General features: G+C 33.7%; 7 protein-coding genes across 24 annotated transcripts; 4 read left to right on the top strand and 3 right to left on the bottom strand.

The window, feature by feature from the left end:
* Positions 1-16,169: 16,169 nt before the first annotated feature.
* LOC134275752 (uncharacterized) lies at positions 16,170-55,557 on the top strand. 5 transcript variants are annotated; one of them, XM_062758025.1, is made up of 39 exons: positions 16,170-16,270; positions 16,775-16,836; positions 17,320-18,275; positions 28,786-29,013; positions 29,276-29,564; positions 29,687-29,835; positions 29,936-30,553; positions 30,649-31,296; positions 31,409-32,041; positions 33,465-34,076; positions 34,331-34,756; positions 34,848-35,387; positions 40,519-40,781; positions 41,096-41,119; positions 42,213-42,344; positions 42,601-42,759; positions 43,069-43,714; positions 43,812-43,994; positions 44,092-44,312; positions 45,049-45,157; positions 45,253-46,044; positions 46,155-46,337; positions 46,440-46,660; positions 47,372-47,480; positions 47,573-48,334; positions 48,424-48,540; positions 48,696-48,880; positions 49,008-49,176; positions 49,319-49,420; positions 49,516-49,636; positions 49,727-49,833; positions 49,972-50,151; positions 50,252-50,695; positions 51,438-51,727; positions 52,163-52,192; positions 53,188-53,382; positions 53,555-53,710; positions 53,879-54,502; positions 54,785-55,557. In XM_062758025.1, exons 3-39 carry the CDS (start codon positions 17,546-17,548, stop codon positions 55,031-55,033), a joined length of 11,646 nt encoding a protein of 3,881 aa, XP_062614009.1. In that variant the 5' UTR covers positions 16,170-16,270; positions 16,775-16,836; positions 17,320-17,545; the 3' UTR covers positions 55,034-55,557. The 5 variants fall into 5 exon arrangements, with proteins under 5 accessions (XP_062614009.1, XP_062614012.1, XP_062614011.1 ...); XM_062758026.1 differs by having other exon boundaries at positions 16,171-16,308; XM_062758029.1 differs by having other exon boundaries at positions 16,171-16,270; positions 50,252-50,617.
* Positions 55,558-58,105: 2,548 nt separating this feature from the next.
* LOC134275747 (uncharacterized) lies at positions 58,106-60,443 on the bottom strand. Its single transcript, XM_062758022.1, has 3 exons — positions 60,251-60,443; positions 59,681-60,046; positions 58,106-58,472 (listed from the first exon to the last, which is right to left on the bottom strand). The coding sequence occupies exons 1-3, from the start codon at positions 60,330-60,332 to the stop codon at positions 58,468-58,470; spliced, it is 453 nt and encodes a 150-aa protein (XP_062614006.1). The 5' UTR covers positions 60,333-60,443; the 3' UTR covers positions 58,106-58,467.
* Positions 60,444-64,782: 4,339 nt separating this feature from the next.
* LOC134275757 (histone-lysine N-methyltransferase EZH2-like) lies at positions 64,783-78,744 on the top strand. 2 transcript variants are annotated; one of them, XM_062758044.1, is made up of 19 exons: positions 64,783-64,891; positions 68,902-69,102; positions 69,299-69,427; positions 69,704-69,817; positions 70,162-70,366; positions 70,607-70,727; positions 70,953-71,113; positions 71,332-71,423; positions 72,486-72,549; positions 73,085-73,123; positions 75,336-75,481; positions 75,851-75,948; positions 76,096-76,265; positions 76,880-76,993; positions 77,103-77,164; positions 77,256-77,351; positions 77,626-77,707; positions 77,878-78,043; positions 78,417-78,744. In XM_062758044.1, the coding sequence occupies exons 2-19, from the start codon at positions 68,902-68,904 to the stop codon at positions 78,475-78,477; spliced, it is 2,121 nt and encodes a 706-aa protein (XP_062614028.1). In that variant the 5' UTR covers positions 64,783-64,891; the 3' UTR covers positions 78,478-78,744. The 2 variants fall into 2 exon arrangements, with proteins under 2 accessions (XP_062614028.1, XP_062614030.1); XM_062758046.1 differs by lacking the exon at positions 73,085-73,123.
* Positions 78,732-80,517, bottom strand: LOC134275759 (uncharacterized). Its single transcript, XM_062758049.1, has 3 exons — positions 80,410-80,517; positions 80,149-80,234; positions 78,732-79,144 (listed from the first exon to the last, which is right to left on the bottom strand). Exons 1-3 carry the CDS (start codon positions 80,503-80,505, stop codon positions 78,991-78,993), a joined length of 336 nt encoding a protein of 111 aa, XP_062614033.1. The 5' UTR covers positions 80,506-80,517; the 3' UTR covers positions 78,732-78,990.
* A 263-nt stretch (positions 80,518-80,780) lies between these two features.
* On the top strand, positions 80,781-97,583 carry LOC134275754 (outer dynein arm-docking complex subunit 4-like). 12 transcript variants are annotated; one of them, XM_062758034.1, is made up of 16 exons: positions 80,781-81,013; positions 81,281-81,412; positions 81,538-81,691; positions 82,052-82,113; positions 83,020-83,034; positions 84,303-84,471; positions 84,777-84,989; positions 85,236-85,443; positions 85,599-85,685; positions 86,423-86,619; positions 86,938-87,162; positions 87,479-87,544; positions 93,761-93,808; positions 95,971-96,081; positions 96,741-96,773; positions 97,320-97,582. In XM_062758034.1, exons 1-16 carry the CDS (start codon positions 80,879-80,881, stop codon positions 97,352-97,354), a joined length of 1,890 nt encoding a protein of 629 aa, XP_062614018.1. In that variant the 5' UTR covers positions 80,781-80,878; the 3' UTR covers positions 97,355-97,582. The 12 variants fall into 12 exon arrangements, with proteins under 12 accessions (XP_062614018.1, XP_062614015.1, XP_062614019.1 ...); XM_062758031.1 differs by lacking the exons at positions 93,761-93,808; positions 95,971-96,081 and adding an exon at positions 95,270-95,545 and having other exon boundaries at positions 97,320-97,583; XM_062758035.1 differs by lacking the exon at positions 96,741-96,773.
* Positions 97,584-97,594: 11 nt separating this feature from the next.
* Positions 97,595-101,329, bottom strand: LOC134275756 (prolyl 4-hydroxylase subunit alpha-2-like). The gene is made up of 13 exons (XM_062758043.1): positions 100,826-101,329; positions 100,526-100,683; positions 99,873-100,210; positions 99,725-99,776; positions 99,492-99,637; positions 99,146-99,322; positions 98,979-99,025; positions 98,739-98,844; positions 98,570-98,617; positions 98,432-98,467; positions 98,246-98,314; positions 98,058-98,127; positions 97,595-97,872 (listed from the first exon to the last, which is right to left on the bottom strand). The coding sequence occupies exons 1-13, from the start codon at positions 101,011-101,013 to the stop codon at positions 97,796-97,798; spliced, it is 1,512 nt and encodes a 503-aa protein (XP_062614027.1). The 5' UTR covers positions 101,014-101,329; the 3' UTR covers positions 97,595-97,795.
* Positions 101,330-105,962: 4,633 nt separating this feature from the next.
* On the top strand, positions 105,963-110,520 carry LOC134275758 (collagen alpha-1(XIV) chain-like). Of its 2 annotated transcripts, none has more exons than XM_062758048.1 (6): positions 105,963-106,601; positions 108,518-109,072; positions 109,269-109,442; positions 109,699-109,740; positions 109,821-109,911; positions 110,127-110,520. In XM_062758048.1, exons 1-6 carry the CDS (start codon positions 106,538-106,540, stop codon positions 110,224-110,226), a joined length of 1,026 nt encoding a protein of 341 aa, XP_062614032.1. In that variant the 5' UTR covers positions 105,963-106,537; the 3' UTR covers positions 110,227-110,520. The 2 variants fall into 2 exon arrangements, with proteins under 2 accessions (XP_062614032.1, XP_062614031.1); XM_062758047.1 differs by having other exon boundaries at positions 105,972-106,601; positions 109,269-109,544.
* Positions 110,521-112,363: the final 1,843 nt, after the last annotated feature.

Consider the following 112,363-nt stretch of genomic DNA (forward strand, 5'->3'; position numbering starts at 1 on the left):
AAGTGGGGAGAACAGACTGATCACTATAGGGTACCCGCCAAGCTATTCTAAAAGTGTTTGAATGACTAGGATGGTATATTAGGATAAACTTCAATCGAACAAAAACGGAAAATATCAGAACGATGTTTAAAATATTCTCCGTTGAATTGGAAAAGGGGAAATTTTTTAACCTTTTTCAAGAGGGGAAAGGTACAGTTTAACGGTAGTAAAAACAGCCTTGATAAATCCATGATATACCAGTATACTGATAAAATTGCACATCCCTACATGCTCTCTACACGATGTACATGATGCACGAGGGTTGTACGGTAAAATCGTGGACAAAGCGTTTTTCTTGAATAATAATGGACGCACTAAGCAGAAATTTTCAGAAAATGTTTATTTATCATATTTAAGTGCATCATAATTTTTTATATAAAATATAGACATAAATAGTTTATTATGCTTGAATGTGCACAGAGTATGCTCCTACAATGCATGGCCAAAAACAAAGGTTTGATTAGAGAATACAAGAGTACTGATTCAAAATAAAGGATTTAAATAGATCAGATTGGGTTAAAAATTATCCTTATTTGATTCCACAATAAATTTTGTGTAATTAAAAATTTCGAAATGGGAAAATGGTAAACACAACACACGAAAAATGGTGACGTTAGAAGAGCTAGGTTATGTGAGGGTGGTTCAGTTTGATTTAGATGATTTAATAACACATTAAGAGACTTAAAATTAATACAGAACAAAAAATAAATCAATCAATCAACAGATCTTTAGTATAGAATTGAAATGAGTTTTCTTAGTGAAGTCCTTCTTGATCAAGTCCCCAGGTAGTACAAAACTGAAGAAAATCTGAAATTAATAATCAACAGAGGATTTTCTATAAGTTGAATGATTGTGGGAATATTGTCCCTAACTTACTAATAAATCATCAACAGATGCACGTTTGTGCCAGATTGGTTCCTCAACTGTTTATGGAGACTAAATAAGGTGCATCAATGAAATTTCTAAATTGCAAAGATGAAACGAAGGCTGTTTTAGACACTTTGACATTATTATCCGTGTGCCATAAGGCGATACAATACATAATATAAAATCTCATAATTTGTTTATTTATGCATATATATATCTATTTGAAATTTTCTGTTTTATTCAGAAAACATGTACTAAATAGTTATGAAAATTTCAGAGCGCAGTGGTGATTATTTTTTATGCTAGACTTTTCCATGATTTTACCGGACAACCCTCGTAGATTGTGTTCACCATAAGTGTACACTTTTGCATAGTGCTGGGTACTGCGACTGAAAAATCATATTGCGATATATTGCAATATTATATTTTGTATTGCAATATATCACGATATAAAATTTTTTATTTATTTTTTTTTTCACTTTTTGTCAAGGTTAAATGAAAACACAAACTCAAATTACTTGTCTTCTCGAGTTGATATTGCAATTACCTTATCGTGTTATGTCGGCTCAAGTGGCAAGCTAAGTTTTTTGTGGTACAACTCAATCAAATTGTATTATTCAGATTCAGCTTTAACATGATGGAGTTTCATGTAATAGTTGTCGATTCATTTTTGAAAGAGACATGTCTCTGGTTTCTAATCACACTTCACGACGCTTGCCACCATTTTTACCTTGAAAAGGACAAATAACTCAAACCCCTCCCCCCACCTTTTTGTAAAGATACACATAATGTACCCATTGAAAATTGGGAGCTTACTTTTTTTGTTTGTTTAGTCCCTCCACTCTTTCAATATGCTTCTGATGCCTATGCACTGCCTGGGTATTTAAGGTGTAAATAACTCAAAAGTACCTTTTGAATCCAATAATTCAAAGCAATAAGGGTTGCAATTCAATGCTTAACGATATACTATGGTTTACGGTGTGACGGCTGGGAGTGAGTGAAGTTTTATAATTTTAAAAACATATACTGTAAACGTGGAAATTATGACGATATGCTAATTTTGACTATATTGAAGTTTTTTTCTTTCCTCGTCAAAATTTACACACGTCAAACTTCAAATCATCTACATTGTTTATACACTGTATAGCATAACAACAGATATTGACTATTCTACAACTTTACCACTAAATTTTCCAACTTTCCCCTATTCAAACAAGACCAAAGTTACAGTTAATTTCCTTAGTAATTAGTTATGAATTGAAGTGGCACACTTTTTAATAACCATTGAATCTAAGCTAGTGTATCAAATATTTACATCCATAACTTAGTGTAATTATTATACCATGCTTGAAAAAGTTCGTCACCTCTGGTCAATATAACCATGTTTATAGTATACAACTATAACATGTATAACTTGATTTCTGTATCCCCGGTTCATTTAAAAAAAAAACAACAAGAGGCCTATGGGTCACATCGCTCACCTGAGAAACTTTGACCTTTCTCTTCTTTAACAGATTTCTTATGTAATACATAATGCATCCTCACCCTACCCCACTGATCATAATTTAGACATTTTGAAATTTACACTCCCATGATCCTTCCACATAAGTTTCAGCTTTTCTGGCTCAATGGTTCTTGAGAAGAAGATTTAAAAGATTTTCCTATATATTTCTATGTAAAACTTTGATTACAAATTGTGGCCCTGCCCTTCCCCCGGGGGTCATGATTTGAACAATTTAGAATTTACACTATACCAGGATGCTTCCATATATAAGTTTCAGCTGTTCTGGCCAAGTGGTTCTTAAGAAGAAGATTTTCAAAGATTTCTCCTATATATTTCTATGTAAAACTTTGATTCCCCATTGTGGCTTCTCCCTTCCCCCGTAGGTCATGATTTCAACAATTTAATATTTATACTACCCAAGGATGCTTCCACATAAGTTTCAGCTTTTCTGGCCCAGTGGTTCTCGAGAAGAAGATTTTTTAATGACCCCACCCTATTTTCGTCTTTTCTTGATTATCTCCCCTTTTGAGGGGACTTGGCCCTTTATTTTAACAATTTAAATTCCCCTTCACCCAAGGATGCTTTGTACCAAGTTTGGTCAAAATTGGCCCAGTGGTTCTTGAGAAGAAGTCGAAAATGTGAAAAGTTTACAGACGGACAGACAGCTAGACGGACGGACGACGGACGAAATGTGATCAGAAAAGCTCACTTGAGCCTTCGGCTCAGGTGACTTAAAAAGAAAAGAGAAGAAACTGAAACAATAAAAAGGAATCACGCCCCATGCATTAGGATCGAGATTCCGAACTTCTGAGAAATTTCTGACAAGAGTTAGACAGAAATACCGAGCACTTTAAGTGACGAAAGTATTATGTCAAATAAATGTCCTGTTGATGCATGGACTCAAAGGATAGTTTTGTCGCATGGAATTCCCATAAAATTGTTGTTTGCTATGTTTAAGCCACTATGTTGCTATGCACTGCAAACGATTATTAGGAGTTAGGAATTTTTTCACATAGACTCATTTCTTGGAACAATGTGCAGGTTTCAATCCGAATTTCCTCAGCTCATACATCTATTGAGCTCTCTACGAAAGCGGTACTTCACGCTACCTCGCTATAATCATTAAGCAGCGCTTGGGCGGAACATATTATTCATAAAAAAAGTAATTTTCAGGTACCTACTTGAATGCCCCAGCTAGAAAGATACAAGAAATCATAAAATCTTCTTCATTCGGGATGCATCATTGTTCAAAGTCTAAAATCTTGTTTTTATTATTATTAAAATTATTTGACAGATGTAATATACAGGTAACTCTCGATACCTCGAAGTCCGCGGGACCGAGGAAAAACTTCGAGAGATCAAGAGTTTGAGTTTTCAAGAGTCCGGATTTTTCCGGGTTTGTTTGACAGGTTTTAAAATTAGTCTTACCGGATATAATGTTTTTTGTGCAGTGCTAACCTTGTTCATGTGGTTTATATAGAACAACGACATGTTTTCATATTTTAGATGAATATTTAATAAACTGAGTGAAGCCAAAAATGTACATAGTCATTTCATGTTTATCTATTCATTCTTTATAATGCGGATATCATACTACGCATTCATTATATTAAATGACATTTTACAGCGTCGCGTGGTAAACATAGCATCGCGTCTATTCCAAACATGTGCAATAAAAGAAGTTCTGTAAGTATTGTCCAACAAAAGTCGTCATATTGACATCCAGGCTGTTTCTGAATTTTCATATTTCGTTAAACTTGGACACAGATTCGAAAAATTAAATTTATAATGTGTTTCGTCTTGTAACATACAATTACAATTTTTTCAGTGACACTGCGTTACTAAATTATCGTAATGAAGTCAATGATAATTATTTTAATAGCATATAGGCAACATAAGATTAATTATAATTCAATTATCACCTTGCAGTATAGGTGTCACCTGAATAAACATCCCGTTTCACGAGACCTCTGCCTGGGGCCATTAAATGTCCAGGTAAAGTTGCTGATTACGTAACTTTGTTTACATATAGCCACTTCGAGGTATCGAGGGTAAATTTCAATAGAATATACATAGCGGAACTGCATTTTGACTTCGAGAGATCAAAGGTTTCGAGCGATCAAGAGTTCGAGAAATCAAGAGTAAATTTGCTTAGTTACATAGGGGAAAAATTCGGGACCGGAGACTCACTTCGAGCGATCAAGAACTTCGAGAGATCGAAGTTTGAGCCATCAAGAGTTACCTGTAGTTTTGTTTTGTCAGAATTTCTACATTCCACTCCTGATTGTTAAACAAACGACTTGTTTTGTTTTCTTCTTTGATTTTGAAAAATTAAAATTTATTCTTGATACAAAATTTTAACATTGTTTTATGTGTAAATAATGTGCATATAATGAAAATTTTATTGTCTTGTGTCTGACTATCATTGTTAAAAGCCTGAATTTTATATTAAACGACTTATTTCCTTTTGTGATATCGGTGCCGAGAATTTAAGCAACGGATGCTAGAGGTTACTTACCAGACGCCAAGTCAAATTAAAAGTATCTCGCAATGAACCTCTAGCATGCATGCTATACAATAGTACAACAGGTCCAGCACAATCTCTTGATTAAGCTATTCAAAATAGCTTGATAAAGCTATCTATATGCAATTTTTCACAAAAAAGTTTTTTGAAAGAAATAAACAAAAAGTTGCAAATATTTGACTATTCATATGTACTATTGGCTATCAAAAATACAACCTAAATCATCGAAAGTTCTAACATTGCTGCTGTTCAATACTTTTAAGCAAAATATAAATTTCCATTGTTTGAGTAACTGTGTGTGCGCATGTGCAAACACAGCTTGTCAAAGCACGTCTAAATAAAATAAAATCATGATATTTTACTTCATTTATTTACCGAGCGACAATTGATGGCAACATAAATGTTTTCTTGTTATCAATCATTTTCAATGAATGTTCATGCATTTGTCGGTTTTCTTACAATTCAATAACTTTCAGAAGTTATCTCCCCTGGACGCCATCTTTTACATGGATTCAATACCAAATATACTTACTTTAAAACTGTTTGAGCAGGCTCGAGCAGCAAGTTAGAATGAATAGATGTCTTGTATCTTTAAGTATCTTTGAATGGATCTTTGAAGATTTTGTTGAAATCTTCCCAAAGCTTTGTCTAGGTATGCAACGATTGATATCTCAGCAGCAGCACTCCAAGCAAGGAAATGATAATGACGTCATAAAAAATTCAGTCGTTCGAAAAAAACTCGTAATTCATGGTACAAGTTTTGTTCTGTTTACTTTTATAGATTTATAGATCAAAATTGTGCATCTTTGTGCATCTTTATGCCCAAATTTGTTTAATAAATATTCTATTCGTAGTGAAGTTTAAAAAGAAAAAGGAGCAGGGTAAAAGCATTTTCTGATAGGAGTTAGCAATCTTTATTCCATTTAGGATATAGGCCTAGTGAAAAACTGTAAAGGGGTAGATCTATTGTGTCGATTCTGTCATTTCAAAAATACACATTTTAAATCATATATTTCAATAATTTACTCAATAATTTCTTTCTCATTATATATTCAAGTTATTTGTTAAAAAAGGAATAATTACACAGGCCTGTTAATATTATTTATATATATATAATATATGGGACAAGTAAACTTAAATGAACACAATTTTTATGCTTACCATTTATATGTATACAGAATATGAGAGAGAGAGAGAGAGAGAGAGAGAGAGAGAGAGAAAGAGAGAGAGAGTTCCTTTTAATCCCGATTCTCCTATGATAATTAAATTCTTCTGGGCAACTTTTAAAAAAAAAATTACTTTTGGTGGCCTAAAGCTATATATCGGTTTATATTTGTCCACTATCTGAAACAATAACCCTAATTTTCTTGTTTTTTCTCGACTTTTCTAATAATTTTTGAAAAAAAGAACTGCCAAAACTTCACCAATTTAGATGAAAGAGGCTAATAAACTATGATAGCCCGTATTTCTTCAATGTTAAGATTTAAGATATAAAAAAAAACGTCTTTCTACTACTATAATAATCTCAGTGAGATCAGTAGAGACTAAAATTTTGGTCTGGTTTCTGACCAAAATTTTAAGACACTACGGATCTTGCCAAGATAACTATCATAAAGGCCCCTTGGTTTTATTTCTAATGATAAAACGGTGCCAAGACATGCATTTTCTTAACTTTATTTTATGATTTTACGAGAGTTTAAATCGTCACAATCCAGGAGCTTCCGGGGCTTCGCCCCCTGGGCCCCCAACAGGGCTTTGCCATGGACCCACTTGGGGCCTCAGGGCAGCCCCCAGACCCCTTGCCAATTTTAGCATGCACTTCACTTTGAGTCTAGCTACGCGACTGCTATCCATTTACATAGACACTGAAATTAAGTAATTTTCAGTAAATCTGATACAACAAACTTTTGAAGAATAAAAACAACTTTAAAAAATCCCTGTGATTGAATAATCGTTCATAAAGGCACCCGAGGAATATGCTATCATATTTTACAAAACTCAGTGACTTGACTTTTAATGTGTACTTGTCTAACTTATTCCTTATAATTAAAATATTCGTTGTAGAAAAAGGGGCCCCAGATAACAGTTATGCCACATCATCCTTTATTTATTCGTCATACATTACAATCACAATTATGCCAGGACATCCACAATGAAGTTTGTGATCTAGTACGATGTTTGTTCGTCTGTGTGTTTGTATTACAAATGATTAAAGATATCCAATCCTCAGCCAGGAAGGATAACTCCAAAAATTAATACTTTATTTGAAATCCATCAAAATGAAGCTTGAAAATAAAATTTTTTCATGCAACAATTTTCATTTTATTAATCTTTATAAGATTTAAGGTTTTTGGAAGTCTTAGAAAAATTCTTATAACAGTTGATATTTGTACCCTATAAAAGAAAAAAAAATAATACAGTATTTTAGAAATAAGAAATTCTTGAATTCAACCTTAGATACCAATGTTAATTAGAGTGATGTGAAATAAGAAGTGATCTGTGGTGTCTTGCAATGAAAGCAAAAGCCTTTTACACTATGTATTATAGAATACATGATGGAAATAGAAGACGAAAAATACCAAATAAGTATAATAATCATAGCAATATCTCTGAATGCCTGGATACCTATTGTTTTTTTAACCTAAAATATATTTGTTGATCAATTTGCAATTAGAAAATGCATTGCTATATTCCAATTTGCTTTCTCTGCAAAATTATTGGAAGTTTGACAATTTTCCCGATATATGATTAACTTTAATTTTTAACTTTGAAGAAATACTGTGGATAAATTTGCATAACTTTGTGGATTCAGATATACTTTTATGAGTATTTTTGATTACTTAACTGCTAATTCTATAAACCTGAGGATCGGACTACCTTAAAAACAACTTATTTTTTCAAAATTGTTCATCTTCCTTGCTATACGATATAGGCCTATGTATCAGTGGCACTTACAGTCTACAAGATATTGCAATCGCAACTACTCGGGCCTTTCGGACAATCAGAAAAAAACGTTTTTAAAAACATTTTGAGAAAAAAAAATCTTCGACGGAACGACCCGTACATATTTTATGTTTGTGTTTACATAGAAAAAAGCGAATTCTTTAAACCTTTCGAAGAACGGAAGACCTTTTTTGTTGCTGTAGCAACAAGAGTTTCTAGTTATTATTATTATTCTTATTTTTTTCCCAAAAAATTGTGCACGCGATTTCTCAAAAACTATGCAGTGGTTTTCAGTGAAACTTTCAGGAATTATGCGCTATTATATGAAGTTGTGGCATGACAAAGAAGATTTGGAATACTCACCTTTGATTCCAAGTTATTGACACTTTTCTGATTTTAAAATGCAATTTTGTCCCCCCTTTTTTTCGAAAATGGTTTAAGATATTAACTGGAGACTTGTTAGAGATGAAAGGTGATGACTTTAAAATGTGACGAATCACCTTTTCGTGTGTCGGCGGTACTTCCGGTTGCTGCCGGAAGCGAAATTAAAAAGTCCGTATTTTCTAACTTTTTTGTTTTTCAATATTTTTCATTTATTTTTGGAATGGTAATAGAGGCCCTTCTTATAATGCTTACTGTATGGTTTGTTTGAATATTGACAAATCCAAACTCTAGATATTAACAATTATAAATCTGAAGCGGGTCCAAAATGCCGGCTGTCTCTGTCAACTCCGACATTTCGCAATAGGGGTGTACGGAGTCAGCCGAGCGTTTGCTTGAATGAAAGTAACATAAGAACATATGAAATTAAAAGAAATACATGGATTGTCACGGCGTAGTTACGTTGCAATTCTGTGTCAAACTACGTTCTTCTTATCTATAATTGGTTTTGGCTGGTTCTCAAAGTAGAAAAAGAAAAGACTAAATGTGCAAATGAAATTCGATACCTAATATCTTCTGATTTGCACCACGGAAAAAAAAACAGATCTTATATCATTGTTATAATTAAGTAATAGTTTTTCAAGAAAGAATATGAATGAATACAGTACGTATAACGCTTAACCACTGTTTTTCCCATGCACACCTGTGTCATATTCAACTAATAGAAAAGACAAAATAAGATAACCATTCTTTTTTAAAGATCGCGCAGTGGAGTTTATATTAACGTTATTGTCTCAAAGATCTTATTCAAGTTATTGAGCACAAATGGTATCCAATTCGTTGACAGTCGCAAGGCGAGTCATGTTTTTCGGCGAAACATTTCAACCTCTTCATGAATGTTTAACTAATCGGGAAAGTTGACTTTGGCAATAAACAGGAAATAAAAAAAAATTAAAATTCATAGCCGTTTCACTGCTTTAGTGTTACATGCTTACATACTATATGGAATTTGTAAAATGTGTTAAATATACTTTCTAATCGTTGAATGTTGGGCTATATGAACGTTTTCTTTAAATTTCATTGAAGCTATCACACCAATTAAATAGAACATTCAAAAGAAAAGGCGCGAAGAATGCCTCATGGCGTTTGGCGCGAAATTATGAATAGTGACTAGCCTTTTATAATTCTAAGATAAAAGCACTGTTATACAGAGGTATATACAAGACGATTTAGAGCAGAGGTTCCAACAGCGTAATATTTAGCGCGTTGGATTTTCATGCTGGCGACTTGGATTCAATCCCCCTTGTGTGCAATGTTTTTTTTTACTTTTTCAGCTAGATTTTACGTTTTCTTTTTCCGGAATCGGACGGAAGACCTCTCGTTGCTCGCAACGAGTTTCATCTAGTTAGGGTCTTCCGTCTCCAACGGAAGACCCTTCTATTATTCTATTGTTTCTTTTTCACTATTATTATTATTTTTTTTTTTTTCGTCCAAATTTTGTGCAGACGATTTCTCAGAGATGCATGGACGGATTTCTTTGAAATTTTCAGAGATGATGTATCATGATCTAAGCTTGATCCATTTTTTTTAATTTTTGAAAAATCACTTCCGGTCGGAAGTTATCGACCTTTAATCGAATTTTTAGTGACCATTTTGTCGACACAAAAACTCAAAAACGACAAAAGCTAGAATGTTGTAATTTTCAGGACTAATAGATGACATGTTGTAGTTTTGCACCTATACTTTCAAATTTTCGTCAGTGCTTCCGGTCAATACCGGAAGCGAATTTAAAAAACCGCAATTTTTCAACTTTTTTGTTTTCCAGTATTTTTCTTTGATATTAGATATCTTAAAAGTGACTCTTTTGCGAATGCGAAATATGTAATTTGTTTTCGAATCGAAAAAGGCAATCTCGAGATTTTCGTATTTAAAAATTTGAAGCGGTGTTTTCAATGGCTGAATGGTTAGCGCGTCGGATTGTCACGCGGGCGACCCGGGTTCGCTCCCCCGAATGTCCAATTTTTTTTTATCACTTTTTCTGCAAGATTTTTCGTTTTTTACTTCAGAATTGGACGGAAGACCCACTCGTTGCTCGCAACGAGATCGTATCTAGTTATTATTATTCTTTTTTTTCTTCTTTGTTCTCCGGTACTTTTTTGTCCGCGAGTGTTCTCAGAAACTGTTCACCCAACTGACCTAAAACCTTTTTAGGGTTAATGGGTGTGTAGTGTAGGTGTGCGGAACGAAGGTCATTTTGCGCGCATACGCATGCACGTGCGTGCGCGTGCAACACGTGAAATGACTTGTATACTTAATATAGCTATAACTTTTACATTTTTTAATGAAATGATTTGAAACTCATTATATAAAGATATATTAATAGTGTAGATAATGTGACACTGTCAAATTAGCACGAACGCACGCGCATGCACGTGCGCTTCGCTCTGATTGGCTGAAACCAAAATCTCAATATCTTTTCTGTTTTTTGACGAAATGCTATGAAATTTAAAACATAGGCATACTTTAGAATGTTCTACAATATGGTATATAGAAATTGTCATGAAATCACGCGCATGCACGTGCGCTGCAATTTGATTGGCTAAAACTTTAAATGGCTATAACTCCCTTGTTTTTCAACCAAACAGTATGGGATTTAGAAAATAAACAGACATAATGAACTCCTAGAAGAAGGTATGGTCATCATGAACATGCTTGCACGTGTATGAACGTGGGCTTCGCTCTGATTGGCTGAAACAAAATTCTCAATATCTTTTTTGTTTTTTGACGAAATGCTTTGAAATTTAAAATAAAGGCATGCTTTAGGATATCCTACAATATGATATATAATAATTTTCATAAAATCACGCGCATGCACGTGCGCTGCAATCTGATTGGCTTAAACTTTAAATGGCTATAACTCCCTTGGTTTTCAACCGAACAGGATGGGATTCAGAACATAGATAGACATTATAGACTCCTACAAAAGGGTATGGTCATGATGCACATGCATGCACGTGCGTGCACGTGAAATGAGTAAAATTACAAATACACTAGATTAAACATATTTTTGGATTAAATGCTGTTATATTTAGTATATTAAAATATATGAATAGTGTAGACAAGATGATATGGTCATTACGCACATGCATTCAAATGCGCATGCGTGCAATGCTGAAATTGATTACTTCTGGGAAAACTTTTTTGAAATCTAAAATGTTTCGCGTTTGTCTTATTTAATGAAGCTTACAGGGAAAATGGCACAAAAGGGAGTTGGGGAGCGTTTGGGGAACATCTGTAACGGTCCCCGTTACAATTAGCCCTAGGTTTTGATAACCTTATGTGTAAATCAATAGGAGTGGGCGTGCCTATCAATTTTAATGATATTGTTGGCAAATTAGAAAAAAAACTCTATATCAATAATTACTATAGTATAACAACAGGTCGATGGGCTAAGATCACCTGATTTACAAAAACCCTGCTGTTCTTAGATTCATTTCAGTTTGTTCTAAAGATATCTATACTTCAATGAAAATTGTGTCCCTGTATGGCATTTTGTACTATTCATATCACTTACGAGTCTATGACTCTTAACACCACGGAGATGTTTCAATATCAATGTCTAAATGGCTTTGGAGTTATGGAGCAGAAAATTATTTATTATGCTTAAGTTTGATCCTGATTTTAACCACTTCTAAATCCATGTTCTATAATCTAAAAACTATTAACTCGGGGGTTTTGATTTAAACAGTTAAGAATTTACATTTCTTCAGAAAGTTTGCCACGTGAATTTCAACACTTTGGTCCAGTGATTTCTTAAAGATTTTTTTTTTTAAATATATTTCCATGTCAAATTTTTATCTTAAATAGTGGCCCAACACTACATCCAATATCTGTGATTTGCTCAACAATTTAATATAGGGGGACAAAAGCACTGAGAAAATTTCCAACACAAGAGAGACAATTTGTACAAAAAAAAAAATCTTGACAGTTGATGTAGTATAGTACATGTATTACTTAGGTCTACGATGACATTTCAGTGGATTTTTGAGATATTGATTGGTATTCAAGCTCAAAATTCCATTCAAATACTAGTAATTTTATTCTTGAGCAGAGCAAAACGGACCTCTAAAACAATAGAGGAGAGATCAGGTACCATGGAGGAGAAAACGTCTCCTGTCGTGTTCCGCCGTTTTCTCCTTGTCCTGATTGGGAAAAAACGGAAATGTCTGTAGACAAGGTGGCCTAAGAATAGGTATGACAACGGCAATCAACATTTAAAGATAGATTGTACTTGCATTTGCAAAATGATGACTTTAACTTTTCTTTTTTCAATAACTAATTTCTAAATTTTTCAATAGCTTGCGTCTTTTCAGAATACGTCTGTACATAGAACGTGGTCTAGCTTATCGAATCAACTGAGAGACATAAATCCGAAATGCGAATGCAGATGATGATTGCTACATAAGACAGGAAAGTTGACTATTAAAAAGTTGGTTTTTAGGTTTACCATAAAGATTTGTTATTAGGTTATCATTGGATTTTTTTTCTATTAAAAATCCAACTATGAAACAGGTGTATCAAACTCTATATGGCATCTTTTATTTGAATTTTACGTACTAGTATTCAAAGTAGACACATAAATGGAAGTAACTATGATAATTGTTAATTAATAATACGTCGTCTATATATCTAAATGTCGAGTTGAAGGTCACATCAAGTACTCAGTATTTTCTTCCCATGTATAATATTTTGAATAAAATCTGCTTCGGACAAATACAGAAACACATGTAGGTTCTGTTAATAACAATTGGTATACATGGTAATTCCGACAGGTTGTTGGAAAACATGGTCTCCAAAAACTACATAGATATTGTCAATCAGAGATGCGAGCATCTCTTTAATGCCAGTTTCAGAGTACTATTGATAATTGATAAAACGTCGAGGACATACATATATCTAAAAATCGAGTTGAAGGCCATTGTAAATGTTTTCTTCTTCTTATGTTTATTAAAATTTTGAATAAAATCTGTTTCAGATGGAAAAAAAGAGAGAATGGAATGTCTATGCCAGGCACGTAGCATCGTTTTTGAAAGTGGGGGGGGGGGGGGCCAAACCGAGAAAAAATTTTTTACTTACCTAAAAAAAGTTGACAAGAAAAAAAAAAGAAAAAAAAAGAAAAAAAATTACCCAAACTCGAAAATGCTATTCCGTGTGTGTGTGGGGGGGGGGGACTTTTTCACGACCAACTTCCTTTCACTTCCAATTTTTTCCTATATTTCCTTGCTATAAATATACTGTGGTAAAAAGTGGGGGGCCAACCATCTTTTCAATGGACATTTTCTATAGTAAAGGTAATGTTGGGGAAAATAGGGGGGGGGGGGACAGCCCCCCCCCCCCCTGTTGCTACGTGCCTGTATGCAGACTCAAAATCTTATTGATTTCAAAGACCCCCCCCCCCTTCCCCTCCAACAGAAATTAAATTGCTGTCTCCTTTATATTGTTTAAAATCACTGGATAAAAAAATTGTTTTAAGTAAAGTTCAACTATTACACAAAAATTTATTTTTCTTATGAATCAGTCCATAACCTCTTTCGAACATGGCCAAGATAAATTGAAAATGATTTAGATCTATCAAACTACATGTAGTATCCAAAATAAAATAATATTTCAATCCATTGCATGTTTTTCTGACGTCTGTGTCGAATTTTACCCGCCCATTTCATTTTTAATTCATCAAATCTTATCACTCTCGTGGTAGTTTTTATCAACGAGTTGTGTCGCTTTGAAGTCTCAAAAAGACTAACGAGTGAATATAAAGATCGATAACTCTGTTAAACCACCCTTACTTAATCTTGGGAAGTTCTAAATACTAACAAAAATAGCTTTTTGGATTGGAGAAAAATATAGCATATAAAGGTGTGTTTATTTGGACTATATTTTATTCATCTTCAACATAGGGTACCTACCTTAGTTCTGCAGGAAAAATGTTCAAAAACATTGAATGGACTACATTTTATGTGTGAACAAAAATACTGTTGTATACTTATATTGACTGCCTTAATTCTACAGGAAAAATGTTCAAAGACATTGAATGGACTACGTTTTATGTGTGAACAGAAACACTGTTGTATGCGTACATTGACTGCCTTAATTCTGCAGGAAAAATGTTCAAAGACATTGAGTGGACTACATTTTATGTGTGAACAGAAACACTGTTGTATGCGTACACTGAGAAAATTAATGGAAATAATGAATTACTTATTCTTGATCTTTTATAACCCTAAGTATATTTAGTCCACTGCGAATTGTATAATAAACTGTCAATAACCATTTTTTCTACCTCACTTTTCTTTCTCTATCAGCTAATAAGTATCGAATCGGGTGCAAAAACGAACGTTTTTATCAGAAATCAGCAATATTTCTCATCGATTAGTATTCAAATAGGTGACATGAATGATAATTTTCTGGGTAAAGAGGGAGAATTTTGTAAGAATTTGTCACAATGTCAAAGTATGTGCACAATGCAATTTTTTCAAAACCTGTCTCCCAATATCTGGATTCTCAAAAAGAAATTTTATTTTAGGGATTGTTTATTTAGTTTTTTCTTAGCTTTAAAAAAATGCACTTTGGAAAAGGAAATTAAAAAATATGTACACATGTAAGGGTTAATTTGGATCAATTTTGCTATCTTTTAAAACTGGTTTATATATAACCAACTGTAACCTTTACTAAGCCACCCTACCGTATTTTTTTTTTAAATAAAGTCTTAAAAAAAGTTATTTCTTCTATTAAAAAAGTCTTAACCTTCGATTGTTTCATATTTAGATATGTCTATGAATGTACTACTGAATTTTTTAAAAATTATATTTTATTTCATAATTTTTAGTATTTACTATCATATATATTTTTTTAGATTTTCTTTCAGGGGGCGATTAGAAAGAAGGGGGTTTGTAAGGGCAGTGTCAATTGGGGGGAAAAAGTTGATGGAGGGAGACGGGGGTACCCTTTCCCAAATATAACGAAGTACATGTACATGTATTTTATACTGAATTACAGCTTCAGCGATTAGTTCAAATACTCTTATTTGTATATCTTTGTTGGAGACAATGAGGTTTGTTTTTACCACTTTTTGAACTCCTTTATTAATGATCTGACTTCCAATCGCCAGATAATAATTACAGTGTAGGAGTGATGAGTTACTGAAGTATACAAAACAGATGTTCTGTACTAGCCGTGCATGGTTGCAGTCTGTTATAAGGTAAATCACAGAAGATTAGAAGGGGGTGTGCCAGTGTCTTAATGCATCATCTTTGACAACACAAATTACAAGTTTGTATTCACAATATCTTTATTTTAAAATTTTGCAATCTGTTTTGTTCAGTTTTGGATACAGCTAAGGGTAAAAAAAAAATGGAAATCGATTTTGCTTCATATTATATTAAATTAAAAAAAAAATGCGGTTCTCTTCTTTAGAAAAAATATGGTATTGGAAAAATTCATATTCCCGCAAAGTTTTTAAGTGCTTATTTTCATCATACATAAATTATGAAAGTGTATACAGCTATTTGAGGCTTCATATCATTATTATTAGGTAGAACGAGAAATGCATGTTATGAAAAGACTGACAAGTAACCCTTTGTGTTGTGGGCAGCGGTCATTCAAATGACGCGATTCGCACTTGATTAACGCAAAACAAGTACTTCACTTTCACATTCCACAAAATTTCACATCTTTACCACTTTTTACAGCTATAACTTGAACAACATGAATTCGTGTGCTTACGAAACCTGGTGATAAGAGCCTTGGCAAATGCTGCAGGAAATTCCATCACCTCTCGTCAACTCGAGTCGTCAAGTGCGTTCTATTTCAATTCCTAAATCCAGTTGCACACATACTTATAAAACATAGACATTCTTCGAAGTTAAAAATTTATTGTTCGTAGACAATTGAAAGCGGGTGTTCGCCTCTCGCTGCGTGTTGCCTAATTAATATTCGAACAATATGCGCTAGAGGTAAGAGGATCGACCAAACGATTTAGTCGGTGTGCGCTGTATGTATCTTAGATATTTATGTAGATAACATAATGTTGTTAATTTTTCTTTCAATTATTCCTATGGAAAACATCTTAGATGTTTTCTCTCCTGTATGAAATAGCTTCCAGACGTCTGCTGTTAATTCTCTACGCCGATCTTATTTCATCTATTTGACGCGCCAATCATAAACGTAGATTAACTTAGCTTGGCCTATTCTACGCTCGGCAGCAACAAAACTTAAATTTACCCTCGTAACACATAATTCTGATGAAACTAAATAGTTAACAAAAATAGATCTAAAGGCAAAATATTCAGTTTCCTAAATTCTAGTTCTGAATGTGCTCTAACGTTGGCAAATGAAAGTAAAGGATCGTAAAATGATTTCGACGATCACTTACGATCTAACGTGCGCCCACGTGCGCTTAATTAGCAGGGATTAGTACCGAGTATAGTTGATCTATATTGTACCATTTTTTCTTGTAGCTGGACGTGATATAAAGAATAACCACCCGGCAACTGAAGAATTCCGAACATTTACAGACCATGTAAGTTTTGCTATTTCTAACCCATATTTATAACAGACATTGACAAAATTAAACCTCGTACACAATATCATACTCATTCAAGGTGTTAAGTATTTCAGCTTTACCCCGTGCTATTACACGTAAAGCTATGTTTTAATCTTCATTCACAAATATTTCTACTAACTGTGGATCATTAAGTAATTCATTTTAATTCTGTCGATACCTTCTCGCCTACGTTGAAATCTTACCGACAAAAACATTCATGTAAGGATTTCACATTACGTTGCATTTAATCTCAATTATTGTCTTTACGCGCTAGTTCAAAAATTTGAATAAACAAAAAACATTTCAAGAGATATAACTTAAGAAAATTCACTTTTTCAATATTGGTTTAAAATGATAAAAGCATATTAACCTAGGCGCCCAGCTTTGAGGTTACGGGGAATAATTTTACCTGTGTGTGTATACGTTTATTCAAATTAAACCTTCCTTATTTTGACACAGTTGATCGACACAGGGCTGACGACAAAAGCCGGTCTGGTGTGTAGTGCGAGGAAACCTCAGATTTGGATCAACATTTACCTGTTAGCGCTCAGTGCAGTGTATTAATCGCCCACCAAAATGTGGGGAAAGTGTTGCATATAATGCAGCCGAGTGCATAGACTCAAGGATTATGCTATGAACTGTCAGGTGTAAGGTGGGGATAGGAATCATTCAGAAAGTTACCAGCATGGGAGCCGTGTCGTGGCTCTCTATTGGCATACTTTGTATATGTTTTGTTGTGACTTGTGTGAGGGGAATTTACATCCGTGCCCCTAAGGACAAGGAATCTTTTGCCCAGTACCCAAAGTGGAATGCTTGTATTAACGCTTCTTTGAGTTTTGAGTTCAAAACAACACAGGCGACGGGGCTGTTAATGTACACAGATGATGGGGGTTCGTATGATTTTTTTGAACTTTCCCTTCAGAGGGGTATAGCCCAGCTGAGGATAAATATAGTAGATGGACACGATGGAAGTGTGGAATTTCAGGTCGGCCAAAACCTTAATGATAACAAGTGGCATCGGGTAACAATTCAAAGAAACCGGATGGAAACCACTTTTTCTGTGGACCAGGAATCTTCAAAGAATGTGTCATATGGATCGGATTTTTACTTTGGAAACTTAGCTAACAACAGTGACGTTTATTTTGGGGGAATGCCTGAATCCTACATGAAACATTTGGAAACTTTGGCCTTGCCGTCGGTAATGTTTGATCCCCATTTAGCTGTGGAGATACGAAATGTTATATATGGAAATTGTTCATGTGTGCCCGTCCGTGGAAGCCTAATCAGAGGCGTGTCTTTGGACGGGAGGTTCACTGAGGCGTGTGAGCAGAGAAACCACTGTGGGGACTGCCTGTGTATCAGTGTGGATGCTGGTCCAAAATGTCAGTGCGATGAGACCCAGAAATGTGGCCAAGGTAAGAACACCCATACAGGTAAAAATGAACCAGGTGGGTAACCTTCAACAGGTGCTAGAGTTAATCTGGCAAACAATTAACAGGCAATAGAAAGACCAGTTTGACCAAGCTCAATGCACCACTGGCCATCAGGTCTTTTGTTGTGTTGTTACATCTTTTACGCCAATAGCGCTGGACAGACCATAAAAATGTCGTAAGTCCACTCAAGTATTATTGACATAGGCAATATAATTCTATTATTACATACGCAGGAATGAAATACTTACACATATTTATTCAAAATCAAAGACTAGCCGTCCTTTGGTCACATATACAGGTACCGGTTTACTGACCTCAAATAGGTGTTAATGGAGACGAGTAAGAGTTAATAGAAGCATGTCAAAAATCTTGACAGCATTTATCATAAATGTTTATTTTTATTAAAAACGGTACTTAAGATAGATTTAAGGATGTATCTATGATAAGGGCCCTACCTGTAAATAATTTCTAATCGACAAAGTGTTTTCAAGTGTGTAAAAATGTAAACAACGATTCTGTATTTGGTAAATTGCCCTTTGTGTTCAACATTTACACACACTGTGACACATTCATATAAATACATAGGGATAATCTGGATACTGCTGTGAAGACTTTCTTTAAAATTTTGAAAGTGAACGATCCAAAATATCATTCTTTTTGCAAATTAGGACGTGCCTTCCGTGGTTTTATGCATGAACCATTTGCTAAAAAGGAAAGAAAAAAATAATTCATCGTGAAAAATTGGTCGATCCCATTTAATTGATTGTTAGCTTCTGATGTCTGTTTACAACATTACGTATTCTGTGTGTATCATAAACCTGTTTTAAACTAATTTACATATAGGAAGGGTTTTCTTCATGTTTAATTGCCAGCATATTTCAAATATATTTGGGTTTTTTCCCAAAGTGCACAGAACTCAGCGATGAAAACTTTCATTTCTTATTCATTTCAACATCTAATACAGCAAAATTCTCGCTCTTTTTTTCAAACTTTGCACTTGTTAAATGTTCAAAAACCTCTCCTGAAGCAGCAAGGAAATTGCATAGAGCAATGTTTCTGATGCTAGTTTTTATCAAGTTTTTATCAAGTGGTTACCTCTTTGACTGTGGAATTGTTGTACGTTGTCGGTTTTCATTTTGTTGATAGAGAGGATTTCTTTTCCTATTCTTCTTCACTTAAGCACGGAAAATGTCAAGTTTAGGTTATGTATCTACATTCATACATCTACTTCAGGTGTTGTACATAATTTCAATGACAGAACAATAATATAGATAGTTCTCCAACTGAATCTGAAACACGTCAAGTCTTTTTAAAGGAATTTTGGTTAGAAACTGACTCGGTTTATGAATCGCTTATAAGGAATTTTTGATTTCATTATAATTGGCTTGCGTGATAATTTGCATAAACGCCGAAGGCGTTTATGCATAAAATTATCACGCAAGCCAATATTGATTATCTTCATGAAATTGAAAAATACAGTTATTCCTTATATTTACATGCTTTGATTCCGCCAATCCACGTGCTCCAAGCCCTGCTTCTGTCTAGCTGTTTGTCCCGCCCTGCACGTGGTTTTTTTTGGAACCGCGCCAATACATTGATGGAGAAATAAAGTACATTTACATTTGGTAATTTTATCTCGGACAAAGACATTGGAAATGTAAATATAACTGTATACTGCAAACTATGTTAATTCATAATTTCCAAGTCAATACGAGATAAATTATGTATTGGAAAATTTATGCATTAAAATACAAAGACAAGTAAATCTAAATGTTCTGAGATGTGCTGAAGTAATCCGAAATTTTAATGTGCAGACTTTTTTCTTAATGTCCTTATTTTAAAAAAGATTTCTTTCTTCATCTTTGGATTACCTTACATGCATGGTTGATACTGTCTTTCTTGCAATGTTGCTTCAAAACAAATGAAATATTTTCATTTTAGAGTATACGTTTAAAATTGCTCCAATCACTATAAGATAAAACATCTCTCCACACAATCATAAATTAGCCTACTATTTATATTATCTCCTCATTCTCTCAAGAAATATTTTTTCAAGCTTAATATACAACATAATTTATCAGTTTTTCATGTTTTAAGTTTTGCTCCGGGAAGTGTCTTAGGCTGATCTGGTTTATTTATCAGGTGCTTGGGATACTAACTGAAGGGTTTAATTGTATCTGTCTAGTGTTATAAACTAAAGGAAAATTCCAACAGAAGCCGTATATATAGATCATATGGAAAAGTCATAAAAATCGTCAGGCTCTAATTGGAGTGAATGTGTTACATGGCCCCGTAAAACTATACTACAAAAAATATTTTCGGGAAATTTGTACGTATGGTTTTGCAATTTAGTGAAATGTTTGCAAGAAACACCAAACACTCTCTTTTCACAGTTTCCTTTTTAAAAATGTCAATGACATCACTACCATGAAATTTTTTTATTCTAAAATATTTTCGTGCAAAATTTTATACATCAATTTGTCGGGAAAAATAGAGAATGAATGCAGCGTATTAATACATCTCTCTAACACGCACATGAACAGTGTAAATACATAAGAAAAAAATTATTAAAATTTTATTCAGTGATGTGGGAAAGAAGTCAGACCTTGGGTCCAAGGCCGTATAGAATAAGTAGCTCAGTCACACAAGATGTTGCCCAAGTGCATGCAGCTGCAAGGCGTGGCCTGAAAGCTGCTCACTACGAATGCTACAAACTTCAGTGTCAAGAATAATTGCCTCTCGAAACAACGATTACATAACTTTTAAGTTGGTTTATTTGTAATTTACCTTAATTAGTTTCTCTTCTGTACTTTATCCGTGTATGCTTTCATGTGTAATCAAGACTTTTCCCCTGAAATATTTCATTAGTGTAAATTATTTCAATGACACATCCACCATTTTTAAATCTCAGTGGTATCTAGGCTTTTGATTAAGTTGTTGGCTCTGTGATGTAGGTAAAATGCAGATGCACCTGGTGATAAAATACATGTATCTGGCTTAAGAAACATTTTATCGTTCCTGTCAAATTGTTTCAGAGTAATTTCAAGGTTGAATGTCTAAAATTCCATTTTCTGTCAATTTTTGGCATCAAATTACTTCAAAAAGTAATGATGTTCGTGTTAATTTTTACCCTTCATATTTTTCTAAGAAAGGTTTGCCTAATGAAATTGCCTTTGCAAACATATGTCGGCACAATTTTGCCGTGAAAATATATACACGGATTAGTAATTGAATATTTTTTTTCCTGCGAGAAATCAGTTAAACAAAATAAGACTTTTCATGCAGTTGATAAAACTTGCAACAACAACAAAACTCTGAGAAATTACATGGTAGATACATGTAGCGTACCGACTATATTTTATAGTTTTATCACTGACTGTAGGTCATTTGTTAATGTCACCCATAATTCGTGTCCGGTCCATATCTTTCTTATGGATAAAAGTTCTCATTTTTTCCCAAGGGTGTGTCAGTAAATGTAAATATACATGTTTGACACCTTTTATGGATAAACTTGGTAGGTTCTCATTTCACACCCCAACCAAGGCATGACCACAAGGTCCAAGGTTGGAAGAAAAATTTCATAATTTGTTGATGGATAAACTTGGTAGGTTTTCATTTCACATAAAGATTGCCCATGATAAGGGTGTGTCATGACCTTGACCCAAGGTCATTTGGAGAAGTTCAAGGTCACTGGTATTCGTGTCCGGTCCATATCTTTCTTAAGGATAAACTTGGTAGGTTTTCATTTCACCCATGACAAGGGTGTGTCATGACCTTGACCCAAGGTCATGTGGGGAAGTTCAAGGTCACTGGAAGAAAAATTCGTGTCCGGTCCATATCTTTCTTATTGATAAACTTGGTAGGTTCTTATTTTGGTATGACCCAAGGGTGTGTATGACAACAAACAGTAGGTTACTGGAAGAAAAATTTTATAATTCGAGTTTGATACATATCTTTATTATGCAAAAACTTACTTCTGAAAAACCCAGCGGGGGGTATTTTGTCCTGATTGGACATTCTAGTCATTGTATTGTGAATGCCATAAGTTTTTTTCCTCGGTAAATCTAGAATATCATACATTTCCTTTATACACTCTGCCGCCCCCTCCCGCCCTTTGTTGGATTCAATATGGCAGACAACAGGTCCGGTTGCTCTCTGGCTTGGTTCCCACTCCGGCTTCTACAAGGGACATTTCTGTAACTAACATTACTGGTTTAACAACAATGCAATTTAGTAAGCCCAATTACTCAAACTGTAAAAGTGATTTTTTTTTTTTTGCCATTGAGGTATAAACAGAAGAAAACCCAATTCATTCAAGTATGGTTCCTTGCAAGGGACATTTTTACAACTTACTTTTATTGCAATTTACTTTTGTGAAGTATAAGACTTTATTCTAACGAAGATTTTTTTTTTTTACATGTTTCTGCTTTTCAACATTATCGAAAGATGATTTTAAAAATGATAAATCCTGTTTCGACACATATTTCCACTTATTGAAATGAAACATGATTTGTTCTATATAATGTAATAAAAAGGCTGGTTTCTTATGTATATACACCTGATATGAAATCCCGCTTTATGTCTAGATTGCTCATGTTTGCGATCACTCATACATGAGTTAGCTTTGTTACTGTTGTCTTTGGATGAGGGATATGTCAGAATCAAAATAATGCTTTAGATCTTAGCCTTGTAATGACTGGTACTTGTAGCAAAGTTGGCAAAGGGAACAGACTGATGATTCAACAGTTCTGGGAGTGCTGCTCCCGGGTATCTCTAGAATCTGTGTCATCGCAAAACGGTTTTATAATTCAATCATCATATGCTCTGTTCATGACGTTCCAATTCCACAATTACGTATACTGTATGATTTAAATGATAAATGTTTATATAACTTTGGAAATGCCTTTTTAAAATTTATTTTCGGTTTCATTTTTCTTTCTATTTTTATTAATTGTGTTTAAACTGTTCTGATAAATAATGTTTAACTTTACATTTTTTGTCTTACCAAAAAATATTCTTTATTTACTTTTATTACATACTTAGTAATAAATACAGGATTTTTGCATAGGGCTGATACAGGTTTCAGCCCTGCAGGGCTGATACGGATCAATATCACACCCCTAGTAAATTAAACCACAAAAACAGTACTTGTGATCAAACACAATTTTTTTGTGGTTTCATATTCTCATAATTTTAACTTCTTGAAAATAAGGATAATCTAATTTACAAATAATAGATTATTTTCAAATTACGGATCAGTGCATTGAAGTAGAAACAAACCCAACCCGTATGAGACAATAGACCATGTACATGATGTACATGTGTGTAGAAGTCCATGCATGATTATTTACTTATTTTCTTCTCAACTTAATGTATGCTGTATTTCATTACTAAGTATGTAATAAACATAATAATACATACCCTTTTCCACATCACATCCCTTTATCAGCCCTCGACCAATATCAGCCCTCGAGCCTTCGGCCCTCTGGCTGATATTGGTGTCTGGGGCTGATACAGGATGTGATATGGAAAAGGGTATGTATTATTCTCTATATTATACAATTATTGCACAATTCACCGAGCCCGAAGGGCAAGGTCTTCGAAGATGGCTAAATAATTGACCGAAAAACAGCAATAATTGTTTTATTATATGATTCACTGATAAAATGATACAGCTCATTATTTGTTTGCATTTAATTAAGTCCTAGCCAAATACAAGGGAGAACCGGAATTAAAATGTAAATAAACCTTATTAGTCGCATCCATTTGAAATGTTTTTTTATCAATTTTATGTAGTTGCCATGAAAAAAAATATAATATCAGTTTTTTTATAGGATAGATTTTGTGTTTCAGGGAAAACTGACTGCCAAAAAGTAAAAAGTGTTTTCATATATATTGTTACCACCCTGAACTGAAAATATATATTCGCTTATGTTTTGTTCACATGAAAAAAGTCATAGTCCATTAAATAGCTTCCCAAAACAATTTGTATCAATTTGGAATTTCCTGATCTATTTTTAGATCAATGTAGAGTAAATAAATCCTTGTATTGACCTGCAACGTCACGTGCAGGTTCAGTACTAACATAGTTGGATCTCAGTCAATCAGAGAGATGGAAATTATTCAATCATATAATAAAATGAAGTATTTCAAGTTTCAATCTTTACAAAAAATATTACTAAGTGCTTCTACATATCAAGTTGAAATACGATAAGTTTACTGTCCTATGCTTGATATTGAAATACACTTTTAACTTGGAAACCATTTAATTTGAAGGTGTTGAAAGAAGAGATAAGTCTACCTGAAGAGTTCGTAAATCCTGCTATACACCCCAATACTTTTACTGATACCTGTATTAAGGTAGACCCCCCGCTATCTGGTCGTGTATATTTCAGTCCGTAATAGATTTGAATTGGATGGCTTTGTAATATTGAGATAGACATGGAGTGGTTCTCACCTATCTAAACAACAAACATTCCCAGCCAAGATAGTTATGACTTATAATTTTATAAATACTCAGAATTCAAATCAAATGTAAATTACATTTGTCTATGATGACCTAATTTGTATCATTTGAATTTTATACGTTTTGGTATACAGATAATTAATTTCATATATCCTCCTCTTGTCGCTAATTGGAGCAGAGGCATAAATTGTCAGGTTGTGACACTTTTGAATAGTTGCAATGGTAAAGACATTTAGTTGTATAAGAAATCCGGGAATGCTTGTCCCTATTAAGTGTCCTTTTTGCATACAAAATGTTTTTTTAATTATAAGTCGCTATGCTCAATACATATAATTAATATGCATTAGTGATTCATGTTATGTTTTGTTACTGAAAATGTTCAGATAGCATAATGTTAACCAAAAACTGCGGTTTTGATAGGCATTTATAGGTATTGTGTCAAAATAGTCATTAAATGTAATTTATTCATGAAAAATGACGGAGAAACCATAATCAACTACCAGGTATATGAAACCTGTCTTTATCCCTCTGGTCTTCCACTTTTGTAAGAAGCAATCGCCTCACTACATCTAGGACCTTCATTTTTGCTCTTAAGATCTAAAAGTATATTTTCCCCAAGAATTTGTTATTGAAGAAAAGTGTCTTCACAAAAATTGGGGGTACATCACCAGGCATTCGTGCAAGATTCTGGGGGATACCATTCCTTATATACATGTACGTGATGTACATGTAATCATTTAAATTCACTTGAACTGCTGGTATTATGATTTTGCTAAAAATATTTTTTTTTTACACATTTAAAATAACATAGAAATAGAATTCTTTAGATTTTTATATATTAAAAAGTAATACAAAATATTCTCGGGTAAAAAAAAATGTGTCTTCATATATTCATTGGTTTCAATTTAACATTATTACATTAAGTCGACATCTTTTGTTTCGTTCTAACAAAAACATTTAAGTGCAATATTTGAAGTTTTGAATATACATTGATATTTCACAGTTAATGTAAAAAAAAAAAAAACCAACAGAATTTGGATTTATTGATTATTCACTCGAGTGTTTTTATTTTAAGGATTTATGATCCAACCCAACATATTTGACTCGCATATGGAGAATTTTGTGTCCTACAATTTAAATAATAATCTGATATACATGTAAATTTACATTCCAGATGATTCATTCAAATGTAGGAGTAAAGTAAAACTGCACTTGCCTTTTAGCCATATTTAGAAGGAAATACCTTATTATTATTCATAAGACCGATTAAAAAATGCCCCCTCATTTAAGGTCATATTCTTCACTATTTTACTAAATCGTGTTGTCTGTGTATTGTAGAATTTTTAGTTAATCCCCAAAGCACCTGCACATACTGGAAGTTCGGTCTACCGATCCCATATTAAAGCCTTAAAGTATACTATGCATTTAACTTGCAAAGTCTTAATCCATGGAATAAATAGATTTTCAATCTCATTTAAAATATTTTTATGTACAATTTAAATACACCAAAACATGGCGGGGTTGTGAAACATGAAAGGATTAGTTTGCGCTACTTAATTTCACGGTTTATTATCATTTGCAACATAAAAAGTTATGCTCCTGTCAGGATCTGGCTTTTGTCCGTCGGCCTATCGGTAATTTTATGATGTGGAGAATAATTCGCTGATGCCCAACGTTGAGGTTCAACAATAAAAGAGATTCTTGTTTGAAATCAGCCACACAGAGAATCAAGAGAACAAAGATTTATTATCTACAGTTTCAATCTGTGTAGGATCAGAGATAATTAGAAAGATCAAATCATAACGTCGAGTAAATTCAGTCAATTATTTCTTATATCGAAACAAAATATTTTGGCAAGAATATTACTACTGTTTTCATCATACCGGATAATATTTGTTTGCTTGTTTCTAAAATGCTCATGATCAAATAACTCATTAACAGAAGGCATATGAAACATATGGTGAAAATATTCCAATCTCTGACACTCCAGTATTGGCCTCATAACCCGTCATTGGGAACCTGATTGGCAAATGCAAAAAGTTTATTCTAGAAATCTTTTTATAATCTGACAAAGCGATGCAGCATTGTCAGAATCAGAAGTGTTGCTAAAAATACAGGCTCGTCAGAATGTCAGCGATTTTAGGTTTTCGAAAAAATAATACTGACTTTGAGATTGATGAGACCGAAAAAGCCAAGGAAAATCGGCATAATCTATTCAAAACAAAATATACATGTATCTGCAGAACTGTAACTCTCCGAAAAAAATATATTGACAGACCGGAGAACTGTAGCTCTCCGAAAAAATATATTGAGAGAGCGGATTCTCTTGTCTTTCAATATAATTTTTTTTGAGAGCTACAGTTCTGCAGCTAAACAAAATACATTGTATATTTGTTGAAGATTCTTCTATAAACTAATGCTTTTCTTAATATTCAGAAATATGTTTAATAGTCGATACTGAGTTTAATATTCAACTTATGTTCCCGCTAGGCTATTTACCCCTAGGTATTGATAAAGGAAACGCCGTCAAAGAAGGTGTTCTTTTACTAGCTTTATTTTGGATTAATGAGTTGTTTTTTTTTCATGCTTACATTCATTACAAATTGAGTAAAATAGTTTTAGATTTCAATTTTTATGTTTGAGTTTTGTATCTAAGAGCAGATCACTCTGAATGCATTTAGTATATCACAGAAATAGAACTCTTCAGTGTACAATGTGAGGAATGTCTTTGGAAAACTTTTAGTCAAGTTAAATAAATTCTAAACAATAAATTAGTGTTCTCTTTTATGTAACATTTATACTATTGATCCATTTCAAAATTATATGCCTAAAATTCTTGTCAACCCTTTAACTCCGTAAATAAACAAAAGGGATCGATTATTAAAAACACGCAGTCTATCCCAGAAAGTAGCCATTTACAATGTTTTTGGGTCTGTTTGTGCACTCAAGAGTCTTAATGTAAGCCAACAACGTTATCTGGAAGACGCACAATTAAAAAAAACAAAATAGATATTCAGGAGAAAATGACATAAAATTTTCAAAAGAACATCTTTACAAACTAGGTACATTTTATGGGATGAAACTCTACACAGATTTTGAAGTTTTCAGGGTGTTTAATGGTACAATCTTTTCGATCTTTCAACTTCAGAAGATTTATGAGTGCATATATTAAAGCAGTATGTATGCACCGTAAGAGACCAAGGTCGATATATGAGACAGGCTTTAAAAAACAATGACTGATGCAGTTGACAGCTTGCCAAAAAAAACTGCCTATTGGGTAAATAAAAAAAGAGCTATGTTAGACAATGCTCACGGCATCAGACGATCCCCCTTAACCTCTACGAACTGTGTGCATTGATCAGATTGAGTGGTTGAACACTCTAACAATTGTTTAGAGTTTCACTAAGGTCATCTGATTAGTTTTAGTAGCATTTAAACCTAGAAAATAAATTTGACAATAGATAAAAGGAACATCTTATTTCAAACTCTTTGAATTTCATATGTCAAGTGTCATAAATGCAGGTAAATAAAAGATATAGGTCGTACAAATTTTCTTCATGGCGCATGTGCAATTTGATTAATTAATGCTTCGTGCATAATGATGCAGTGTCCTGGAAAAAAAAACTCTATCTATAAAAGACCATCCAAAAACACAGCTACAAGTGTTAAAAGGTGTAAACAATACTTCATTGTAAGATATAGAATTTTCTTTCTTTTAATTTCAAATCCTTATTAATAACCAAAATCAATATTAAAGCTACTTTTTTTTATCAGGATAAGTCATAAGAAACAAAATACATGTAAATTTTGTTTACTCCTCCCAAAGTTGATGAAAAAATGCAATTTAGTATGTGTATAATGGATTTACAGGTTCTCAAGGATAGTGCATACATTTTGATTATTTCCCCTAGCCTTAAACACAACAAATCAGAAATTATAGCATACATTTGTACAACAAAACAATGATTACAACATTTCACTTTTAGATAAGTATTATATTCAACAAGCTTTTATCGTTTTATACAGATACCTCTGTCGTTTTTTACCATCTGCCAATGAACACGCTGATTGGAAGGACCTCGGTTAATCCATCGGGACTTGACGCCAACATCGATGGTTCCAATGGACTTCCGAAGACCGTCAAAGGGGCCATGGGGAATGCAATCCGGATCCGTGGGAGACGAGAGTGGCTCCAAGTCAGCGGGCCAGGACATAGACACGAATGTTTTGGAGATTTAGAAAAATGTCACAAAGGTATAGGAACTATAACACAAGACCGATATTAAATTATCTATCAAATATATTAGATTCTGTGTTCAAAGTAAGGGATTCTCCACTTTATACGGACAAAACAGTATATACTGAGTATCATCTCTTTAAACTCTACCAATTTTCTTCAAACATATCAATGGTACAGTAATTCAAATGAGTTTCTTGTACAAGGTTCTTAAGGGAAAACGTGAAGAGATGAATATTTCTGTATTTTATTGATTATATTTGAGTCCTTGTCTTGTAGGTTACACTCTGGGGCTATGGGTAAAATTTAATAACATCGGTGATACCAAAGGCATCTATCTTTCTAATGGTGGCCACAGTTCAAATTCTCATGGCATTGCAATGACCTACAAACTTGGAGAGCTGGGGTTCATGTTCCGAACCAAGTCTGGACTGTACTGGAACGTTAAATATGACAACTTACTGGAGGACAAATGGTACCACGTGACAGTCACATGGACAAATGCAATGGGAGTTAAGCTTTACATCAACGGGGACCTTGTCAGCGAGACAAAGACTCCAGAACAGAGGTACATATAAAAATCTAAATGAATGGTTTCCTCATCGACATTTCTTTCCTATAACATGATTTTCTCAAGTTTCAGTTATATGGCATGTTATTTATTTCAATGTCACAATAAACGTTTTTCAGGCTAGCAATAGCTAGAAAGCCCCGTTTTAACGAGTTCCTGATTGGCCGGAGTAACGATAGGACCGGGCTGGATTCCCTGGGGACAATCACTGTAGATGAGTTAAAGTTCTGGTCCGAGTACAAGGACGAGTTTCAAGTTCCGGAAATTGGTGAGAATTAAAAAAAAATGCTTCAGAAAAGAATCTCTATCGAAAACTCTCATACAGTATTGTTTTTCTTGAATTCTACAATTCACCATTTTCTTTGTAGGTCCTATGTACAGATATTATTTGGACATGGATGAAATCACGGGAAGGGAACTCGTTGCCAAAAATATATTTTCTGAAGTTTTGGGCAATGTGCAAACTGTGGAAGGCAAAATAGGAAAAGCCCTGAAATTCAATAAGGACGGAGGAAATGTAGATCTGGGTGACTTCAGCGCCTCATGTCTTGGTAACCCGGATCTTTGCCTCCATGGATTCCTAATCTCGTATTGGGTCAAGTTGGATGAGTTGCGAAATCATTCATACTATTTCTCCAGTCACGGAATTAACATCTACTCAGTTGGTAAAAATCTCTATGCCACTGTACAGGCCGGTAATAGGAAATGGGAAGCTCGGACGTACGGCTTAGAAATGGGTATCTGGCAGTATGTAGAAGTGACATGGAGTGAGTCTAAAGGTTTATCTATCTACATTGACTTACGTCTAGCTGTTAAACAGACAGGACATTCCATAGAGTCACCAAGTAAAAGTACTGATTCTACATTTTACATTGGTCGTGCTAATTATGCTAACCAGCAAGAATACCCCTATGCTTTAATTGATGATGTTGAGATGCTTTATGGAGAGAGGGATATCTTGCTGTACTTGGATCTAATTCAGAGAGGTAAGCGAGACAACTCTGTTGCTGTTTTGAGTGAAAGTTATTGAATTTATAGCATAATTATTTAGAGTTACCTTTCTTGTTTCTTTTAACATCAGATAAACCAACGAAAAATTACTTCAGCTTTGACAGTGCGATAGGAGATCGAATTTATCATCCATCCATGCTGATCGAAACATACGGATCACCGAAACTTGTAGCAGGTAAAATTGGACAGGGTATCAAACTTAATGGAAATCGCCAGGTTGTCGACTTTGGAGAGCATCAGACAAGCTGCTTGGGTAATCTGGACAACTGTCATCATGGAGTCCTTATGGCCATGTGGATTAATCCCACAACATTCCGGGACAACATGTACTTCGCGTCCACGGGAAAGAACGGCATTACCATCAGCAACACTGGAAATCGTGTTGAAGTGACTGCAGCGACCTCTACCCGCGAATGGAACGTGTCCACTGAGGTTTTGTCATACGACAACTGGTATTTCTTTGAAGTATCGTGGGATCCGGAGAAAGGACTAGAACTTTATATTAATGATATCCTGGTATCCAGCAACGACAATCCAAAGAAACGGACCGTTACGCTGGCAACTGGAATTTACGCCAGCTCCCAGGAGAATAAGTTTTATCTTGGAAGAGGAAATACAAGGATGACATCCAGCAGTTTTGGTAACGCTATGTATGATGAGTTGGAGTACTGGTATGGTCCAAGGGATTATCTCATAGCCTTTGGTTTTATACAAAGAGGTAAGATAATGTACATGTTAAACCTTTTTAAAGGCTTCCATCTTTTGTGTAATTTTAATGCGTTATTTATTGTGAAAGTTAATGAAGTAAATATAAATCTCTACTCTTATAGGCAAACCCAAGGGATACTTAATTGACATGGAGGCTAAACGAGGGGATGATCTTGTTCATCAAGATCTTCCCCTCCGTTTGTATGGGGATCCTCAGCTGGTACAAGGTGTGATCGGTTATGCTCTACACCTAGACGGCAACAACCAATACTTAGACGTAGGATCTCACCAAGACGAATGTCTGGGAAACCTTCAAAAGTGCTCTAATGGAATAACCGTGTCAGCGTGGATGAACTTCAAAGATTATACAGATAATATGTATATTTTGTCCACTGGTAATAACGGGATCCGCGTGTACCAGAAAGGAGGAGAGACGTTCGCCGTGGTTCATCAGAATGGGAAAGAATGGGAAGTGGCGATCCCAAATCTGGAGAAACAAGTATGGCACTACGTGGAGCTGTCATGGCACCCCGACTTTGGATTGAACATGTACGTGAACAATACGCTAGTGGCCCACTCAGCGTACACGAACGTTGTTCCAAATGTTGGGAGATCTGGGACACGCGTGTACGTGGGTCGCTCTAACGCAGACGACACGGGGGAGACAACTCGGACCGCCATGATGACGGTGGATGAGATGGAGGTTTGGTATGGACGGAGGGAGGGACTGGTAGCCTTCGACTACATCCTGCGGGGTAAGTCCCAGCTTTATATAGACACTCAATACAAAAAGCAACCGAAAATACCAAGAGTCAAGTCACGATTAATTTAAATACCAGTACATGTACTTTCTTTGTATATGAAATCTTTCTTTACAATATTCTGGCATCAAATATCTGTAAATTTATGCCCTTGATTGTCAACAGGCTAGTAGTTAGCTTTGTTGCACATGTAACACTTGTTGCTTTGATTGCAACTGCAGATGACTGGTAAGCCTGGCTTCATATATTTTACCATTCTATATATGCTTTGAAAGCCTTTCACTTGACATTTATATTTATATCAATTAATATATCGAAATGTCATTAACTCTTGATTGACAAAATTTTTTGTGGGTTAAGAAATCTATAATAAAATACTAGTATAATTCTGTTGATTTTTCTTGAGGATATATTGCTGCATGAAATTTATTTGGATAATTGTAGATTATTTCGACTAAGCTTTGCTTTCGTTATACATTTGAAAATACTTAAATACAGTTTTGCATGGCGAAAGGATACAGTATACTTTACCTTTTCCTTGGAATGTCATAGAAAGATAGTTCTCGTTTGTTGTGCGGAATCTTTTCAAATAGTCAGTGAATTATCCTGGATGCTGTTTGTTTAGGGATTATATATTACTGAATGCCTTTGTGGTTCGATATCCTATATTCGGAATAAGATTGCATCTTCATGTAGTACTTAGAACACGGTCTTGTTTGAGGGCATGCGCAGAGATAAGGTTTACATTTTATTTCTTTCAAAAGACATAGTTACAGGTCGAGGCGTTACCATGGAGACGTCTTGTTGTTGTCTGGGTTTTGAGAAGTTCCCTCTAATGGCGAGTACTGGTTATGTGGATGTTGTCACAGTTATTCTTCATTTGCATCTGTTTCTGTTGATTTATTTAACGTAGTGTCCAAATAGAGCATGCTTGATTTTCAAAGACTATTCAAAGTGTTTTCAGTTGAGGAATCGGTGGTGGGGAGTTTCATGCATGTTAAGCCTTTGGAAATGATATTTGTTTTCTTTTTTAATTTTAAAAATTTAAATTTAAAAATGTTATGCTTTCCAGTTACAAAACATTCGCTTTGATTTTATTTACTTTTTTATTTTCTTGTTTTTATGCTTGTACTTTTAGTAGGTAGCATTCTTTGTTTTTTATTTCTGTTTTATAATTTGTTTATTGTTTATCGATTTTTTTCCCTTTATCAATATCCTGCATATCAATTTTAATCATACTATATTAATTTATCAATAAGATGAATTTTAATAAAACGGAAGAATAACATTTTGCACAAATCACACATTCTTTGTATTATTTTTTTATTAACCAATCATTGCACCCTTTCACCTATTCGTTGTCACTGTAACTGCATGGTTTTGATTGGTGTTTTTTCTAACCCTTGACTTCCAACAGACAACATTCAACACGAGACTATCTCCTTGGAAACGGTGTCTGGGGACTTGGTTATCCATCCCCGCCTTACTATCACTTTAGTCAATGGTGCCAGGCTGACCAACGGACGGATAGGAAACGGAGTGTCTTTAGAGGGATTCGGTCAGTATCTAGACCTAGGAAATAATGGAGACAAGTGCATGGGAAACCTGAAGAAATGCAAAAATGGATTGACGATCTCGCTTTGGATAAAGGCACGTAAATTACAAGATGGCACTTACTTCTTGTCAAGTCCTTCCAATACGCTTTCTTACGAGTATGGACAACTAGTTGCAAGGTTCTTTATGGATGGAAAGATGTGGGAAGTTTCCACTCCTAACGTGAAGGCTGACCGTTGGCAGCAGGTGGTGATGTCTTGGTCTTCCACTAATGGCGTGGAGCTATATTTGGATGGCGTTAAGCAGAGCTCCACTTCTACATGGAGTTCTTTGCAAGGTGATGATCCAAACGTCGGCAGGACGTATGTCGGCCGTTCTAAGGACAATAGCAGAAAGACTGTCGATGCTTTAGTTGATGAAATACAGTACATCTACGCTCAAAGGGATCAAGCTATAGCCTCTGGACAACTGCAAGGTTTGTTAATAGATTAAACCCCTGCTTTGTAGTATCCCACATTTTCTATCTCACTGTAACGTGTTCCATTATGAAGACTTCTATGATGTTTTCTATACATAATAAATTATCCACTGTCTTCTCACATTAATCTATCCCTTCTATCCGCTTGTAATCACGTAGATTCATTATAAAACACCCTCATTTACTACTTAAGAATTGTAGAATTCTTATGACTTCAAGATATTTGAAAACGTGTCTTATTTTATTCATAGGATACATAAATCACCAGGCCTTGCCACTAGATCGAGTACCACGAATTGAAAATGGTAAATTCTTCATCAAGCTACCCATCAGGACAATCTATCTTTATGGAAACCCTGCGCAAGTCCAAGGCCAACATAGCCGAGCAATAAGAATAAACGGAAAAAGCCAGTATCTTGATTTTGGAGACGACTTAATTTGCAAGGGTAATTTGGCCAACTGTGAGTCCCGAGGCTTCACGGTACAGTTCTCTGTCAAGCCAGAACGCCTGATAGAGAACATGTACCTAGTGGACAGTTTCCCTCTGTCTGTGTACTACAGGGACGGCAAACTGTGGGCCACAGCAAGAACCCCCACCATGTCATGGACAACCTCAACTCCAGACTTCATTGCAGGAGAGTGGCAGCTAGTGGAAATAACCTGGCAACCTCAAAGAGGTTAAGTATCGGTGTTTGAGAGTAATATTAGCATTGCAATTCCGTTTCCCTATCATTTCTTATTTTTTCATGTTGTATTATCTTTTCGTAGGAATATCCTTGTTGGTTGATGGACAAGAAAAGTCCCACCAAACGTTTGGAACTCCTCAGCAAGAAATTCGGGAATGGGATCGAAAAACGTACTTCGGTCGCTCTCTATCGGATATGGTTCGCGAGAGATATGCTGACGCCACCCTGGAAAGGCTAGACGTTTGGAATGTGCAAAAGGATTATTTACAGGTGCATGGACTGATAGGTTCCAACAGCACCACCTCAGGTGGTTACACGGTGCCAGGAAGCCACAATGTGTCAAGTGGCTCCAGCATTTACGTGAACAAGGTCAACATCAATTCTACACAAGAGGAAGTGACAATAAAACCGGGAGTAGAGGTGGTTCCGGATGTTTTTACGAAAGTCATCAACGACGACCGCCGGATCGTGGGTAACCCAGGAAGCAGGGTGACCTTTATAGAGCCTGGTGGGGACACCCACTTCAACATTCCCGCCGTGGATGACGATGGAGTAGATGTTATTGTTCTAAATGGAACCGTCCTCAGTCAAACACGAAGAAGAAGAACAACTCCTTTACCTCGTAAGTAACATTTGGACTAGTCAGATTATCTTTTTATTTAGCAATAATGAATACTAGTATATGTATATATATGCAATCTGACAAACTCAAAACACATACTAGAAGATAAATTGAATCTTTATTAAGGAACTCTGTGAAATAAGTTGCACTGCCAAGTATTAAACCTGATCAACTTGTAAATACACTAGTACTTGAATACTAGTATAAGTAATGTAAAATGGTTACTTTGCCGCTTGATATTTACAGTAAATTAAAATAGTAATCCGAATGAAAAATGGATTGGGAAGACGATCGAATTATATACTGTTTCTGATGATAAAAACATATACAGAATGCATTAAATTTAAGGGTTTTTGGATACCAAACACTATAGTTAGATGCTGTAGTACTGAGTATAGTATTATGTTGTCTTGAAGCCTGAGCCTACTAAAATCGCATTCAACCAATAGTTTGGACTTTTTAAGGTGTCTCTGACAAACAAAAGACAACGGTTTAGATAGAGGTGATTATACCAAAAAGGCAAATTGAATTGTATCTAAATTATATCCTTTTATCAGAAACCAAATGTATTGCTAGGCCAGAGTCTCGAAGACAACTAAGAAAATTTGGAAAACTGTTTATTTTGAAATATTTACACTCATGCAATGTCAACAAACCAATGAAAAGTTGTTTTATAGTAAACCAACTATTATTCAAGATATCTTAAACTGCGATTAGAACTTTAGTTTGTCGCCTGCGAGGCTCAGTGGTTACAGCGTCTACTGTAGAGTCTCGGAGTAAGGAATCGATCATTATACGTCGCGGATTTGAATCTCACTTTGGGATATAGAGTCTGGCCTTCGGATGAGACCGTAAAACCGAGGTCCCGTGGAGGTGCTGGCACAAAAAGATTCCTCCTTAATAAGGACCTAAATGCCGAGCAAAGGTCTAACTTCCCTGGACTCAATCGACGGATGGTTGCATCTCCAATGAGTGAAGATTTCTGGCAACAAACAAAGAAATAACCGGTTTGAAATTCATCTCCGATTACTCATTCCGGCGAACAAGGCAATATTTTACATAAATAATTTATGTATTAATTTTAACAGGTGTATTAATAATGCCACATTGATTCATTGCTGAAATTGTTTTCAGATGTAGACTTAGAATAGAAGGATATAAACTTAGAAAAAATGAATGAAGTGTTCACCTAAGGCCTGCATTATAATTATTTAATACATACTTCGTTCTGATTTAATGTACAATTTATCAGTTTTTACAGTCTTATTTAAATACAAGCCTGCTAAACATTTCTCATTTGTCATTAGGAAGAATCTCAAAATTTTACAAGTTCAGTTACAATTTCATATTCTTAAGATATTGTTTCGTAAATTTCTCATCAGTTTAGCTGCGGTCTTAGATTTCTTTCCCTCTATGGGGCTTTTGTTGTCTGTTCATTTTAACTATAAAGGCCTTATACTGTTTTTAATACAGAAAGCTCAATTTCTTAAAATAACGTCTTAAACAAGTTTTGTAAAGCTTGATATCTTCCAAAAACCGGCGGCAAATGTTGATATCTTATTTTTTCTGAGTGACTGTCTACAAATCAACTCCTGCTGAATATCTGCAGTGTTTACCTTATCTTTGCTCGGATCATAATCTTGGCATTCCAGACTTCTTGTTTGATGTCTGAGTCATTCATTGTGTAGCGTAAATCTATTTTTGTATTTAAAAAAAAGTATTTTCATATTGCTAAAAAGGTGTATCATAAAAGAAACAACACTAAGTGGAAAAATGCCATTAGTGAAGGCGATCAACGAAGTTTATATTATAATAAATATCAAGGCTTTTATCATGCATCAAAACCTTTACTACCTGTATTTTTTTGTGAATAATTTAAGATAATTTCGTTGCACATCGAACCTGGTATCGTTAGTATCTCCGCCATTGAGCCGGGGGATATACGCAAGGAGCTGCCACTTCACGTGTTTATATTTTTGCTCTTAGGGGGTTATTAATTCTGTGAATGGTGTATAGTTGTGATGAATCAAACTGGTCCACTGCTTACACCTCTACTGTGACTGAACAGGCAGTCTTCCAAACCCATCTTCTGCTGAGGACCTCTAGTCGTCTGCTCATCAAATCCAATTCTTGTTCGCGTCGATCACCGGAAATGACGACTGCCGTTCCCTTACTTCAAACTGGAATCTGATATACTTACATATACATATTTCGGAGGTGCTTCATCTTGGCTTGTTTATCTTTTTGGAGCCATCACACACACGCAATCTGTTTCTCACTGCCTACTGAATTATATCTATTCTGAGAGGTGGTTGTGTGACTAAGCCAAACGTTCGAAATCTTTTTGGAGTTTAATTTCTTTTCAAAACTTCTCTTCTGTGAGAATGGAGTGATTAAATCATCGAATATGTTTGAAATGAAGGAAATGGCCTTTTTAGCGTTACTGGCATTGAGTATTGGTAAGTTTCTTTAATCACAAAACGTTAAATACGTTTGAGTCGTTGTAGAAAACTAGATTCCATAAATGTTAATTTGGCATTAGTATTCCATTCATGTAAACCAGTTTGGCAACTACACAAACGATTTTGTTCATGGCTGTTACGTGAATTATTTAAATTACACTGTCAAATAAACACATACATGTAAGCGCTTGAACTACTTACTAAGAGGAAAAAATACATTTATAATTCGCTTTGATATTGTTTTACTTGTAATTTTTAATGCAGAGTTTATATCAAATTGAAAACTAGCTATAAAATCAACAATTTTCAAGATAACAACACACAATTTTACGAGTTTTTTTTAAGGGGAAAGGAAACTCAAAATAAATGGCTACCTTTAAATTATATGATTTAATTCTTTGTGGGTCTTGATCGGCTCCGAGAAAAGTAGGCACTTAAAGTACAATGAATACAAGGTTGTGATTTAATTCAAAAGATCTATGGGACTGATAGCCATCGAACGAAAACTGTCCTTTAATTTAACAGACCGACATTTGTTGTATTCTAGCATGTACTCTGTTATTATGTAATAACTGAGGAATTTTTTATCTATAAATACACCGTTAAGTAGTTTCACTCCTTCGTTGAAACTTTACCGATAAAACTTGCAGCTAGCATCATTAAAAATACTTCAACTGCTTGCTAAGAAGAAGGAAACCACTTGACTCATGCATGTGCACTCACGCGCGTTCCCTCTGACCTGCCACTCCACGACGGACAGAAGCTGCTGCTGGTTCCGCGTGTACCTGGGAATAGATAAAACATTCCTGAAGCATTGATGATAATAGCTTCCGCATGCAGCTGGCAGTATATCTTACGATGAACACTATACAATGGGCTACCTGAAATTTATAATAAGAAAATAATCTTATATATTTTCATTATTTTGACTGGTGACTTTTTGTAGAAATTTATTATTATTTCAAAATTCAGTCATTGATCATTAATATTCTTTAAAAGTTGAAAGCAGTAGGGAAACTAGTCTAAAAAATCATAGACTTTTTAATTTTTATTAAATAAAAAGACGCTGAATACCAATTCTTCTCAGGCTGTCAACAGAATCTTCAGAAATCAGTTATTCTCTGAAATCAATCATATATACATAAAAATATTTTTAAAAGACAATTCACAAAGTAAAATAATAAATTTTAATCCAAATTGAATTTTTTTTCAAAAGGTTACTTTATACAGTAGCTAATCCATTAGAACTGCAAAAATGAGGCCCATTTCGGACAATGACCAGTATACTAAAATGCATATTTTCATTATTTTTATTTTATGAAAATTGTAGATATTTTTTTAAAGTAGTGAACTGAATAAATAAAAAAATAAATATAAGCAATTTTTTGTTAGATTTGACCTTTAACTACATATGTCATCCAAGTTTACATTTGTAGAGACATATGTTTTCAGCCTTAACCTGAAATTAAGTGATTAATCACGGTTAGCCACTGGACTTTAGGCGTTTGTTGATTCAGATATTGTCATAGCGCACCTCTCTGCGAAACAAATGACCCCCCAGGAGCAAGGGCGGTGTGGGTCAAATTCAACAAGGACACCAGGCGTAAAACATCTGAAACTTCATCAAACGAATACCTGATGTCGTGTTAGCTAATTTATTTAGGTGGCTTGACCGAATCTTTTTATTCATTTTCATTTTTTTCGTTTTCAACAGAACGGGTTTTAAAACAATTGAATATACGTTAAACCTTGATGGAAACGTGTGTTTTCCGTAAAGCTGTAATGCTATCAGTAATAGGTCTGAAGGCGATCTTAAGATAATGGCTAAAAAATATGTACAGTACATACCGTTAATCTGATTATAATGCGATTCTTAACTGTAATAAATCAGATAATGCGAAGTACAACTCAAAGTTTTATAATCATTAAAAGAAAAAAAAACTGATGGGCTCGAGATAGGGTGAATTTAAAGTTACTCTTACATCGTTTTTAGAATATTGTACAGTGTAAAGACCTTAAAAGAAATGTTTCCTTATGAACTTCATCTAGTCCAGCGAAAGCTTTATACACTTGTAATCAAGGGCTTGTCAGCTTGAATGATTATTCTATTTATATGTGGTCCTATCTTATTATTGTTTATATATATCAGCTACGTAAAGGAATCTGATATGTCCAACTTTATCAGAGGAAACAACTAAAGGGAAAAGATAAAAGCAGCTCATTATCTTTGTTCATAATGTTAATTGTTATAATTAGTCACTGAAGGAGCTTCTTAGTATGTTTTATATAATTTGTCAAGAAACATAATATAAATCAGTTTAACATATACAGCATGTTCCTTACGGTACATGATGCTGTTGCTTAATACAGTTTCTGGCAAAATATCAGAGCAATTTACTAGCTGCAGCTAAGCAATATACATGGACAATTTTTGGCGAAATTCTGCAATATTTCGAAAATTTCAAAAAGTGCAACATCTGTGAATTCCATTGTAGGAATTGAAACAATGCATTGTAATAAATTAAAAAAAAATGCCCGGCTTTGCCAGCAACATAGGTTGAAACACCCACCGTTTTCTACCTGTAGACTGTCTGAATGAGTTTTGAAACCAGATACAAATGAAATTAAATTTGATTAATATCGTAATTAATTGCTGTATTTATTAACAGCCGTAACTACTACTCAAGCCCAGAGCAATCTGTACGATGTGGAGCAAGTTTTCCACCAAAGTCGCCGCTACTCCACACACACTATCCGCTTTATCGGTGGTGCCTACATCCACTATGACTTCGCCACTTTTGGTATCAATGCCCCCAAGATGATGGAACAGGTTTCCAATGAGACATTCTACTTCCAGTTCATCACCAAGAAAGCCAACGGTCTCCTGTGGTTGGACAACAGACAGAACCAAATCATGTACCTTGCCATGAAGGTAAAACGGACATTTTGTTTTTCTACACAATGATGACGTCATTGCTTTTTTCGGTGTTGATTTTTTTTGTTTCTTTTTCTTTAATTATTTTGAGTTTGAATTTTTAGCAGATTATGTTGATTAATCACGTTAAAGACCGTGATATTGTGCACAAGCACTGGTTTTGCAAAATGTTTCCCGATAGTATGTTTGCTATAGGCATCTGTTCTGAAAACCCCGATCCAAGATTTCAATTCCGCGAAAAGATTTTTTTTTTTGCTTTAACCTTTTTAAATAGTTGAACAGCATGGCTGATTTATTATATGTTTTGGCAGAATATTGAGGACGGCAAAAAGTGTGTAAGTAATCTGGAATGAGACCGACAGGAATCGGGTGTTATACATGCATGAATAGATTTCTGCATAAAACTTCTAAATTGTCAATTTTTTCGCCATTATTTTCAGAATTTCAGTGTCATATTTTCATGACCATCTCAGTTGCCTACTATAAGTTAGTAACATTTATCATATTTACATATATACTCCTTCATACGTGATCTGAGAGAGGAAAGATCGAGATCGAGAGAGAGAAGAGAGAGAGATTTTCATATCATTACACTTTTGGATCATTTTGTTATATATAGACTGATTTTGCTTTGTGTGTTCGGTTAATGCCAATGCAAAAGACTGATGATTTGGAGAGAGAAGGAGAGAGAGAGAGAGAGAGAGATTTTCACAATATTTAACTCCGTAGATAATATGTTTTTACCTTTTTTCTTTGATTATTACACTTTTGGATCATTTTGTTATATATAGACTGATTTTGCTTTGTGTGTTCGGTTAACATGCAAAAGATTGATGATTTGCAAATGAAGGGCCACGCCCCCTTCCAAGGGGAGATAATTATGAATGAAAAATTTTGCATTTTTAAAAAATCTTCTTCTCCAGAACCGCTGGGCCAGGAAAGATGAAACTCATGTGGAAGATTTTGTTTGTTTTACATAGGAATATATTCATCCAAGTATACATGTGGAATCATAGAGTCAATAAACCCCCCGGGGCAAAGGTGGGGCCAAAATGGCTGACCCAAGTTTTACATAGAATATATATATTTATAGTAAAATAAATTGTATTGTTAAGTATACCTTTTTCTTTCAGAACCACAATAATTAACTCCGTAGATAATATGTTTTTACCTTTTTTCTTTGATTATTTTTTATACTTTACATGTATGTTGTTTTTTGCTTTTATTTTTCGATAATATTTTTTTCTTATTACCTTTTATTTTTTTTTTCTTTTATTTTTTTTCTTCTTATTTCCTTTATATATTTTGCAGAAATTTTTGTTTACAACTACTAGTATCACAATATTTCTACAACCTTTAACAATTCAGTAAAGGTCAGTGTTACATAAATTGGCATGTATCTCATTGCTATTCTACTCCGTTTTTCAGGATGGCTACTTGGTCTTCCACATTGATGATGGAACAGGACAACCTCAACAAGTCCAGCTTCGTGCAGAGAATTTCCAGGATCTCAACGACTGGCGATGGCATAAAATCTCCATTGAGAGAATGGGACGACACGTAAGTCACATATTAGTTCTCCACAACGTGCGTACATTAATTTCAATCTATCAGTGATTTTTGTGTATATATGTGTGTGATTGGGTCGACATAATACATTTTCATTTTCTTGGATGCAGAAATATATCCCCCAAAAAAATTCTTTGTTCGTCTCTTTATTGCAATTCCTTTTCTTTTTTTTCTTTTTTTAAGGAGAATAATTTTTTGTTTTTGTATAACTATACCGTGTGGTTAATTAAGATCATTGTTGTTGCAGATGAGATTCTTTATAGACGAGAAATATGCCGGAGAACTCTTCACTAGGAACGAAATTCAGCTGGTTGCCCCTGGTGACGTGTATTTAGGAGGAAGCCCCGACACTGTTCAGCTAACAGACAGACATGTTAGAGAAGGTTTTGATGGGGCTCTCACAGAGGTAAATCACATTCGACAAAACTTCGATTACGCCTACACTTGTAAAACAAAGAATCTATGCGCAGTTCACCTGTAGAATAAGAGATAAAGAAAAAATGCTCTACTTGCATGTTTGTCTCATTAATGCAGGCTAGGTTATGTTAAACACACACGAAGTTTTGACCTCAAAATGCATTAAACAAAGTAAAAAAATCAATAAGGGACTTTTTGTGCAAAATCAGTAAATTACATCGGAATTTAAATTTAATATTATGACGGTATACTTAAAAACAACTGTTTCTATATGAAATTGTTCGTTACAAAATTTTAGGTTATCTATTCCAAATATGCCAGAAACAACCATGTAACAATTATAAGCTTACTTGCCCATATCGAGACACATGCATCAAAACATGGAAACATAATAATCTACAAACCCAACGAATTCGGCACCCGGCCTCCAGTTAGAGTAACAACACCAGTGCCCAGACCAAAAGAAATTATCCTCTTCCGGACTCTTTCAATCCTCAAGTTTAACTTCCACATCCGGGCCACCGGTTATATTGACATGAGGAATGGAGGAGAAATGTCTTTCCGGTTCCGAACTCATCAGATGCATGGTTTGATCTTTGTTGCTGGAACTTCCGGTTCCTTCATCAGCTGTGAGATCGTCGATGGTATTCTGTACTTGGTTTATAATTTTGGTGCTGGTGCCAAGCGCGTCCGAATCTCTTCAACAGCAGTTAATGATGGTCAGCCCCATTCTGTGAGGATCACCGTAAGTTATGGCCGTCGTGTCACGGTCTATGTTGATGGTTCTCCGAACACGATCAGTTTGTCTGCATCAGAGACGTCCTTATACTTCAGTGGCGGGATCTGGATCGGTGGACCCAGGGAAAACAGTGAGCTGTCCTGGTATCAGATTTCAAGGAATGGATTTGTAGGATGTATTTTGGATTTCACTCTGAAAGACACCAGTAAGTGGGAAGGCGTTCAGTAATTTTGCTTGCATCCGGGGGTTGCGTCTATTTGCGCCATTGCTGTTCGTATCATGAATCGAATTTTATTTTTCAGCAACAGACTTCCGTCCCATTGTCATCCAGAATGTACCGGAACTCTCTCAGACCTGTATAGTAGGAGCTAACGAGTGCGGGGTGCCCTCTATCTGCGGGTTAGGGGAGTGTTCCTACCATAATGCCCTATCTTACCACTGCTACTGCGCGGGAACAGGAATGGCAGGCGACAATTGTGATATTTGTATGTTGAAGCAGACTTTTGATTCTTCGTGTACTTGTATCTGGTTTTGGTGTTGATTTCGAAATTCTGATTAATAAATGACCATGTTTCATTCTAGGGCCGGTTACTGCCGCTTTTAACAGACAACAGTATGTCATCTATCAGTATGCCAGATTCCTGGAAACTCACCTGAACGACTTCTCTTTGAGATTTAGAACCAAACAAAGTAACGCCATTTTGTTCCAAACATACTCCTCACAAGGCCATAACGATTTCATCCGAGCGGAACTTGAGAACGGACGAGTCAAAGTCACCATTAGAATCAATGGCAAAGATCAGGTATTTTTTTCTTCCTAATTATTGAAATAAGCGTGCTTTCCATACCTGTGTGTCTGATTTGAAATTCAGAGTTTTCTTGCACTCAATCACATTGTTAAGTCTGAAACGTAAATGATAGCTTTCACATTGGTGAGCTTTGATTATTTATATGTATTACTAATTGCACTCCTATAAAAAATGCTACATCAAAAATATTTTCACAAGTGTGAATATTAAAATGGCTTTTGTGCACTAACAATATGTATTATAGCTTGTTGGCTTTTCTATTTTAACTATTTGTGTGGATGCACTGTCATTTTCAGATTTTCGATGTAAATCCAGTGAGTAGTTAGATGTCGAATTAGTTGTAATTGAATATATTAATTTACTAATTCAAAAATTCTTTTTCAAGATATGCATGTTAGGGTGTGGGAAGTAAAATGGAAGAAAATGTTCACTTCAAAGTTAAAAAAAAATTCCATTCAAGTTTAAGTTATTTTTATATCTAATTTGTTTTCTATCTTTGCATGTCTCGAAGACTTTAGTTTAGTAATCATATATTTCAGTAGTATGTAACACTTTAAAAGGGGATTATTTACAAAAATAGAAACATTTTCTTTTTTATATACAGTAAACGCATTCATATAAATGACTACATGTATATGTAAGAAAATTTGTAACAAGAGTTAAGCCGAAATTTTGATTGCTTACTTGTAAAGTTTACATTCAAAATTTGAATAATTTACTTTATTATTAGGTATATTACACTGGGGTATATCTTAACGATGGCAGATGGCACACGTTTAACCTCCGTCGCCGTGCGGACCACTTGGAATTGTGGGTAGATTCCCAACAACATCAGACAGGTAGTCCGTCTAACTAAATTCTTCTTTTGTTGAGATGTGAAATTTTGTAGTGTACAACTAACTATGATATTGTGAACGATTAATTTTATTTTCAGAAAAGATATCTGGACAAGATTTCTTCATACATTATGATAAAATCTACTACGGGTCCCTCCGTGAAATTTATCCTACTCTGAGAATCCCGTCGTTCCACGGGTACATGCACAACGTTTATGTTGACAGAGTTGACATCTTTGAAAAACTGAAGCAACACAGTGGTGGTCATTGGCCTATTTTGATATTTACCCGTTCTGAATGGGAGCGTCATTTCCGTGATAACTGGAATACCCCACGACCCACCCCAAGACCCACAACCCCACGGCCGACTCCAAGGCCGACGACAACGGCCCCACAGCCAACCAAAATCAAGCTATTTAGTACGATTTCACTCCTTGCTCACCATAAACATTATCATATTCCTGGCTATGTTGACTTCCGGAACGGAGGAGAAATTCATTTCCGATTCCGGACATCACTGCACACTGGACTTCTTTTAACAATTCCAAGATCTACATCCCTATCACAATTTATGAGTTTTGAGGTTTTTGAAGGAAAATTGTATTTTGTTTATGATTTTGGTGCTTTGACTAGACGAGTGTTGGTGTCCAATGACTTTGTAAGCACTGGTCGTTGGCAAAGGGTCCAACTGTCTTTGTCTGCTAATTACATTCTGGTCTCTCTTAACAATAAACCAACACGTATAGATCTTACTTCTTTCGAGCGTAATAGCTTGTACTTTGCCGATGGAATTTGGATAGGTGCACTGCCAGAAGAAAACCTTTCATGGTATACATACGCAAGACAGGGGTATGTTGGTTGTATTGGAGACCTAACCCTTCATCAACTGGGTAAGTTTCTCTCCTTACTTTCATTCTTTTTTTTTTATATTTAATATCTGTGGCTGTTTGAGCTCAAAGTCACCATACTTGTATTTTAAACGTTGTAATGCTCTTGACAGATTCGAACATGCGCCTTCAGTCGTTCATCGCAGGAAGTGGTATTTCTAGCCAGTGCTCTGTACTCACTCGTCACTGTGACAACGCCAATATTTGCGGTACGGGAACCTGTCGTTATACGGACCAAGGCGGATTTGCCTGCAGTTGCCAGGGAACGGGTTTTGGTGGAGACCGATGTGATAGATGTAAATTGTTATTTTCCAAAAATACAGAAAAAAACAATCAATTTTCCCTAGTTACAAATACTTGAATTATTTACTCATTCAATACTTTTTTCTGTATTCTAGGGCCAGTAACCAGTATCTTTGAAGACGGACACTATATTCTGTATAACTACTTACTCCAACAAAAAACACACAATAATGATTTTTCAGTTCGGTTCCGTACTTCACAGGATAATGCTATTCTCTTCCAAACACACTCGTCTAGGGGACTTGACGAGTACATCCGGGCAGTTCTAGAAAATGGACGTGTCAAGGTTACTGTCAGAATCGATGGAGTGGACCAGGTATATATATCTCCGTTTTATTGATTAAGAATTTCAAACAGAATGGGAGCTTTTCTTTTTAATTAATACATTTCTTTCCGTTTGCACAGCTTTAATAAACTCTTAACAAAAATTAGTATTTTATTTATTGTATTTAACTTGCAGCACATTTTAACCCCTTTAGTAAGTAGTTTTGGGTGGTTTGGAAATAAGTTTCTGGGTTGCATGATTTATATACATTTCATATAACTGTTAAATTAAAGATACGTGTAATTGTGAAGATATACCAATATTTATAGGTCATTTTGCATGACTACTTGTCATTCAATACAAATAAATTGGCAAAGTATCAAAAGTGTCTGACTGTATATATTGAATATTTATCGGTGAGATCAAATTCATCTGGTGGCAACCTTTCGTTTTGTGCTATTTTCAATATTTGCGAATTTCTGATTGTTCAAATTTTTTTCTGGCCTGTCATGCCCCTCCCCCCTTAAAACTCTTCCTTTTGTGCCATGACACTTTAAATCATTCTGGACGTTGTTTATGATTTTCTTCTTTTGACAGATTTCTTTTTGCTCATTTCAAATTTGGAACATATTAGGAATGTCAATTTGAAACCAGTTAACCGGTTACTTCTAAAAAAAAAAACGATAAAAATCGGTTTAAGGTATACATATAAAGTCATCTATGTTTTTTAAAAAATAATTAAGAAACCTTTTATTAATTCAGGTATATTATGTTGGAGAAAACTTGAATGACAACCATTGGCATACCTTCAATCTCCGCCGCAATGCCAATCTACTGAAAATGTGGGTTGACGATTTAGCTCATCAAGAAGGTATGGTATTCCTTGTGTGCTGAAAACTTACGAACAAAGCTATTTTGATTTCTCTGAATTTGATTTTCATTAAATTTTTTATTTGCTTTCAGAAACGATAAAGGGGGAGAACTTTTACATTCATTATGATGATGTTTATTATGGTTCCTTGGGTAATCTGTATCCGGGTCTGAACATTCCCTCCTTCTCCGGGTCCATGCAGAATGTATACATCGACCACACTGATATATTTGACGAGCTGAAGCAGCATTCCGGTGGACATTGGCCAATATTTATCATAACTGAGCAAGAATACAATAATTACCACTTTAGACCTGTCACATTTGTTACTAGAGACGTGTACGCTGACTTAGCCCCCCTCCACGCATCACGAAGGATGCACTTAACCTTTAACTTTAAAACAGGCGAGGAAAATGGAATTCTTCTATTTACAAGAGGGGGTGGAAAGCAGTTTATAAGCGTGCAGTTAATAGGTGGACAATTATATGTCAAATTCCACAATGGCATACGACAGAGTTCTCCACATTTAGTTCCCACGCCTAAACTTAACGACAATCAATGGCATCTCTTTACTCTGAGGGAACGCACCCGCGGCGAGCAACGTCAGTTTGAAGTTTCCATTGACAAGTTGGCGCCCATTGTTATTAACCTTGGAACCAACCAGTTGGTGTTGACTGGCAGACTATACATTGGAGGGATTTCCGCCAGCGAATACCTGGATTCGTTCGTCCGTGAAGTCCTGCAATCCAGTGAAGGTTTCATCGGATGTTTGTCTTCTGTAGAGCTGAATGGACATACCCCAGAACTTCGCAAATACGCCAGTAACATTGACCAAATCATCACTGGTTGTAGAGGTACATGTCGATTCTTGTCCAAATACTTGATTATAATTTTTAGCTTGACCACTCCATATATTTTGTAAAATTTTAATTTTGTGTTCCAGCCATTACACCATGCCCGCTTGATGCCTGTTTACACGGCGGAATCTGTATTCCAGGAATCGTTGATTTCACGTGTAATTGTCAGACGACTGCATACTGGGGCCATAACTGTGGCGAATGTAAGTCTTCCGGATACCAAAAATAAAATATGTACTATTTAAATATGTTGCCATTTCCTAGAAGGAGATATAAACCATAGTACCTGTGTTTTGCTAATAAACAAAAAAAAACTCTAATATAAAATTTTGAAAACATTTTGAAATGATTATTTTAGATCCAAATGGTACTATTTTTGGATCCCCTGACAACCAACATGGCGGCCTTATTTTGTATACATTTGACGATCTTCAAGTCTCCAGTTCAGACGAAATTGTCTTTGGTTTCATGACGTTTTACGAGGACGGGTTGCTATACAGAGCTGAGAGCAGGCTAGGAAATGAATACATTGAAATTAAATTGGTGAGAAAGATGGTTTCAAGAGTAAAGGTTCGCTTAAGCATCGCAAGCAACATTTGTAGCGGTACAAATGTTTAAAAATGTTAAGACGATTAATAAGTTATTATTGAGGTAATGTATATACTTGTAGGAAAGTGGTTTTATTGTCGCCGAGTATGACACCGGAAGTGGAAAACAATCTCTTAGAATCGATTCTAAGACCTACAATGACGGCAAATATCACGTTGTCAAGTTCCTACGCACCGGAGAGCGCGCGGACTTGATAGTAGACAGTCTTAGTGCCTTTAATATACATCAATGTAAGTTTTATATCTGCTTGGAAATGTTTGATACAGTTTTATTTGTATTTTGGAAATATTTCATAGAGTTTTGATTATATTCTATGAATATTACCTGTGTTTAATATTTTTTTGAAAATTTAAGTGATTTTATTTTTATCAGCTTCCCATTCCGCTTTTGATGAGATGCACAAAGTGTTCATTGGTGGATACACGGACTCTGGTCATTCGACCATTCTCAGTGGTTTCAACGGAATTATTGGAGGTAAGAGAACTGAACAGAAGCGTTTAAAACAGTCAATTTGTATTTTATTTCGCGTGATGATTGTTTTTTTTTTTTAATTGTAAATTTCTCAACAGGCGCCTACTGGAATAAGTATCGCTTCTTGGACCTTGCTCACCATAACGATGCCAGGATTAACATTGTTGGAGATTATGCAGTTCTCATTGATAGAAACGGATACAATCTGCGACCGCCAGTGTAGGTGTAATTTGATAAACTGATTTATTTTGCTTCTGATATTATTTTTACAAAAAAAACAAATTGTAAGTCTGGACATTGCGTTTGCAGTATACCGACACGCCCCCCTGTTCCACCTATTGGCGAGGGACCGCACATTGTTCCTGAACATATTGGAGGCAGTGGTTCTTTGGGACCTGGTGCCTCAGGAATCGGAGGTGATTTTTTTTCAAATATCGGTAGTTATACGATTATAAGATGGATTGTAAATGATTTGTTTTGATAATTTATATATTGTAGCGAAATAATAAAAACCTCAGAGTTAATGGTGTTTATTTTGCTTTCCTTTTCTATAGGAGGGGTTGATATAATTCACTACGAGAAAATCGGTGGTATATCAGGTGGTTTTGGTACTAATCCTGGTTTGACTGGTGGTGCCAACACTCTACCACAGACAGCTGGCGGTGGTCCTGCTGTGGTTCCTCCGCCTGCCGGAGGTGGCGTCCGAGCTGGCGCAGCCATGGGAACACTTCTTGGTAAGCTCCATGGGACTTTAATCTGAAACAAGTTGATTTTGACTCAGAATGATGCAAAATGTTGAAAACGAGTTTTGTACTAAAATTTTGTCTTCTACAGGTACAATGGCATTTTTGGCGAGCTTGATGTGGGCCTTCTGGAGAATGAAACCAGGTGTGGTCACGTTCCCAGGTGGCGGTGGTGGAGGCCCACCTCCAGCTACCATTTCTCCTCCTACCGCAACCAATCTCCCTGTGCTACAGGCAATGTCTGGGACAGCCGAGGGAGGTGGTAGCGGCGGCGGCGCGGGAGGTGGAACTAAGATTACCGTGGTCAATGGATCCGCCGGGGCTGGTGGAGGAGGCGGGGGTGGAGGCTATTCCTCCTATTACACTTCCTCAACGACTACAGCGACAGCTGGCGGCGGTGGTGTTGGTGGTGGCGCAGGAGGAGATGTATTTGATTCTGCTACTCTTAGAGCTACGGGTACGTTCTCGAACAAAGGAACCATTATTGGTACCCCCAAGGCTACACGAGCATACTTAGGATCTGCGTCGTCGGCAGGTTAGCGTTGTTGTAAGCATGCGTAGCTAGCTCGTAGTGACGATATTAGCGTAGTCTGTAGCATAGGCGGATCCAGGAATCGTACAAGCGTAAGTTTTGAAGCAGTGAAACTTGAACGAATGGATGTCGAGGTTATCAAATGTTACACAACTGAACGCGACAAGGTTGTGACCGTGACTGAAATCCGCCTATGTCCAGGTAGCAAGTTGAATAACCGATATGTATCCAAAAATACAGCCATTTTATCTTTAAAGTGATCAGTGACCCCACTAAAGTAAATTCTAAACCTTTCGTATTCTTTTTATTGATTTATTAATAAATTCAATTACGAAAGACTGTCAATTATTATTTGGTTAAATCAAACTAAGTTTGAGAATAAAGTGAGCTGTATGCTTATTCTATTATTCTTACTAGCAGCCGAAATATTATATATCTACGTGTACCCCAGCACAATTATATATTGTTATACCTACGTTTTGTCACCTATATATTCATTTATGTATCCGTTTACGATGCACACACCAGTATACATGTATATATATTAGCAATTATCATCATATAGTATACATATATACCCCTCAAAAAATAAAATTAAAATTTATTCCTTCATGATAATTAATCTGTACATTTATAATTTATAATCTAAATCAAATTATTTTTTTAATTTCAAATACATGTATACACATACAACTCATAGTATTTTTGTTGTATCTAAAATTTATTAAAAAAAATTAACTTGTAGGAAGCGGTGGTGCTGGTGGTATGGGAGGTGGTACCTCATCTTACCTCTATCAGAAAGAAACTTCCACCTACAAGTCAGGTGGTGGTGGTGGTGGTAGCGGCGGCGGAACCGGGTACAATATGGCGTACGGCGAGTCCACCACGGCAGATTACGACATGGCCACCCCCGCTAACTACACCAGCAACACTCTGTCCTCTTCCCTGGGAAGTGGACTAGGCGGCGCTTCGTTAGGAGCTAATACTATGAGTAAGAGCGGATACAATACGATGACATCTTCCTACAGCTATCAGGTAATTTTGAATGTTGGTTTTGTTATGTTGTGTGTTTTTTTATTGCCGTGTTTTGTTTGTCATCCATTTTTGATCAAAGCATGGTCAATTTTGTGATTTCTATATCGTTGGTTTTTCTTTGTTGCCATCATCTTCATCATCATTCATTATGTTCGAGGAAAGTTTATTTACTTAAGTTATTCATAGTTTAATTAGAAATTTTGTTGAATAAATTATCATTAAATTTATGTTCATGCTGTGATTGCTTAAGCTAATTTTTCGCAAATAATAATTACCATGAACAATTTTTATCTTTTGTGAGCACGCGATTTCATATTCCAGGAAAATAAATTCTGTTGAATATATGTTATATTTTTTAAAATGTTCCGAAAATACTTTTTTGAAAAATGTTCAGAAATCAAATATTTTAATGTCAAGACGCCATTGTTTTAACAGACAGCTTCACTTCATCAGAAACGGTACCTTGTAAGTCATCATCCTCATTTTCCCTTGCATGTCATATATATCCAGGAATTCTTCCTCCTCTTACACATACGGATACCAAAGTAGATCCCAGAATACACGTATTATTTGAAACTACTGCAATGAGCTTTTATAATCAAGGACATTTATTTCCACTATATCGTGTAACTGGGATCGAAGCACTTTGAACACTGTTTGTTGTACAAGCCATGTTGTGATCTGCAGAATGTTTAAATATGCATCCCCCTTTTTTTTGTTTATAAGTAACAAAATTCAGTAGATGTTATCCTTTTGTTTACTTCCGGGTATGTGAACCTTTAGCATGTTGGAAGATCGTTCTCTTTTAAAGAATTTTTCTCTCTTTCCTCTCTCTCTCTCTTTCTCTCTGGAGAAAAGTTTAGAAACGAATGTTAGTAGAAAAACTTGGAATGTTTTAATCTATTATAGATATTTCATTTTTAGTTCCTTGATATGACCTTCCCTTTAAAATACTAGTAGTCTTATAAAACCTATCATAGCTCTGTGGTTTATTTTCATCAAGTAGGAGTTTTCAGAAACTAGAAAAAGAAAACTAGAGCTTACTAATGTTTAATGGGGAAAATAATATGTAAGGATATTCTCTCCATTGATTTAAATGCACAATTTATTAATTAGAATTTATTATAAATATATATCATAAGTAATTTAATGTTCTTTGTCCGCATTCTCACTCCGATTGCTTTGTGTGTTTCACTTGCTTTGTCTGTAAATACAGTTGATCTTCGGTGTCTCGAACTCTGATATCTCGAATATTTTGGATATGACGACATGACCTTAAAGTTCCAATGGTATTTTCCTTAACATCGTTATCTGAGACACAAGATATTTCGATTTTTTTGCCGTTCCCATTGAGTTCGAGATAACGAAGTTCATTGTGTATATCATTTTTGTCGTCTTCTTTTCTCACAACTCTAATAGCCAAGAGCAAAATCTTTGATATATTTCCTCTTACTGTTTAGGTTCAGAACGTCCGTACTATGATGGCCAATCAAGCCGGAAATCAGATGGTTCAGTACAGTGCGACCTCTAGCGGCGCGGTGACGCCGGGAGCTGCCGGTGACGAAGTACGCGTGGACTGCTGTCTAATGGCGACGGACGGCAGAAGCGTCGTCACCGGATCTAGTTTAGGACCACCACAAGTCTGGGACATGCAGGTAAGTTTGTGTGACGAAAGAAATCTTCACTAGCTATATATCTTCATTGTCGTGAATCAAGGAGGGACAATAGTTGAGGCACCAGTCTTGCATGTACATGTATATTGGAATAGTATAACTTCGAATCCAATATTAATATTCAATGCTTTTAATCAATTTTTGCTTTGTACAGAACGGTGAGTTATTGAGAATCATGAAGGGAGACACCGTGGGATCAACAAACCTCCATCTTGCCTGTAATGATCGTCTGCTGGTCGGTGCTGTACACGCTGATTTAGAGGTCAACGAATATTCAACCAGAAAAGGTGTCACGAATAAAAAATTACAGGTACTTTCCACTTTTATTTTCATATATAAGTAAAACATAATGAAGATTTTTGTGTGATAGAGTTGCCATTATTCTCAATATCGTTTTATTCCAAAGTTGTTATTCTAATGTTCTATCTAAAAGCATGTATACACATTTCCATTATTCGAAAAACCCTTGTATTTTCAGATTTGGGATTACACAACGGGTAAACCATTAGAGATGGGAACAGAAGAGACGTGTTCTGCGTTATGTGTAATGTCAGACCCAGACAAAGTTGTGTTCGCTAGGTCTGAAAAGTTTGGTAACGCTACACATGTAGTAGTGTGGGACTTGTTAGGAAACCAAGCATTGAAAGAAGTGAAATATGATGCACCTGTAGGAAATAATGACTATGTGAATTTCTTAAAACTTTCCCACAATGATAGATACTGTGTTTTAGGATTTACCAATTCATTTGACAATCACGCAGAATTTGTAGTATTTGACATGAATCAAACCCAACATGAAGTCACAGATCCTTGCCTGTTGAGGTTGGATGCAAACACTGACTGTACAGTGATTCTACCTAGAGATGAGGCTGTAACAGGTCTACGCAATGGTGACCTTGTGGTATGGAGTCTGCGCACTGGCCAACCTAGCCGTCAGTTGCTTTCCGGTACCGGTGTGCATGCGCACAACAAGGAAGTGAAGGCAGTCGTTCTTTCAGACGATAATCGATACTTGGTATCGGCGTCAGCAGATGGTACTCTGAAAGTGTGGGACATGCAAACTGAGAGACAGATCAGTACATTAAGAGGTCACAAAGACGAGGTGGGTACTTGTAGTCACTCATTTGTGTGCATTGAATGTTCAGTGTCACTGTTTGCACCCTAAATATGCTTTTTCATTACCTAATTAATCATAGCAATTTAATAATACTTTTGCTTAAATGAAGAAAAAGAAAATGATTTAAAAAATAAGTAAAATGACCATGTAATTTTTTTTTATTAAGTGGAGAAAATCACAAATTTTTGTCAGTGTTGAAAAAAAGCAATTATGCATTTTAGATGTGAAAATAATAGTCTACACAATTTGATTTCAATTTCATCTCAGGTTTGGTGCGTGGCTATTTCTCCTGACAACGAAATCGTCGTATCTGGTGGTAAAGACGCATCGATCCGCCTATGGAGAATGAAGAACGGAAGTGAAATCTGCGCATTCTCCACCGCTGTTGACGTCTTCTACGTTACTATGAGCCACGACAAGGGAACCATCGTTGCCCTGGGAGACAAATTTGGTGCCAGAAAACTAATTATGCTTCAAGTCGTACGCACAAAAATCCGAAGGACGGTCACAACATAGATATGAAATATCAAACTACACTTAGAACTGTTTACTTGACCGATTCAAATTTAATATATTGTTTGCATTATTATTTTTTTTTTGTTATGAGAGTTTTTCAAAATTTACATTTTTAAATTTTTTTCAAATCTGTTTGCCAGACACCTGCTTGCCAAATACCTTTTACATAGATGTATTTAAGCTACCAATACGAAAACCAAAACTATTTTTGCTTGTAGATAGATTCTATGCCATTAAGTGTCCAGAAGTTTTGAAAAAATCACAATATATGCATAATTGCTAATTCTATCGTATTTCAAACCAATATTATTTGAGTATTATGGTGTTAAAAAAGTAGAAATCCATAAGTATTGTGTTTTACTTGAGATTACGTGTTGTCCATGACACCACCAAATTTCCAAAGAATAGGGTGGATGGTAAAATTAAGAATACTCACATTTGAATGTATGAGTTAATTGAATGTTGTTTTTATTGATTGCTTATTTATTATGTGCTATAATATATATTTAAAAAATTCAAAAGTTTTTTGTTTGTGTACGATGTGTTGTTTTTCCGGGGGCCCCGGGTGGGGTCGGGTTAAAGGCACATAATGAACTGGTCAGTATTTGGGAGACACAAATATCTGGAACATTACTCTGTCTGAACTGAAATTTTGAGGAGACACCAATGTTGACAAACAATGTGTTATGTCATTCCTGAGACCTAGTTAGATTTGAGGGGAATTAATAACAAACCTACTGGCTTCTGTTCAACTTAAAGTGAAAATTTGATAAAATTCAGTTTGGTCTATATAAATACGAACCACTAAATTAATTTGACAAATTCTTATACATAGAATATTTCTTCACATCTGTCGAAGATATTTTATACAGTGAGAATCAATAATCTTTTAATATTCAGTAAATCATATGATTGTTTTTATCTTGACATCAGACGACACGTTCCTTATTTTCTTACGAAATACATGTGTATGTTCGATTTTTCAATTTAAAATAATGAAAGTTGCTTTAATACTTAATGGAGATACATCTATTATTTAAACAATAAAATGCTTTCTTTGTTTGTTATTACTGGAATTAACGAACTATTTCTGCAATAGCTGCGACCGTTAATTCCAGTAATAACAAAGAAAGAAAGACATTTTATTGTTTATATTTATATCTGTTTAAATAATCATTTAAAGTAGGATTAAAAAGATTAATTATTGTATTAATGATGCGAACGTCTCTATACGTTTCATTGATGGAACAGCCACTGATCAAGAAATCTGTACAGGCGGCATGCCTACTGTAGTTCATGCAGTGATTAACGCAATGGGTTTTCTGAAGAAATAAAGCAGAAAATATTCAGTGGATGTAAATATTAAGCTACAACGTATAGCTTACATGTTTCTGGTTTTTGACCAACTGTACAATTTATACTGTATACCGTGTATACTTTACGACAAAATCGTTCGAAAATTTGACCCGACTGAGAACTGGGATAATTTTCATTCGATAAATCATTGACATTTTTTAGCATTCATGAAAGTAAATAAAGTTAAGTATCAGTTTGTGATATAAATTGATATGCTACATGTACTTTCTGTATGTACAGCCCTTATCTTCAAAAGGACGACTAGGCTAGCCCCCTATTCACTTCTATAGGCGTATAGATAAAACGAACAAATATGTAAAAGACCGATCACTTGTGGGTATCTATCCGACGATGAAGAAATGGAAGCATAAACCCAAAAATAAACTGATGGCTTCTTTATTAGGCAAAAATGGGATTTCTTGTCCGATTTTTTCCCCTCTTCTTTTTTGTCACCCGACAAATTTTGTGTCAGTCGAGCCAAGTTATATATAATATGCTATAGTCATCGACTCATGTATAATTTTTTCTGCGTCAGTGACCGATTTTTTCATTTGAAGCAGTCGTTGAATATAGTCCACCAACTAATCTTCGATCATCGCCCGACCATCTGCATATACAGTTCTGAAGTCGTCTGTCGGTCGATATTTAGGAATTGGGTTTCCGTAAATGTTGGCCGACGGTGAAAATTTAACTGCGGCTAAAAATTGTAAATTATAAATGCATCGATGTTCATAGAAATTAATGTGACTACTCTGCATCGCCCGATTCTAGTGTTGACCAATGTTTATTTTTCAGCAGACGATACGAGAAAAATTTGGTCGCTCGACCATCGGATAAATGGTGACGCGAAAACTAGTTCCGCAGCTTGTGCTTTTGTAAGCAGCATGTGTTTTATTTGCGAGAATTTAAGCGAGTATGTTCGCAAATATTTTTATTGTAGCGGATTTTTTTTAATATAGAGGGTAATATGTCACAATAATCTCAGCTTGCGAAAATGTTATCTTGGTTACCGGTATTTTAACAGCTATCTCGCGTCAATATAAAAGTGTCGCGAAAATACAACATATACAGCATTCGAAAAAGCGATCGCAACATCTCGGAATTTTGCCTACAAAGCTTGTCGGGAAAATGGAAAACATGCGCTTGTTAAAAATAAACTCTTTGCATCATCCAAAGAAAAAAAGAGAGCATGCGTGGGTGGGGTGTATCAATGGGGATACCTTAAGAGGGGCGGTTATATCATTGGATTGCAAAAGCTCAAAGACTCCTTGTGATATCACCCGGCATTGAAAGTATCGGAATTTTCAGCTTAGACCTTCGACCTTTTGACCTCAAAATCAATAGATATCTTTCATACGCCAAAGGGAGTTTTGGTATAAAATATCACTGAAACAGCAGCTCGAAGGTTTCTCGAGACATAGTGCAGAAACGAAAATGTTAAAACAGACAGTATTTTTGAAGTTATGACCTTGGCCTTTGACCTTAAAATCAACAAGGGTTTTTATAAGGCCATATGAAGTTGTTTCGTATTATTTCATTGCAAATGCTCAAAGGTTTCTCGAGATATCGTGTGGAAGTGAAAGTGATACATCCAGACAGAAATACGGACGACAGAAGAACCAAATTATTAATATCCCTCATTTTTAGTGAAAGCGGGGTACAAAAAAATAAACGCCTGTCAGAGGCGATAAAAAAAGTGATAACTACATAAAAATCTTACATCAAAATTTGTTTATTTAGGGACATATACAACATAAAAGATCCCCTTCCCTCCCTAAGGACTTTGGGAAATATTTTCAAAAGAATCAAGTTTATATAAAACTGGAAAATAAGTTATCTGGAACTCATCAATCATGGGAGGGAAGGGTTGAAAAATCAAACACTTTATAACTTAGCAAGAGTACCATGCAAAATATGTAACATGAAATAGAAACTATTAACTAATGTATAAATATGTAAATTCAAAATTTATATTTTCAAAAACAAAACAAGTACTTAAAAGTTAAAAATACATGCAATAAATTAAAGTCTGTGAACACTGAGAGGTCTTTTGATTGGTCAGGAACGGAGTCATTAAATCAACCTGCAATGCAAAGAAAAAAAATAGATTATGGAGCAATAAAGAAATGTAAAGTTGTTCAATCATTTTTCAAAGAAAAACGATTTAAATGGTTGATTCACTTTTTTATGAAAAACAGAAAAATCTATACAATGTAAATTTACTGTAAATTTATGCACTATTGTTCAACAGAAAAAAAAAGGTTTCGGGAATTTGTAAGTGTAAAAATGTATATTAACTTGTTTCTGTGGGTTCAGAATATTGCACTTAAGGTGTATAGCTATAATTAAATCATTGAATTGACTGAAAAACAGCAAATAAAATACAAATTATATAAACAATACAAATTGGAATTCTACAATATAATTTATAGGGCAAAAAATTATAGCACACAAAATTTGAAAATTATTGACTAGAACTTGAAAAATTAAAAATATAGTGACAATAGTGGTAAATGAATGAAAATATCGTGGTACAATTGACGTATAGTAGTTTTTTTTAATCTAATCTAAAAAGATGACCCACTATCATGGAAATAATTATTATGTTGATAAACTCTCGTGATTTTCTTGTGATAAAGTGTCATATTTAAAAATAACTTGATGATAATGTTTTAAATATTTACCTCAAAATTATTCTTTGTGAAACACGCATCAAACAGAAAGAGAGAGAGAGAGAGAGTCTGAAATATCTTACGTTTTCCAGGCTTTATTCATGAATTTGATATTTTACGTGCCAGGAAGTTTTCAAAAGCCTGGAAACTGGAAAACATCAGCTATTTCGGACTAAGACTACGGAGGGGGGGGGGCAATGCAAGGGTAGGGTACATAAAACATGGGGCCCTTTTTCACGGTATATTTGAAAATTGTTACAAAGTTGGTGTAACAAGGACATACTATGTATTGCAAGACAGAAAACGTTATCTGCTTTTTTTATATCCAATAATATTTGCTTTTGTTCGTTTTTAGGTGGGCCAATTATTTTTATCAGACGGACAAATTATATATTCCTCTCGCCAAAATGGGTTCATATCACAGTAATAAAGCACATTTAATTGCGCTTGACGTAACATAGTTTTCTTAAGAATAAAAACTATATATTATATTATAAGCTAATGATCTAATAAATTATTTGTTAGGAAGGTTTTTTTAATATTTGTAACGCAAGGTGCCCGTTGATAAGACTATTTGTAAAGTCCACTTACTTCTAACGTATATTCATCTTATACTTACCAAAAAAGAAAGCAAATCTACACGTCTCGGCAATACAGTTATAACACACTCTAACATAGTCTGATACTGACGAAGACGATGTCCTTTTATCACGTAAAATTCCACGTAGTACACGATATAAATGCGTCGACCTTTTTCTGACGTCACCAGCTGGAAGCCTTTCGTCAAACAGTGCCCGTTGGCCATAAACTGGTTGTGGAGAAGGGGCACTCACTTTAACTGGTGGTCCGTTCCAGCTCTGTTTATAGTTAGCCGAACGACTAAAGGCACATCGCGTGGACGGGGTTGGTCCCGCGTAATTTTTTGAGACACATTTTTCAATACATTGTCTAAAAGTGGAAGTTCGCTCTGATTCATCCTCATGTCCTTAAAAAAATAATTATAATAAAATGTTATAAATAATAAATTTATATATAAAAAATAATAATAATTAAAAAAAAGACTTTACACCCTATCTAGGCAATAATTATTTATTTTATTTGATATGGCAATTTATTTGATGCTTAAATTATGAATTTTTAGTCTAAAGATATATTCTCAATGCAAAGATAAATAAAATTTTTGGCATACCTACTTCATGTGCACTACCTGCATGTAACAAGGCAATACACATGCAAACGGAAAAGCCTCGGAAAATCATACCTTCTTCCATTACCCCGGGATTTGTAACAATAACTCCGTGTTAACTATCCTCCTTTTAAAAGGGAGGGTAGATACCTTTCACTCGAGCCAATGGGGTTCCGTTAGAGTGTATATATGCGTTCGATAGATCTTGTTATCTCAATCAGGTGACAATCTAATATGCATTGCAAAAACTTATGATTTTACGGGGTCTAAATGAACGTGCTAGATCAAAAAATTCAAGGCAACAATGTTAGTATTCCAGATTATCTGGGTAGATTATTCATTTCCGCCTAAATTAATTACTAATGTGCTCTATTAAAAGATTTGTCCCATTTTCATGAATGAATATTAATTCAATTTTTTTTTTTTTCAAAAATTTGATTTAAGGAAGGTCCATACTTTTACGGATCCGGTTTCAATTTTATACATTTATTACTAGTAAATAATTCTGCTTAGCAATTGCCTGTTGAAGTGATCGATTTGCTAAGAATTCCACAAGTATGTGATTGTTCGTCAAAGTGTTGTTGTGTACAAGGCATCTAATATATACACACACAAAGACAAAATTCTTAATCGCCTGTAGAAACTAAAATTTTTAACATTTTTCATACAAATTGACTTGAAATCTATATTATTTTTAAGATTGTACCATCTTTTTTATTTTTATTACAAGTTTTGCAAAGAATTATTGTAAAAGCTGATTTACCTAAATTGGGAGTATACATGTTCAATTTTTTGTGTAAAATCTATCTGGTCAACCATGATAAAATATGTGTTTTTGTTGACCTTGGGTATAATTTTAAATAATTTTAAAGAAAAAAAGGCATGTAAACAGTTTATATTTTAAGAACTGTGCAAAATTAAGGTTTATGTGATTTTTTTTTTAAAAAGAAGAATGTGGACAGAATCAACATCAATTTGATATTGATGTGTTTTGGTAAATACAGATGTAACTAAATAAAATGTTAACCCATATTTTTCTCTACATTAAAATTAAGCCGTTGGATTTTGAGGAGTGTGTACTCTGAGGGAAGTTGTAGGAAAATAAGCATGCAAAGACATCTCTTTTTTGGCTTTTTAGTTAGTTTATGAGTTGATGAAGACATTCAAAGAAAAAATATTAGTTTGACAGAATTTTTTTGAAAGCCCAGACCTACCTTAATGATTTTTTTTTAGATTTCTTGCGGAATAACTTTGAAATACAGGTATATGTAATTAAGAATAGTTTGTTAAAACTGCAAAATAAATTGGATGAAATATATGAATATAACTAACAGTATTCAAGATCGAAAGTCCATAAAACAATACAAAATAGGAGTAGAGCAAACACAGATCTCCAAACCATCAGAGGTGGGATCGGGTACCATGGAGAAGTGAGCATCCCCTACCGACCGGTCACACCCGCCGTGTGCTCCTTGTCATGGTCGGTAAATAACGGAAAAATCCGTTGTCAGTTCAGTGTATAGATAAAAAAAATTCATTCATAGTCTTCATGATAGAAAAAGGAAAATTTATATTACATTGAAATATATTTTGCATGAAAGTATGGCTTCTTCACTGGGAAGGAGGGGCTGTCTTCACATTTCCTTATAAGAGAAAATGTCAGGGTTCCTAGTTTAAAAGGTCGTGTTCCAGATAAACTGGTTATCAATGACGATTTGTTATTGAACGAAATCTAGTTTTCTCTTATCCTTGAATATATATGGAGGCCTATCTATGTAGGATGTAGTTTTAATCAGGTTTTAGAATTTATATATTTTTTTAAAATCGCCCTGCATGCTTATAACAAATATAGGGGATACCTGCACTTTTAGCTACGGTGCACATGTACTCACTGCAAGTTATGACCATTTTTTGGACAAGATTGTTCCTCTATTTCTGTATTTGGAACATCCAGTCAGTACATTAAGTTAACAAAATTTGATTTTCATCCAAGATTTGTGAAGGTCGTGAACTTGGTAAGATTTAAGTCATTCTGCATATAGTCTGACATGAAAATTCCAAATGCGAACACGTGAACAGCGTTAGTGTACAACTGGGTTTATGGGTCGTAGCCCTTTTGTAACTTCACATTTCTGTTGACAACAGCGTAATCTATCTAGATTTATCAGGAAATGGTCAATATTGACAATCTTTGTATTGTGTATTCTATCTAGTTTTTCCGCACTTTCAAACGTTCCAATTCCATATTGATTAATATTTTATACATATTTATACGTAAATTATTTTTTTTTAATACGAGCAAAAAAAACTAGAGAAAGTAATCGTAAAGACTTTTATAATATTCAAAGAAAAGTTTTGATTACAAAACTAGTATATATTTTTGTTCATGTGACCCCTCCCGAACATAAAGTTTGAAAGTGGATTTGATGCATGCACATGACAATTTAGTATTAGGGAAAGGGGGTTACGAGAACAGCATAATTATGTCCCCTATATTTTTTTCGTTATGTGTCTATATTTATAATTTTAAGTATAATTTATGATTATGTCTTTCTATTTTCTATGCATTATATTCTGCAAAAACTTCTGACATCAAAGTTGTAGCTCATATTACGCGTATTCTATAAGAAATTGTATTGAATCGAACTTGTTGCTAATAAAATTGCAATTTGTCTTCTAAAAAGTACATTGATTTTTAGACAAACATGTAGAAATCTTGACCTGATTTTCATGAAAAAGATATATACGCAAATTCAGTTAAGGAAATACCTTTTGATAAATCACGATTCAGATTCATGCCAAGGTTTACATATGATCACCTGATTTCAAAACACATGTGTTACTGTATCTGCTTTTTTAAGTGCATGAAGACCAAGGCTTTGACATTCAAATTGTCTTCAACTTATTGATAAACAGGCGCAGATCCATGATTTTTTTCCCGGGGGGGGGGGCCTCAGTAAAAAAAATTCAAGCCAGAAATTGGTCGACAAGCAAAAAAAAAAAAAAAAAACCCATTAACTCGCCCAAACGTGGAAAACCGATTTGTTGGACTGCGGGGGGGGGGGGGGGGGATTTATTGCTGTCTAATGCTTCATACCTATAGAAGACTTTTCCTACCAACTCGACACAGATCCGCGTTTTCGAGGGTGTGTGTTTTTTCAGGGGGTGGGGGTGGGGGTGGTCTAATGTACCTTTTTACTTGGTTTAGTATAAGAATTTAATAACTCTGTAAATTCCGGGGGTGGGCGTCCGGAGCTCCCCAACTCCCCTCTAGATCCGCGCATGATAAATTACTTCTAGACATCCTAGGATTACTTTCAGTCGTGATAAAGAGTTGATATATACTTAGACGTTTTGTAATTGAAAAAAAATCAAATTTGACACATATAATACGTAAGTAATTTAGAGAGAGAGAGAGAGAGAGAGACCCTTAAAATTATTCCTTTTATCGACATACATTTGTATTTTAACAAATCTAATATTCTCAATTATGATTTATTTTATTTCATTTATTCTTCATTGAATGCATACAAGGAGTCAAAGAAACACTCACAGACACACCTACAGTATCCGTTTTATTAAAACCCCTCTGCATCCTTTGTGTTCTTTTGTATAACTGTCCATCCGTCTCTATTTTTAAAACCCCTCTGCATCCTTTGTGTTCTTTTGTATAACTGTCCATCCGTCTCTACATCTCCTAATGCCCCTCTCTTATCTGGACCTCCACAAACCACTGAAAGCCTTTTATATAATGAAACTTTTTTTAAATTCTGTTACATACATATAGTTGTATAAATGCATCTTTTATTTTCCGTCAGTGTTGATGGGATACATTTGGGGGTCGGGGTGGGTGGTTACACTCCTACACCCAACTTACGAGGGGTCGGTCTGCGTTTTCTTCTAAAAGAGGATGGGGGAAGGTCACATTTTGAAGTTTCTTTACGATGTAAATTTTAATAACTCCAAAACTTCCAACTCCTACCTACCCGCCCCTCTCATCTCACTTGAAGGAAGGTGGGAATTTTTTTTAAAAATATGTTATTTTAAATCACACATAGTGGAAATTATTGTGAAGTTTTTCTACATGTACGTTGTAATTTTAAAATGAGAGTTTGAAGTTCAAAAGGTGTCTTAATCAAGGATGCAGATAAACCAAACCAACTTTTTTTTTCCTTCCAAAAAGCATGAAAATACATACATATATAACTATTAACAACAAAATCTAAGTTTTAACAAATATATTAAATAGTTTTTTTAATCGTGACCACAACGACTAAATCTATGTCTTTACAAAATTTTTCGGTTCCCTTCCGTTATTTAAAGGGTGTATAGCTTTATGGGGAAAACAAGGGCTTGTCGTGAAATATTTTCCTGCAGCTTTTCTTGATATACATGTATCTTTATAGTAGAGGTGACCATATTAAGAGAAGTTCTATATTTTGTGACAAGCCCCTGTGATCAAAAAAGTAAATGTATATTTCAATCTATTTTTGTCCCCTAAGTGCAAAGTAGTGCGCTGGAGCACGCAACACATTTGAATCGGGTTCAATCTTCAGATTATTCCAACTTCTGTGGCGGCGAGGGATAACAAAAAATCGAAAATCATTTTATTTTACGTAAAATTTTGTTTATCCTCCATCAAAGGTAAAAGAAATCGTTAAAAAAATTATGATAATATCTCATTTTGTTTCGTTGAAAATATCAAATAACTACTAAAAAGGTGTTATCTTGCGGATTATGGCTGTGGTAGTACAGCCAAATTGAAAATGAAAGGCCTTTGTTCTGTTGTTTTTGTATTTTAAATATATATTAAATATTTAAGAGTTAAAGAATTTTTTCAGACAAATGTTATAATAGAGAATTTATGCTTAGTTGGGGAATTTTTGTTGTATACAATATTTTACCTGTTACTTTTGACACAATTGTCTGCAGTAGCAAAAATTGAAAGCAACCCAAATAAAATTTATCTATCAAACGGTCATATATATGGCAAGAAATTACTCCTGACTTTCAACTATGTTCATTTGTAACCAGTTACAAGGGTTACAAAAGCCTGTTTACAAATAGCATTTTCTCTGTTATTCTCAGTTATTTATTGGTCACAATGGTTACAGTGGTTACAGCAGTTTACTGTGGTTTGAAATGGGTTATAATGGTTACAACAGTTACAAATAAGCTTTTGTGTTGTAATTAGTCCTGACAATATTTAGTGGGGAACAGGGTTAAAAATGAACATAAAAAGTTGAAAAAGTAAAAATGTCATATGTACAGTATATATACTCTCATAGACACGTACATTTCGTTTTTGAAAGTGCAGCCAGAGAGAAACATTTTTTTATACCTTGTAAAAGTTACAAACAGCAACGTGTTCAAAGCCAACTTCCTTTCACTTTCAACATACAATAAGACCATATCACTGATGTTGTGACCTTTCAATGCACATTTTCAATAGTAAAGGTAATGTTGGTCCATGTTGTAGCAGTCAGTGGGCACACTTGCCCATGTTGTAGCAGTCAGTGGGCACACTGGCCCATGTTGTAGCAGTCAATGGGCACAATCTTGTATGATGCTCAAGAAAAATGAAAACAGTGTGATTCAGGAACCATAAAGAATTCAAGACCCAAATTTATCTAATCAAGTAGCAGGGATTTATCAGCCCTTTTTGGAAAACGCCATTTTTGGAAATTGGGAAAAAGTTATCGGCTTTTTGATGAAATTGGGAAAAATAAACATGTTGCTTAAACAATGTATTCACTATTCAGGTTCAATTTATTTAACATATCAGCTGAAATTTGGGCTACCAAACAGTCAATTAAATATGACCCAACTTCATCATTCAAGATCAATTATGAATAAAAGACTACTAAAAGTAAACTTGAATTCAATGATCGAGTATTAATTTTATACAACTTTAAGGGTAGTATATTTGTGTATGAGATTCCAATTTAGGTCATGGGAGATATAAACCTCAAGCTAAATATTATAGTGACTATATTAACTAAACATTTTCTAAAATGTGCATTGAAAATGTATTTTGCTATCTGAAATAATGCCTTCAGTTCTTACCATTCACTTTTAGATCAATTGAGCAAGTAAAAATGAGTTAATAAACATACAGAATTACACAATATTACTACTTCAGAAAAAAACTGAGGAAATTCGGATTAAAAGTTGGCGATGCTTTTAAACATGTGTTACGACTGTAGCTTTGCTAAATCAGTTAAATTGAGGAAAATTACAGATAATCTGACAAATTTACTTTGTGTTTTTCCAAGATAATTTAATAAAAAGCCATTTTCCTGTAATTGGGGAAAAAAGACTGCCAAATTGGGAAAAATTGCTTTCATTTTCAATTGGGAATGGGGCCTAATTTCGGCCCCTGAGAAGGTACTGATAAATCCCTGAGTAGGTCTATTCAGGGACCTATATACTAACGGGATAGGCAACTCCTTCAGTGTCCTATTTATTTACCCAAAACATCACAAATTACACTACAAGTTTTTCAAACTACATTTATTCCAAGTAAAAAACATGTTTTCTTCTGATTAATATCATATATTCCTTTTATGATTTTTAATATTTTTTTAAGCATGAATTATTATACAATTTAAATAATATGTGTGACGGTGCGACCGTTAGGGCGAGTGCAGATATTTATTTTGTTATAATTTAGATCGGGCTTGTCAAACTGCACGTGACATTTGGTGCATAGACTCTGACGTCACATGACGTCGTAGGTAAGTTACATTTCCAAAAAGAAGCCTGAACAATGCTGAAAGTAAATGAAGAACGTTTCGTTTACTATTTATCTTCAATATTTATCCATTAAATCAGGGCATGTTTACTTTTAGTTGAACTTTTGCTGCTATTCTCGAGAGAACGTAGCTTTAACAAGTGATGCATTTATTTCCAAATTACTGCACAAAAAATTTATCGAATGAATGTGCAGTAAAACAATTTTCTAATTCGCACAGGCGTTGCTTTAAGATTTTTTTCGCAGTGACGAGCGTCGCTTCGCTCCGCTCGCTATAAAGAAAACAAAGGCTGAAACTAGCAATTTCTAGGAAATACGGCCGATCAGGGACACATGCTGATTTTTAATAAAACAAAATTACTACCAAGATAGTGAGTTTAATCAGTGCTAAAAACAAATCTTGAATGATTTTTTGATAGATAATTAAAGGTTTTAATCAGATGATTTGATAGCTTTAGTGATATAATGAATTAAAGTTGGCTTACGAAATCCTGCGACTTGCTCGATATCGCTAGACTTGCCTATCCCATTAGTATTTAGGTCTCTTATCTATTGGCATATGATGTAGATCAGTGGGCACAATCTTGTAAGATACTCATAAAAAAATGAAAAGGGTATGATTCAAGGACCATACAGAAATCAAGGCCTTGGATGATGTACAGTATGATGCAATATATTGCATCATACTGTATATAACTATATATAAGAAAAGTTTTCTTAACATGTCACAAAATTATTGAATTGTTCATGAAAAATGCATAGATTGCTACCTTGCTAACACATTATGAATGCTAGCATTTAAAGAAGTTTGTAGGACTGGAAAATATCTTTTTAATCAAATAATTCTAGCTACCTTTTGACAAGAAATAAGAGTAATCAGAGCAATACAATAAACTAATGAGGACAAAAATAAAGAAACAGTATAAATGGCATACCATGATGTATATAATAATTCTATATACATGTACCATTAGGATATGAACACTATAATAAAACAGGCAATGATTAGGGGGTAAATCAACTCCTTGGCATATTCTACTTCTAGTAAATAGAAATGGTCATACTCATAGACTATTTATCTCCTTTCTTCTTTGTTCTGCACATTCTGCTGATATGTTTTGAAATTTTAAATCAAATTCTTTAAATTACTATTTTGGAAATGTGTCATTTTTAAGAGTCATTCAAGTAAGGAAAGTAATTTCTGTAATGTATCGAATAGTCTTTTCACATTTGCTAAATAAAGGAGTATATATGATAAGAGCCAATTTTGGCCCCCTAAAAATCAAAATTTTAGAATGACATTCAGATATTTTAATTGAGATTTATTTGAAAGAAGAGATTATATTAGAAATATTTCTAATATATTTTTCACATTTATATGCACTCTCTAGCTGTAAATGACACGAGAAATAATGCTATTTTTGCTATTTAACAAAAAAGCCAAAAATATGCCTTTTTCTTGATGTTTTTTCTTATGGGAAACATAGAGTGCAGTTTAGAACATACATAATTTTTCTGTCACTAATCAGAATTGGATAGATACATCTTTGGTAAAAATATAAGTCTTGTTCTAGACTGCGCTCTATATTTTCTGGAAGAAAAACTGCTTGAAAATAAGCAGTTTTATACAAAATATGCTAAAATGGCGGGAAAACGTGATTTTTATGATGTCATATTTCTAAAATAACGGCATTTTGATTTATATGAAAATGACCAATAAAGGTTGCATATATAGTTGTACAAATTAAAGCTATATATAAAGTAAAATTAAGATATTCATTTTAAGGGGCCAATTGAGACACTTACCATATATCACTCTTTGTTTTATTATCTATGAAAAATGTTTTATAGCAATATGCATAGTAAAGTTTGCTGAATATTTTTATATTTTTAATGACAGATGGACGGCGAGGACACTAAGTCAGCCCTGCTACACCTGACTCAGGCCAGTGATGATGTGGAGATGCAGAGCACTACAAAGGAGGAGGGAGGAGTCGATGATACCGGGGGAAAATATTCCATTGATTGGAAAAGACGGGTCAAATCAGAGTTCCTCAGGATCAAACATCTGAAGAAATATAAAAAGACAGACGAACTAAAGGTATTACTATAAGGAAGATAAATAAATTCTTATTTATCACTGTTTACAATCACATATTTGTGTATTTATAAAAAAAAATTTTTAGCTGAGAAATATTTCACTTTATCAGCATTTAAAAGCAACTGAGCAGATACTGTTATCCTTTTAAGGAACTTTATCTTATTGATTTTATTTATTTGAATTTTTTAATTTTTAGGCAGCATTTGCAGCTAATAGAGCAACCATAAATGAACAGCTTACAGATCTGAAAGAATTCATGGAATCACAACCCTCTTACACTCTGCCTCCACCAGAAACTCTAAGTCACATTCCCATCACTAAAAAGGTGGATCAGATTAAACATTTAGTTAATGAAATCTGTATATAAAAAAGAGAATTTTCTGTAAAAAGAAAGTAAAGTATTAAAATGAATATTAATAAAATTTGTTAAAAATGGCATCATATTCAAATGTACATATTCTTGATTCATACATGTATCTCCAACATTTTCTTTGGCATGATTGATAGTGCAGTGAATGGTATACAATGTACTGGGGTATCTACTGCAAACTCTTAAATTGATTACATTTCCAGTTAATACATTAGTTTCATCATATTGTAGTGTGATGTGAAGAGTAACCTGCTACCAGTCCAGACAACATTGCTCCGAGTCATGAACAGCCTCCAGTCCATCCCTACCATGTACTGCTGGGCAGGGCTGCAGCAAAACTTCATGGTATCTTGAATCTTATTACTTCCACTTATATGAATTTCAAACTCTTAAAATTATATTTTTATCCCCTCCCAACGAAGTTGGATGGGATAATAAATAGTTACGTAATCATTTGTTTTGTTTGTGGGTGAGTTAGTGCTGTATGAAATGGAACTGATGTAATTTACATCGGATTGATATGCTCTTGTCAGGGGATGCTCTGCCTTGTGGTGCCCTTCTTACTGTTTTATTTTCTCATACTAAATTGCAAAATTTGCAATAGATAAATCAAACCTTGAAAACTATAAGGCATAACCAAGCAAAAGCCCTTGGATGTTGTGTAGAACTGTTTTTATTTTGATTTTCAGGTTGAAGATGAAACTGTTTTACACAATATCCCTTACATGGGAGATGATGTCTTGGACAAGGATGTGACCTTCATTGAGGAACTCCTGAAGAACTATGATGGCAAAGTCCACGGGGAGAAACACTGCAATGTGATGGATAATGATACTTTTGTAGAACTTGTCAATTCTCTGTGGCTCAACTACCCTGATCCCGACGGGGATGAAGGTAAATAAATATCTCATCCACACATCAGTAGCAATAGGCTTGATTGATTGTATGATGTTTTACTTCCTGTTCAAAGATTTTTCACTCATATAGAGACATCATCATACACTGGTGAAGTGAATGCATTTTAAAATCTTTTTTTTTTTTAAAGAATAGAAATTAGAAATATAACAAAGTTTGCAAAGGTAAGAAGTGATATACACCTTTTTTTAAGTTATCACATTTTTTGATTTCCTTTAGAGGAGAGTATGGAGCATTGTAATCAGGATGTCCAGAAGTCAGAGTTTCCCAGTGATTCTATTTTTGAGGCCATATCTGCAGAATTCCCAGAGAAGGGAAGTGCAGAACACCTTAAGGAAAAGTATATACACATAATATACAATTATTTATAATAACAGTTGTTAATGACTAAAATTTATATGAAAATACATGTAAATGATTTATTTAATTGAAAATTAAGAAAATATTAAAATAATTTGTTTGAAACACATATTTCATATATGTAAAAGTCAAATTTACTGATGTCTTAGCTTGATTGATTTATTTTTTTTTTTGTTATTTGAAAGTCAATATTCCTTTTTATCAGGTACAAAGATTTGATAGAAGTAAAGGACAGTAATCTCCCCCCTGAATGTACCCCAAACATAGATGGAGTAAACGCCCAGTCTGTGCCGCGGGACCAAACCATGCACTCCTTTCACACCCTCTTCTGTAGACGCTGCTTTAAATATGATTGCTTCTTACATCGTAAGTATCATACTACATTGTAGTATCCTTGTAAATGCATGTACCTGGCAACAAGGTTGTTTCTTACAATGGATATTGTAATTAAGTTACAAGCACAGTGAAAGAGGAATGTTGAAGTAAATGATGTATTAAATGCATTAGGTAGTACAATTTGTTCTTGTAATCAATAGTTATGGTACATGTAATGTCCTATTTTCATGATTTTTTGTGATTTTCAGCATATCATCCAACACCAAGTATGCTGACAAGAAAAATGCCTGAGACCAAACAAGAGACAGAGCCTTGTGGCCCAAACTGCTATCTACATGTGGTAATTGTAAAGCACTTTATGATAATTAATGGGGTGGAAAAGAGAGGAAGATAATCATAGATGTTGTTTGAAAACAATTTGTGCACAGACTTTATTACCTGATGAAAATTAGTTTATATAATATTCTGACAATGATTACAGGGAAAGCGTGATTTTTTAAAGTGATTAAACAATACATGTATAAAGTTTAAGAGTTATCAATTATATGTAGAAGTACAGGAAGTGATCATTTATATTAATGTTCATTATCAAAATGTCCAGTTAAAATTAAATATAGCAGTAGGGATCATACCTGTAATTTTCAAGTGTTCATTACAATTGCATGCAGTCTTTGAAAATGTTTTGGATTTTTAGCTCACCTCGACGAAGTCGAGATGAGCTTATACTATACCCACGGCATCGGTGTCAGCGTTAGCGTCGGCGTCCCTGTTAAAGTGTTTGGAGCAGGTCCATTCCCAAGTAACTATAAGCCCTACTTGGACCAAACTTGCATGGATGTTGCATCTAGGGATGGACACTACCAGACTTGCTTCGGATGCTGGATCTGACTTACAATTTCCAGATGAGTGACCAGGTTGAAGTTTTTAGAGCAGGTCCATTCCCAAGTAACTATAAGCCCTACTTTGACCAAACTTGCATGGATGACGCATGTAGGGATGGACACTACCAGACTTGCTTCGGATGCTGGATCTGACCTACATTTTCCAGATGAGTGACCAGGTTAAAGTTTTTGGAGCAGGTCCATTTCTAAGTAACTATAAACCCTATATGGACCAAACTTGCATGGATAATGCATCTAGGGATGGACACTACTACACTTGCTTCGGATGCGGGATCTGACCCACATTTTCCAAACAAGTGACGAGGTTAAAGTTTTTGGAACAGGTCAATACCCAGTGAACTTTAAGACCTATTTCAACAGAACTTGCTTGAATATTGTTGTTAGAATAAATACTAACTGTTAAGAAAATGTGATGTGAGACTTGCATTACCTAAACTGATATCATTTGTCGAGGTGAGCTTCGTAATCTTTGATTACCTATGTTTTTCTTTTGCCCTTAGGTTGGACTACCTGATGAAAAAGGAGAAAATAGTGACCTGAAAAAGGAAGAGAAAATTGATACTAGTATGTATCTCTCATAATTTAATATTTGTCAGATTTATTAGAAAAATATTTTCACATTTGATTGAAAGCACTCTGGGAAATGGATATACATGTATGTACCACTTCACAATATGGCATTTGATAGTTCCATTGTACAAATATCTTCCAAAAACTATCTATTGGTGAAAATGCATACATTGTAGCTGGAGAGAAAAAACAAACAAAACAAAAAATTCCTACAGTGACAACATTGGTTTTGTGATTAGCATGCACTGTCATTTAGACACTAAAGGCAAAAGAAGAATTTGCCTATTGATAAAATGAAGACGTGTGTAAATGAAAATTACTGTATGGTCAGGTTTTTATGGGTTTTTCTGATAACTCAAAAGAACACATAGTTTTTCACAAAAATACACATGGAATTTAAAATGGAATAAAACCTAAAACTTTTGGAAAGTATATAGGTATAATTTTTTTAAGATTAAACAACTTTTTTTCAAATTTTACATCTTTTCATTGTTGTAAGTAGTTGCAGCTCTTGCTTGTCTTATTTCAGGTAAAAAATGTAAAACTAGATTGCAAAATAAACGCAAAAGTAAGTACAGATCAAAAATATAGGTTATAATTTTTTTCATTTCATCCATATTTTTTTTTTCAAGGAAAAAAATAATCATTGTAGATGAATCATGCATTAGCTCAAAATTCATCATGCATGAAGTGAAAAACAATTTTGCTTTAATATATGTTTTAGTTTCATTTGCTTCCATTTAATCAATATTATTTTTTTTTTCTTAATTTAAAATATACATTTACATATACCTCAACTGAATTGATTTGGTGTGAGCTTATATGCATGAATTTTCATGTCTATCTTGACTCTTAAACAGCCACGAAATAATTTTACAAACCTCGGATATTCTAGGATTATTATACATTCTAATTTTTTTTTTTACTATTTGGGAAAGTAGAAATGCCATGTATTGGAAGCATATTATTTTCTTTGCATGGTTTAGTCATGAATATTTTGCCTTAATAAGAGAAAAATGCATCATGCCAAGTTCTTCAAAATGTGCATAATATGCATAATATATACATAGAGAATATTATGATTTCTGTTGTGTTTGGTGCAAAATATTAAAAAATATCCAAATATAATTTAATATCACATTATTACGAGGAATAGTTTGGCAGAATTTTTTTTATTAAACCTAATTTACCTTATTATCTACCACAATTCTAATTTACTCAAAAGGTGGATGTGCTTTAAAATGATAGGCAGGGAAAAAACCCTTGTTTCAAAATTAAAATAATTGTGTGCATATTTTGCTGTCAGATTTGGACCCTCTGCAAATTGCATACTTCTGATGAAAGCATGATGGACATATATAGAACTGGTTAGAAAATTCCTATTATGTTAATTTAGTTTATTTACACATCACTCATACAAAGTTTCATCTATACTATTGTATAATCTATTTTTGTTTACAATTTTAAAAGAAGGTTACTGTTATTGGAGGGATGGGATGAAAGATGGATCTGACAGATGATTAGAACATCTTTGAAAACTCTCCTGACTACTTTTTTTTCAAACTGGTACATGTACACACAATTGTCTTTAAAAAAAATCTATATTGATTTTATATTGTACAACAAAGAGAATTGCAAATTTAAAATGAGAATAATATTTTTCTTCAAAATGGTGAAGAACCTCTGGTACATGACATTTTTTTGTACATTTGTAGACTATATGGCAACATTTGCGAGAAGTTAAGACATGATCCTTTCTTCTTGCACAGTCATATATATTAAATTATTATACCTCTGTGAATTTGTTCTATATAAAAATATTACGTATAAACATGCTGTCTTTTCCAAACAGCACCTATCGTGAAATAGTTTTTGTGCTATCTGCCCATGGTGAAATAGTCATCAAACTATTCACCGCCAACATTCTGTTTCCCTCGCTTTTCATCTCGGAAAACTTCTGATTTTATACGGATTGTGACATATATATATAATGACATAACAAAAGTAAAGTCAGCATTGGTATAATAATTCTAACTATTTTAAAACAGTATAATTGCATTTTAAAAGTAGCCCCTATAATGTTCGTAAAGTCAGCATCGGTATAATAAACACCTATTTACTGGCTATGAGGACAATAGCAAGTTTATCATCCCCCTCGACAGCAAACTATTTCAGTTGGCTGCGCCTCGGGAAATAGTTTGCTGTCTTGGGGGACGATAAACTTGCTGTTGTCCTCATAGCCAGTAAATAGGTGTATGCTATATTTATGTATGTTTGATAATGTGGTACATGTATTGTAATTTTCAGAACAATTGCTACGAGCCAAATCTTTCTAAAAAATCTTAAAATTAATCACAATTTGTTTTATAGTTTATACATGTACTTATGTATTTTAAAAATAACTGCATAAAACATGAATTTGCATTGCATATTCAGTTTCAATATTATATTTAAATATCTAATGTTTGCACTTTATGAAAAAAAAGGTAAAAAATTTTATATGTCATTTTGGTAAAAATAAATAAAAATTCAACTTTAATATTTTTAGGGTAAAGGAAGAAGTTAATGTACTGCTTAGAGGAACTTATGAAAATTATGAATAGTACAATACAAACTGTACATTTATTATTTGGAAGTCTTTTACCCAAAAATATGAGATGAATATTGGTCAGTGTCAATTTGACAATCGATCAGTTTCTTATGTATTTATGTTGTTAAAACTATTTCTGAAATCATGAATTGTTAAGTGGATTTATTGTAAAGAAACAACATTATTTCAGGATCCAGTGTGGACATTAAGCAGGAGAAACAGAAGACAGATGACTGGCTACCGGCTGAGGAATCTTTGTTCAGAGTCATCCAAGACATGCACAGAACAAACTACTGCGCTATCGCTAAACTGATTCGCACCAAATCCTGTGTACAGGTGTGTTTGGATGAATCTACAATCAGAAGATCTCATTACTTTTAATATTCAATTACAGTCTAATTTTGTTATCACTAACTCAATGGGACAGGGATTTTACTTTTAAGATATCCAAGTATTCGAGATATTTTTGTTTAAAAAAACCCAAAGAAAAGGTGGTTTGGACTGCCAAATCACATTTCTATTTCCTGGTATTTGAGATATTGATGTTTGAATTTTCAGCATTTCAATTTTGTTCAAAATGGAATAAGCAACTATGTATATATTAAGTACATATTTTGATTATAAATATGTAACTGTATTCTTTGAGAAATTAAATTGATATTTTTTTCTCCTTTATAATTTTGTACCAAATTGTTGATATTGCAGGTTTATAACTTTGCCCTGAAGGAAGCTGCCCACATTCCAGACATCACAGAAGACAAAACATTAACTCCGCCCAGAAAGAAGGCCAAGAAAAAGCACAAGTAAGGAACAACATCCAATTACCCTATACACAGTATTTGATAATGAGAATCCATTCTGTCAGCAGAAGTGAAGTAATAAAGATAATCTGATCCTTAGACAATTTTGGTATATGGTATTTATCAAACTGATTGACTTGTTTCTCGTAGATTGTGGTCCATGCACTGCCGGAAGATTCAGCTGAAGAAGGATAATAACAGCAGTAAGATGGTTCATAACTACCAGCCCTGTGACCACCCTGGACTCCGATGTGACGAGAACTGTCCCTGTATCATGTCACAGAACTTCTGCGAGAAATTCTGTCAGTGCAGTAGTGATTGTACGTGTTATAATTTGTCATACCTTTACAAAAGTAATTCTCATATAATTGCCATTGTCTTACTACTTGTAATTGTGGAAGTTATCAGGAAAAAAAATTGCAATGAGCATTACTAAAATCTTTTAATGTTAAATTAATTTGTAACTCCTGAAAAAAATAGTTCTTGGTCTCATTCCAGTCTCTGTTACGTGTACAAATGTACATGTATATCATAAAAACTTAGCATTATATGACTTGTCATAATGTGTATCTGGTGATGATTTTGGATATGGGCCTGACTGATAGTGATTATAAAACATTCACCTGAAGATGCACAATGAATACATTTTATCTTTTAATATGTGTAGTCAAAATTTGTTTAGCATTCTTTCTTTTAGAAGACTGTATACAAATTTTTGAGTCAAAAATAATACAGTAAAACTTGTTTAGTACAAACACGGATATTGCAAATTCACGGATATATAGCGAAGTAGTATCGGATCCCCAGCCATTTAAATTTTCGGAATTCCTTATACAGATATAACAAATTATGTGATTTTGTTATATCCGAGTTTTACTGTATATATGTTTTATAGCTAAGAATGACTTAATGCACTTCCCTCTGCTGTTTGTAGGTGAGAACCGATTCCCAGGCTGTAGGTGTAAGGCTCAGTGTAACACAAAACAATGTCCCTGCTTCCTGGCAGTCCGTGAATGTGACCCTGATCTCTGTCAGATGTGTGGGGCAGGTAGGTCAAAGGTCATATTGGGCTTAAACATAAATCAAATCTTTTGAGAATGTTTTAATTTTATTTTTGTATTTTCATTTAAATATTTTTGTCTTTTTTTTCTATACAGATCAATTTAATACTGATAAAATTTCCTGCAAGAATGTTAGTGTTCAGAGAGGATTAAAGAAGGTAGGAAAACTTTAAAGCAATATAAAGACATTGCTTTTTTTCGTGTAGAAGTACAGTGCAAGTACTTAAATTTAATTGTTTTATTTCACAGCACCTCCTTCTAGCTCCATCAGACATTGCAGGCTGGGGAATCTTTCTTAAAGTTCCAGCAGAGAAGAATGAGTTTATATCAGAGTATTGTGGAGAGGCAAGTCTTTTTTTTTTGTATGTTACTTCTGATGGGTATATTGCTTTGCTGCTGTCTGTCAGTCAGTCGGTCTGTGTGCCGTCCTCCATCAGATTCCGTTTATTTTCTTCGCAGAGGTTGCACATATTGAAATGAAATTGATATACAGATTTATTATAAGAATATCTAGGTTAATTCATCTTACTTTGTTATTTGTTTAATGGTGTATTTTTTAAATATACATGTATAAAACCATGTTTTCATAGATGGAGTATTTTCTTTCTATGTTCTGTAGATAATATCACAGGATGAGGCCGACAGAAGAGGAAAAGTATATGACAAATACATGTGTAGCTTTTTATTCAATCTCAACAATGGTAAGAGAATATAAATTTGCATAACTGATAGAAATCATGATTAAAATCATAACACAAATTACATATCTCTCAGACAACATCCTTTTCTATCCAATGATTTCTCAGACAACATCCTTTTCTATCCAATGATTTGCTTACTTGTAGAATTGATTATTTTCATTTTTTAATAGATTTTGTTGTGGATGCCACAAGAAAGGGTAACAAAATCCGCTTTGCCAATCATTCTGTGAACCCCAACTGTTATGCCAAAGTAATGATGGTGAATGGGGACCACAGGATCGGGATATTTGCCAAGCGTCCAATACAAGCAGGAGAAGAACTCTTCTTTGATTATCGGTAAGTACAGTCCATTCTTCATAAACAAAGAGTATTAGAGATTAAATCTGGTGCATGATGAATAATTTTTTTTCTTTAAAACTTTTTCCTTTTTTTATGTATTCAAAAGTATTTTTTATTATAAATTCCTCCCATTGATATGTTTTCAAACATATTTAAAAACATTTAAAGCTCTGTTTTGAAGAAGGTCATTGTCATTGAATTTTAAGAATTGCATAAATTCATATAATTGAACTGATGCTATTTTTTAATAAAAATTTTCAAACTGCAACTCAGCAATGCAACTGTATTCAGGCCCCTCTAATGTAAGAGTTCAATAGAAAAGAAAGCTTAAAGTTTACAAGAGATCAAAATTTTGAATACTTTTTTACAGCTATGGTCCAACTGAACAACTGAGATTTGTGGGAATTGAACGTGACACAGAAATGCTGTGATAAATGAACGAGAAACATTGTAAAGTTAAAAGAAATCATGGTGGTGCTCAATAAGAACAAATTTCCTATGTTTTATTAACAATGTGCAATATTCTGACTTCACTAAAACTTCTTGAAATGAAAAGTTAAGAATGGAAGAAGACAAAAGGGCAATTTTGTGTATTAGTAGGGATCATGACAACTTGGAAATGTAAACAGTTTTGCCCATTTATATTGATTTTATAAACACTGTAAATATTAAAAATAAAAATTTTCTTAAGACTTAAATATTTGTTTATATTTTATCATTACACAAACAGTTACAATTAATGCAATGAAATATGTACAGGAATGCAAATATATTGAAATTCTTAGCTATAATGATGTTGAAAGTTCAGGATATGTGTATAAACTAGCTTCTCCATTTGAAACCATCCGCAAGCAGTAAATTGATTCTGTAGACTGTCTATCGCTGAGTACAGAATTAGTCCTTCACTTAAAAAAAAAATTGCAAATATCCATTTTGAAAAGAATTCAAGAGGGTTGTTGGAATCCCATGTGCCTCATCTGCTCTGGTGTGAGAACTTCAGCTGCGTGCTCGGCCTGCCATGCAGCCACCTTCTCCTTCCCTAACTCAGCATGTAGCTTAGCCAGCTTCTGTTCTGACTTGTTTACTTCTAAGTTCATCCTGTTTAAAAACAAAACAATTTCTCATTTTATGGTTTACATATATTAATATTAATGTACAAAAGAAAATATGCAATCCCTAAGATGACAGAAAATTCTAGACACAGAGAAATTTATTTGCTGTCAAATCATTAATTTCATCAAAATTATCCTCCTGGAGAATTATTTTAAATACATGTACCAAAATATAATAGGCGTGAAATATTTATCACAATATATGAGAAAGAAATTCTTCATTCAGATGTGTTATTTGTAAGATATTTAGATTCTTGAAAAAAAAAAATTAGTCAGGTGTATTACTTCATGTAAATGCAGAAATACAGTACTTGTACCACAGTGCACGTACGAGAAGTTCAGTAATGGGGCTTAATAAACCTTATATCCAGGTCTGGTAAAAAAAAAAAAAAGAAAAATGAAGAAATTGCAAATGGCTTAAAAATTACGAATGGCCTGACTATGCTGAAGGATTTAAATTAGAGGGCCAACCAAACAAAAGGTCAAAACTGCAATCCAATTAAAATTAGATCTTGGATCCTCTCGCACACTCGCTACACTAACATCTGACAACATCCCATAGAGGGTCACGTCAGAGGTCAAATTCGGAACAACTCTAGACTTATTCACTTCAACAAATATACAATGATTTTGCAGGTGATGATTTGATTGGTTGATAGAATTTGACCTCTGATGTGAACCTCTATGGGACACTGTTTGATGTTAGTCAAAATTGTAATGGCCAGTGAATTACCACCTGCGCCAAAAAAAAAATCCATATTTTTGCCTCAAAGGCTGTCAGCTGTTGGCAGAAATGTTAAGCAAGGCATAATATAACTTTAAATTGTCAAAATTGTGCAAGATAATGGCCAGTGAATTACCACCTGCGCCAAAAAAAAAATCCATATTTTTGCCTCAAAGACTGTCAGCTGTTGGTCTTTCAGGGGAAATGTTAAGCAAGGCACTGTATCAAGTTATATGTATTTAGAATCAAATTAATGGAACACTAACCTTTTACTCTCTGACATGGCTCGTGCAAAAAAGTCCATGGTCCTTTTGTCATCAATCTCCTCGGTAGCATCCATTTTTCCTTCTTTCTGGAACAAATCAAATAGTGAAATAGTAAAGTGTGATGATGCCCACAAGTCCCTACATTGTACATGTTATGCATGTATCTATGATGCCATTAACTTGTTCAAAAGACGTGTGATAACAGACGTGTCCTGCACTTGAATACGTTTTTTCCCATTAAAGACAACTATTACCACTTACTTTTTGTTTATTATAATGTTCTGTGACAAAATCTTCTAAACTCTTTTCTGGATTGTCGCTTTCTTTCATTTCGTGTTCTTTTGGTTCGTCCGCCATTTGTAAACAATGTTATAGTTAAGTAAAGCTAGTTGATTGAATATTTTCGAACTTTTCAATTACCAAATTTTACGGTGTTTTAAAATTGATGTATTGTTAAATTAAATATATATTTTTAGAAATCAAATTTTAAATGTAAAATGATTTATGAAAAATACTTTTTACTGTCATGTGAATTGAAGGTATTTTTGCGTTGTTATGGCATTGTGTATGTTTTCATTCGGAATACCACGTTAAAGACAATGAATAAGAAGAGTCTAGAGGAGTTCCGACAGAGCAGGTGCCCGTTGTAAACAACACTTGGTAACGGCAAGAATTAACTTATTAATCGGTTTATTGGGGAGTAATCCAGATTATCACAGATTATTTAATTATGCCGCGAAGAGGAGGAAGTGACAATGGTTCTGAAAACCAGGAAATGGTTGGGACATTCGAAACACTTCGTGATGAAGGAGAACATTTTGTTCATGTCAAACTATGGCAAAAAGCAATCGACAGCTTTACAAGGGTATATAATTCTTGTAATCAAATTGCTTCCTTTTGTATTTGCTTACTGGTAATTTTATCTAAAAGTTTCAAGGTATTTAAGTAGATTATTTTATTAGTGAAAGTTATTTAAACATTTTTGTTTCTCCTAATCCATCATATGCTTTAGAAAATATACAACAATGAATGTGTAGAAAAACTGTTTTTTTTCTAATGTGAAAAAAGACTTCACACTGACTTGCTTTGAAGAATTATGAAACTGCATATAAAATAATTTATTTTTATAAAGGCCATTGAGATGAATCCAGAGGACAAGAAATGTTTTGTCACACGATCAAAATGTTGGTTACAACTAGGCAACGCAGAGAATGCTCTCATGGATGCAGAGGAAGCACTGCGACAAGACAAAGAATTCATTCCAGTAAGCCTATAATGATGAAAAGTTTTATCTAAAAAGTACTATGATGTTTTTAAAAAAAGGCTTTTTATTGCATGAAAAATGCAACAGTTCAGCTTTTTGATAACCTTTGTTAAACTCATTCACAGGGCTTGTATCAGAAAGCGGAGGCTATGTATCAGCTGGGGGATTTTGAAACAGCATTAGTGTTCTTCCACAGAGGTCACAAGTTACGACCAGAACTTCAGGAATTTAGGCTTGGAATCCAGAAAGCTCAGGAGGCCATCAACAACAGCATTGGACGTAAGACTATATACATGTACTTCTAGTTGCCAGAGTTTTTAATTAACTTTAATATAAATTGATAATGATGTGTTTTACAGCATATATGTATCAATCATATATACAAGCATTAGAAGTAAATGTTGCCGTATTTGTGAATTTCTTGTTTATGACATTACAAGCCTATAATTTCCTGACAACTTTAATTTAACCTTATGATTAAACATTATAGTTAAAAGTTACTAGCTTTGAACCCCCCTTCTTTCCTATGGGATGAACTTCTGTACAAAAAAATAAAATAAAAGGAAAATATGTGTTATAAAATGAACAATTTCGTTAAGAATTAATTTTTGACAAAATGATCATGTTAATTTTTGATAGAGCCTGATTCAGTTAAACTGACAGCAGAGGGTGATCTGACATATTTCTACAAACAGGAGGAGGTAATATTCTAGTTTATTTTTATCTTACTTTGTTTTATTGTTGTTTCTTGTGAGCATGATTATATTGTGCTAGACATCTTCTGAGAATCGTGTGTAATCAGATTTTGATTCTTGTATCATATGAGAAGACATATTAAATTAATTCAAATAAAGATTTGGCAAAATGCATTTGTAATTTTCAAGAAATCTAGCTGGCTTATGTGTAATATTTTCTGATGAGAATTTTATCTGTACTAGCTCACTTAATTCTATTTGAACAATTTATAGGAATATTTATATATTCTTGTTTGAAATTGAAATTGAATTTTCAACAGTTATTTCCAGTGGTAAATTGTTTATTTTTTTTCATTGGGTCAGGGATGTGTCTTTTCAATGCAGACTTGTTACTTTAATTAAGTATTAAAATTAAGATTTTATCTTAATTTTCAAAATTAAACTCCTGTAAAAAGTCAGTGCATTGGAAAAACATATATTCAAACATAACTGAATGATTTGCAGTGTTATATAAATCAAATTGAGTGAATATATACAAAAATCTAAATCGTACAATAAAATACTGACAGACAAGGAAATAAAGCAGATTGTTGCATGGAAAAGGAAAAGGCATGCTAATTTGCTTTCCCTCAGAATTGATATAATTTCTATAGTCCAGTGCATATTATAAATGTAGCCATTCATGCAGAAAATAAGATTTACCCATCTATCCATAAACTCACTGTCATTGCCATTTCACATAAATAAGAAATGTGTAATCAAAAAAAGATTTGCGGTGTTTCACTAATATACCTTTCTATACACAGACAAACACACTAAAGAGTCTGTACAAGCTTGAGCATGTTTGATCTGCTGTTGTATGTTTTACTGCTTATCGTATGATCTCTAGTATAAGCATGTTGTATTGTATAGGATGAAAAGGCCAAGGTAATGAAAAGAGTGTGTTGTAGAATTTCCTGTCATTTAATTTCTTGCTTTCTTGTTCTCTACAAGACTATATTTTTTAGAAAATATATTGTAGATGTAGATTCTTTATATTTTGTTGTCTTAAATACTGATGTATTATTGATATGTTCATATATGTTTTATTGTAGAGATATGTCATTACTACAATGGCAATGAATCCATTTACCAGTAGTTGTCTACATTTACATATTTACAATTATGTCTATTTATATGTCAATGAACAGTAAAAACTACATATCTAAGCTAGTGGAAAGAGGATCGAGGCATTTATAAAATCAATTTTTTGCAATCTATAATTGCAACATTATAAAATCAATTTTTTGCAATCTATAATTGCAACATTTGAGATCATCCAAAAACTCTCGTGGTATGAATATTTTTAAGCAAGATTTACAAAGTATCAGGTAATTAAGCTAAGAAAAAAGAATTTCAATGTTTTTATTAAAAGTATGACCATTCAACTTTAATGTAAAACATATTTAATATTCACCCCAGTTTTCATTTTTTTAAGTAAAATAAAAATTCACTTTTAATATCACAGCCATTCTATGTTCATTTTCTTTGCTGTGTGTTGTCATTTAAAATTTCTTTTCTTCCATTGTTTTCTCACAGGCAAAGAAGGTACTTGTATCATTATTTTCTCATTCGAGGTTTTAGGTGGGATTTTGGTTGTGCATTTTTCCTTCTAATTCAATCCAGTTACCGGTATACTCTTGCACATGACCTGATCCAAATTATAGGGCCATTCCCTTTTTCATTTTCCTTGGTTTCAAAAGCTCTGTAGCTGTCCTTCAAATTGGTGGTTTGGGATTACACCATGCATTTTCCAAAAGCATTTGATTATTTTTTCAGTATTTCAAGATACTATATCATAAAGCACCAGTGATAAGATAAATTCACCAATTGTTTCTGAATTTCAGTCACTTTTACTTTTACATTACTGCACATTTTCATTTGGTTGAAATAATTAACATAACTGGCAATTTTCCTCCAATTTCTTTGAGATATATGTGGTTTATTAGTAAATTATTAGACATAAATCATGATGTGGAAAGAGGCTTTTAGAAATGCTTATACATGTAAAAATAGCAATGTATAACTTTTGTTTGTTATTGTTAGGTGTTTCACTGCATATAAAATTTCTTTTTTCACAAATGCTTCCAATGTAAATTGTATATCTTAAAATTGAAATATAGTTCACAGCTAATAATACTTTTATGATCTTTCAGGCCAAATCAAAGAAAACTGGTGGAACATATGGAAAGCCTGGTGCTAAAAAAGAGGCAGCCAAAGAGAGACAAAAACCTCAGGGAAGTGGGGACCAGAAAACCATCAAACAGCTCCTGGGAGAACTGTACGGAGACAAGGACTTCCTGGAAAAACTTCTCAATGAGGACAGTATGTACCTTAGGATGTAATGATTAGTATAATTTTTTAGGATGTTTAAGAAAAATTAATTATTAAAAAAATGATTTTTAATTCAGGTGCCATTTTTTCTTCCATATTTTTCATGTATTTATTTCAGGCTATTTTTTTTTCAGGGAAAGGTTTTTTTTAAGTTGTAAGAACTTGTAACCAATCCCTTTGTATAAATCATACAATAAAATATGTTCAAAACAAACAAATCAGGCTGTATAGCTTATATGCCCTTTGAAGGAGAAAGTTTTATTTATTTTTTATGCAAGTTGTTTATATTTTACAAGGTTTAACAAATGACAGCAACCCCACAAACAAAGGCATAAGGGAGAAGATATATGATGGATTAGACTATTTAAATGCCAGAGCTGACTTCTGGCGGCAGCAGAAACCAATGTATGCTCGTAATCGTGACAAGGATAAGCAGGGAAAGAGCGCCAAGGCCCGAAACAAAGACCCCACCAGCTACCTACTCAGGTGTCTGGAGGATATTGATGATGGTCAGTTTCATCAAGCTGCATTCCTGAAAATGATATTTCATATTTCCCAAAAGATTCAATGATTCAAAGTTGTCTAGTGAAAGACATTACATGTACTGTTTTATCTATTTTTTAAATGAGTTTAAATGCCTTGATACTAGGAAAAAAAACATATTTTGAAGTGTTAATTGTTTTTAATCATAGACACTGCTATATACACTACACTCTGATTACCGGTATATCAATTTACTTGAATATTTCTTGTAGATCAATCAAAGGAGAGATACGAAGAAAGTTTACAGAAGGCCAAGAAAACACTGAAGACGGTGGAGAACATGAGTGAAGATCAGCTTCAGAACAAGGCAGAGATCTTAGCTAACATCCACAGTCAGATCGGAAACGCCTACCTAGAGCTCGGCAAATACAACGAATCTCTGAAACACCACGAAGAGGACCTCAGACTCGCCAAAGAAAAGTAACAAAATACACATTTATTTACAGATCAAAGATGTTTTGATTTAAGTGTTTTGTTAATTAAAAAGTAATTCAAATTTCTTAATTCTCAGTATATATAAATAGATGTATATTTTATTATGCAAGATATTTATACTCTCTGATGCTTATTTGCAGTGATTTGGAGGATGCCTGTTCAAGAGCTTTGGATAACCTAGGAAGAGTATATGCTCGTAAAGGAAATTATGAGAAAGCTATAGAAGTGTAAGTTATCTTTATTTATTATTTTTACTTGGTCCATATTATAGAAGGAATTTTACCCATTTTTGAGAAGCACTGTTTTGACTTCTATACAGATATAGAGAACTTTTATGTTCTGGATATTGCATTCATTAGCACTAATGTCTTGGTGAAAGTATAAATAATTTAATCTATGTGTAGTTGTTAAGAAGTTTTATCATTTCAACACTTTGCTTTTATTGTAGTATTCTTGAAATGTGGGTAAAATAGTGTGATTCAGACAATTAAATAGTAATACAAGGGGAGTGTACAAAAACCAGAAAAATTGATCTAAAGTCAGTTATCAAGAGATGTGTTTACTTTTTTTAGTGTTCAGTCATATTCAGGGATGATTGATTTCTAAAATCAATTCAACTTTTAATGGAATAAGGTTTTTGTACACTACTTTCAAAGCATGTGCCATAATTATATAATTTATTATAATACCTGACCCATAATGTACAAAATCTTTATATATCAACTGATCAACAGAATGATATATGATATGTATTTTTTATATTTTCTATACAGAACAACACCATCTGAAACAAATTTAAATGTATATTAATCAACTTTAATACATATATAGGAAAAACATAACATTTAGACAAAGTGCCTAACTTACCTTAAAAAAATATTTCAAATTTGCTGGACATGGTTATCCACATTAGCCTCCAAGGCCTTACACTGTATGGCTTAAATTACCTTTTCAAAATTTGTAGATGGCAGGAAAAATTACCTATGAGTAAATCTCCACTAGAGAGCACCTGGCTGTACCATGAAATTGGTCGGTGTTACCTAGAATTACAAAAATGTCAGGACTCTCGAGACTTTGGAGAGAAAGCAATACAGGCAGCAAAGGAAGCCGAGGACGATGGATGGCAGCTCCACGCTAGTGTCTTAGTAGCTCAGTCAGAGGGTGGGTACTCAAAAAAAGAAATACATGTTGAATCTGTCTATCAGTTGATATTGTAATAATGATGTCTTCACTTTTAAAAAAGTCATATGATGAAGAGGTGAATTCACTTGCGATTTGTGAATTTTCATTCATCTGCAGATTTGATTTAAAATTTATAAACATCATATACTATACATATACATTCACAATACACTCCTTCTCACAATAATTTTCTTTTGAAAGCTTATTGAATGTCCTCAAATTGGAGAAAGGATTATCACTACAATTTTATAAAAAAGAATCAATAACTGGCTAAGACTTTGAATGTCTGTCTTACAGTTAAATTAGGAGATTTACAATCAGCAGCAGAATCATTTGAAAGATCATTAGAACTGGCCAAAAAACTTAATGATGGCCCGGCAGAGGCAGCCATTAAAAAGGCCATGGAGGAGGTCAATAACAGGATAGTGCAGGGAGTGAAGGAGGGGGAGGAGAAAGACGAAGATGACAGAGGGTCCACAAAATCAGCAGGGGACAGGAAAGGGGCCACCAGTCAAGCCTCAGGTAATTATGTTAGATAGTGATTATTAAAAGGTTGAGTTCATAGAAAATTCAATTTTATTTCACCAATTCATTTCACTTATTTAAACAAAATTCTGCAGGCAAACCTGTTGAGTTGAATACGTAGTACATATACAAACAACAATATCATTACTATCAAATTGATTTTATTGAAAAATTCTTTGGTAATTTTATAAAATTCAAAATAAATTGAAAGCAACTGTTATACATACCTTGTTATTTTGACATCAAAAACCTCAATCTAAAAATATCAGCCATTAAATTTATTATAAGTATTTCTTGTTTTAAAATTACTAAGATAAGGGAAATGAAAGTGATCAAGATGACAAGAGGAGTAAACATAGTAAAGACGGTGAAGATAAAGGTATTATACAAGGAGCAGTTCTATAGCCACCTCTGTGTTGTTTGCATCTTATCTATATGTATCTGGCCATATCTATATATTATACTTCTCTGTCAATATTTTGTGTCAAAAGTACTCTCTCTGTCAAAGAAGTATTTTTTACATTGAATTTCAGTTCTCAAAAAAAAAAAAAAAAAAAAAAAAAAAAAAAACAAAAAAAAAAAAAAAAAAAAAAAAAACTGATAAGACAGTCAAGGTGAGCAGACGTGTTTTCTGATGCTCTTATCTCTCAATTAAGATTCTATTGGAGATAATAACTACACAATGGATAAAAATGGATCTTAGTGAAAATACAAGTTTTTTTAGATCAATTCTGGACTCTTTTAGTGGACTCTCAAGTTCATTTGTTAACAGTCAAAATGAATCGACCCCAGAAGATGTGAGTATACCAGATTATATAAAAGTGAAGCTTAACAATGAGAGTGTTACAATTACTTTTGAAAATGAGGGATATTCTAAAATATCAAGACTCCTGCAGAAGAACCTTATATTCTACAATCGGAGTAACAGAAATGGATGGATTTATAAGACTCCTTGTAAATCTGTAACGGTAACGCTCTACAAATCAACAGACTCTCTCCATATCCAAGGAGATGCTGCTTTCACCTGGTACAAAAAATTCCTGCAAGAACTTGTAGATGATGTGGAACCTATCATCGCTGAAATATCTACTCAGCCACAGCCCCAGTTAGCTTCAACACCAAAAGCTATCGATAAAAAATGTAAAAACAATGAACTCGGTGAATGCAGTAACTGCAATAGTGCAGCTACGATAAAACAGCTGACTGAGACTGTTAAATTCCTCACCCTTGAGGTAGAAAAACTAAAAGAGAAATTGAACTCTAAAGATACCAAATTGTCTGTGTCTGCCAGTACGCAAACATACAAACTGGCAGTCAAACATAAGGAGACATCTACAGAGAGGCTTACAACGTTGTCTAGCGGCATTTCTAGACATGTGCAGTGCAACACCATTAAAAGTATGACTGAAACGAGCACAAACACAGATATATGCCCCACAGAACGTGCAAAATTAGTTGAGGAAACACCCAAAGCCCAAAACACAACAAAAAATGAAGAAGAACTACAATTACGAAGTGGATCATCCCTCATAATTGGAAGTTCAATCCTGCAAAGAGTGAGAACTCGTGGATTAAATAAATCTGTGAAAGTTTCTACAAACAGAGGAGCCAAGGTATCGCATATAAAAGCAAAATTGGCCAAAATGGATGTGTCACCCTTCCGTAATATTGTCATTCAGGCGGGTGGGAATGATGTATCAAGTAACCGCGATCCGGAATCAACTGAAAATGACTTCATGGAAATTATTTGCGATCTACAAAAACGGCACCCGGGAATACAAGTGTACCTCTCCGAAGTCTTACCACGTAGAGATGCAAATGTGAGTGAAGTGAATGAAATTATTAGATATGTGTGCAAAGAGTACGGAGCTACTCTTATCCCAATGAGCAAATCTTTCAGAGGAAAAGGAAAAGGAGTCGAAAAAATCAAGCAAATGAGCTCTACTGGAAAGACGGAATTCACTTGTCTGACAAAGGCACAGCGGAATTATTAAAGAACATCAACCAGTGTGTTCCTATTCTTAAACAAAAGGAATACATTATCCATGACGATTCATTTACAGTTAGGAATTGTATTTGTTTCTTTTGCGGAGAAGAGGGCCATACAACTCGGAACTGTCGACATGGGAAAAAAGTGTCGTGTTGGCAATGTGGAAAAATGGGGCATAAGCAAAAGTTTTGTTCCTTTTAGGAAACCGGCAATGAAAGGAACGCCGTAAAACAAAATCGTGAAAATACCGATCTTATTGTCTCGCATAACTTTTTCTCCCCAGTAAATAACAATAAATACTCAATTTTATATAATTTATGTGATGATTGTAACAATGTTGATTGCACATGTAATCCCTACTTGTTTACCCCTAAAATTTTCAAAAAGTGTTTAAATGCTCAAAACAAATCTAGTAATTGTTCAACTGATTTAAATTCTCCATCAGAACTGACAGATACCTGTATGAATAAGGTAAACACTTTTTCTAATCTTCAACAAACAAATCTTAAAAATTCTTCTCCAAAATCTGATACTCAAAATAAAATAAAACAAAATATATGTAAATCAAATCTAGGTTTAATGAAAAAGGGTCTACATTTTGTCAATTTGAATGTGTGTCATATTTTGCCAAAATTTGATGAATTGGTTTTGTATTTACAAGATGAGCTTTACATTGATATATTTTCCTTATGTGAAACATTTCTTAATGAAAATATTAATGATTGTATGATAAATATAAAGGGATATTGTTTTGAAAGAAAAGACCGAGTAGGAAAGGCTGGTGGTGGACTTGTTACATTTATTTCAAATGAATTAAAGTATAAACGCCGTAAGGATTTGGAAATTAGCAATATTGAAACAATGTGGCTTGAAATTAATCTTAAAAATTCTAAACCTATTCTTTATTGTTCAGTTTACCGTCCACCATCTGCCCCCTCCTGCTGGGTAGATGATTTTGTCCAAGAGTTACAGTGCGCTACCTGCTGTGACGACCAGGAAGTGATTATTGCAGGTGATCTCAATATTGATATGCTCAAAGAACCCCCGCGGAGTTGGTCTTCTGCAATTGTAGATTTTGGACTAACACAATTAATTAACACCCCAACAAGAATTACTAATAGCTCTAAAACTCTTATTGACCATTTCTACACTACGCACCCTGCTAACATATGTGAAATAGCAGTACCCCCTGTAGCGATGTCTGATCATTATCCTATATGTGCCACACGAAGATCTAACAGCATGCAACGCAAAGGCAAACATACTGAAATACAATATCGTGACTTCAAAAATTTTAATGAAACAGATTTTTTGCTTGATTTAAACAATGCAAATTTTGATGAATTAATTCAACTGCATGACCCTAATGACATTTTAAACTGTTTTTATGATATTTTCAATGCTGTAATCAATAAGCATGCAAAAGTAAAAACTAAGCGTGTGAAATCTGAAATCCGCACTAAATGGTTAACTCCAGAAATAAATAATGCTAGGAATTTACGAGATCAATATCATAAACAGGGAGACATGGAGAATTTTAAGCTTTGGAGGAACAAAGTCACATATTTAATAAATAATGCAAAATCTACATATTATAAGGAAGTAATTGAAAATAGTTCTACTTCAAAGGAAATGTGGGGTCACTTAAATCATCTGGCCTCAAAATCAGACAAAAACTTGTATCCTTCCAATATAATATATAACGGCTTAGATCTTGATAATTTACAGGATATTGCAAATGCCTTTAATGAACATTTTGCCCAAATTCCGAAGAAATTGTTGAATAATCTTTCGTCTACCACATTTGAGTCAGACAAATTGAAAAGATACACGGAGTCGAAACTTGGAGATCAAGACTTTTTTAAAATTCCCTTGATTAATGAAGAAAAGGTATCTGAAATGTTAAAAAGACTAGATGTAAACAAATCTGCTGGCATAGACTTTCTTGGACCTAGATTGCTTAAACTTTCAGCCAGTGTAATATCTAAACCACTAACACACCTAATAAATTCTAGCATAATCAAAGGATCTTTTCCTTCACAGTTAAAAGTCGCAAAAGTAACTCCCCTGTTCAAAAACGGCAATAAATCAGACCCAGGAAACTATCGCCCAATCTCAATTTTACCAACTATGTCGAAAATTTTAGAGAAGCATGTAGCAGAAAATATACGTATTTTTACTTCTCACTTTGATTTACTAATGAAAGCACAATCTGGATTTAGAGAATTTCACTCATGCCAGACAGCTCTCACAAAACTAACCGATAATTGGCTGCATGCAATAGATCAAGGAAATTTTGTTGGCATTACTTATTTGGATTTTAGCAAAGCATTTGATCTTGTTAATCACGATATACTAATTAGAAAACTTAAATGCTATCATTTCGATCCAATATCAATTAAATGGTTTCAATCATACTTATATGATCGAACACAAAGTGTAAAAATTGGTGCATACATATCTGAATCACTGCCAGTCACAGCAGGTGTGCCACAGGGCTCTATTTTAGGTCCTTTGTTGTTTCTATTGTATATTAATGATTTACCATTATGTGTTGAACATTGTAATATTGATATGTTTGCTGATGACACTACAATGCATTTTCATGGCAATAGTATTTCACATATTGAAACAACTCTAAATCATGAACTCAATCAACTACAAAAATGGTGCCAACAAAATCAGATGATTATAAATACTGACAAAACAAAGTGTATGCTAATGGGAACACAACAAAAGAAATCTAAATTAGAAAATGTTAATTTTCATTTACAACTTTCCGGACATACTCTTGAAAATGTAGAAATGCACAAATTATTAGGCATTCACATCGATCATAATCTACAATATACTTGTCATGTAGATGCAGTTTGCAAAACACTTACATATAAGATATTCACTTTACGAAAAATCAAAAAGTTTCTTCCAATGCATACTAGAAAACTATTTTATAATGCTTTTATTCTACCATCAATTTTATATTGTCTGTCCATTTGGGGCAACTGTCCTCAAACGCACGTGGATAGAGTCTACAGATTACAAAAACGAGCGGCTAGGATTATTTTAAATGAAAAATATGATACACCTTCAATGCCTTTATTTAACACTTTAGGTTGGCTAACTGTTTATGAACTTTTATATTTACAGAAAAGCATTCTAATGTTCAAAATACTTAATGGTATGTCTCCGGATTATATGCATAATCTTTTTGAATTTCAAAGCTCTGGATCATACACGTTACGCTCTGAAACAAACTCCGAACTGCGATTACCAAAATATAAAACTAACTTATTTAAATATTCTTTACAATATTCAGGAGTTATAATCTGGAATGAGCTACCAATAAGCATAAGGAATTCCCAATCCCTTACAATATTTAAAAAAAGTGTTACAAATTTTTTGCTCGTGAAACGCAATGGTTCTACATGATTTTTTCTTTTTTCTCTCTCTCTCTATGCTTAAATGTGTATGTTTTATTTATTTATTTATCTATTTGGTAACATGCATGTACTGTCCATTTTTTTTTTTTTTATTGTCTCCTTATTGTGATTTGTATTTATTATGTATATACATTGTATATGTGTTATAAAGAGGGCCCCGAGGAAGACTAGTGCTTGCACTAATCGGGTTACCTTCTATAAATAAAGTATTATTATTATTATTATTATTATATTGCACTGATATGTATAATGTCAATTTTGAATTGTCCAGCAGTGGGGAAAGGCATTACTGTGGCACATTGCTTTGGCATAAGATTTATAAAGGAAAAGGGTCTTCATTTGCTTTTTTGCAATTATTCTGTTTATTTCAGTATAAAATAGTTTTGAGATTATAAATATATTATAAATATGTGTGTCTAAAAATTCCAAATAATTTTAAGAAGTACCCCGGTACTAGTATTATATAAATATGTTTTATGAATAATGGAGGTTTTGTCATGAAATTGTGCAGTCTCAAATACAACACATCGAGTAGAAATAAGAATGGTTATTTATTGAAAACAATGTAGCTAAACAACAATATTACTTAAATCATACAATAACTTTTACATGCTGAGTTGTGTTCAAGGACTTGCCAATCAAAAACATAAAAAAATAGTACAAAAATTATGGCTAAAAATTGTTTGACAGTGTTTTATACAAAATTCTTGAATGTTTAGTTCTTCAGTGTGTCAAAGATGGATTTTATTTTGCATGCTTGATACATATTGTAGAAAATTTAGGTGACTGTATTATAATATTTCATGCATGATCTGCTCCCTCCCCCCTTTTTTAAAAAAAATATGCATGATTGATTTCTATGTTTGACAAGCAATGGATGGTATTTCTTAATATATTATTAAAACATTTTCACATTTTAGAATATACATTGTAAAGACAAAAAAATTCTGTGGAATTTTATTGTATGAAGGCATCATACAAACAGATTTTTGCAATTTCAGTCAAGCAATAAGCTTTGCTCCATTTTTGGTGAATTTAGTATATTTGTTTGCAATTTTGAATAAATCATTAAAACCTACAGAAAGTAACCTTGTGTATAAAGGAAAATAACAATCAATTTAAGGTAAACTGTATAATAACACATGTTGTCCACGTTCTTATTAAGACAACCGGGACGAGGATTACCCTGACGACTTTGAACAGGACCAGCAAGGTGATTCATCATGTTGTCTCTCTGTTGTTACACACTTTTCTCATTAAAAAAAGTCTCTTTTCTGGTATCTTAGCTATTATAAGACTAATCCTTCCAAAAAGGTAGATCATAGGTAGATGTTAAAATAGGGAATAAAATTTAGATTAACAGTGACTGTTCTGTACACTTTCATTTTGATGAAAATCTTTCTCAAACATTTTCTCCTGGATATCAGATGGTGACAGTAAGCATGGGTCAAGGTCAAATTCAAGGTTATCTAAAAGGCAGAGCACTGAATCAAAGCCAGGGGAAAGTCCTGTAGTGGACGCAGAGGACAAGGAAGACAAAGAAGACAAGCCAACAAAAACACCAAGCCCTGAGCACCCACAGTCTGTCACCAAAACAAAGTCTACCACGAGTAAACAGAAAGAAAGTAAGAAAGGCTCCACTAGCAGAAAGGTGAGCAAGGAATCTCAGAAGTCCACAAAAAGTAGTCAGACTAACAGAGGCGAACCACAGAAGAAGACCTCAAAGTCTTCCCTCAAAGGAAAGTCCAGCCCTCCAGCAAAGAGGAAATCCACCCAAGAAAAGAGAGTGTCAGTTGACAAGAAGGAAGGTGCACAGGACAACTCAAAGAGGGAGGACACAGATGATGATGACAATGATGAGATAAGGAAAGTTTCAGAGGCCAACTCAAAGTCTGACTTGTTTGAAAGTGATGACAAAAAAGATGATACTGAAACTAAAGCAACAGGAAAGGCAGAAAAGAAGTCTTCTAAAGAGGAACAGAAAAAGAAAAAATCCTCTGCAAGTCCTTATGTTCAGAGTACAAAAAAGACCTCAAATAGCAGCACTAAAAGTAAGAAAACCTCTTCATCAAGTAATGAAAAAGTGGAGAAGACCAAACAAGAGGAAGAGGGAAAAGAGGATGAGTCTGATAGCAAGAAGGAGGATTTGAATGTAGATGCCACAGAGGAAAAGGAAAAGGAGTCAGGAAAAGAACATAAAGAGGAAAAGGATAAAGAGGAAACACCAGAACAAGGAAAATCAGATAATAATGTAGAGGAAGGATCAAAGGACACTGAAGGAAAGGAAATTAGGGCTGATCAAAATGTAACAACTAATCCTGGTGAGTCCCTGCACCACAGGCATGGGATGTTGTGATACAAGAAGCATGACAATAGGATGTAGTTCTATCTCTGTTGTCTTCTTTCTTAAGCACATTGTAGACGAGAGGCACTTCATGCAGACATTCCAGTATCTGTATTTGCATGATCACTTTTTATCGTATTTGTTCATATATAAATGTGGTACTTGTAGTATTTTTTCACCTTTTCTTCAGTGTTGTGATAAAAGGTTTCTATTTGTAGATACATACCCCCGTACTGCAAAAATCGTGCCATGAAAAAATTCTTTTGTAGAGTGAAAGATGATCATTTATGTTGCACAAACAAATGAATTCCTTTTCCAATTCCTCCTTAGCTATAGATTTCAAGCTCCCCACAGCTGCCAGATCTAGTCCCCGGCCCCCCGCTAGTCCTCGCCCACGTTCAGTCAGCATCAGGGACCCGCCCGAGTCTGAAGCGGGGTCAAAGGGAGGTCACGAGGAGGCAGGATCCAGGGGGAATGTATCACATACCAAGAAAACCCCCTCCCCAGTGACCAGAAAAGGAATCCAGAAGGGGAACAGTACGACCCATAGTTCAGCGGGAAGTGTAAAGAGTGGTAAACCTGCATCAGAATCCGGGAATCCCAAAGGTTGATACAAATGTGTGGACTAATGAGTGACTGGTTTAGCTAACAGAAAATTTCGATTATGGCAACAGCTAGGAATGCTGGGGTGGATTAATTTGATGTTGAGGTGGATTAATTTGATGTGCAGCTTTCTTAACAAAAGAAAATGTGAAGTAATGAGTGAATGAAAATGCATGCATGGTCCCTTGCCTTAATTTTTGCCTACGTCTTTTGTAGTCTGTGTTTTATATGTTTGTTTTTATCAAGAATAATGCTCTTTATCAGCTTTGTTTTTTAACTTAAAGATTATGCTGTTTGAATTTATAATGATGTATACATTTTTAAATGTAATTTTTGTTTAATTGATCTTTTTAACAGTAACTTACGGGCCATTACTTATACATATATATTTATATCAACTAACATTTTCTCTGTAAATTTACACATAGAAACAAACGTACAAATGATCAGTGAAGAAGATTCAGCAGTTCCACTAGAAACATCCGAACATGATTCTAAAGTAGAGGTTGAGCCATATGATACAGAGGCCTCAGAGAAAGGTCAAATAGCACCCCCATCCCACCCCCTCTTCTCACCCTTGTCTCATGCATGTTTTTCCCATACTGTCCAGTTTCAGCATAATTAAACTGGAGTACCTCTTCAGCATGTGCTGAATATTTAGCTTGACTGTTACGTATATGTGTTATTTTATGAGCGCCATATCTTGCTTTTATAAATGTCATTTCCCATGCCAGCAGGTATGTGTATTTTTTTTTAAATGTGTACTCTATTCCCTATATCTTTTTCAAATGTAAACAGAAAAATGGTATAAATAGAAGATACCTATATGTATCAGAGTTTCCTTTTGTTCCACACTCTCTGTGAAACGTATTCTTGGATTTTCAAAACCAAGTTTCCACACTTTCAGGATATGAAACATATGAAGCATGTAAATGTATAGTGTAAACCAAAGCATGTCACTTACTTCATAATATACATGTAGTAACCCATACACAACTTGCATGATTTCTCTTTTTCTTTATTTTATTAAGTATATAACAAAATGTTCAAAGATGTTCTATCAGTTATATTTAAGAAAAAAATATTGGAAGTTGATTTGATGAGCTCATTTTTATTAATGGTTTCAGTATTATTTTTTTCTTTTTTACTTTTTTTTTCCACATTTTTAGCATGTGATTGTTGTAATTTTCTTTTTCAGGATTAGGATATTCCCACCCATTTGAAATCAAGAGTTAGCTTTATTCATAAATCATATTTACATACATGTATATGCATGTACATAACTGCATGTCGGAAATTGAACATAACCACTTTATTGTCCCAAAATTCATTTTTATAATGAATTTTACTGAAACGACTTTATTACACATATATCATACTACGCCTTATAAAAAAGTTAAATTGTCAAAGTCTGGCAAAAATAAGCAATAACTGCTTCGATAAACCAATATTACAATTACAATGTATATAACTCATAACCCTGAACTGTATACAGATTGTGCTTATTGTTTACAGGTTTATTTATTCTATGCTTATTTACTGCTTTATAAACATGATTCAACTTCTTTTTCAGCACTAATTCTTAACAAAATTTAACTTAAATTAATAATGTACAATGATCTAATTGAATAAACATGTTAAAGTATTCAATATGATTTTATTTTATATGCAGTTGACTTCAAATTTTATTTTTACCGAATTGCATCGTTTTTAGCTAATATTTGAATGTTATATTGATACTATTATATGTATATAACAGATGTGTTTGTTATTCCAGATAAAGGCAAAGAAGAGGAGGCACAGAAATCATGAGACAAGAGAAGACAGACTTAGTGAGAATAAAACAAGGAACAAACTATCTAAAATATCAGACCTTTATTACAAATGTATTAAATACATGGTTACAAAGATTACGCAATTCTGGCCATTTGTCAAAAAATTATGATATACAATTTTCCAACTAAAACATAATGAATATAATTTGTATTGCTTTATTAAGTAGTTATAAATTCATGCTATTTATTGGACGCATTTTGAAGGTGCATTTTCTGTATGCCAGCTATTTTGTTAATTTTTTTCTTTATACTTTATACTTTTTATAGTATATACATTTGATATATGTTTTAAAACTTGTTTATTAACATGTACATGTATTCAAAATATTGCATGTGCAAAGTCTACGCAATTTGTTAATAAATTTATAAGATTTTACTCTTGTTCTGATTTACTCTTTGGCACAGTTAATTAATTCTTTCAATAAAATCTGGGGATTCTTTGCTTCAAAGGACATATTTCTGGTTGAATCTTCTCATACAGAGTTTGACTACCATCTGTAATATACAAGAAAGGGCATAGAATAGACGAAAGGTCAACCATAATGCTCAGCATGAAGTCTAGAGAAGAATTGTTAACGTTTCAGCTGTCTAGTGTCTATGGTTAAAAAGCTTGTTAAGAAATATATTTTGTTTTGTTTTTTATTATAACATGTCATATAGACATAAGACATGTATCTTACACCACTGAGATCCAAAGTAAACAGGACATATCCCCATCCGTGCTTTGTACTCCGCAAATACAACATTGCCCTGAAAGTGATAGGTTAAAATCTGCAATATATTTTTGGAGTACCTTTGCCCCATTCTTTGCCAGAATCATTGAAATTTATTGCAGAATACACAGCTCGTGGTAAAAGATTGTACCTACCTTTGTAACCGGAATCTTAATCTTAGACAAGGGAAATACGAGCTCTCCCCCTACTGTAGAATCCGTAAGCTACAAAACAACACGAAAGTTTTAAAACTTGAAGACTGATGGTTATTTGCCGTACTAAATTGATTAAAATATTTTAATTTACAATAATGATTACACAAATATGAAAAAGAGGCTTACAAATGAAATGAAAACTCCCATGACTTGGTCTTTTTGCTACAAAAAAGAAAACAATCTGATAAATATTTTCTTTACTAATTCATTGCATGGATATCAGTAAAACAGTTGTAAATAAACATGCATTGAGAAAAATTTTACCGCTAGTTCGTTGTTCATCAATTCCCCTTCTGTTCCAATATTAAACGTCTAGATGCAAGAAGAAATGAACATTTCTTTAAACATGTTGTAAATTGCCTTGAGTTTAAAGAGAAAAAGCCTAATAACTAACAAGATATAAGATTATTGGAATTAAAACAAGTCCTCTTACCCTGTATGAAAATAAAACTGGGGGGAAGTGACTTAATTTCAATTTGGAGAATTTGGTTTGTAAATTTGGAATCCATTTCCAATAAGTCGTGTCATAAACTGCTGCACTAGAAAATACGAGATAGGCATTTTTTTGTCAAAACACAAAAAAGTTTGAAAAAATAAAAAAAATTAGTAATTTATATACAGAAATCATTTTTGTAGCGTTCTTTCTGCCAGGTTTCGTGGTTTATGTACATACTTGTGTCTCACGTCTGAGTATCTTCTCACTGTTGAGGCATCCATCAGCTAGAAAAAACATTTAACTTCATTGTATCGATTTAAATGAGGTACATTATTTTGAAGTAATATATCTTATTAAGATAGAAACGGTTGTTTTGTACTGGTAAAATGGCCCTCTCCTCGCACCTTTTTGTGTCCCATGTAAGAGATTGCCATGGCAGTTCCATTATCTATCATGTCGTAAAACACGACAATCAGAGGAGATCGGTTCAATACTTCCGCTCTGACATCAGATTTCATGTATGGAACTGGACTTCTCAAAGGAAAGTACACGCACTTTAATCTCGATGATTTTGAAATTATCTAAAAGAATACAATTCATGCGATGAACGTTTTAATTCAACAAAATGATACAGGCTAGTAAAGCCGAAATGAACCTAACTCATGAACTCGTGTAAACTTATAGTTATTTGTTAATCAAATGCATTGGTCATAAAATTTTTATGAAATAATAATTCATATAAAAATATACCGTTTTCTCTTCTGATCTGCAAAGTTCCTCGTACAGTCTCCTGCTCTTCTTTGAAGGTGTTTTTGGTTTTAACTGGGCGGGATTGGCCAAGACTTTGCTGATCTGTAAGTATTCCAGGTTTCTTTTGGCAGCAGCGTTGCTTGGATCTACATTGTACGATTAACAGTATTCAAATCGGAGCATTTTTTTGTACTTGTAATAAAAATCACTAAAAAATCTTTACAAGATCATACCAAAACGAAGCAAGTCTGCTAATGTCGTCTGTGCTTCTTTGATAAAACCAGCCTTAAAAACAATATAAAAATGCAAATGGAATATTTTATAAAGAAACCTAAAAAGCAAATCCTTAGGAATTTTCAAAATTATTCAACCTTTATATACCTTAAAATAAGCATTGGATAGCAAATGAAATACCGCAGCTGCTGATATTTGGTCGTCAATATCAGAGATGCGATTTGCTTTTACTTCATCAACAATGTATTTTAACCACTCAATGGCATAATACATTTCCTCCTTCTCATAAGATGCTTGTGCAATGTCGAAGGCGTCAGCCAAAGTGAGTTTCTGTAGCGGCTTCGCTTCTGCTATATTTCCATTCATAATCTGATCTATAGTGAAGCTTTTATACCGCTGCAGAGCAGAAATAGTACTGGCAATGGTATCGAACACGTCTTTACTAGGGACATTGTCCTCTATATTTTGTAATTTTACTTTTAATGCTGAAAGGCAATGAAAACTTAAGTCATTTTTCTAAGGAATCTTCCATTCAAATCGAAAAAAATTCTCGAAGCATATAGATGGTATTAGATACACTGGATACTATGCAAATATTGAGAACTTGAAAGTATTATAATGACATATTGAGTACTATAAATAGTATCAGAATTTTAGGAATTGTGCTTAAAAATCCAACTTCTAGTGAGCAAAATATTTTTATTTGACAGCATGCAAACGTGGTCGAGCTCCATTGATATATGAATATCTGGATTCTTTCGTTACTATTGTTTATATTTTTATAAGTATTCTAACTTTACCTTTCACACATGTATCACTATGTAATATATGTTGTAGAATTTCCCGCCAGTTATGGTAAAGCCGTCTGGTTAAATGAAACTGGTTGATGGGATGACTGATATACCCTACTACATTCCTCCCCACGTCTTTATGAATGGCTTTAACGTTTTCAAGCACCCTACAAATAATATATTAAATTTCAATATATGTTAATCAAAATTGAAAATTGTTTTCATAAAAATGTTGCACGGACTTCTTTGTGCATTAAAAGTTCTCCAGCTGAAATCACACAACTTAACAAACCTCTGATCGATACTGACCCCGTTATGTTGGCTAACTGATGGACATCTTCTTCGTGACTCCGTAACTCCTGCTTCACAATCAAATCTGAGAGAGTCAGAAGTTCCTCTTCCATCCGGAAAAACTTCTCAAAATTCATAACCGTTGTAAGATCCTGAGAAGCCCCAAACGAGAGAGACACAACTAGGAAAATAAAAACACGAGCCATCTTTATCCCTTAGGTCTATAAGGAGTTATTTGCCACGTGAACATCTGTTGACTCTTAGTTTTCTGAAGATGACGAGGACGACACGTGTTGCGTTTTGTACACGGTCATTGATTTGGTGTGTCCCTCTTTTACAACGTGATGCGCAACGCTAATCGATGATAGTATTGATGCAGCAGTTCTTCAATCAGAATAATGCAAGGAAATGATTTGTTCATATATCCCTATATTTGATTATTTGTTGGTTTATCAAACACTATTCGAATAATCACTGATTCAGTTTCTGTACTTTTTCTTAGAGATGAGCATTCAAGCAAAATATAGGAATACCGTTCTTTCAAATGCACGATTAAGAACAAAGGACAAGATACACGTATGTAGTACTATGTACATGTTTATTTGATTCAAAACTTATCACATTTGTCTTTCTCTAACAGATGAGTAAAACAAGGGAATCCATGCAAACATAAATACATGAAAATAAAAGACTTAAAAATCTATAGAGCATCTTCAGAAGCTGATCATGGTTTCCACACTCATGATATACCAAGTAATCTGTGAAAAGAAATCCTTACTTATAAACAATAAAACAATTGGAGATTTTTTAATAAAATCTATAGCCATCTCCGTTGGAAAATCCTACAAATAATAACAGTAAGTTTTTAAAATTTATATGAAAACTTTTTATTGCATCACCAACCCTCAACCACATTTAAACCATATTTAACCAAAATTGAAGTTGTGTAAAATACAGTTTGGTTGGGGACAAGCTGGTACCCTTTGAACTAGTATGAACAAAGTTAAAAAAGTAAAACATGTAATTATAACACTTTTTTTTCTTTGTATCTCTTGTCTAAAACATTTTTTGAATTACCGGCGTGTTATTTGACAGAATAAGGATATAAATCCTCTACTGATATGAATTACTTATCCTCTAGAAATAAGAATGAACATTAAACAAGTGTACTTTGGTCCGTTTTTATAGATTTTTTTTTCATTATACACATTGCAATATGAAATTGGACCACGATATCATTGTGAAACCAAAGCTGCAAAATTTTGAAGGTTTTTGAATACATAGAAACTTGTTTCTAAAAGAGGAAGTCACGTTGTATTTAATTAACATTAGATGGCTAACGATAAAAAAGTAATTTATTTTACATTGATATTTTGAACGGTATTTAATAAAGTCAATAAGCATACACAAAACATATTCTCTCTCGAAGGTAGCCCTTTCTTGTCTCTTGAACGTTTTCAATTGGTGATATCAACTTCTTTCTCAGACAGTTGTATATATTTGTTGAATAAGATATGGGTCTGAAAGTATAGAAAGGTTAAAAGATGATTCGTTTATTCAATGGTCTTTTTGCGTCTTCCTTAAGGTATTTCATCCTCCTATGATGTCATAGGTTTTTACAAAAACTGTTATTAATTTAAATTCATGGCAAGTAGAACAATTATTTTTTATAAGAATGCTGTTCAAGATGTGCAATGATAAATATTGTTAAGTAAAAGAATTTAAAAACGGTTATTTACTTTTTAAATCAATTATTCAATCTTTAAAAAAATGCTGACAAGGTCAATAGCTCCTTCTCAGGTATCTTCATTGAGACATTTTCTTTATCGTACTTCTTATGTAAAATTGTTTTCCTGGTATTCACAATTCAAAATTATCTTAGAAGTAGCAAGTATATCGGAACTTTCAGCATCAGAATTATGCATTTGAACCAGTTTTTACATAATGTTTATCATAATATTTACAGAAAAATGTACATTTTTGTTTATGTTGACATATACTTCTGTTTATCTATGTGTCCCATCTTAAATGATATGGCGACCTATACATTTTTGGCAATAATTAATAAATTTAAACTATATTAAATGAAAATAAATGCAGTTTTTGTACTTTGAACCATTAAAATTGTGAGGGTGGAAAAACCTTAAGAATTCCTCTCTTTCTTTAACGTAAATTGACGAGGTAGTTAACTATATTTTACCTTTTTGTCCTCTCGTTCTGCAGAAAGTATTATTGCATGGTTAATTAAGGGTTAAATGCCATATTCTTTTTTTTAAATGTTCTTTAATTCAATCTATACAAAATTGGTTGAAACTTTTGTGAATCGTTCGATATGACCATATTTCGAAGGACAATATTACTTGTTATTGAGGTACTGAAAACAGGAACGCAACATAGCACTCTGAATCAAATTATCATGTAAACCTGTTGTTAAAAAATTTTTTTTTTTTTCCAAATATCGCAGTGGCAAATCTCTCTAGCCCATTACTGTGAAGCAATATATACCCCTTACCGTCTACCTAACGCATAGACTTGACTCGAGTTTACTGTAGTTTTCAAACGTATTTTTTTTTTGCATTTTAAAGGGTTCATTTCAATTTTTTTAGGAAGTTTCACTTAAAAGTAATACATATATTCATAACACTTTTTTTCTTTGTATCTCTTGTCTAGCTAAAAAAAAATTGAAATACCGGTGTGTTATTTGATTGAATAAAGATATTACCTTGACCGATATGAATGACTTGCGAGGGTTGGTCGTAAAGTTCGTGGACAACACTGATAAACATTGAAAAATACTCGTATATATGAAACTGTTCATTCCGTCCAAAAATCTTACATGTCACTTAAATACTAAAGAACGGCTTCCTTTACTATGTTTTCCGGCTGTTTGCAGAATTTATGGGTCTCTGTTGCTGTTTTTCCGATGTCTAAACAGAATTTTATCACTGCTCCCTGCTCTACTTTTTCTGGAAACGTCCCTTTTTCTAAAATTGCCAATTCTGTATCGTTTATTTTGTAAAATTCCGTGGAAAAGATGGCTTTTACAATATATGCGGTTGACAAAGGTTATAGGAGAATTTTACAAAATAAATGAAATTTATAAAGTGATAAAATAATTATTTATTGATTAAAATTTTGCAGTGCTCTGGGTCACCATCCGAAGTCTAATAAGGAAGCCATAATTGTATTTATAAATTTGAAGTTGAATATAATTCAAAATTTTGTAATTAACACTTAGTAAAGGATTATAAATGCGTTAATAATAATTATCAATGATACTTCTTTTATTTAAAATTTAGCTTGTCCACGAACTTTACGGACAACCCTCGAATTCTTCAGAAATAAAAATGAATGTTAAACACGTGTACTTTGGTCCGTTTTTAAAGATTTTTTTTTTTCATTCCAGACATTACAAAATGAAATTGGACCATGGTACCATTGTAAGACTAAAGCTGTAATATTTTGAAGTTTTTGAATACATAGAAGTTTGTTTCTAGAAGAGGAAGTCACGATGTATTTCACTGACATTAGATGGCTGACGATGAAAAATAATAATTTCTTTTGCATTGATATCTTGAACAGCATTTAATAAAGTCAATAAGCATACACAAAACATACTCTCCCTCAAACGCTGCCCGTTCTTGTCTCAAATATTTTCAACAGGTAATATCAAGAACTTCTTTTCTCAATTGTATATAAACCACTGTATGTGTTGAATGAGAATAATATGGACATGAAAGTGTAGAAAGGTTAAAACGTGATTCATTCATTCATTGGCCTTCCTTTGCGTCTTCCTTAAAAAGCTGCTTACCTCTCTTTCTTTATCGTGAAACAGATGAGGTTGTTTACTATATATTTTACCTTTTTGTCCTCTCATTCTGCAGAAAATATCACTGATTAAAGTGTAAATGCCATATTCTTTTTTAAAAATGTTCTTTCAATCCACAAGAAATCTTTGTGAAAATAGCTTGAAACTTCTGTGTATCGTTCCATATGACCATATTTCAAAGGTCAATATTACTGGTCATTGAGATATTGATAATGGGAACGCAATGGACACAGCAATATAAAATATTATCAAATTAACTTGTAAACGTGTTAAAAAATGATTTTTTTTTTTCAAATATCGCAGTAGCAAATCCCTACACCAGTACTGTGAAGCCATACCCCTTACCGTCACCATAATGCACATACTTCATAACAATCAGGGGAAAAGTAGTTTCCAAAGGTATTTTGTGCATTTTAACGGTTTATATTAAACACCCCCTTTTTCTATCTCTTGTCTAAAACAATTTTTGAAATATCGGTATGTTATTTGAGTGAATAAAGATATAATACCTTGGGTGATGTAAATTACTTATTCTCCAGAAATAAAAATGAGCGTTAAATAAGTGTACTTTGTTCCGTTTTTAAAGAATTTTTTTTTCATTTCAGGCATTACAATATAAATAGGACCAAGCTACCATTGTAAGACCAAAGCTGTAAGATTTTTTAAGGTTTTGAACACATAGAAATTTGTTTCTAAAAGAGGAAGTCAGGATGTATTTAATTGACATTAGCTGGCTAACGATAAAAATAATTTATTTTAAATCGATATCTTGAACATTATTTGATAAAGTCAATAACCATATACAAAACATATTCTCCTTCTAACGTAGCCCTTTCTTGTATCAAACATTTCCAATTAATGATATCAAGAACTTCATTATCAGTTGTATAGAAATGGGTGTTGAATAAGATATGGACATGAAAGTAAAGAAAGGTTAAAACATGATTTATTCATTCATTAGTCTTCTTTTGCGTCTCCCTTAAATAATTGAATTCCTCCTTTTTCTTTCTTGTGAAATTGACGATGTTATTAAATATAGCTGACCTTTTTGTCTTCCTGTTTTACAAAAAACATAAATGGTCTAAGCAGCCCGGTTTAAGGGGGGATGCCATATTCTTTTTCTTTATTTTTTTTCAATCTACAAGAAATCCTTGCTGAAATAGCTTGAAACTTTTATGTGTCGTTCCATATGACCACATTTCTAAGGTCAATATAACTGATCATTTTGATATTGAAAACGGGAACGCAACGTAGCTCCCTGAATCATAGAATCAAATCAATATGTACATGTAAACGTGTTGTTAAGATTTTTTTTTCAAATATGGCAGTGGTAAATCTCTTGTCCAGTACATGTATTTGAAGCCGCCCACCCCTCTTTACTGTCCTGTAGGTAACACTGAAACCATAAACTTCATAACTACAGTGTATATTTGAAAAACCACAATTCAAAACAGTTTTTAAAAGTAGTCTTTACATTTTAAAGGGTATGTTTCAAATTATTTCAGTAAGTTTAACTTTAAAGCAGCAGTTTCAGTCATTTTTCTTGTAAGTGTTCTAAGAACTTAGAAGAAAGCCAGTTTTTCTTCAATTAAAAATTAATGCTTGTATCACAAGCCACACGTGATTATTTGTAAAAATATTGACATGAATCAGTTTTACATCAATAGAAAATATAACAATAGGAAATTTAAAGGTATATTAAGGCAACATCGCATTGACAGACAACGCTTTCTATAATCGGTTCTGGAGGAGAGTGTTTTAAATACATTCTTTGGTCTACATTTTCATGCTTACTAATAACAAACTTCCCTTTGGGTTTTGAAAAAAGGATACAGTTGCTTAAAGTTGGGTTTCTTGAAAAGAAAAAAGATGACATTTACTAATATATAATAATTTGTGAAATGGAGACGGATTGGATACTTATTTATTTTGTTAATTTGGTGTGTGTTTCAGCCGTCTTCAAAGGTCAGTTATTTCTTAATTTAACCATTTCACTGTTGAGTAATGTCGAGAGTACCTTAAAATTTTGATACTATATTTTACCATAATAACAGAAAGATTGAAAAACTATCTTGAGTAATTTTTTCTAATTAACTTATACACTTTTTTGTTTCTAAACTTAATTTTCATTTCTGTTCAGAGAACTTTTTACCACAGAGAAGGTAGATAACATTTTTACACAATTACACTGTCATTTTATTTTACATAGAGTTAGCTACAGAAAGTCTGTTAACTATTTTAGAATACATATAATTATGTGTTATTATCATGATAATTTTTTATTTTCTTAAAGAAAAGTGGAGGAATCTTTTATACTGGATTCTCCACCCAAAAAATCCTAATCCTGTCAATGTCCAGCTTTAAAAATTTGGCTCAGGGATATAAGGATAAAACATGAGATCGAATAACTCTCAATGAAAATTATTTTCAAAAAAAATAAAAAAAAAATGGTTGTAACAATTGTTCCTAATTTAATTTACAACAATAGCAATTGTACTTTTTACGGTGTCAAAACTTGCTTTAAAGTCATTTAGAGTAATAGGGGTGTAAAGGATTGTGGTATTGTGTAAAAGTGGACCAAGTCAAGTATATTGAAACAAATAATTTCTAATGTATTCTATTCATAAACGTTAAATCAATGAGTGCAACTACATGAATTAGCTTTTGGCAAGCAAAGTTGCATGTGCATGCATTTTGAAAGTGTATGCACCCAGTATCACTTTCTTATCCCGATTAAAAGGCATTTCTTAATTTAGATTCTTGTTTAAAAATCAAATTGTATTTAGTATATTATTTGCATGCGTCGTTCTTATCAGGTATTTATTAATCAATTTTTCATGGACTTTTTTTATTCGATGCATATTAATGAATGCAAGAACATAAATAAATGAACATTGGCATAAATGCAACTTTCCCTTCTCTTGAATGTAATCTTTTGAAACTTCGTTTTTAAAAGACACAATCCACTCTTGGTTCAAATTTTGCTCACAAAAAGTTATAGACAAGACAATAATGTTATAGATATATAGTCCATCTGCTCATAACTATGTGCAGCATTTATGGTTTAACCTTATTCAATTACAAAGTCATAAAGAATGCGTGTTGAAGACTAAGATCGCTGCACGGCACTGACCTTGTCTGTCTCAGGTTAATGATAATATTCATTGCTCAGTAATGAGCTCTCATCTTTTTTCGAAAAAAGCTACGAAAAAGGTTAAATATGCGGACAGACAAAAGACACATGAAACTCGCTATAACTTTTCCAAATTTTAATGCTAGTGTTTTCAATATCTCCCTTTTATAAGGTTTTTTAATAATTTATATAACGATCTAGTTTGATACGACCATTAGGGGCTTAAGAAAGGTAGTATGTATGACCATTTATCTTTAATAACAAAAAATACAAAAATGTTACATGACAATGTACCTTCAAAACAAACTCTTGAAAGCCTAACAAATTATTTCATGCAAATTTCAAAATATTTATCCATTGCATTATATGTAATATCCCCGACTCGGGCAACAACTAATTTTAGTTTCAACTAACATATACGCCCTGAATTCAAGTACAGATACTTAATGACTCATTTGTGATGGTCTAAATATCTGTTTTTGATACTACATTTATGAAATGAAATTTTAAAAAAAACCCAGAAGATTGCATTCTACAAATGCTGACAAGAAATTTAAAACTTTGCTACATCAACTTATTTGTCAGTAGTTTCAGTTTAAAAGGGCACAGAGCATCTTCTTTCGTAAGGACTCATCAGAGAGATATAAACATAAATTTGGAAGTAGATGAAAATAAGGTGAAGTGGTCTCATTTGTCATTTAGTGTAGTTGTTAGTTGGCAAATTATTTACAGATAATTTTTTTACCAGATGTGGTGTATATAATGGACAAATCTGGGAGTGTGAAGGAGACAGACTTTGATGAATCCGTGGACTTTGTGTACAACGTCACAGAGTACTTAGCAATCGGTTCATCCGACATGCAAGTCAGCATAGTGGTGTTTTCCTCTTCTTATACAGAGGAATTTGATCTTAATGATCATACAACAAAATCAGATCTACTGAATGCCATAAAGAACTTACGTGGCACAAGTACCACAGGGAGAACCTATACTTATGACGCAATTGATTACGTCAGGGAATATTCATTCACGTCTGCAAAAGGAGGAAGAACCGGAGCCAATAGAACGGTTGTGATTTTAACAGATGGACTGTCTAATAATGGAACTCGAACAATAACAGCTGCAGAAAACCTTCGGACGGAAGTTGGAGCAGAGGTGTTCGCGATAGGAATAGGATCGACAGTGTCCAAGTCAAATGAAGAATTGAAGGGAATTGCCAACGATCCTGATTCTTATTATGTCCATTATATTGATACCTTCGTCTACCTGTGTAACCTGGTTCCAGCTTTGGTTCCAAAACTCGGTATGTCAATTCATGACTCTTATTACCTGTTAATTCAAAAATAACATTGACTTTTGAAAATAAGAAGATTATGGAATTTGAATCCCACGGATATTGGATGAAGAGAAATAAGAGTTAAAAGTTTTAATTTTCAAATAACTTTCAGGAACTTAACTTTGTAGCAGTAAAGCTGACTTTGATTTTGTTTAAATTTCAGATAGTACTGTGACCCCTACATTACTCGCTGATTGTCCTACCCCACCAACCACAACCCCTGATCCTTCCATCACAACAACAGTACAAACTACTGTTACATCTACAACATCAACTACAACATCAACTACAGCAATAGCTGATACAACAAGTACGACAACAATTGCTGATACATCAGGTACGACAACAGTCACTGATACAACAACAGAAAGAGATACCACATTAACAACAATAACAACAGAAACAGCTACACAAACAACAATACAGACACAAAATACAGGTATAAGAACTCACAAGAATGTTTAAGGTTTAAACAAAATCTGGATTAAAGTTTGTCAGCATAAGGGAGCTTCCAATGTATTTTTGACGAAAACGAGTCAAATGCATGATTTGTATTTTCAATAATCGTTCTTTCCTACCTTACTGTTTCCCAGGTAATAGTGCAGCCTCCTCCTCTTCTGGAAGTGGGTCATCAAGTAAGTGAGCATTCTGGAAGAAACAATGATATATTTGACACAAAATTATAGCAATAATGACCATGGACTCTCATTTTTAGGTAACACGGCGGCCATTGCAGCAGGTGCTGTGTTGGGAACACTGGCAGCTGCAGCTACTGTTTTTGCCACAGCCAGTCTTCTACGTCGTTGGTAAGATCTCTTAGACCAGTTTACAGTTACACAGTTATACTACAGAAAACCGTCTTATTAATTCGTAGAGAATCGACTATTTCTGTTTGAAAAAATGTTTATACATATGCAGCTAATTACATATATGCCGCAAAAATTCAATATTATTTCATATTATAGTAACAAAGAGGATTTTCCTCATAAAGTGGAAGTAAAATTACCACTTTGATTTTTAGGCATCTATCAGTGAAGGAAGACCCAGTGGTCCTAGCTGCAGTCGGCCAGTACCAGCAAGCACCTATAGGACCCTCCAAGTCTAAGTTTAATATTGCATAATATCCTGTACAAAGGCATAAAAATAGTGTACAAGGCAAAGTGGTGCTTGATTTTAGAAGTCAAATTGGCTTTGAACTTGTTATCAACAGATGCAAAAAATCTTTACGCAATGTATATATTTCAAGTATTTCTTTTTATATGACATATGTTTGTATATTTTTCAAGTATAATAAATCTGTTTAACAAATGCTGATCGAACTAAAAGTCATAGTAGATGTGAATATGTCAACCATGTAGTATGCAAGAATATATGCTTCTCCATAGATTTCATTTAGTCAGCCTGTAAAACATCGAATGGAGTTTGTCTGAGGTTCAATTCAAATGTTGAAAGTTCCATCAATGTATTCCCTTACCAAAGTAAAATTATTGCGGCAATATTGCTGCTATATTGCGGCAACACTGCAGCAACACATTTTTGTCACCAGAAACAAGCTTTTTGGGTTAGTGAAATATCACCGCTAGCGGCAACAACTTCTGGGGACATTCTGGCTATACTGCCAGAAAAAAAAAACCTTTCTGGCAGTATTGCCAGAATGTTGCCAGAAGATCTAGGATTACCCATTAGGCATTTGTGAGCATGCTCAGTCATTTACTTCCTCTTTTTAAATAAAATGGTGGGAATTCAAAGGCAAGCATGTTTTCCTTCATTATTGAATGGTATCAAGTTAATTCGAGTTGATAATTGTGTACAATAGGATTAGACATGTAGACTAGTAAGACTGAATAATGTGGAATAGCCGGAAAAAAAGAATTTCAGCAGTTTCCATGGCATGGCCTTTTGAAAGAATTATAGGAATGTCCTTCTCTGGTATATAATTATCAGACTTGGTAAGTCAAAACCATATTCTTTTTTAGATGAATGATTCTATGGAGATAAAATAGGAAAAATTATATGTATTTCAACTATTGATTGTGATGCATGTATACTATACTTGTATGTCTAATATATATCATACCATTGTTGCAGGAAAAGATGAATGCATTTTTATCAATTAAATTCATGAATATATATAATTAATTTATTGCATAAATATGAATATCTGCAAGAAAATAATGATTCTATATATATGTTGGAAATTACAAACAAGCTATATATTATACATTATACTGATTGGCATTGGGGAATATGTGATGGGCAGCTAATTAAGGTTATTTGAAAAATAATGCAGAGTTGCTGGACATTTTCACAGTGGCATATGCATATTTTTTATGTACACATTTTTTTATGTGCAAGGATTGATAGATTGGGGGTGCATATTGTTTTTGTCCTGTCTGTTTGTAAACTTTAACCTTCGCCATAAGTGATAACTTTTGAACCAATGAAAGATAGAGACTTCATATTTGGTATGCATAGTTCACTTATTAAGTCCTTTCAAATGACACCAAGGTCAATGACCTTGTGACCTTGACTGTGACCTAGATGCTAAAAATAGTTTTTTTTATTGAATATTCACCATAATTTAAAAACCATGAGAAATAGAGACTATATATTTAGTATGCAAACTCAACTAATTTAGGTCTTTAAAATGACACCAAGGTCTTTGACAAATAACCTTGGCTGTGACCCATATGCTTAAAATAGATTTTTTGATCCTTCGACATACCGGGGTAACTTTTGAACCATGAAAGATGACAACCTCATATTTGGTATACATTCTCCACTAATTGTGCTCTTTCAAATGACACCAAGGTCAATGACCTTGTGACCTCTGCTGTGATCTTAATGAATTTATATGCTAAAAATAGCCTTTTTAACCCTCCACCATAAATTTTGAACCATACCGGGTAAGAGATAGAGACTTCATATTTAGTATGCATATTTCACTAATTAAGTTCTTTCAAATGACACCAAGATCAATGACCTTATGACTTTGACTGTGACCTATATATGATAAAAATGGGTTTTCAAACTTTGTTGCTGCTTGGGGCATAGTGTTTCAAAAACACATCTTTTTTCAACAAAATTTTTCTATCTTTTCAAAGAATAGCATATTAAGCTTAAGTAGCTATTTCTTACTGACTCTGTAGCTTATCATGCTATTGATTTTTATGTTCCTCATCACAGTTTGTTAATTGCTAGATTGATAGATCATTATTTCTATTAAATACCAATTTATATAGGTATATAGTACTGCAG

Source organism: Saccostrea cucullata, unplaced genomic scaffold (genome assembly GCF_032062105.1).
Source record: "Saccostrea cucullata isolate Sc308-1 unplaced genomic scaffold, CSIRO_AGI_Scuc_v1 ctg543, whole genome shotgun sequence".
Classification (NCBI taxonomy): domain Eukaryota; kingdom Metazoa; phylum Mollusca; class Bivalvia; order Ostreida; family Ostreidae; genus Saccostrea; species Saccostrea cuccullata.

Excerpts from the sequence above, each read along its gene's own strand:
- LOC134275752 (XM_062758025.1), top strand. The coding sequence starts at position 17,546 with ATGGGAGCCGTGTCGTGGCTCTCTATTGGCATACTTTGTATATGTTTT. Across the intron at positions 34,077-34,330 it reads AGCCTCTGGACAACTGCAAG|GATACATAAATCACCAGGCC; the intron begins GTTTGTTAATAG and ends TTTTATTCATAG. Across the intron at positions 46,338-46,439 it reads TGGAGACCGATGTGATAGAT|GGCCAGTAACCAGTATCTTT; the intron begins GTAAATTGTTAT and ends TCTGTATTCTAG.
- LOC134275758 (XM_062758047.1), top strand. The coding sequence starts at position 106,538 with ATGGAGACGGATTGGATACTTATTTATTTTGTTAATTTGGTGTGTGTT. Across the intron at positions 109,073-109,268 it reads AGCTTTGGTTCCAAAACTCG|ATAGTACTGTGACCCCTACA; the intron begins GTATGTCAATTC and ends TTTAAATTTCAG. Across the intron at positions 109,545-109,698 it reads AATACAGACACAAAATACAG|GTAATAGTGCAGCCTCCTCC; the intron begins GTATAAGAACTC and ends ACTGTTTCCCAG.
- LOC134275747 (XM_062758022.1), bottom strand. The coding sequence starts at position 60,332 with ATGGAAGAAGGTATGATTTTCCGAGGCTTTTCCGTTTGCATGTGTATT. Across the intron at positions 60,047-60,250 it reads AGGTAGTGCACATGAAGTAG|GACATGAGGATGAATCAGAG; the intron begins GTATGCCAAAAA and ends TATTTTTTTAAG.
- LOC134275759 (XM_062758049.1), bottom strand. The coding sequence starts at position 80,505 with ATGGCGGACGAACCAAAAGAACACGAAATGAAAGAAAGCGACAATCCA. Across the intron at positions 80,235-80,409 it reads AACATTATAATAAACAAAAA|AAAGAAGGAAAAATGGATGC; the intron begins GTAAGTGGTAAT and ends GATTTGTTCCAG. Across the intron at positions 79,145-80,148 it reads GCCATGTCAGAGAGTAAAAG|GATGAACTTAGAAGTAAACA; the intron begins GTTAGTGTTCCA and ends GTTTTTAAACAG.
- LOC134275757 (XM_062758044.1), top strand. The coding sequence starts at position 68,902 with ATGGACGGCGAGGACACTAAGTCAGCCCTGCTACACCTGACTCAGGCC. Across the intron at positions 70,728-70,952 it reads GCAGAACACCTTAAGGAAAA|GTACAAAGATTTGATAGAAG; the intron begins GTATATACACAT and ends CCTTTTTATCAG. Across the intron at positions 75,482-75,850 it reads GCACCAAATCCTGTGTACAG|GTTTATAACTTTGCCCTGAA; the intron begins GTGTGTTTGGAT and ends TTGATATTGCAG.
- LOC134275754 (XM_062758031.1), top strand. The coding sequence starts at position 80,879 with ATGCCGCGAAGAGGAGGAAGTGACAATGGTTCTGAAAACCAGGAAATG. Across the intron at positions 84,472-84,776 it reads AAAACTTCTCAATGAGGACA|GTTTAACAAATGACAGCAAC; the intron begins GTATGTACCTTA and ends ATATTTTACAAG. Across the intron at positions 87,163-87,478 it reads GGCCACCAGTCAAGCCTCAG|ATAAGGGAAATGAAAGTGAT; the intron begins GTAATTATGTTA and ends AAAATTACTAAG.
- LOC134275756 (XM_062758043.1), bottom strand. The coding sequence starts at position 101,013 with ATGGCTCGTGTTTTTATTTTCCTAGTTGTGTCTCTCTCGTTTGGGGCT. Across the intron at positions 100,211-100,525 it reads TAGTGATACATGTGTGAAAG|CATTAAAAGTAAAATTACAA; the intron begins GTAAAGTTAGAA and ends ATTGCCTTTCAG. Across the intron at positions 99,026-99,145 it reads CTTACATGGGACACAAAAAG|CTGATGGATGCCTCAACAGT; the intron begins GTGCGAGGAGAG and ends TGTTTTTTCTAG.